Source organism: Pinus tabuliformis, chromosome 7, assembly GCF_031772625.1.
Source record: "Pinus tabuliformis cultivar Carrire ecotype Pingquan chromosome 7, CPIR1, whole genome shotgun sequence".
Classification (NCBI taxonomy): Eukaryota; Viridiplantae; Streptophyta; class Pinopsida; order Pinales; family Pinaceae; genus Pinus; species Pinus tabuliformis.
The window spans coordinates 581,455,851-581,600,029 of record NC_142293.1 but is presented as its reverse complement, the minus strand read 5'-3'; the positions used below and the strand labels follow the sequence as shown (position 1 = coordinate 581,600,029).

Here is a 144,179-nt window from a genome sequence, read left to right as displayed (position 1 = left end):
CATCCACCCAACCAAGTGGGGATATACCAATAGTTTATACATGATAAAACAAGAAAATTACATCATCCATCCCAGGCATAGTGAGGAAACAAAATAGGTCATTACATGACCTTGATAATAAAAGATATACATGACATAGAGACAAAATATCTAAAACAAGACTATGATAGTCATCAGCAACTATCATCGGCAACATCTGTCCAGACCAACAACCATGATCTCCCTCTGCACCTGTTCCACCTGAAATAAAAACAACTATGAAATTGTACCAAGATCTTCTAAGATAATGCCAACAATGCATTATTAGAAGTATATGCTCCCCCTGAACCTGTGCCAGATGGTCTCTATCAGACCCATATCAGACTCTTTTCATCCTAATTCTGGCCCAATGTTTTTCTTCAAATCAACATATACGCGATTGTATCCATAGCAACAAGCATATGCACGTGGATATCCTTCATGAAACTTGCGTACAACCACTTTTCCTTGAACCAGATAGGTTTCAACAGCAAGATGATGCATCAACTACTCCCAGCTTCTGTCTAAGATATTCACATGTCTCTCTGGGCAGCGGTTTGCTGAATATATCAGCAACCTATTCCTTGGAGGGAACATACTCCAATTTGACCTTTTGTTCCAGCACTTGTTCACGAAGAAAATGATATTTCATAGGTATGTGCATGGTTTTGGAATGCATGACTGGGTTGTTTGAAATGATGATTGCACTTGTATTATCACATAGAATGGAGATGGTTGAAGTACATGTGATCTGAATGTCTTGCAATGTTTGCATCATTCAAAGGAGTTGTGTGCAACAAGATGCAGCAGCCACATATTCTGCTTCAGTTGTAGATAATGTAATTGAACTTTGTTTCTTGCTGAACCAAGACACTAATCTGGAACCCATATAGAATGCACCACCACTAGTGCTTTTTCTGTCATCCATGCTTCCTTCCCAATCTGCATCTTTGTATGCATGAAGTGTAAGATCTATGTCCCTAGGATACCATAAGCCAAAATTCTGAGTTCCTTGAAGATATTTGAAGATCCTTTTGACTACCTGCAGGTGTGATTCCTTTGGATTTTCTTGGAATCTTCCAACTATTCCCACTGCATGCATGATGTCTGGTCGGGTCCCTATTAGATAGAGAAGACTACCAATCATGGATCTGTAGGTTGGTTGATGTACTGTTGTTGATTCATCATTTGCGTTGAGGGTGCATCCTGTTACCATTGGGGTACATACTGGTTTAGAATCTTTCATGCCATATTTCTTCAAGATCTGCTTGAGGTACTTGGTTTGTGATAAAAAAAATACCATCTTTATTTTGTTGAACTTGTAAGCCAAGAAAATATGTGAGCTCACCAAGCAGGGACATTTCAAATTCTTTCTGCATTACCAAGGCAAATTTTTGACTCATGGCTTCTTCATTGCTACCAAAAATGATATCATCAACATACATAACAAGTATTAGCAATTTATCATTGTCATTTTTTATATATAGATTGCTATCAGTTGATCCTTTTGAAAAACCTTGTTGATGAAGGTATTTGTCAATATGATAATACCAGGCCCTTGGAGCTTGTTTTAGACCATAGAGAGCCTTTCTAAGTCTGCATACAAGTTTGGATCATTTCCAAGGATGAATCCATCTGGTTGCCCAATATAAACTTCTTCTTCTAGGTCTCCATTAAGAAAGGTAGATTTCACATCCATTTGATATACTTTGAACTTCTGAAAACTAGAAAGAGCAAGGAACATTCTTATGGCTTCAAGTCTAACAACAGGTGCAAAATTTTCTTCAAAGTCTATACCTTCTTGTTGAGCATGCCCTTTACAAACAATTCTGGCCTTGTTTATAATAACTTCTCCATTTTCATTTAGCTTGTTTTTTAATATCCATTTGGTTCTTATGACATTCTTATCATTAGGTCTAGGAACCAATTGCAAAGTATTATTCTTTTCAATCTTCTCAAGTTCTTCATTCATGGCCTTGACCCAACATTCATCTTTGCATGCTTCATTTACATTTTGCGGTTTGACGGAGGAAGGCAATGCTAGATAGCTTGAAGATTCTGTAATAGTTCTTCTTGTCAGCACTCCTACCTCTTTCTGCCCCAAAATTTGAGTCTCTGGATGATTCTTCTAAACATACCTGGATGGAGTCTTTTCTTCTACCCTTATCTGTTCTTCTGGTGCCTCATTGGTTTCTTCTTCAGAATTTGTCTGATTTGATGTGGAAGGATAGTCCTCATCTTCTTCATAATCTTCAGTTTTTACTTGCTTTGGATTTTTGCCTGCTTCATCAACCACAACATCAATACTTTCAACAATTTTCCCAAGTCTTTTATTATAACACTTGTATCCTTTACTCCAGGAAGAGTAACCAAGGAAAATGCCTTCATCTCCTATAGGTTCAAACTTGCCATTTTTCATCTGTCCTTTTGATGTAACATTTGCTTCCAAAAACTTTGAAGTATTTTATAGTAGGAGTCTTACCATACCAAAGTTCATGTGGAGTTTGAGTGTTGTTTACCCAGACATTTGTTTTGTTGAGAATAGTGACAGCAGCAAATGCAGCTTCACCCTAGAAGGTTGTACGAGTTCTAGACTCATCTAGCATAGCACGCGCCATTTGTTGAATAGTTCTGTTCATCCTTTCTACCAGTCCATTTTGTTGAGGAGTTCTTGTGGTAGAGAATTCCCTTCTTATTCCATGTTCTTCACAGGAGTCGAAGAATTCATCTAAGGTAAATTCCCCTCCTCGATCAGACCTGAGACATTTGATTTTGTGATCTGATTCATTTTCAACCAAGGCTTTGAAGGCTTTGAAATTTTTGAAAGCTTCGTCTTTATGCTTTAGAAGTCTTATCCAACACATTCTTGAAAAATTATCAATGAACAATATAAAATATTCTTCTCCACGAGGTGAATTTTTCCTTGATGGTCCACATAAGTCAGTATGAACAAGTTCAAGAGGCTTACTAGCTGATCCTTCCTTTTTAGGGAAATGTGTTCTGGTTTGCTTACCAAATTGACATGATTTGCATATTGTATTTTCTGGAATGCAGATATCCGAAAGATCACGAACCGCCTGGTATCTACATGCTTTTCTTATTTGAGGGAAGCTTAGATGCCCCAGTCTTTTGTGCCATAGCTAGTGTTCATCATTTTTGCTTAGATAGCACCATTGTTGTCCTCCCTTGAGTATGTACAAGTTGTTTGGAGTTCTTACACATTTTATCACTGTTTCTCCTATATCAAGCTCACGAACAACACATCCATTTGATCAAAATACTACTTCATTTCCTTGATCACACATTTGACTGAGACTTAATAGGTTATGCTTTAGACCATCAACATACATAACATTCCCAGCTTTAGCCTTTTATTTTAAGAGAACAAAGCCTTTACCTTTTATGACTGCAGGAGTGTCATTACCAAATGAGACCTTCTTTTCCTTTTCTAAGGCATTATATGACTGAATATTTTCTTTATCTCCTGTCATGTGTTTCGAGAATCCATTGTCGATATACCACTAGTTTTCTTGTCCTTATGCATACAAGGCTATTCCACATCTTTCTGTTTGCGGTTGTTTCTTTCTCCATGTTTTGGGACCAAATGAAGCTTGCTCCTTCTGAGATGTTTGCTGAAATTTACTCTTGCATTCAGAATCTTCATGACCGAAGTTGTTACAGATAGAGCATTCTATTTCATTTTCAAGAGTAGATAAGTTATTGTAGGTCCTTTTCATGATACCAGTCACATTCCTTTGATTTCGTGCTTCTCTAGTCATGATGGTCCTATAAGTAACACATTGAGTAGCTTTGTGTCCAAAGTTATGACATGAAAAACATTGGCCATTAAATAAGTTCCTGCGATTATTAAATCAACTGACCTGATGATTGTAGTTTCCATTTACATTCATTCTTGAAGCAAATTGAGATTGATTTACCTGTGGTTGGTTATAGCTTATGTTCATCCTTGAAGTAGATTGAACCCAATTTACCTGATGATCTTCTTTATGCCTTTTCTGATGACTGTCAACTTGTTCACTTCTCCTTGCTACATCAAGGTATCTTTTGGAGGTTGATGGCTTCTGTGCTTGTGATACTTCTTCAGTATATCTAAGACCTATCTTTATCAGAGGAGAAAGCTGCACTTTGATAATTTCATCTAAAGTTTCTGATCCTTTTGAAAATCTAAGATTGAGAGCTTTTGTTTTCTCCATATCTTTTCTTAGACCCACAATTTCACATTCTAACTTTTCATTGTGTTTTTCCATTTCAACAAGTTGGAATGTTAGAGTATCTATAATCATACTCTTTTCTTCTAAACAGATTTTAAGTTTAGAAATTTCTTCATAGTGACCATGTTCATCTAAAGCATCCAAGAAATCATCATCTTCAAAAGCCATCAAAAGTCTATAATCATTACCATATTCATCTTCATCACTATTTGATAAACCATCGCTATCTTCATGCGTATAGTAGCTCTCCTTACTTACATTCTATTTTCTATTCCATTTTTCTGGTTCCTTACCTTTATCAAGCTTATTTTTATGAGGACATTTGGCTGCATAATGACCAACTCTTCCACAAGCAAAGCATTTGAAGGGTAGTTTACCTCTGAATATTCCAGAACCTTGTTGAAGGTTTTTGACAAACTTTACTTCTTCCTATCCTTCTGAAATGTGTCCCGATTCATTGAGCTCTTCTCTTCCTGAAGCCTTGAATGCGACTTCCCTCATATCTGATGGACCTTTCCTCATTTCAACAGCAGTTAGGATTCCGTGCAACTGTGTCATAGTCATACTCTGAAGATCCTGCTTTTCTTCTATGGCAGAAACTTTTGATTCAAACTTAAAAGACAATGATCTTAGGACCTTTTCAACTAAAGTAACCTCTTTTATCTCTTCACCCAAGTTTCTCATGTGATTAACAATCTCATCTATACGTAGGAAGTAATGAGCTATACTTTCATCATTGTGAATTTTTAGAGTTTCGTATTGAATTCTGAGAGATTATAGTTTTGTACGTTTTACTTAATTATCTCCATCATAGTTTAGAATGATCTTGTCCCATATTTCTTTGGAAGTTTTGAGCTGCATAACCTTGACAAATTATGATTGTGATAGACTCCCCAATAGTGTATTGACAGCTTTGGCATTTGTTTCATACTAATTTTTACCTGCCGTATCTGTAGGAATTGTTGATGGAAATGTATATCCTCCTTCCACGATTTCCAAAACATCTGTTCCAAGAGATTGAAGATAGCTTGTGGTTCTTACCTTCCAATAGACGAAGTTGCTCCCATCAAAGATTGGAGGTCTAATGGATCCCTCTCTTTCGTAGCTGTCAATGATGATAGATCTTCCTTCAAGCGATCAAGCTTCTTCTGAAGGACTTGCTTTGATTCCAATTGTTGGAAATAATACTGAGAGGGGGGGTGAATCAGTATTAGAAATTTAACAATATTTCATTTCCATAAACAGATTTATATACGCTACTTCTGTTAATGAAATCGGCGTGTATATGCAACTGTGTTTAGAGCAACCAGCATATACCTTGCAAACTTATAATTTAGTTAGTTGATCTTTAATCTATGTATCAGAACCATATAACCAGTAATAGGATCCAGTAAATAGAACAGTCAATCACACACATGAACACAAGATATAAGGTGGAAACCCAATGTGGGTGAAAGCCACCTGCTGCAATCGTGTCTATCTTTTTTTAATAAGAAACTTCTTTTTACAAATTTTGTACTGGTGCAGCGTTGTACCAGTACACAGGCTTCTACTAGTAGAAGGCTACAACCTTCTCTCATTCTCCATCTTTTCTTGGAAGGGAGCTACAACCCCCTTAGCTCTTGTACTAGTTGATTTGTTTACTAGTACATAAGTGTTGACCTACAGAAGGCTACAACCTTCTCTTTTCTTCCAGGGACCACGTTTCATAAATTTTCAGACTGGATCCATCAATAACATCAATCAAACATCAAATATATCTACATCAACCAATCTCCTTTGCACCAACCGAAATTGAATCAAACAATCACTTTTTTGAATGTTGTAACCAGAACACAGTAACAGTAACTAGAACCCATAACACTACAACAATAAACAGAAGTAGCTAAAACATATTTTATGAGGTGTACGCTACTTCAATGTGTCGAACCGGTGTGCATACACACTTTTCTCAAGGTAGACCTGCGTATACGCAGTTTTGAAATGTGGAACTAGCATGTATACGTGCCTTTGCTATACTGAACCTGCGTACAGATCTGTAAAAGATGATTTAACCTTTACCAATATTCAGACATTAGTTATACCCAGATCAACAGATTTACAGATTACGACATGTGCCAGTTATTCAGATAAAAGATCAAAAACCACACAAAGATACTTCTCTTCAAGCCTTAAGATCTTGACCCATCAATAGAACTTATCCTTCTTCAAGCGCTCAGGTTCCTCCTTGATTCAGATCTACCTATGCATCATAATGCAATGACTAGTATTCTAGATCTTACTCTTCATTAGATATTCAATACTCGAGTGCCCTTGCCTAATGATCTCCTCCTCCTTTTATAGTCTTAGGCCTTACTCAACACTATGGTCCAAAACCACTCAGAATCAATACCTTGGACCAAATACCTGGGGTCAACACCTCAGACAAGATACCTTAGACCAATACCATGGGTAAAAATACCAAGGACCAACTAACACGGACCAAAACAAAGTTTTCCACCATGTACGCACTTTTACTTGCGTGAAAGTGCATGCATAGGCATACGCACCTTTTGGTTTGCGAACCCATGTGTATACGCGGTTTGGTCAAGGGGAACCTACGTGTACCTCTTTTTCCTTCATTCTGTGATCCTAAACTGTGATCTATCATTTGAGTGAGTTGCCATCAAGGAAAACACTTGTGTCATAGTGCCAAAACTGTGTCATAATGCCAACATTGATAACTACCAAGAAACTGTCAAAATACTTAACTACTTTCTAACTACCTTAAGTAAAAGTCATTTTAAAATATTACATTAGAGGGTACAAGACACCTCATTTTTCTTAGAAAATAAAATAACATAAAATCAAATCAAATCAAATTATGATTGATTATTGCTGGTCACTGTTCGGATTGTTGGTTTGGGTAGATGACCCTGCTGATGAATCTTTTGTCTGTTCTATCATCCACTCTTTGCATCTTCTCCAAAATGGTACATTTGGCTTTGTTGCTTCTTCCAATTTTTTGAGTGCCATTCTAAACGCTATGATCCTACTATAAGTAGGCTTGTCTGTAAACAAAGTCTTTACCATCTACAAAAGTTTAAAATCCTTATTCAGATAATTCATAATAGATTCTCGTTTCAATACTGATGTCTTCTCATGGGCACTGTCAATCTTACTTTTTTCTTCCACTAGCAAAGTCTCATATGATTCCCATGGCAGAAAATTTCCTTGTAAATCCCAGCAAGAGAGGAGCCCAACTCTAACTCTTTTATCAAACAAGATATTGAACCTAGAAACTTCTTCTTTTATTTCATTCATCTTCTACTCAACAGTTTTTCTATAGACATTTTTGATAAACATCTTATTGAAATCCGTTGCACATAGTGTTCTGCCCATAAGGTCATGTTCCTTTAGCTCTGCATCAGACTTAGAGTTAATAAAATCTATCATTCTTTTTGCAAACTTGGATCTCTCTAAAAATTTTTGCTTATCTTGCATAACCAAACTTTCCATGTCCATAACAATTGTTTTCTCAACAGACACAATGACAAGGAATTCCCAGATGTCCCTGATGACTTCGATAATTTCATCCTAGAGAATTTCCCTAGACCGGATTAAATACATCTACCTTTCATTCTCTCCTTTAACCTTTTAATCTCCTCTTCAACCCTTTGGAATTCTTCTCTGTATTTCTTACCATTTTCCTTCTCCATTCTAGCATCCTCTTCACTCAAGTTTAAGAGTTTACAAACTGTCTCCATATCCCTCTGTGCTTTTTTCAAATCATGCTCAACCATCTTTAATTCTGTACCCAACTGCATCACCTATGCCACTGGATCCTCTGTATTGGCTAGCATCACTATTGTGCAGACATGAGTATCTACTTGTTTCTGTAGCTTGGCCAATGATTCCTTAAGCAAAGAAACCTCTTCAGTTTTCTGCAATACATCCTGTAAAAGCTTCTCCTTTTCATTTTCAACTTCAGCTATCCCTGCAGCAATAGGGTGCTCACTTGTAGGGAGATTCAACTTCTTTCTCAAGATTCCAATCTCAAACTTAGCAGATTGCAATAATTTTTGTATTGCAGGTTGATCATCAGGATTGACTCCTATCTTCACAATAATCTTCTTTAATTCATCCACCTAAGCATTTAGAGCTCTAGAATTGGCTTTCTCCAACTTCAATTGCTTGATCACTTTGTGTAACATTTTCTCTGCTTTAATAGCAGCTGCATTTGTCTTATGTAAATCATTTACAATCAATTTCCTAGTCTACATGTGCAAATTGATTTCGTTAATCATGGGGAGTTTTTGAGTATCAACTATCAAATTGACAGTTTTAAAGTTACTAGAGGATCTAACTGACATCTTTGTGCGATGAGAGAGTGAAATTTTAAGCTGGCCCTTTTCTAAATCCATAGCAAATAGTAACCTGGTTTGCTCGGAAATGATTTGAGACTCAGCCTGAGCCTCCATGTTCAACTTTATTTTCTGGTTTCTTTTAGCTATCTGGGCAAACATGCTCTGAATAAGAGGAACTTGCTCATGAACAAGCTCACTAGAGGATGGAGAAGCTGGTGCACCCTCTGTTTCTCCTAATTAGATTACTAAACCAGGTTGTGCTGAAGACATTTCATCCAATAGTTTAGTCCTCTTTGTTGTTTATGACTCTTCTTCATCAAGATCAACAATTTCCTCTCTGGCCCATTTTGAACCCTTTTTTGAAATACTCAGGGTTCCAACCTCTGCTCCTTTGGTGTTTTGTGGACCTCCATTTTCCATTTTCTCCACTTCTACACTATTTTCATGTACAAAAGCTGAATATCCATTCTCTATCCTTCTTTTAGAAATGATCTGATGATGATGATAAGCCCACTCAACAACCTGTCAAAGACACGTATCACCCAATAATTTCTCAACCTCTTGGGAAGCTTGCCTTGTGTTCACAATGAAGGGTCCCACTATTCTGGGCAACTTAAAGAGATAAGCCTTTTTCATTGGGACAAAATGAACCTGATCCACATTTAGGCTTTGTCTAATAAACTCATGAGCAAAGAGTCGCATTGGCACAAATTTTGGTAATCTATATGGTTTGACTGAGCCCCCGTAAAGCCTAATTTATGCATTCTCTTCAAATATAAACCAGTCTCCACATATTACATATTTTCTCAATTGAATAAATTCTTGAGCTTTGGGAAGAAATGTTGGTGGAAAGGTCCCATTCAAAATCTTGTAGGCCACTGGAAGAAATAAAGAAGTAAACTCAAATAGGCCACCATCTTCTGGATCACCCCTCACCAAGTCTGTCTAGAACACCACTAACTGTTTCTTTTTATTTATGTCTACAATGTTTAACCCCAAATTTTCAAAATGCTCAGCATTCTAGTACAAGAACAAATAAATGACAACTGAAGGAAATTTAAATGAACCAGTAAGTGACAGAGTCATGAATTGAGTATTAATGGTGTCCACCCAAAATATTGGAATATCTAATATCACTTATGGCTTCATCATCATAGTGAAAAATCCAAAAATTACTTTATAAACATATCTGAAGTCTTCCCTTCCCAAAATTTTAGAAATCACCTGCAAAATTGGTCTTATATTTGCTGCAAAGATATCTAAAGAAAACAATTTTTCATCTAGGGAGAATTGTCCAGGTTTGGGAGCTAAGAAGGATAAAGCATAAGAGGACTCTTGGGATGATAGGTTGTCATAATATGAGATCAAAGACTGTTCAGTAAAAGTGACATAAGTTCCAAAGACAGGGTAATTGAAAGCTTGGTGAATTAACCAAGAGGTTACTTGGAAGTCACTTTCTCCTAACTAATTCATCACAAAGCACTGCTTAGGGTACATAGATGAGGCTAACCACTAAATCAATTCTGGAAACAAGTGGGTTTTTGGGACAAATGCTAGTAAGACACCTGACCTAACCATTTCCATAAATACAGGGGACTTTTTGTGATTCAAAATAATGTTTTAATAAAGGGGGAGATGCTTAATTTTTCAGAAGGTATCAGAAATATCATGTTCGACGTCCATTAGTGGGGTATGGATGATAGAAGAGGAACTTACTTGTTTGGCCATGGTGTCTAAAAATGATAGTTGCTAACTTGGAATGTTGAACTGGAGGTGAGAGTTTATGTGCTGGAGTTGCTCGTAGCAAGAATAGGTGACTAATACAACAGGGTTTATTTCTTCTTTCTTTATTTATAAATGAAATCAAAATGGGGAGAAAAGTAACGAATTAATGAAGTGACAGGGATGAGGTGACAAGGTACGGTGGGTGAGTTGGACAAAAATGAATGAGGGTGGAGGATGAAGTGGCGGACGTGAGGTGGAGTGGGACGATGAGGGGTGGCCCACTGTGGGGGTAGGGGGTGTATGAGATGTTGATCAAGGTCAAACCCCCATAGTGATCACAAGCTGTCGATCTCCGTCAACCATGCTGACATTAGGGTCAACTGCGAGGGTTGATCCATGAATTATAATCTGCATTAATTGTTCCCCCATAGAGCGCTTAATCTATCTTCTTTTGCCGACATTTGATCGCGCTTTGTGGAAATGCTCAGGATTTGGTAGATGGGTCGGGCCCACCTTCTTAATTCCATTTAAATTAATATTTCATTTTTTTTTTAATTTCCTTTTTTTTTCAAAACTTATACATTATTTTTCATTTTTTGGATTTTGAATAATATTAAATTATTAAAATGACAGAGTAAACTACAATAGTAGACATGGCTAAACCAAATATTTCTTTCATTCAGTCACTCACGTGCCATATTCAAAGCATGAATGTGGGCTATCGTGGATAAACCAATCCGTAAACAACCAAGGGAATCTAGATGTCAAATGACCTCCACCCTCATAAGAATGTGATCACACCAAAACTGTTGCTCCAATAACAGTGGAACCAAACTTGGAATGCCATCCAGAATCCATCACTATCCTTGAGGAATTTTTCATATCCTTGTCTCTCAGGCTTTACCGCAATCGAATCTCGGATCACTAGGCTCTAAATCAAGACCAGTCTCTTAGGCTTTTCCACAATCCAAACTCTAATCACTAGGCCCTAAACCGAGAGTTCTCCCTCTATATTTACCGTGTATCCCGCCAAAACCAGTCAAGGGATTCCTAGGTCTTTAGGAATGAACCTTGAGACCACCACCCTAGATTCCAAGATCCATCCAGAAAACCAAAGCTTGAAACCGAGATAAACCACCCAACATACCATGAAATCCAGAAAAGGGCAAGGCTAGGTTGAAAATCACTGTCATAACCTGACAAAACCCCATGCCACCAACAGTAAGAGAATCATTCACGAACATTCAAAGCCATGCATGTCAAAACTAGCTAGGAAATCACACATGAAATATGTTACCCGTAAGTATTCCTGCTAAAGCTACTTGATCTTATTCTTACTTCCTTGATTCTTTCTTTCCTTCCTTTCTCTTTGATTTCTTTTCCTTCGTTGATCCAAAGCTAGAGTGCTCCAAAAAAACTCTAAGTGACCAAGAGTAAGAGAGAGAGAGAGAACAATGAGAGAGCTTCAAAACTTAAATAGCCAAAAGGTTACCAATTGATCCTCATAATCCTTTTTATTAATTGGGCCTCTATTTTCTTCATTTTTCATTATTTTCCTTCATTTTCCTCCTCACATGCAACCTATGACCTTTCACCTCACTTTTCTCCTAATTTCCTTTATTTTCATAAATAAATGTGCCAAAATTCCTTTTTTCCTTTTAATTCCTTTGCCTTAGACTTTGCCATTTTCCTTAGCGATAAACACATCCATTGATGCCCACTGGGATATCTTTGCCCAACATTCAACTTGGAATAAGTGTCCCTTAACCATCGTCTTATTTTTCCTTTATTAAATTTTATTACATGAACTTTTCACCAGGGTTGTTATAGACCCCTCCCCCTTGGGGAACATCATCCTTGATATTAAACCACACCAAGACCTCAAAAAAACTATTGAAAAGAAAACATACTACCCATGGAGCTTTATAACTTATCTCGTTTTAGTATTTACAATGAAAGACTTGCTCAAAATAAAAACATCATGACAACATGACAAGATAACAACCATACCGCTTATTGGAGCTTTATAACTTATCTCATGGTGGTATTTACATCCATATACATATATACATATACCAAAACATCAACAAAACATGTGCCAAACATATACCTAACACAAACCAAAACTACTTTGCCTCAACCAGCAAAAAATGAAGGATATAGGGCCCACATCTAATCCACCATCTCCCATGTAGCTTCTTTAGGCCCAAAATTCTTCCACTACCCTTTAACTTTCTCTATGGCTTTGATCCATGAGATGCTTCTACTGCAATATGCACTGAGGCTCCAGCTAGAACTCTCCTTCTTGCTCCACCTCCAATACAAACCAATCGATAACATGATAAACATCCTTTATATACCTCTTAAGAAATTAAATATGGAAAACATAATGGAGTTTCACTATTGGAGGTAGTTCAAGTCGATAGGCCATTGGTCCAATCCTCTCAAGGATCTCAAAAGGCCCGCAATACTAAGTTCCAACTTGGAACATGAACCAATCCTCAAAGAGCTTTTCTTGGGCTTGATGCACAAATACACATTCTCCCCAACCTGAAACTCCTTGAATACCCTGTGATGGTCCACATAACGCTTCTTTCTATCATATGTTGCCTTTAGATTCTTCTTTATAACTTGCATTTCTTGTTCCATGTCTTCCAACATATATGGTCCAATAAGTACCATGTTCATTGGATCACTCTAGCTGATGGGAGTATTACAACTCCATCCATACAATGCCATGAAAGGACTCATCCTCAATGACTCTTGATAACCGTTGTTGTATGCGAACTCAACCAATGGAAGATACTCCTCCCATTTCCTCTATTGGTGCATTGCATACATCCTCACCATATCCTCCAAGATCATGTTGATCCTCTCCATTTTTCCATCTGTCTGTGGATGATAAGTTGTATTGAAGTCCACCTCTATACCCAAACTTACAAATAGCTCCCTGTCTAACACAATCTTCTTCGGAACACCATGTAATCTCACTATCTCTCTGATGAAAACATGTGCTACCTCACTGGCTGAATATGTAGTCTTCACTAGAATGAAATGAGATACCTTGCTCGACCTATCGACCATGGCCATAATAGATTCATGTTGTATCACTGCCCTCAAAATACCTATAATGAAATACTTGGAAATGACCTCCCATTTCCATTATGGAATCGTAATATGCTTTAGTAAACCACCCAGATGCTTACATTCTTCCTTTACCTGCTGACAATCTAGACATATAGCCACGAACACTGACACTTCCTTCTTCAAATTTGGCCAATAGTAGAACTTCTTCATTGTCATCAATGTCTTTTAATATCTTGGGTGAACTGAGTATGGCTTGATGTGAAACTCCCTCAAAATAAGCTTCTTGAGTTCACTGTAATTTGATACATAGAACATGTCCCTGAATCTCACCAAACCATCTGTCGTGAGATGATAGTCTGTATTCTGATCACTTGTACCTATACCTATACATGTGCCTACACATGTACCTACACATGTACCTACAACCACACATGTGCGTGTATTTGTACTCTGTTGTAACCTGTGCATGATCTCCATGTACACCTTTTATCTTCTTGTCCTGCCTATAATATCCTATCATGTAACTCTGTCCCATAAGATCTCATAGATGCTATATGATTTACTTGTACCTTCTTGCTAAGAGCATCTGCAACACGGTTCTCCTTTCCTTTGATGTATCTAATCTCGAAGTTGAACTCACTAATGGTGTTCAACCATCTAGCTTGCCTGGTATTTAGATTCATCTCATCGAGCAGATACGTCAACCCACTATGCTCACTCATTAGTACAAACCTCCTGCCAAGAAGATAGTGCCTGCACATCTTTAATGCATGTATGATTGCTACTAGCTCAAGATCATGCGTCAGATAGTTCTTCTCATGCTCATTCAGTTTCCGTGACTCATAGCATACTACCTATCCTTCTTGCATGATAACTCCACCAAGCCCTCTCTTGAAATCATATGTACACACTACAAACTTCTTGTCCAGATCTGTAATCTTTAGCACTGGTGCATGTGTCAACAACTTCTTGAGCTGCTCAAAACTAGCTTCACATTCTTCTGTCCATTCAAAATTCTTACCTTTCCTCTACAATGATGTGATAGGATATGCAATGTGTGATAAGTTCCTGATGAACCTCCTATAGTAACATGCCAATCCCATAAAGGATCTCACCTTATACACATTCTTAGGATCTTCCCACTCCATGATGGCCCTTATCTTTTCTCGATCTACAACATTCCTTCCTTGGAGACAACATGCCAAAAGTAATGTACTTCAGTCTAAAAGAAGGTGCACTTGCTAAGCTTAGCATACAACTAATGCTCTCTTAGCAATCTCAACATTGCCGCTAAATGCTCAACATGTTCTTCCTCATTTTTAGAATATATCGATATGTCATCAATGAATATAATAACAAACTTATCCAAATAAGGACGCAACACACTATTCATCAAACATATAAATGTAGTTGGACCATTAGTCAAACCGAATGGAACTACAACAAACTCATAATGCCCATAGTTGGTCTTGAATGCATTCTTGAAGATATCCTCTTCCTTGATGTCTACGTGATGGTATCTTGATCTCAAGTTGATCTTAGAGAACATTGCTACTCCCTTCAACTGATCAAAAAAATCACCAATCCTCGACAATGGGTACATGTTCTTCATCATCACCTTGTTCAACTTCCTGTAATCAATGCACAATATGAGAGTACCATCTTTCTTCTTTACGAACAACACTGGTGCACCCTAAGGCGATACACTTGGAATAATGTATCCCTTGTCAAGAATATCCTTTAACTACAACTTCAACTCCACCAACCCATGTGTTTTAATCCGGTAAGGTGCCTTTGATGTTGGAGCTACCCCTGGCACCAACTCAATAGAAAATTCTACCTCCCTGTGAGGTGGAAACCCTGTAATTTCCTCAAGAAATGCATCCTGAAACTACCATAACGCTGGGTATATTCTCAAAACATTTGCATCCCCAACTTCCTTACCTTTGTCACTAGAAATGTGCTCTGCAAACATCACAAAACCTTTTCTACAACTACACTTAGCTTGCCTAGTGGTAACCATCCTCACTGATTTATGCTTCTTCTTCCCCTGCAAACTTATATTTTCCCCACTATCATCCACACACTCAATGGCCTTGTTGAAGCAATCTACCTTAGTCCTGTGAACGTACAACCAATCCATACCCAAAAACATACTATACAAACCCACTAGAAGTGCATTCAAATGTGTTGTTGTAGGCATACCATTTAACTCAAATGCACAAGCTCTTACCTAATGGTGAACTCTCTTCTTTATACCTATAGCCAATTGCACCAACCAAGATTATGCATGCACTTATTTTCTGAAACAACACTTATCCACCAAGTCAAGATTAATGTAATTATAGTTAGATCCAAGATCAGTCAAAATAGAAACAACTTGATCACAAAGCTTACCATCCTTCTCAATGATAGATGCTTGATGATTTGGTTGTTTGTTGTCCACAACTACATAGATAAAAGGAATTCTATAACCAACATCACCAATTGTATGTGCCTCTTGAGCACTTTAGATCTAGGGTCTACCACCACTCTGATATGTAGACAATCCCTCTTACGGTGATCCTTACCACATATCCAACACTACAATGGTTCCCTACCACCACCTCTAGCCTACTGCTCTCCATGTCCTTTCTTAGTTGTATTGAACCTCTTGTAAGGAACTAAATTTTCTTTCTCACTTTCATCTTGAGGTCTTCCTCGCTTTGGTGGCCATTTTCCTTTAGCTTTCTCATTTCTTTTCAAGTCACGCTTAGGCTCAACTTTGTGCTTCAACTACTCATAACAATGTTTCAACTTTCGGATGGCCTCCTCCAATGATCTAGGCTCATCAAAATCAATCTGATCTCTGTATGCTATTGGAAATCCATTGATGAATCTCTGAACCTTTGCCTTCTCTTCCCTGAGGTAAGGAACATATCTCAACATCTCCAAGAATATGCTAGTATACTCATCATCTTTCATGGAACCCATTCGCCACTGATAAAACTTCTTAGCTATGTCATCAAAGTATCTTTCTGACAAATAATTATTTTCTAAGAGTCTCTCAAACTCATGCCAAGTCAAATTGTCCTCATTTATACCTTTAACATTCTTCACATCTTCCCACCAAATATATGCTTTACCTTTGAGATTGAAAGTGGCTATCTTTACTTTCATGTGTTTTGAATAATCATACAATCTAAAGAATTTCCTCATACCAAACAACCATGCCTTTGCATCTTGCGACTTCTTCATCTATCCATCAAAAGTAGGTGGATTTGCTTTCTTAAACTGATCCGGTAAGTATCCCCTATCACTCCTCCTGTAAGGATGATAACAATGACAATCATGATGCATGTCCAAACTAGAACTAGAATAATACCTCTGCTATCCAGAGTGTCCAATAACCTGCCATCTTTGATCGTGTCATCTTTGTCCAACCTATGACCACCATAAGACCTACTTCCATATGCCCCATTAGTTTTTTCCTCCTACTCATGGCTAATCAGAAGTGGTCCCTATCTCTGCAATTTTGACAAACTCTTAAGTAGTAATTCATTAGCCTCTACTTGCTTCTCTTGTGCCTGCATGATTTTATCATTGTTTGCCTTACAACTCCTTATTTCTTCATTCAATCTTCTCAATGTATCTCCCAGATCATAAGAGATCCCAACACCATGTTTTTGATTCGATTCATAGGGAGAGTCTTTGTAGTCTACTATCTTGCTAGCCATCTGATATTTTTCCTGCAAGGCATTCTATGTCAGCTAAAACAAATCACAATAAGCCAACATACCTTAGAATAGTTCGAGGAGGATATCTCATTTGCAAGATCACCAAATCAGCATAATACATATATAACATAATCAAAACAACATACAGACATATGATACATAAGTGCATAACCATGTAACAATCAATCTAGCTAGAGTCCAGTCATCAATGCATGACCATATCAACTACACACATAGCAAGACTACATGCATGACAACAAAAACCATAACACCATTGTATACTTGACCACATGCAAACATTAACATGCATAAGAAATGAGTAATCAAACACACACTCATGAACGCATATGATCAAGCATGAATAGCGATACTTGTAACCAAACCTACAAAAATGATACATGTAACCAAGCATGCAAGAATGTAACCAAAGATATGAGAATGTAACCAAGAATACAAAATGACACATGTAAGTGACATATAACAACATGTAACCAATCATACACTCATGAAAACATTCTTCATACAACAACATCCATATCCCCATGAAGACATCAATACAACCATGACCAACAAGATGCATATGCAATAAGAACATATACCACAAGGATGACTAACAAATATACAACCGACATGAATGCATGAAAAACACATTCACCCAAAGGAGATCACAACCACGCTTTGATACCAATCTATAACTACCCTCCTCCCACATCTACCCAAGTAACCAACTAACCGGGGTAAACATGCGACGAGAGATGCCAATATGAAGGGATTCAACCTCCTTGGTGACCTTAAGGAAATGTAATTGATGGAACACATCAACCATACCTTCTACATCAACAACAACACCCCCAGGAGACATCTCAGCCACTTAGACATCTTGCCCCTGGGTCCCACTGATCTTTTAGACCTCCTGACCTCTGGACACTCTCATGATATAGGCATGTCAGTGTCCAGGGATATCTGGATGCTCTTAGAGACCTGCAAGCCAACATCCAAGGACTTTTCCCAACAGACCTATACTAGCATCCACAGAATTCAAGGCACTTTTCTAGCCCAGAAATTAGTATAACTTTCAGAATCCATCAAAGACATGATGACAAGACTACTAAACCAAAACATCAACTTTAGGACTAGGCATGACCATCCTCAAGAGGGACTAAAATTTTGTCAAACACTTGGCATCAATGCAACCTATAGGTGTAGGGTACAAGATAGAGCATGAATGACTGAAAACTCTTGTGAAACATGACAATAAGGATCACAACCTTCTCCATTGAACTGTTATAACATCAATTAGGTCTTGTATCCATAAATTTACCAATTACAAGTAAATACATGAGATAACCATGACATAAACCAGTCAATTAACCATGCTTATAACCAGCATAGAACCTTGTAAATAACAGAGGTATAACAACCATTAAATCCATATATAAAAATGTGCAAATGAAAGAGAACTTAGCTTTCATTAATCGGAGCCAAATCTTACCAGGTTCGGGACTTCCACGTACCACCTTACCGTAGACATAACTAAACCAAATCTTTGTTTCAGCCAGTCACCCCAATGCCATATTCCAGGCATGAAGGTGGGATCTCATGGATAAACTAATCCAAAAAAAAATAGGGGAATCTAGAGGTTAAACCACCTCCACCCTCACCAAACCATGATCACACCAAAACTAGTGCTCCAATCACAACCGATCCAAACTTTCAATGCCATCCAGAATCCATCACTATCCTTGAGGAATATTTTGTCTCTTTGTCTCTCACACTTTACCACAATCCAATCTCGGATCACTAGGCCCTAAACTGAGACCACTCTCTCAGGCTCTAATGCAATCCAAACCCGGATCACTAGGCCATAAATCGAGACTTCTCCCTCAGGCTTTACCGGGTATCCCACCAAAACTGGTCAGGGGATTCCTAGTCCTTTTGGAATGAACCTTGAGACCACCTCTACCTCAGATTCTGAAAGTCATCCAGAAAACCAAAGCTCAAAACTAAGATAAACATCCCATCATACCATGGAATCTGGAAGAAGGAAAGGCTAGGCTAAAAACCACTGTCATAACCCAACAAAACCATGCCATCGAGAGTAACAGAACCATACACCAACATGCAAATCCTTGCATGTCAAAACAAGCTAGGAAATCACACATGCAATATGCTACCTGCAAGTATTCTTGTTGAAGCTTCTTGATCCTGCTCTTCCTTCCTTGATCCTTGCTTTCCTTCCTTTCCCTTTGCTTTCATTTCCTTCCTTGATCCAAAGCTAGAGTGCTCCAAGAAAACTCTAAGTGATCAAGAGTGAGAGAGAGAGAGAGAATAATGAGAGAGACTCAAAACTTGAACTGACAAAAAGGTTACAAGTTGATCCTCAGAGGTCTTTTTATTAATGAGGCCTCTATTTTCTTCATTTTCCATTATTTTCCTTCATTTTCCTCCTCACATGTAACCTATGACCTTTCACCTTCATTTTCTCCTAATTTCCTTTATTTTCATAAATAAATGTGCCAAAATGCCTTTCTTCCTTTTAATGTCTTTTCCTTAGCCTTCACCAACTTCCTTAGCCATAAAGATATCCAATGATGCCCACTAGGATATGTTTGCCCAACATTCAACTTGGAATAAGTGTCCCTTAACTGTGGTCTTATTTTTCCTTTATTAAATTTTCTTACATGAACTTTTCACCAGGGTTGTTACACTAAGGGTATCTTTCTTTTTTGTGAGACCTGCATTTTCTTGTTATTCGAAAATGCCTGCATTTCTATAATTTTTTATAATTTATGTGTCTGCATAAGTGAAGGAAGTGCGGAATGTGGAGGTGCGGTAAAGGTTCTAATTGCACATAAACAAAAGGGCAATGAACATTTTCTTTGTTTGGAGTGCAGAAGTGGATTTGAAACTTTTATTGTATGTAATATTAAGATTTTTTATTCATTGTATGAAATGCTAAGGTGTTGATAGATACATTATATTGAACATAGTTAATAGCTACGCATTAAAAGGAGACTCCATTTAATATTAGAGTGGGGCCCACATTTTCTCGTGTGTAGTTTAGAAGAGCAACAAGTGTTTTATTTGTGCAGAGTGTGGAAGTGACATTGAAACTTTTATTATACAAACCACTTCTTTGCTTTTTCTTATTTCTTCAGATAATTCTTGTTGGCACCTTCACACTTCACACATGTGGCTACCCAAAAATGTGCCTTAGAATTATAGCCAAATATTAATACTTTTTGATACATTGTACGAAATGCAGAGGTGTGGAAGCTTTCATTATGAGGAATATGGAGATAGGGGAGAGCCGCAATGCAGAAGAAGAACAAACGGTGAGAAAAAAATTTGAACTATGAAGGGGCAATGAACATTTTCATTGTGTGGTAATCAGAGGGGAAATGAACATTTTCATCGTGTGAAGTGTGGAGGCACAGTGAACATTATGTGTGCTACAGAGGAAAAAAACATGATTCCAATTAACAAACTCTCCCGCACTCAATTTCTATGCATACTTTTTCTCCCGCACTTCCTCTACAACCTTTCTTCTTCTTCCACAAATCACATAATTAAAATTCTTTAACAAATCACATAATTAGTCTTTTTTCCATTCCTTGACTCCGCCTATTAAATTAGTCTTATGCAATGTGAAGTAAGAAATCTTATTTACATGCATTAAAAAGACACTTGATTTAATATTGCGTAATGATAATAAGTATTTAATGCACAAATGTGAAATTGCAAATGCAAGAGAAATAAATATTACAATTCATTTGATATCAAAAACCAATGGTTGAAGCGAGTTGCACAAGTTATGCTTACATTGTGTGGAGTGTAGAGGGGCAATGAACGTTTTAATTATGCACAGTATATTCAGAAGGAACGTGACAAGGGGGTAACATATATGCAAAGGAACGAGAGAGTGTGTGCTAAGAGTGTGGCAAGCGATGGGGCAGTCAATGCTCTCATTTTGCGGAAGGGGAAACGAGCAATGAAAGGCTTTCCTGCACTTCTGCATTCCACACAAATTAAAAAGATTAAAGCTTCCTACATTTTTCAGAGAGTGTGAACCAATGCATAAATAAATTATTTAGATATCTTAAATCAATTTAAATAATAGAAATGAGATAAAGAATAGGATTGATTTTTTTGGAATAATAGCACTTCATTTATTGAGAAGTTCTTATCATGCTTAGGATGAAAACATTTTATATTAAGCAACTGTATACCCGAAAAATTGAAATTGCACAAATTCAATATGTCAAATTCATTTAGAAATACGAAAAAAATATTTCATTATGCACAATATGGAGATAATGGGAAAGCGCAATAATATCCTTTCCCATATCATTTCACTCTGAACAAATTTAAATTATTAAAACAATGAACACTATTCCAACTTCATAGCAAATAGAACTACTAAAATTAAAAAAACCTTAACTACATTTATATTACATATTCTCAGAAAATGTATGCATGATGTAATATAGGAACTCAAAGCATAAGTCTCAAACATTAAGCCACACAATCATAGTAACAAGAACTCTATCGAGATTGAAATTTCAATTATCATAGCTATGATGAAAAGAAATACAATATATGAAACATATATCTAAAATCTAAAATTATTCTTGACTATTCATTCTCACTGTGATTAGTAACAAAAGATTAGATATAATATAAAAATTAAAATCATATCCTCAAAAATTTATTTTCTATTAATGTTTTTGAGTAATGTAGCAGAATTTAGATGCATACAAAATCTTATGCAAAACAATAAGAACTCTGGTTTTCAAAGGAAGTCCCTTATATTGATAATGACAATGCTCAACATCTCAGCTCATGAGATCATTCACTATGCTATTCTGGCATCTTCTCTTTAAATATCCACTCCTGCATTGTAGGGGAAATGAGTAAACAAAATAAATCATAATTGATCTCTAAAACAAAGATATTTTCTAAAATCAAAGCACATGTAGATGGAAGATATTATATAACTAAACCTACATTTATGTTTGATGTCTAAAGAAACTATCAAAATCCTTTTAGCTAATTGTCAAAGTAAATGTGTTCGTACCAATGGGGACTAGGATTGGGCTCCCATGGACTATAATATGCAAAAAGGAAATTGCAAAAGAAAATAAGGAACTACATTAAGCAATTAGACTTGATGACATTAACATAACTAAAAAATCCCAATAATTAAATATTGGTAAACAAAAAATTAATATGTGAATATTTAAGGACAATTGCAGCATGTGAAAACATATACAATAATTGTTTAACTATAAAATTTCTTTTGGACCCATGATGCCTTGAATGAATTTCTTCAACATAGCTTTAATGAAATATTTCGTTGGAATTATTGTAATCGCTAGCTTAACATGTTGATTGAATATCTGCCTCCCAATATCCATAGCCTATTTTTGTAATTAAGCATCTAAGACGGACTTCTCTTCATTAATATTGTCAAAGGTAATTAGCCATTTGCTAATTTATTCTGTAGTAAAATGAGTTATATTATCAAATTGTCTTTCCATTGACTCTTTTATCCTTTTTCGACTATTATGATATCTTTTGTGATAAATTCACAATTGTGTATGATGCATGGACCATTTAGATCTTAAACAAATTGCACTACCTATAGAAACACATCACCTCTTCTATCCTTTATGCTTTTAAATTAACAAATATTGTTTTCTAGTGTGTTGATTATTTTAGTCCATCCATCTGTGATCTGCTTCATTAGATTAGTATTTGGGAGTTCCTTTGTTTGTCCAGATCAAACGACAATTCAAGCCTTTGACCAAAAGTAAGTAAATCATTGTTAATAAAATGCTTGTCTTCGTTAACATTACTTTTAACCAAATCAGAAAATGAGTTGATTTCATGTGCTAAATGTAGAAAATCAGAAGCTTCTTGCCATGGATGTTCAATGATTTCTAATCTTTGGCATATATTAGTGATAATATGAGATTTGACAACATCAAGGAATTTTAGAGATTTATTAGGCCCACAGGATGTGCTAGTAGGGGAAATTGCAGATGGAAGTGTCCGTATTGCAAGTGGAGTCATCAACAAAGGACCTAGATTTAGAGCATTTTTAGCTCTTTTATTCTTACTTTCAATATCAAGTCCTTTGCTTAATGTTGGTCAATAGAAACTGCAAGTGCATTACTAGTAGTTTGTTATAATCTCATGAGTCTACTGGCTACAATTCCAAACACATCAACATTCATTTCTACTTTATCAATAACTTTTTTACTATGCACATTTAATTTTTTAATTTTCAATGTTTTATTGTCCTTGTTATAGTTTTCATCCTACAAAGTGACAGGAAAACCATTGAATGTAGAAGCTTGTTTAGCAATTTTCTCCATTATTTTCCTATTTTCTACTAAATAAGTACTGACCCAATTAGGTAGTATAGCACTTTCAGTTTCCATGTTCATAGCTTATTCAATGCTTTCTGTTTTCAAGGGACTTTTGGATTTGGTCGATTCCATGATGTGCATTTTATCTAGAATGAATGTTTGAGGGAGCTATTCGACATCTACACCAGCTGATAGCTAAACATGAATTAATTTTGTGCTTACAATATCTTTTCTCTTTCTTTGACTCGCAGATGTTCCAGATGTGTAAGGTGAATATTGTTGTGGAGGGTTTGTGCCTCTTTGCTTGTACTTTTTTTTAGTGTTGATGCTTGCTTCTTCAACAATTTCTCTAGTACTCATTGTCGGTTCTTTATTGTTGCTTGAACCAATGTGACTCTCTTTTCTTTGATCAACAGTTGTTTTAAACAAGTTCTCATATTTAATAACACCTAGATGTGTAGTAAATAGCCCTTCTAGATCAAAGCCTTCTTCGACTTCAGCTCCTTTTAAATTAAAAAATTACAAAGAATTTGCAAGCTCTGCAACGTGAGTTTCATTCTTCACAATTACTTGTCTAATAAATGGATAATAAAAAAATTATTTTTTTCTTTTTTTGCTCAAAAACAACTTGCCAATCATGGTATTGTCTGGAGAATTTGGAAACAAAATACCTTTCCATAAAGATTCTTGGAAGCAATAATGGTTTACCTCGAAACCCATAAATTTGAATAACCATATTATTTTATCTTTCTTCATGTATCCCTTTCCCCACAGGAAAACTTGGGCTTGGGAATATATTAAAGGGGGCTCTTATCTAGTTATCATGTAAATTATGTGGTTTACAAATATATCATGGATTAGAAAAAACTTTGAAATAGATTCCTGCTTCCATAGTATGGGATACTAGAAATGCATCAATTCTTCATTAGAATTGAACTTAGTGTTATACAGTAAGTAATGGAAGACATGAATCGAGATGAGGGTTGTTATTAGATACACCATCATAATGAATCTATTTCTTTTGAACAAATTCACTAAATAAAAAGCTAACTGATTTGAAATAAGATCAACCCAATTGAATAGACAATCTTTTTTATATGAATAATAGAGTAGATAGAGAATGGATTTTGGGACATTAGTCGTAGTTTCTTAGCACATTATATGGGCATGGAGCCAACATAATTCTCTAAACATTTGTCCAAACAAAGGAACATCTAGGACATAAATATCAAAAGGAACCTAATAATCTAGCAAAATGAATTATTGAATGACGTTCATGCACCTTACTTGTGACTCCAAAAGGCTATTTTCTTCTGACAATTTTAAGCATATATCCAAGTTGGGTAGCTTGAATATGCATTTGAATTACCCCATATTTGAAGGAATAAGAATCTTCTTGGTTGCTAACACAATTTCTCATCTTTGAATCAAAATTTTGTGTGTACAAATAAATGATTTCTTTGAAATCAAACATTTTGGGACTCATGCAACATTCACTAATTCACTAGGCCAAATCTTATCACTATTCTTCTCTTCCATTAATAGATTCACATATTGTTGATACGCAACTGACCACTGATAGCTCTCATCGATAAGTGCAAGTGAATTAATTTATCAGTGTGAACAACTTCTTTCTTCCCTTTTCTAGCCATTTACACTTTGTACTTTCAAACTATTATGTCAATCAGTAAAGTTTTCAATGCCCTTTAAGTGAATATTTATCAATATGCTAAATAATCACAATTTGTGACTATTTTACGTATGAAACTTGCTTTACAGGACATTCTCAATAAATAGAAATTCAAAATAGAAAAACTAACATTTATGGCAAGCAATGGAAATAATTTGCGTAGTCTAAATAAGCCACCATTTTCCCTGGAAAACAATAGAAATTCCAGCATGATTTTTAGAAAATCCGACATATTTTTTTTGAAAAACTGGGTTACAGCGAGTAAGATTTAGAATTTTGGGTACCCTAGTGACTGTTGATGGTGTTGAATCAATTTTTGAAATAAAATAAAATAAAACGATTCAAACACTCCCATAGTCAAACTTTTTGGAAAAAAAAATTGTTGGTTTCTGGTAAGATATTTGTTATCCAGGCGAAATTGTGGCCTCGGTTGACAACACCGAAGTGAATCTCGAAATTATAATGCTAGTTTCTAATTTGTTCTTTTTCCATTTTTATTATTTTTTACTATTCTACGTGTGAAATCTGTTTGATAAGACACTCTCAATAAATATAAATTCAAAATAGAAAAGTCGGTGTTCACTGGAAGTGGTGGAAATAATTCATGTAGTCTAAATAAGCCACAATTTCGCCTAGAAAACAATAGAAATTCCAACATAATTTTTAGAAAATACAACATAAATTTATGAAATCCAAGTTACAGCTCTCAAAAAATGATTTAAATACTCTCATATTCAAACTTTTTGAATATTTTTTCGTTGGTTTCCAACAACAAATTCGTTCTTAAGACAAAATTGTGGCCTCGGTAGACAACTATAATAGCCCTGGTTAAAAATATATGTAAAAATATATAAGACCATGATCATGGGGCACATATTCCAAGCTGAATGGTGGGAAAAACATCCTAGAGGGTGTTCATTTAGTTTATTATGGCTGAGGAAATTGGCAAAGGCTTTGGAATGGTAAAATGACATTTTTGGCACATTTATTTATGAAAATAATTGAAATTAGGAGGAAAGGAAGATGAAAGGTCACAAGTTACATGTGAGCTAGAAACTGAAGGAAAATAATGGAAAATGAAGAAAACAGGGCCTCATTAATAAAAAGGATTATGAGGATCAATGGATAGGCTTGGTAAGTGTAGACGTTTTATCAGTTTAGTGTTGGAGCTATCTTGTATTCTATCTCTCTCATACTCTTGGACACTTAGAGTTTTCTTGGCGAACTCTTAGAGGAGTATGGAATAATTGGATTTTTGGAGCAAGAACACAAAGAAAGAGAAGAAAAGTGCAAGAGGATATTGGGATCAACAACTATAGCGGGTTCTTCTTGCAGGTATCGAGTTGCATGTATGTTTTCCTCACTAGTTTCGGCATGCATGTGGTTTCTTGGTTATGATCTGTCATTGGCATGGAGGATTTCCTAGATTGACATTGTATTTGTCTGGCCTTGTCATTTCCTAGATGGCCATGGTGTTATGGGTTCATTTCCTTTTTTTTTGGTTGGTTCTCATGTTTCCTTTAGCTTGGTTTGATTTATTAGTTCCTCGAGCCTTAGTTAGACAAACGCTCTGGAAGCCTTGTAATGGCATGGGTTGAGTTATTAGTCCTAGAGCCTTGGTTGGACAAATGCTATGGAAGTCGTGTAACATCTTGGGTTGAGTTACTAGTCCCAGAATCCTTGGTTGGACAAATGCTCTAGAAGCCCTTGGTGGGTTGAGTTACTATTCCTAGAAGCCCTGGTTGGAAAAATGCTCTGGAAGTCTAGAAAATTTTCGGGTTTAATTACTACTCGTGGAGCCTTGGTTGGACAAATTCTTTGGATCCTGACAAAAACCATGGGTTGAGTTACTAGTCCTAGAATCCAGGTTGGAACAAATGCTATGGAGCCCTAAGAAGGCTTGGGTAAAGACCAATCCGATGAAGGCTTTTTGATGTTCGACCATGAGGTGGAACCATTGTTTGATGGGTTGAGGTGGATTTCCCTCTGGAAGCCCTAGATGGTTTTTATTGATGTGTTATATCAGATCCTACATTCATTCTTGGAATATGGCATGGGGGTGACTGGCTGAAGAGAGATTTGGCTCAGCCATGTCTATGGCCGAGTGGAATGTGGTAGTCTCATACTGGGTTGGCTTTTGCATAATTAATATGAGGTTATTTCTCCTTGTTATTTGATGAGTATTATACTGGTTTACATGTGGATTTTATGCTTAATGTATCCTTGATATTTATCTTGTTATTATGTTGGTTATGAATATGTATTATTATAGTGGCTATTTATGGCTCCCTTCATGTTTTTACTTGTATATGAATGAATGGTGTATCTATGACCTAATGGATGAAACTTCAACGAATGTGTCAAGGCATCAATGCTTCTTTGCAATTCTAAGATAAGTATGAGACCCCTATGGTTAGATCTATTGTTTAAATCTGTCGATTACATTATCATGATATCTTTGATGAAATGTTTGTCATGGCTAGTAGCGGTCTAGTCAATCTCTTATTCAAGTAATTGCATGTGTATCATCATTCCATTGTTATGTTTATGTTCTTAAGGTATCATTGAATTATGGATAGTGACCTTGGCTCTGGGCCTGAAAAAGTGGCTCAAATCCTGGGGATGTTGGCACAACACTAAGGAAAATAGTCCTTGGACACTGGCATACCATGTTGTGGGAGCATCCATAGCCTTATGGATTCTGGCATGCCCATATCATGGGAGAGTCCAAGGTTTAATTAGTCTAGAAATGCAGTGGGACCCAAGGGTTGGTTACTTGAGAGGTTGGGGTGGCTCCTTGGAGTTCTAGTGCTGATATGGAAGGTTTGTATGATGTGTGTCCATCAATTCCACTTCCTTAATTGACACATAGGGAGTCGAATCATATCATAGTAACTTCTCGTCACATGTTTACTCCGGTTGGTTGGTTACTTGGGTAGATGTGGGAGGAGGGTGTTACAAAGTGGTACCAAAGAATGTTTCACCCCTCGGACTAGATGGACGGTGTGTTGGTCATGCATTCATGTCAGTTTCATATGTGTTCCTTATTCTTTTATTCCATGTGCTTGTTTCATTTGCATGATATTGATCATGGTCGTAGTGATGTTGTGAAGGTTGATGGTGTTGTTCTTGGATGTGTAGTCATGAGTGTATGGTTATATATGAATTTGTTAAGCATGTGGGTGTCTATTATTATGCATACATTGTCATGGTTATGGTTATGCGTATATAGTAGGTCTATCCTGCATTTTGAAGTCATTGTATGCATATTAGGTCATCATGATGATACTTGTATGTTATGATGTTGATGAGTTGGTTGAGATAGAGCACGAGATGCAGATCATCAAAGTGAAGTTGTAGCATTGGACCTTGAGGCAAGAGCATGTCATCATACAAGTTAGTATGTTGGACATGCAGGTATGTAGGTTAAAGATTGTTATATGCATTATGGTTATCTGTGTATCTTTGAATCTATTGATGTTATGGTTACATTTATGATAGATGCTCATTGATTAGTGTAGTCATATGCACATGTGTCAGATAGTAATGAATGATAGTAACCTGTGGTTGTATGCATTGCTATTATTGTTTTAGGTTAGGTAACTTGATCATTATGTTATATGTTGTTGACGAGTAGGTTAGTAGGTTATAGGTTAACTTCTTGTTGTTATATGATAGTTATCTTGATGATTAGGTTATATGTTATTGATGAGCATGATATATAACTTCTTGTTGTTATATGCTAGTAACTTGATGATTAGGGTTACTACATTAAGATCTTGATGTTATATGTGTCATACTTATTTGGATTTGGTTAAGGATATGACATTCAAGTATGATCTAATACGTTGTGATATTATGTCATACTAATCTGGACTTATCGTACATATGTGATTGTTATGCATGAACGGAAAATGTTTATGAGCTTATTATGTGAATATGTTAGTTAGTTACTATTATGGATCATGATCTTATTTTTTTTTATTTGATGTGTTGTGAATTTATATCATGCTAACTAAATCAATTGTGCAGACAAGATAGCCTCCCCTGAGATACATTAAGGTATGAGCTTTCTTAGGTTATCTACTTTGTGCTTTAATGTTTGATTATGTTATCTATTTGGTGCTTGAGATTTGGTGTCTATCATGTCATCTATCTGTTGTTGAATGTTTGATTAATCACATGATATGAGTATGTGTTCAAATGATCATGTTTTAAGATGATTGTACTAACACATATGTGTTGAGACAGTTGATATGTACTTGAATGTAAGTAAGTGAAAGTTGTAGCATTATGTCTAATGATTATGAGTTGACTATGGATTATGACATGATTGTTAGTCTCAGTAAAGATTGATTTCAAATTGATAGATATGATTGTCTTGATATTTGGAACATGTAGTTGACATGTTTAAATAGTTGCAGGAAACATGCTTGGTATTAGCATGACAAGGTAAAAATTGATTTGTCTATATAACCAACAATTGGGTGATGTGATAGTGGATAATAAAGACTCAATGGCAACAAGGTAAATGGTAAAAGAAAGGAATTGGGCAAGAATTCATTTGGCTATGTTTGAAAACCCTAATTCCAAATGAATGAGTTCTTTGCATGTTGGAAGTATTCTTAACCCTAAATTGTCTAAAATTATGTGGATATGTGCTATATTCATGGATGTGTATTTGACAGGTATAACAGTTGTTGTCTAGTTATAGCTAGATCTATAAAGGTAATTGGAGTCCCTTGAGAGATGGAATCTACAAGGCAATGTGCTTGGAATGACAAGGTAAGGTAACCCGTGTATTTATATGTTCATTTATATACTGACAGATATGTGTTGATGGTAGTATGATGCAAGGGATTGTATGGAAAAGAGGCTGCCATGAAATCTTGAAGAAGGCTCAAGTTGGGCTTTCCCATGGAATAACGGGGAACCATGGGGATTGAGTAATAGCATTTGTTGTCAGTCTTGTGTTTTTGGCCTTTTTGTGATTTGTTTCATTTGATTGTGGTTTTTTTTGTGTCTTTCGCATGGCCATGCCACTTTGTTCGCGGTATTGTATTGTTATTGGTTTTCATGGTTTTCTTCTTGTTTGCTTCTTGTTATTTTCCTTTTATGTTTTGATTCTTGGGAATTGGTTAGGAAAGAGGAAGGTTAATGGAGCTCGGGAAGAGATGAATGAAACCCAACATGTAATGAAGCTTTGTGCATGTATAAGAGAAACTGAAGGCAAGAGTATGACAGAAATTTGGTTTGGTTGGGCTCATTGGGGTAAATACAAGATGGTAGGACAGTCATGAGAAAGGTAACATGAAAGGTGATGTAAATGGAAATGAGTTGTCAGATGCCTTGCCTATGTTGGGAATGGTTGTTCTCAATGCTGTACACGGTGTGCATAGATAAAGGGAGTTTTCTTAACCTTGACCTTATGATATTTGGTAATTATGTTATGATCATGATGTTTATATATGTATGCATGTATGTATGTTGTGTCTGACAAGGTCATCATGGATCATGGTTGTTGAATGCTAATGTTTATATGAATGTACGTGTGTATGTATGACATTGTTTCAAAGGATGATGATTGTTTTATGCTAATGTTTATATGTATGTATCTACGTATTTATGTATCTATGTCACTATCTGGTAGGGTTTTGAGGGATCATTCTTGTGGAGGAAAGATTGCACATGTAGGTGAATGCCATGAAGAGGTTCTTGACAATGATGAATCAAGTGGGAAGAGTAGTCCTAACAAATATATGAGGCTGGTATCATGTGGTTATGAGTTGATATTATGTGATTATTATGTCTATGTCATGAACAAGCTATACTAAGAGATACATCAATGAAATGAAAGCAGTGTGGTCTGAGGCATGCTGGAACAAGCATGGATAAGACACTGGAAGCAAGGATGCTTGGTAGAGACAGTGTGTTTTTGGATGTGTGGTACTACTGTTGTGCATATATTTTTTATGTTGTACATGTTTCATCTGTGATCTTGTGTGCATGCAGTGTTGTGTTTATATAGTGTGTGTACATGTTCTTTATGCAATGTTATGTATAGGGTGGTACAGATAGTGTTGTGTGAATATTGTATATGTAGTGTTGGGTATAGACGGTGCTATCTACATGTTAGATATGTGGTGTTGTGTACATATCAAACTGTGCACATGATGGATATGCGCAATTGTGTGCATATGGTGTTGTGCGCATGTTGGATATGAAATGTTGTGTACGGATGATGTTATGTACATGTTGGATATACAGTGATATATACATGTGGTGTTGCACGCATGTTGTACATGTGGTGTTGTGTACATATGGTGTTGTGTGCATGATTGTATAAGTGGTGTTGTGAGAATGTGGTGTCGTGTACATGTTATACATATGGTGTTGTGTGCAGGTGGTATTGTGTACATGTCGTTCATATGGTGTTGTCTACATGTGGTGTCATGTACATGTCGTGCATGTGGTGTTGTGCACATGTTGTCTAGGTGGTATGATGTACATGTGGCATTGTGTACACATTATGCAGGTGGTGTTATGTATAGGTGGTACTGTGTACATGTGGTATTATGTGCATGTTGTACATGTTGTGTTGTGTATATGCGGTACTATATATGTGCATTGTGTAGTTGTGGTATCATGACATGTGTATTTGTTGTGTTGTACTATGTGTAGTACATGTATTATGTTGTGATGTACAAAAGATGTAGGTACATGTATTGTGTGGCGTTGTAGATTGGGTATAAATGTATGTATGGTGTCATACATCGGGTGTAAGTGTATGTATTGTGTGGTGGTGTACACTAGATGTAGGTGTATGTTTTGTGTTGTGTTGTACATTGGGTGTAGATGTATGTATTGTATGTCAGGTGTAGGGGCATGTATTGCATGGTGTTGTATGTCGTGTGTGGTTGTATGTGTGTGAAGCACACTATGTGTATGTGCACATGGTTGAATAGAAGGTATTGGGTGATTCTTGGGTGTGGAAACTGATCCAGAGTGCATATAAAATAAGGACAAAGGTAGAAGCTAAGGACTGATAAAAGGATAAGTATCAGTGTTTATTTGAGTTTATTATGCATGTGATTTATGATTCTAGCCTATGATGATTACATGTGATCTTTGATTCTGGTTTATGATGGTTACATGTGATTATGATTTTAATCTATGATGGTTGTGTTTTGATCTAACCTTATGTGATATGTTTATACATGATGATTTGGTCAAAGATGCTAGTTTAACTTGTTGCGATAGGAAGTAAACAGGATTGCAAGTGTACCTTATTGTCGATATACCATTGATGTATGATCTAAATTTATTTCAGTTTATTTTAAGTATAATGGAAGTTATGTGCTTGGTACAAGAAAGCATGAAATTCCCAATTGGGTGGTCGAAACTAACAACAAGAATTAGCAATAGCAGCAAAATAAACTAGAATAGGCAACATTGTGTTGGTAAAACACTTTAGAAGCAAGGCCATTATGGGACACTAGTACCCAATTCTATCCATTGATTTCCATGAGCATGCTATGACCGATATGATGGTTTTAAGGCAAGGATATGCCTTGGTTTTTGTATCTTCTGATGTGAGGAAGCCTTGCCAAGGGATGGACTGATCGAGATGGGGGTGCAAGAGAAACTTGGAAGGTCTGTGACTACATGGAAGGGGGTGACTGGATTGCCCGAGGGACAGTGTAGCAGAGAAGGGAAGGTCGAGGATGGATTTTTTTATGTCATTAGAATTTCCATATGGAATCAGATGCACATTGGGAGTGTCCCCTGGAACAATGAGCCGGTAATTGTTCACTAAGAGGACAAGTGGCGTCGAATTGTAGTGTTGGACATTAGATGCATACTTGACCTTGTAGTGGATTTTGTACTTCATGGGAAGGAAGTGAATCCTAGTATTACTTTGAGGGTGGAGGTATGAGAATCTGGATTCCCTTGTTGCAGATGCAGGCATTATATCCTTTTATTTGTTGATTGAGCAAATGTTCTTATGTGTATATGTGTGTATTACTATAAATACTATATCAAGCTGGATTTATAAATCTTCATAGATAGTATGATTATTTTTTGGGTGGAGCAAATGTTTATGGGTGTATATGTGGTTATTATTATAAATACTGTAATGAGTTGTGCTATAAAGCTCTAGTAAATAGTATGTTTATCATGTTTTAGCAAGTGGTCATTGTAAATACTGCAATGAGCCGTGTTATAAAGCTCAATGGGCAATATGTTTTGTTTTCAGTAGTGTTGTTGGTTATAGGTGTCATTGAACACCAAGGACGGTGTTCCCCCAAGGGGGAGGGTTCTATAACAACCCTGGTTAAAAATCCATGTAAAAATATATAAGACCACAATAATGGGATGTGTATTCCAAGATGAATGGTGGGAAAAACATCCTAGTGGGTGTTCATTTGATTTATTATGGCTAAGGAAATTGGAAAAGGCAATGGAAAAGGCTTTGGAAAGGCAAAATGACATTTTTGGTACATTTATATATGAAAATAATGGAAATTAGGAGAAAATGAAGGTGAAAGGTCACAGGTTGCATGTGAGGAGGACATTGAAGGAAAATATTGGAAAATGAAGAAAATAGGGGCCTCATTAATAAAAATACTTCTGAGGTTCAATGGGTAGGCTTGGTCAGCGTAGATGTTTTATCAGTTCACTGTTGGAGCTATCTTCTATTCTCTCTCTCTCTCTCATTTCTTGGACAGTTAGAGTTTTCTTGGAGCACTCTTGGAAGAGTGTGGCATACTTGTATTTTTGGAGCAAGAGGGTGAAGGAAGAGCAAGAAAGTGCAAGAGGATATCAGGATCAATAGCTACAACAAGTTTTTCTCACTGGTACTAAGTTGTATGTATGTTTTCCTCACTAGTTTCAACATGCATGGCACATGCATGTGATTTATTGGTTATGATCTGTCCTTGGCATGGAGGATTGTCTAGATTGACAATGGATTTGTCTAGCCTTTCCATTTCTTGGATAGTTATGGTGTTGTGGGTTCATTTATTTGTTTTTCTGGTTAGTTCTCATGTTTCCTTTAGCTTGGGTTGAGTTATTAGTTCCTAGAGCCTTGGCTAGACAGATGCTCTAGAAGCCTTGTAATGTCTTGGGTTGAGTTATTAGTCTTGGAGCTTTGTTTGGAAAATTATCTGGAAGCCTTGTAACAACTTGGTTTGAGTTACTAGTCCTGGAAGCCTTGGTTGGACAAACACTCTGGAAGCCCTTGGCAAGTTGAGTTACTAGTCCTGGAAGCCCTGGTTGGAAAAATGCTCTGGAAGCCCGAAAACGTTGTGGGTTGAGTTACTAGTCCTGGAGCCTTGGTTGGACAAATGCTCTAGAGCCTGGAAATAGTCGTGGGTTGAGTTACTAGTCCTAGAAGCTGGGCTGTAACAAACACTCTAGAGCCCTTGAAGGCTTGGTTAGAGACCAATATAATGATGGTTTTGTGATGTCTGGCCATGAGGTGGAATCCCTGTTTGATGGGTTGAGGTGGTTTGACCTTTGGAAGCCTTGGATGGTTTTGATTGATGTGTTTTCATGAGATCCCACATTCACGCTTGGAATATGACATGAGGGTGATTGGCTGAAGAGAGATTTGTCTTAGCCATGTCTACTACCGGGTGGAACGTGGTAGTCCCATACTAGGTTGGCTTTTGCATCATTAATATGAGGTTATTTCTCTTTGTTATTTCATGAGTACTATACTGGGTTATATGTGGATTTAATGGCTAATGTATCATAAGTATTTCTATTGCTATTATGTTGGTTAAGAATATGTATTATGACAGTGGCTATGTATGGCTCCCATCATTTTTTTACTTGTATATGAATTAAGAATTTATTTATGGCCTAATGGATGAAACTGTAGCTAATTTTTTGAGGCATCAATGCTTCTTAGTGATTCTCAAATAAGTATGAGACCCCTATGCTCAGATTTGTTGTTTAAACCTGTAGATTACATAATTGTGATATGTGTGAGGAAATGGTTGTCATGGCTAGTAGGGGACCAGTCAAGCCCTTGTTCAAGTAATTTCATTTTTATCATCGTTCCATTGTTATCTTTATATTCAGAAGATATCATTGAATTATGGGCAGTGACCTGAGCTTTGGGCCTAAAAAAGTGGATCAAATCTTGGGGATGCTGGCACAACACTAAGAAAAATAGTCCATGGACACTGGAATACCATGTTTTGGGAGCCTATAGAGCCTTTTGGATGCTAGCATGCCCATATCATGGGAGCACCTGGGGATTAATTAGTCTAAAAAGTTAGTGGCACCCAGGAGCTAGTTACCTGAGAAGTTGGGGTGGCTCCTTGGAGTTCTATTGCTGATGTGGAAGGTTAGTATGGTGTGTTTCCATCAGTTTCACTTCCTTAATTGACACATAGGGAGTCGAATCATATCATAGTAACTTCTCGTCACATGTTTACCACGATTGGTCGGTTACTTGGGTACATGTCAGAGGAGGGTATTACAACAACACCGAAAAAAATATTGAAATCTTAAAACCATCTACTCCATGTACTTCACACTTTGTTGTTGCTTTAATGTCATTGATATATCTATCAAATTAAATGTGATTTTTTGGTGATAATGACAACTAGCCTATAGGTTGTCAATACTAACTCTAAGTTGAAATGTGTGCAAGGACAATCTTGAAGAAATCTCTATTATGAAATGAATTCATAGTTCGGTTTCCATCCACTACTATGTCGATGTCACTTTATATGTGGTAACATTTATCATTCCCAATGATGTGTCGATTCTCTCATTCACCAAAAAAATGCCAAAATGTCTTAATATTGAGTTAATGTCATTATGCACAAAATAAAAATGTGAAAAGAACACTCTTCACAATGAAAGTTTTTTTGGTTGTAAATGACACTTTCTAATTTTATGCTTTTTCCATTTGTGGTGTGCCTCTTCTTCATTCATTACAAGCAATATTATAATTTAGCGGGCTTAATATTCCTTAGTATATGCTTAATATGAATTTATGGGCTCCGCACAATGAACGAATTAGATATATAATATTGCTCAATATTTGCTTAAGATGAATTTATGGACTTGTCATAGTGTATCAATTCGCATCTCTATATTTTGAACAATGTATCAAAAATTATAAGACATTGTTGATCAGCCACATGTGTGGAATATGGAGGTGCGAAGAAGACTACGTGGAGTTTCATTCCATTCTGTGAAGTGCAGAAGTGTGAATGTGACAATAACAACAAATAGCCAAAACAATTTTTGAATTACAATAAAACACAAATCTGACATTTTGTGTGCAGTGTGAAAGTGATCTAGACTTGTGTAGGAATGTAAGAGAATACATATATAAACATAAACATAGAGATGTAGTAGAATTAAATCTTCATTTGATTAATATCAAATAATTGAAAGATGCTTACAAGCATAATGAAAATAAACTAGCTCGAACGATGATAACTTATCTCTAAGAAGAGATGTGACAGCTACATGCATCTGAACCATGTTACAATGAGGCTCAATGGGCCTTTTTATTATTGAAAAACAAAGGTAGGCCCTAAACAACCAAAACCCTAACCCAAGGAGATGGAACACCAAGAATTTGTGGGCCTTGATGGGGTTAGTTGGGTCGTCAACAACCCGGGGTCATAACTTGGTCATATGATATTCATTTTGCAAGTATGATACCTCGTTGGAAAGATATCTCCAAGTACTAAGGATTTGCATTAGGTTGTAACTTATTGTAGATCTCAAAAAATGTCTTTTAAGGGTTCAAAAACAACTCTCGAAGTTCGAAACCTGAAAAACTACTTAAAATAGTAAATGTTACTATAATCAAGGAAAATGACGAAACCGACTAGAGGTCTAGTTGGAATAGGCGGGTGGCCACCAATATCCACTTGGATTAGGTCTCCCCTCTTAGGAAGCAATGTTCCCCATTATGTGCAAAGTCTTGATGAGGTGAGGAAATTTTTGTTGAACCTGGTCCCTGGTGAACCACTTGCCCTGGTAAACGAGTTGGCCTACTTTGACAAATTGCTATATTTCGATCCTCTACTAGAGAATGTTATTGATATAGTTTAAAGTATTGGCGTGGTGAAATTGTGGTAGGAAGATTTGTAAGATTGAGTTTTTTCTTCTTTTTTTTGGGTTTGGATATTTTGTTAAAAAAAAACAAATGTTTATGGTTTTAACAGAGTGGAGTGATATGTTTTGTGTAAAGGTTTGGATTTGTGAAGGAGGGTCTCTCACATGTTTACAATTTCACTATTAGATTTGTGAGATGATTAAATATGCAGAACCAAAAAGAACAGACCAACTATTGAACATATTAATTTGACCTGTCGTGCTCCAGGAGCATTAGTCACAAGTAGTTCTTAATAAGGTCAAGTTGGTGTGACCCGTCTTGCTCCGGGAGCACCAGTACAAGTTATTTTATACAATGTCAAGTTGTAGAATTGTTTGCTGAAGATATTCTATATCCAGAATGTTATCCTAGATAACTGATGAAGGTTACAGAGGGTTGTGGATTCACAGATGGTGGCAATTCCATAGGATGGTTCAGTATTGAGACTGATCCAATACACTCTAGGAGGTATAGAAACATCAATTCTGCAAAGCATGCCAATGATGGTCTGAAGCAATTATGTCTTAAATGGATCAAGTGGGAAGCTTGAAAGTGTGGTGAAGAAAAGAGTGGAAAGTGTGAGATTTCAGAGTGGATACGAGTGCTAGTGATGATCATATCAGATAAATTTGACAAAGGTTCATCCATTGTTGTAATGTTTATTTTCTATATTTTGCATGTAAGCATTAAGGAAGGTGTTGACGGTGTTGGAGCTGCCAACATGTCAAGGGATCTCCCCGGTAAGAAGTCCCAATTAGACCTTAGACCGTTTGGTGTAGGAGTCCTAGTAGTGGGTCGTACAGTAATGCCTTGACCGTGGTTTTGCACAGAGGCAAGTAAGATGTCCCTGCTAGTAGTAAGGGTGTGACATATGCAGTAAGTCAAGGAAAGTGCATGAATGGTCCTAACACACAGAAAGTGAGGTGAGTGTTCCCCTTGGAAACCTATGATAGCACAGAGTTAGGAAGGGACACACGAGAAAAGTTGCATCACAACATGAAAGGTAAGTTATCTAGTAATCCAAAGTGATGGTTAAACCAACATCACATTTCAGAAAGATTCATACATACATATACAAAAATAGCTACACGTGCATGTGTAAGAAAACAGATACATATATCATGTAGAGTACTCAAGATAGATGAAATACAATACAAAATATGCATGAAACATGATGGCTCTGTTATATTAAGAAGTGTAAGTCCCAATCATACAATACATCCATGTCCGACCACTAGCTCCGACAGCGGAACGTTGTAGCCACAACCGCCTGCTCCTCCAAAGAGATATACTAGCTTTACGTAGTGGAGAAGCCAAGGCTCATTATAATATTGTCCAAGCTTTCTCTAAGATATTCCTATTGGAAGCTTGGCTAACCAAAAGACTATACAATGAGTTATGAGGGACTATTTATAGTAAAGGGTGGGGTGACCCTTGAAATTCCCCTTTGAAGTTGTTCATCTATCTTCATTACTCTTCAACTACTCTATGACTGTTACACTCAACTATCGACACTTGAACTTCCACTTGACAAGATGTTACATTACAATGCACATGTGCCCATGTGAGACAAAATGGCTTCAGCAAGCCATGTAAGACATCACTGACACTCGAATCGTTGTGGTGATGCCAACTCTTTGACATCCCTGTGATGGTCGAAGGTGGTGAGTTGATGCCAAGCTTAGTCATCTGTGATGGTGTCTGTGCATTCAATGGTGACATCTTGTTGAAGCAAACTCTTGGCTTCATTGCATCCGGTGCACTAATATGGCTCATCTATCCAACTCATCTGATATCATGTGCATGGTCATCCTACGTGTGACCGGACCGGCAACATGTTGATGCATAGTGTCTACGCTGCTCTCCAAGCATGTGCTGGTGGTCATGCACATCAACTTGTCAAAATACATGTTCAGCTCAAGTTGGAATTGCTTCTTGTCTTCGCTTCGGTGATTGTGCCAAATGGGTGGGATCAGATGCGTGCGCACAATGACATGCATGCTGCTGAATTTCTTTGCATGCGATCAACAACACTGCTCACCTTGTCTTCTTTGCGCCATCTGCTAGGATGGATCTATAACATGTACGGGTGTAGTTTCATCCATTGTTGCATGTTGCGCCCTTTATTGTACTTGTTCCTGTTGCAACTCATTCTCTTGTCTATGCAACTCTTGTTCTTCCTTGAGTTGCTGCTTCAGCACATGCAACTCTTTCTTTGTTCCATTCTCTACCTTTGTTCGATCTTCATGTCGTGCCATCACCTCATAGCCTCAGTCTCCAAAGTTGCTTTCAACACAAGTGGATTTGCTTGAGCTTGCAACTTTAATTTTCCTCTGTGTTATCAACAACCTTCCTCTTGCATTCATTACGTGCAGGTGTTCTGCATTCTGTTGTTGTTGATGGTGTTGCTTATTCTAATGTTGTTGCCATATTATCTTGATATCCTTGTCCATGAACACCTTGATGTCTTCATAGATAGGCAAGTTCATAGACTCTTCATCGAGTGCATCCCCAAGTGTGCTCTAAACGGTGTCTTCGACTCTGCTCTCCTGGAAGCCATTATACCTGTGTTGCTGAGAGGCAAACAAACACCTGCGGTACCTAGAGACATAGAAACACTAATGATAAGAAATATGTGAGTCAAAAACCAAAACAAACTAGAGGACTGACATACAACATACCTGTGTGATTGATCATGAAGGTTTCACAATTTCCGCCGGGAGGTCGGGAGACTGACTACCAAAACTACGCAAGGCACAGTTCGGGTTGTCGAGAGACTAAATGACTCCTGGAGATATGCAATGCATAGTCTAGCCTGGCCTGCTAAGGACTGAAACTACGCAATGTGCAATTTTAGTCAGCAGTGACATGCAACTAGCAAACTGCATTGTGCAATTTCTGGGGCCAGCAGGACATTGCCTCCAAGAATTGCGCAATGCAAGCCTGGGGGTCAGTGTTGGGCTAGACTTGCACAATTTCTAGAGGGAAGGTAGAGCCTTCGCTTTAGGAAATGCATAGTGCTAGCTGGACAAGGCACGGTCTGGGCCAAGGCAGCCCAGTCTGATTGACGGGCAACAAAAGACATGAGAAGTCTGAATGAGTGGTGAGATGAGTGAAAACAAGAGTGAATGATCATTCATGCAAACAACAAGTGCAGGATTCAAAAAATGGGAAAGCATGCATGTGTGTGAAGCAAGTTGCTGCAATGACGACTATCCGTGCAAAATAGGGTCATGCATGCAACAGTGGTGAGATGCGAACGAAAACTGAAACGGTGCTTCTAAAAGCTAACACACATCAAAATGACAGAAATCACTCACTAAAATCAACCAAACAACACTCACACAAAGCGAAACACAAAAAGTGACAGAAATGCAACACAAGACATGAAAAGTAGGATTACCCCAAAACAACTGCGTTGAATGTGCTAACGACACCTAGATGCAGTTTGGAATGTTAGAGATGAAAGGTCGACGCGAGGAATGATCTCTAAAGCGTTCTATTCATGAGTTTTGATAAAATCGAGGTTGTGTGTAGAAATTTTGAATAATTTAACACATATTCAATGGAGATTATCCTAATCATGTACTATTGCGGAATACATACACAATACATAAGCTCCTCTACGTTGATCATCAATATAGCAGCATCAATAACAATAAAACATCAAGAGCATTCACACATTAACACAGTATGTAACCCGGGGAAAGCATCTCGCTAAAAACCCCACACTATCTGTATATTAATGATTGAGACCATGTAACATTACAAAGTACAATGCTTATCACAAGCAATCCAGTACCAGCTCCACCTGTTACACACAATACAGCTAAGATCTGATCTCCAAATCTATTCCACTGCTTGTCTGCCTCCACTGCTCAATACCTGCTCAAGAATGAATGAGAATGGTCTACCAAACTTGTATTTCACCTCCAAAGAATCACTCACAATGTGTAAGATGTGAGCAGAGGCTACAAACTGGGCAAATACATGAGCAAACTCATTGGCATACTGAATCCTTTGATTGTGCAAGATCTGATGCACAACTATAGTCACAACTGATAGCAATCTGATTCTCTTACACCTGTCCCTACTGAACTGAACATGCGCTGACATGCAACTGAGTTAACTGATGTATTCTATAGTTGTATTATGAGTTAATAATTAGTTTAACAACTCATCATTAGTCTATCTGCAGTTAGACTAACTACAACTAGTTTAACCAAGTCAAACTGAACACAACTCCATCAACTCCACCAAACTCAACTGATTGAGTTCTAACTGAAGTCATGCATGCAACAACTCAACTGACTCATAAGAAAAGCGTAATTCCTTCTGACAGCTACATGGGCCACATCTGTAGCTCAAATTGAAGTGCTCCAAGAGAATAAGATCAAGTTTATAGTCCAAATATTATTATGAGACAATAATATTTGACTTTTCTATTTTTGACAGCCAGTCTAAAAATAGACTTTGATCACCCACACTATGGTCACCCACACTTTGGTCACCCACACTTTGGTCACCCACATTCTGATCACTCACACTGTGATCATCCACACTGTGATCAAAAATAGAACTTCCGCCATAATTTTCCTGCGGGCCCACTTAGTGAAGGCGACTCTTTTCACTAAGCTCCATCATCTTGTTGCAATCTCAACACTCCCTCTCGACAAGATATGGATTATCAACAACCCCTATCCTACCTCGGTGGTACTCGAATTTGCTCCTGGTGAGAGCCTTCGTCAGAATATCAGCATCCTGATCCTCCATTGGAATGTATGAAAGCAACATGATCCTCTGCTGCACACAATCTCTGATATGATGGTACCTGATGTCAATATGCTTAGATCTATCATGAAATACAGGATTAGCCGAGAGTTTAATGCAACTCTGGTTATCACAGTAAATCACAGTAGGATCCAAATGAGAACCGAACAAACCAACCAGGATCTTCCTCATCCATATAGCCTCGCATGCAGCCAAACTTGCTGCCATATACTCGGCCTCCGCTGAACTGAGTGCCACGGATCTTTGCTTCTTGCTGTACCAAGAAACTGTTGTCGATCCAATACTGAAGACCCCTCCTGATGTGCTCTTTCTTTCCGTTGGGCTCCCTGCCCAATCTGCATCTGTGAAGCCACATAGCTTCACCTCATCCTCCTGTCTGTACCACAAACCATATCCCGATGTGCCTCTCAAGTAGCACAATACATGCTTGCCCGCCTTCCAGAAGAGCTTGGTAGTCTTAACCATAGCTTGTGAAAGTTGGTTAACTGCATAGCATATATCAGGTCGTGTATTGACCAAATACATCAGCGACCCCACCAACTTTTGATAAACAGTGGCATCCACTTCTTCTCCCGAAGTGGCATCCTCCTTCCTCCAACCTCCAGGAAGAGGAGTATCAACAGGCTTGCAGCCATGCATGTTGAACTTCTCCAGTATCTCCCGAGCATACTTGCCCTGAGAAACAAACAGTCCACCACTGCGCTGCCATATTTCCAATCCTAGGAAATAGTGAAGGAGGCCCAAGTCCTTCATCTCAAACTTTGTAGCAAGATCCTTCTGGCATGACAGTATCAACATCTCATCAACCGTTAGAATCAAATCATCAACATACAGTACAATGATAAGCAACTTACCCTCCACCACAATCTGGTATAGGTTAGGATCTGCCTCGCTCTTGGAGAATCCAAGTCGTGTGAAATAGCTGTCTATCAGTGTGTACCAAGCACGTGGTGCTTGCTTCAACCCATACAGCACTCTCTTGAGCCTGCACACATGCGACTCACTGCTGAAGACCTCAAAGCCTTCGGGCTGCTCAATGTACACATCCTCCTCAATGACTCCATTGAGGAATGCAGTCTTCACATCCATCTGATGAATGTGCCATCCCATCTGCGCTGAGAGAGCAAGAATCGTCCATATGGAAGAATACCTTGCGACAGGTGCAAAGGTCTCCTCATAATCGATCCCCTCTATCTGTGAAAAGCCTCGGGCAAAAAGTCTTGCCTTGTACTTCTCCACACTCCCATCAGCTGCCTGCTTGACCTTGTAGATCCATCTCGAACCCACCACTGATTTCCCTTCCGGTCTAGGAATAGTCTCCCATGCATTGTTTCTGACAATAGAATCATACTCTTCCACCATGGCATCTACCCATGCGGGATCCTCCACAGCTTCCTTGAAAGAGGATGGCTCAGTCACAACACACTTGCTCATCAGAGCCATGTATCCAGTGTACCGATCAGGTGACTGTCTCTGCCTACGTTGGGCTGCAGGTGGTCCTACAACTTTCTCTGCATCTTGAGCCAGTCGCTCAGCTTCTGTCAAGCGCTTTCGCCCTCTGATGGTTGCCGCTGCATGAGTGGTCTCTTCCACTCCATGAACCTCGTCCTGTGGCTGATCCACGTCCTGAAGCTCATCCTTAGGAACTAATAGCTCCTCATCTGCATGCAAGTGTAGCTCCCTCTCAAGCGAACACTTCATGGCTTTCTCCTCCTAAAATTTTATATCCCGTCGCACAACAGTTTCACCACTGTCTAGCAAATACACACGATAGTTGTGGGGCATATCAGTGTACCCCACAAATATCCCAACCTCTGCGGTCGGTTCCAACTTCTTCCTGGCATCCTTCGTCACATGCATGTAAACGTTAGCACCAAAAATCCTCAAATGAGAAAGATCAGGCTTCTTACCAGAATAAGTCTCCTCAGGTGTACTCATGCCAAGTATCCTATGAGGACAACGGTTCTGCACATAAACTACTGTATTGCATGCTTCTGCCAACAAGTGAAGGGGTAGGCCCTAATCATGCAACATTTCCCGTGTAGCACCCACAATCGTTCTGTTCTTCCGCTCATCTACCCTGTTCTGCTGTGGGTTATGGGGAGCTATGAGCTCTCTATGAATCCCTTCTGCCTTGCAGAAATCCTTGAACTTGTCCGAGATGTATTCACCACCATTATCGCTCCTAAGAGCCTTCACCTTCTTCCCCGACTCCTTCTCGACCAGTGCTTTGAATTCACAGAACTTTGAATATGTCGAAGCAACTGAGAAAGGTCCACACACGTCTGTGTGAATTCTCTCAAGGATCGTCGTGGCGTGACTATCCTTCTCGTGAAAGGTGGCTTTCACAAAATTCCCCAAAGTACACCCCTTGGACTGATCTGACTGCGCAAGTGTGCCTTTATGAAGCCCTATAGTGATTTGCTGCAGTATCTTCAAGGCTCCATGGTGAAGTTGACCCAATCTCCTGTGCCACAACTCGCCATCATCCCGGCTCACCAATCCTTCTGCCTTGCCCGCCATTGTTGCGCATCCATCTACATGCAACTAATAAAGGTTCCTCACTCGAACCCCTATCTTTCGGGTCTCACCAGTTGTCTTGCTGCGTAGGAAAGCCTTTCCCTCGCTGAAAACAACATCATACCCCTTGTCTTCTAACATCACCACTGAGATGAGATTCTTCGTCAATCCTGGAACATGCATGACTTCCTTCAATATGAAGGGTTTACCAGACTTCCTCTCAAAGGAAATAGTACCGATACCGGTCGCACTGTATCTACCATCATCGCCCATCTCGATGTGCGCTTCAAGATCTTTGTCCTCCAGATCAGAGAACAAATCTCTATCTCCCGTCATGTGAAAAGACGCACCACTGTCCAAGAACCACATTGATCCCATCACACTTGAAACCAAGCATGCGATCAATGAAAAATCAAGCTCAAACTGTGAGGCTAGAGCCTCTCCTGCTGAAGATCCAGCAGCCTGCTTGTTCTTCTTCTTCTGCGGACAATTAGTGGCATACTGTCCGTGCTGGTGACAATGAAAACACTTCACCTTGGACATATCCTACTTCTTGCCTTTCGCACCAGAATGAGAAGCTTTCTTGTTCTTCCCCTTCTTTGCTTTGGCAGCCAAAGCACAATTCTCTTCATCAGATACCTTTGATGAAGATCCATTCTCACCTTTATTGTTACTGAGTTTATCCTTGAGCACCAGGTTGCTCTTGCTTTGGAATAACATTCGCAATCTGTTGAAAGACATTTCAACAATACTGCTGCAAATTCGAATTTCCACCAGCTCAAACTCAACTGCTTCCAATCTAAGATTCGTGAGAACACAATATTTCTCGTACAGAGATTGACTGTATGGGCATTCACCGGATATCTCACCTTCCAAAGGAAGGATGAATCCAGAGGCTACCTGGCCCGATTACAGACTATGCCTGAAGAAATAGAATGTAAACACTTCATGAATAGTAGATCTGATGATCAACAGCTCCGATACCATGTAGAAACTTTTTCTACAATTATCTAGCTCGCTCTGATACCATGTAGAAATTTTGAATAATTTAACACATATTCAATGGAGATTATCCTGATCATGTACTATTGCGGAATACATACACAATACATAAGCTCCTCTACGTTGATCATCAATATAGCAGCATCAATAACAATAAAACATCAAGAGCATTCACACATTAACACAGTATGTAACCCGGGGAAAGCATCTCGCTAAAAACCCCACACTATCTGTATATTAATGATTGAGACCATGTAACATTACAAAGTACAATGCTTATCACAAGCAATCCAGTACCAGCTCCACCTGTTACACACAATACAGCTAAGATCTGATCTCCAAATCTATTCCACTGCTTGTCTACCTCCACTGCTCAATACCTGCTCAAGAATGAATGAGAATGGTCTACGAAACTCGTATTTCACCTCCAAAGAATCACTCACAATGTGTAATACGTGAGAATAAGCTACAAACTGGGAAAATACATGAGCAAACTCATTGGCATACTCAATCCTTTGATTGTGCAAGATCTGATGCACAACTATAGTCACAACTGATAGCAATCTGATTCTCTAACACCTGTCCCTACTGAACTGAACATGCACTGACATGCAACTGAGTTAACTGATGTATTCTATAGTTGTATTATGAGTTAATAATTATTTTAACAACTCATCATTAGTCTATCTGCAGTTAGACTAACTACAACTAGTTTAACCAAGTCAAACTGAACACAACTCCATCAACTCCACCAAACTCAACTGATTGAGTTCTAACTGAAGTCATGCATGTAACAACTCAACTGAATCATAAGAAAAGCGTACTTCCTTCTGATAGCTGCATGGGCCACATCTGTAGCTCAAACTGAAGTGCTCCAAGAGAATAAGATCAAGTTTATAGTCCAAATATTATTATGAGACAATAATATTTGACTTTTCTATTTTTGACAGCCAGTCTAAAAATAGACTTTGATCACCCACACTCTGGTCACCCACATTGTGATCACTCACACTGTGATCACCCACACTGTGATCATCCACACTGTGATAAAAAATAGAACTTGCGCCATAATTTGCCTGCGGGCCCACTTAGTGAAGGCGACTCTTTTCACTAAGCTCCATCATCTTGTTGCAATCTCAACATTGTGACATGCATGCCACAAATCTAGGAAAAGTCACACTTGGCGTGTGGTTTCTTAAATGATCCTTTCAAGTAACCTCAAACTACTAAAAATAGATCCCTGAAACAGGGGATGTCTTTGCATGTTGTCTTGGGAGAAGTAGTCCATGCATGCAAATTAGTTTTGCTTGGTCCTGGAGGGAACTGGTCAACCTAAAGGCACATGCAACAACCTGCTTGACTGATGAGGAAAATTTATGCATTTATGGGATGGTGCTGGGTTGGTTGCCTAGAGGATTGCACAATTTCTGGGCTGAGCAGTTGATTTCTCCCCAGAGTTGCACAATTTCTGGGTTGAGTAGTCCTGTTGGACTATATTGCGCAGTTTTTATAGTGAAGCTTGACAGGTACAATTGCGCAATTCTGGAGCCCAACAGGGTACCATTAAGGATTGTGAAATTTCTGGAGGGAAGCCTGGTTCCCCTCCAGAATTGCACAATTTCTTGAGGGAGTTTCTTAGCCTGCAGCTGGACAAAGTCCAGAGAAACAACCTGTGAGGGGGATGCAACAAGCTATCATGCACAGGCTGGCAATATTCTAGAAAACGACTGAAGCTCATGTACTTGATAGTGCAAGACATGCTGCTAAGGACGGTTGGTAGGGAGGCTCCAAAATGAAGCTAAGGAAAAAATTTGAAGGGTGGTTGTAGCCGCTACAACACTTGGCCACACACTAGTAGAACTCTAGCTCTTTGAATGGAACTTGTTCGTGAAAATCAAGTCTAACACCTCCGGACGTGTTTTTCAGTTCTCTGTTAATCTTGGTTTCCACACTTGCTTGATTTTAAGATGTAGCATCTTCGAAGCCCTTGTTCAGTTGACACACACCCAAGCCAATCCAACACATTTGTTTCGATTGGGGATGAGGGATATATTGGTGCACAAGAAGTATAGTCGTCAGAGTTTTACTTTCATCTCTGGTGTTTCTCCACTGCCAGGAGGCCTGGATAGTACCCCGGTGGAGTCACACAGGAACACAAGCATCGCTCCACTACCAGCGAGCCTGGTTAGTACCACGACGGAGTTACTTTCATCACCTCTCTACACAAGAATCCTTTCTCTTCTTTCGCCTTATTCATTTTTCATTTTTTTAGTTTTCATTTTCATAACTATGCATAGCACTTATTCATTTCAGAGGTGGAAGAGGGATCCCGACTTATTTAGAGCAGAAGAGGTTGTTCCTTCAGAGAAGTAGTTTATGTATACCTTTGACGTATTTGTTAATGTTTTCCCCCTCACCTTACTCTCCTTCACTGAGTTGAAAAGTATTAACCCAAAAAAAAACCGACTAGAGCAGGTGATACTAGTTAGTGTGAAAGCGTTGTGTTTTCACCAAGGTTCACTTCAAACAGTTCGTATTTTCCATCGACGTATCATGAACTGAAGGTAAAAAGTTCTTACATAAGAGAACAAACAATATATAACCAAATTTTGATAGTTGTACAAGTCCTCTTGTACTTTACCCAACTTGTTTCAAGAGTCATACACGGTTTCATGCGAAACTAACTTACGAGCGCAAAACAGTTGACAAACAGAAAACAAAGAAGAAGTAGGAGTAAATGCGAAAGCAAACCAGAAAGCAAACAAGAAAGAATAAAAACAAACATGCCAAGTAAGTAAGGAAACAAGCATGCAAGCAAACAACTCAAAAATAATCACTACTCCTAATCCTAAGCTAACAGTGCATGGGCCTGATCACGTGAAGTGATATTTCCAATGTAGCCACCGACGCATTGGTCGACCCATGTTGGTGAAGGCATGGTTCACGAACCTCGCAGTTGCGCAAAATAGCAAGCATGAAAGATATAACGATGAAGATGAACACACTCTGAGCTTAAGTGCATCCATAGAAAACAAGTGAGTGCAAACACATGATATGCAATCTGTGGACTTGCCATGGTGTTGTGCTACACTATGTGCAGATGTTGAGAGTAGGCATTCTCTTGATTGTGACATGCAAGAAAACATGAGATAGGTAGACCACTTACGTTGTGCAAGTGTGATTGTTGTGTAAGATTCCCCCAATGCATGAGCAATGAGATTGTGTAGTTCAAGTGGAGGAAGCGAAACCTAAGTGTTTGGCTGATCTTCAATGCAAAGCAGAGAGTGATGAGAAGCCTTACGTGTTTCAACAATATTCTTATCAGAAGTGTAACCAACCTCAGGACAGTGAGGGCCTCACATAACCATCAGCTCGAGCTGAAGTGCCTCGATAGTCTGGAGGGTTTCGACTTCATTGACAAATAGATCATCGTAGACCAATATCTTAGATATATTAATAACGATTGAATCAACATCGTGATCGGATGAAGAAATAGAGAGATCACGACAACCAAGATCAGAAAATTTAGGATGTTTTTCGAGATCCTCATGATTTGATGATTCGTGTAGAGTGGTAGATGACAAGCAAGGATGTTCAACCTCTATGTTTTCAGAAATTTCAGATGACAAATTGGATGGATTTTCAAAGGAAGATGTGTCCTCTCCGCAATATAATGACAGAATGACATCCAATGTTTCCTATAAATGATCAGAAGTAGAAACATCCAAAAATGAGCTTTCACAGGGGAAATCAACAGTGGCAGAATCACAAGGGATGTCAAGATAAAGAGGGTGATGCGCGGATGGAAGGGGGTCATCCTTCACCGTAGTTTCTTCTTTAGATTCCCACACGCACTCATAATGAATGATGGTGCAGGTTGGTTGCACAACACTAAATCCGTCAACAACTTGATCTTCATTCACAACTGGTGAAGAGGCCGAAATTGAAGAACACAAGAGTAAAATCCGGAGGATGAACAGAACATGGGGACAGAGGTTGAGGGAATAAATCCACGTGACAACCAATAGGATTACAAGCCAAATCTGCGCAGATAACAAGAGAAGGTGGGGTGGGAGGATGTGACAATTCAACATATGTGTGTGCATAATCTCCCATATCAGCCTGTGGTGGTGGAGCTATTTGATGAGGTGAAAGCAGACAGTCACTTGTGACAGCAACTATGCCTGCCTGTGATTGTGCATCTCCCTCACCAAAGTGTGTTGAGCAGGGTTCGGATGATTTCAAGAATTGCAGATTTTCGGATAGGTGAAGAAGATACTCAAATCTTCCATAAAGAAATTCCCAATCAATTTCATCTTTGGGAAATCAGTATGCAAGATTACAAAAGCATGGGTAAAACTGCTCAATGGATTCATCCGGTGCTTTCCGTAATTTCATAATTTCTTGATTGAGTTCTTTACAGTTAAAGTGATTGAAAGCACGGTTGATATCCGTGACCAGATGAGCAAGAGAATGAATAGATTTTTTGGATAGCATGGCATGCCAATGCATTGGGTGCCTCAAAGTGTGTAGACGAACAACGCACAGGTCATGTATTCTTCAAAGATTCCATGTCTTTCACAATGTGAGACTACAACGTCAACCGTGTGCCTAACCAAGGCTACATGGCCTCCACCATCATATGTTTTATGTGACAAGTTATCCGAGAGCTTTTCCGAGATAATGGAATTGTTTCCATAAGACATACACTTTGGAAGAGAAATTCTGTAGTTAGTCATGATAGATATGTAGAGATCCAAAACAGATGTAGAACTCAGCTTTTCATATGGCCCTCCTTCTAGCGCCAAAATGTTGACGATGTTGGACCTGCCAACCTGTCAAGGGATCTCCCCAGTAAGAAGTTTCAATTATACCTCAGATTATTTGGTGTAGGAGTCCCAGCAGTGGGTTGTACAATAATTCCTTGACCACGATTTTGCACAAAGGCACGAAAGATGTCCCTGTTGGTAGCAAGGGTGTGATATATGTGGTAAGGCAAGGAAGGTGCATGAACGGTCCTAACACAGAGAAAGTGAGGTGAGTGTGCCCCTTGGAAACCTATGATAGCATGGAGTTAAGAAGGGAACACATGAGAAAAGATGCATTACAACATGGAAGGCAAGCTAACTAGCAATCCAAAGTGATGGTTAAACCAACAACACATTTTAGAAAGATTCATACATATATATACAGAAATAGTTACGCATGCATGCGTAAGAAAACATATACATATATCATTTAGAGTACTCAAGATAGCTGAAATACAATACAACATATGCATGAAATGTGTTGGCTCTATTATATTAAGAAGTGTAAGTTCCGGTCATACGATACATCCATGTCCGACCACTAGTTCCGACAGTGGAACATTGCAGCCACAACTTCTTGCTCCTCCAAAGAGATATACTAGCTCTGGGCAGTGGAGAAGCTAAGGCTTGTTACAATATTGTCCAAGCTTTCTCTAATATATTCCTATTGGAAGCTTGGCTGACCAAAATCCTATACAATGAGTTATGAGAGACCATTTATAGCAAAAAGTGGGGTGACCTTTGACATTCCCCTTTGAAACTGTACATCTATCCTCATGACTCTTCAACTACTCTATGGCTGTGTTGGGTCCCTATAATACTAGTGATTACCCCATTACTATTGTAGTTATACCCCTTATTTATATTGTTGTGCCCCTATTATCCCCATATTGTTATTTCTGTGCCCCATAGAATCCCTCTATTGTTATTTTTGTGGCTTTATATTATTATTGTTAGGTCGGCTGGATTATATTGTGACTCCTTAGACTCCTATATATAGAAAGGAGGTTTTGTCATTTGAATCATCCAAGAATTGTTCATTTATGTAATGTAAAGGAGGTTTCCCCCTCGAAGAGGCTGAATTCTAAGGCGTTGATCTATCTTTTCTATCTTTTCTTGAGCTGGTTTCATAACATTTGGTATCAGAGCTTTGGATTCTAGGGTTTCGCTGCTCCAAACAGGTCATCATGGAATTTTTGCTATAACTTTTTTTCTGTGATGTTTCAGAAGTCACAAAAAAAACCCATTTGAGAAGAATTGGCGTTGAACCTTGGGTCCAAATTTCAGAGCTTTTTGCGTGATATTTTCGGAGATATGATCTGATGAAGTTGACCTTTTTGCAGACTCCTGAATTACATTCAAAACAGGTGACCTGGGGAAAATCGTCATAACTCTCTCTCTGAGGATCGGATTGAAATTTCGTAAAAAGGTACAGAAAGAGGACAGACTGTAGTTTCTTGTGTGTGTGTTTTAGATTCAAAGGTTGAAACAGTGACTCGTGGCACGTCGTACAAGTTCGCTCTACTGAACCAGTCTAAAAGCAAGTCACTGTGGGAGATTTCACATAACTCTTCCTTGGAGAATCCAATTTGGCTCAGACTTGTGGCATTGGAAAGAGGAAGCAGAAGGCTACTACAGGTAGCAATTTCAGAACTGGATGATTCGAAATTACAGAGATACATCAGATTCAATATCAGGCTTCTATAAAGTGAAAAAAGGTGTGTAGTTTTTTTTTTTAATTTTTGTGTAAGCTTGGTTTAACGGAATTCAAAGGGCATAGTAAAGCATTATTATCGGTAACTGATGCCCCGAGGAAAGAAAATGCAAACACCTAGTAAGGAACCTGAAAGCTCTAGCATGACTCATGAAGAAGAGGAAGAAATGCTACATGATATATCAAAATTACAAGAACAAGTGCAACAAATGTCACGCTCACAAAAGCTAACAGAAGCTAAGATAAGTGGCGTGGAATCTAAGATAAATGGCGTGGAATCTAAGATAAAGGGCATGGAAGCTAAGATGGATGATTCGAAGACAAACTTGAAGAGAGACATGGCAGATTTGAAGATAGATATGAAGACAGACATGGAAGAATTGAAGAAGTTGCTACAAGAAAGGGTCACTAATGGTGAAAAGGTAGTAAAGGAAACTCATGATGAAAACAAAAGAAATGTTAATCATGATTCCATAGATGCTAATGTTGGATCGAAGAATCACCATATTCCAAAAATCGATATGAGGAAGTTTGATGGCAAGGATCCCGCCACATGGATATTACAGATGGAGCAATTCTTCGATCTCAATAATGTGCAAAACGCACAAAAGGTACGTATGGCAACTGTATATTTGGAACCAAATCAGTTTGTATGGTATCAATGGCTTTGCTCTCGTAAACAATTTATCACTTGGGCAATTTTTACGGAAGAATTGATAGCACATTATGAAGATACAAAAAGCAACACTTTTTTTAGCCAATTGATAAGTCTCAAACAAAAGGGTTCAGTAATGGAGCACATTGAGGAGTTCCAAAAATTGAACATAAGGGTAAAAGATATTCCAGAGGAGCATAGGATTGATGTGTTCATAGGGTCTTTAAAGGATAATATCCAACATGATGTTCGCCTTTGGGAACCTGATTCATTAGAGAAGGCATTCAGGTTAGCAAGAAAAATGGAAAGCAAAATTATGGCAACTAGGAAGCATACCACTCACAACTATAAAGACGGAAGTGTTGTTGCCCCTAGTCTTCCACAACCTATAAGGTTGACACCACAACAATTGGAAGAAAAAAGAGCAAAAGGGCTTTGTTACAGTTGTGATAGCAAATACACTAAAGGTCATAAGTGTGCTGAGAAGAAATTATTCTACATAGATTGTGAAGAGGAAGAAGAAAAGGAGCAAGAAAGGTCAAAAGAAGAAGATATACTCCAGGAACAAAGCCTAGATGAAGAACAAATAAATCCGACCATATCTTGTAATGCATTGGCGGGAATTACCACTCCTCAAACCATCAAGATAGAAGGACAAATCAAGAAGAAAAAGGTAATAGTGTTGATTGATTCAGGAAGCACCCACAATTTTATTCATTGTAGGGTAGCAAAAGAATTGAATTGCTTCCTATATCCAGCACCAGAGTGTCAAGTGATGATTGCAAATGGAGGAACAATAAATTGCTCTGGAAAGTGCCATAATATCAAGCTATCCATGGGAGAATATGTATTGACTAGCCCAATGCTTTCCATTCCAATGGGAGGTGCTGATGTTGTACTAGGAGTCCAATGGCTACAATCCTTGGGTACAATAGCTTTTAATTTTCAAGAACTTTTCATCAAATTTTCTGCGGAAGGAAAGGAAGTTGAATTAAGGGGTATTGCAGGGAAACCAGGAAAGATAATCAGCTCTAATGGTATGACAAAGCTTCTAAAAAAGGAGCAAAGAGGTGTAATTGCACAATTATGTTCGCTAGATGTTTCCACATTGGAATCATCTATTTCTCCAGATCTCCAAAAAGTCTTGGACAATCATTCCAAGGTATTTGAGACTCCCAAGGGTCTCCCACCTATGCGTGATCATGATCATGCTATTCATCTGATTCCAGGAAGTGTTCCTCCAAACATCAGGCCGTACAGATATCCCTATGTCCAAAAAAGTGAAATTGAACGTATGGTTGCAGAAATGCTAGAGGCTGGTATAATTCAACCGAGTCAAAGTTCTTTCTCAGCTCCAGTAGTATTGGTGCACAAGAAGGATGGATCATGGCGCATGTGTCCAGATTATAGGGAGCTCAACAAGCTCACTATTAAAGATAAGTTCCCCATTCCTGTTATTGATGAATTACTGGATGAATTGCATGGATCAATTTACTTCACCAAGTTGGATCTTCGTTCGGGATATCATCAAATCAGAATGAAGATTGAAGACATTCCAAAAACGGCATTTAGAACTCATGAGGGTCATTATGAATTTTTGGTCATGCCTTTTGGCCTTACCAATGCACCTTCAACATTTCAAGGTTTGATGAATTCAATTTTCAAACCATTCCTTAGAAAATTTGTGTTAGTATTTTTTGATGATATACTAATCTACAGCAAGTCTTGGAAGGATCATGTTGAACATGTTGACAGGGTGCTACAACTATTGGAGGAGAAACAATTATATGCAAAAAGATCCAAATGTTTCTTTGGAGTCCAGGAGGTGGAATATTTGGGTCATATTGTATCTCATGAAGGAGTTAAGGTAGACCCTAGCAAAATTAAAGCCATTAAGGAATGGAAAATCCCCACATCCATAAAGCATCTGCGAGGATTTCTTGGGTTGACAGGGTATTATCGCAAGTTTGTTAAGAATTATGGGAGAATAGCAGCACCTCTAACAACATTATTGAAGAAAGATTCATTTTCATGGACTCCGGAAGCAACAAAGGCCTTTGAACATCTTAAAGAGGCAATGTGCCAAGCACCGGTCTTAGCTACACCGGACTTCACAAAAACCTTTATTGTGGAATGTGATGCTTCAGGAAATGGAATTGGTGCTGTTCTAATGCAAGATGAAAGACCCATTGCTTTTGAAAGTCGTCCAATCAAGGGAAAGTTTTTAAGCAAAGCTATTTATGAGAAGGAAATGTTGGCAATACTCCATGCACTTAAGAAATGGCGACCCTACCTAATGGGAAGACACTTCAAGGTAAAAACGGATCATGATAGCCTTAAATACTTTTTAGAACAAAGATTATCCTCTGAAGAGCAACAAAAGTGGGTCACAAAGATGTTGGGTTATGACTTTGAAATCATCTACAAAAAAGGGAAGCAAAATGTGGTGGCAGATGCACTCTCAAGAAAGGATGAGGATGTGGAAGCATTGTTGTGTGCCATTTCTATTATCCAACCAGATTGGATAAACGAAGCAAGGGAGGAATGGAAGAATGACGAAGAAGTGTGGGCACTTATTCGAAAGCTACAACAAGATTCCAGTACTTCTGATACATTTAGCTGGAAAAATGATTCGTTATGGTACAAAGATCGCTTATACCTCTGTAAGAATTCCCAGCTAAAACAAAAGATTCTTATGGAATTGCACACTTCTCCCTTAGGAGGGCACTCAGGATTTTTAAAAACTTACCACAGGGTTAAGAAGGAATTTTTTTGGGATGGCCTTAAATCAGATATTCAAAAGTTTGTGGCGGAATGTTTGGTTTGCCAACAAAATAAAGTTGAAACAATTAAGACACCGGGTCTATTACAACCTTTATCCATTCCAAGCCAACGTTGGGAGGAGGTTTCAATGGATTTTATCACAGGTTTACCCAAGTCTGAGGGAAAGAGTGTCATCATGGTGGTAGTTGACAGACTTACCAAGTATGCACACTTTTGTGCATTATCACATCCATTTAAAGCCAGTACAGTTTCTACTGCATTTATGGAAACAGTTCAAAAGCTACATGGAAACCCAAAGATTATTGTAAGTGACAGAGATCCCATTTTCACTGGAAATTTTTGGACAAAATTATTTTCTTGTCTTGGTACTCAGTTAGCTCATAGCTCATCTTATCATCCTCAATCTGATGGGCAAACTGAGATAGTAAACAAATGTTTGGAAGGATATCTTCGTTGCTTTGTATCTGATAAACAGACACAATGGGTCAAATGGTTGCCTCTGGCTGAATGGTGGTATAACACTTCCTTCCATACAGCAACAAAAATGACCCCATTTATGGCACTTTATGGGTATCAACCACCATCCATCACATCATATTTAAGAGAAAATTCTAAGGTTCAGGCAGTGGAACATCACATCGAACATCAACAACAAGTCCTCCAACTCTTAAAGGATAACCTCGTGTTGGCACAAAATAGAATGAAACAACAGGCAGATCAACATCGCAGTGAAAGAAGTTTTGATGTAGGTGATTGGGTATTCCTACGGCTACAACCATATAAGCAAATGTCCCTTAAGCAAGCTAAGAAGGATAATAAATTATCACCAAAGTATTATGGTCCGTACAAGGTGTTGCAAAAGATTGGTACTATGGCATACAAATTGGAGCTTCCTGCAGCTTCTCGATTGCACCCAGTTTTCCATGTTTCATGTTTAAAGAAGGTTATAGGTGACAAGCTCCCAATTCAAACAATATTGCCAGAACTTGATGAGGAAGGAAAAATTATATTGGAACCGGAAGCAGTCACAGAAACAAGAACTCGACAGCTACGAAATCGATCAATTTCAGAGTATCTTATCAAGTGGAAGAACTTATCCGCTGAAGATTCCACATGGGAGGATGAGAATTTTATGCAGAAGTATCCAGAACTACTCAAGCGTTGAGGACAACACTTTTTTGAAGGAGAGGGGCATGTTGGGTCCCTATAATACTAGTGATTACCCCATTACTATTGTAGTTATACCCCTTATTTATATTGTTGTGCCCCTATTACCCCCATATTGTTATTTCTGTGCCCCATAGAATCCCTCTATTGTTATTTTTGTGGCTTTATATTATTATTGTTAGGTCGGCTGGATTATATTGTGACTCCTTAGACTCCTATATATAGAAAGGAGGTTTTGTCATTTGAATCATCCAAGAATTGTTCATTTATGTAATGTAAAGGAGGTTGCCCCCTCGAAGAGGCTGAATTCTAAGGCGTTGATCTATCTTTTCTATCTTTTCTTGAGCTGGTTTCATAACATTTGGTATCGGAGCTTTGGAATTCTAGGGTTTTGCTGCTCCAAATAGGTCATCGTGGCATTTTCGCTATAACTTTTTTCTGTGACGTTTCAGAAGTCGCAAAAAAAACCCATTTGAGAAGAATTGGCGCTGAACCTTGGGTCCGAATTGCAGAGCTTTTTGCATGATATTTTTGGAGATATGATCTGAGGAAGTTGACATATTTGCAGACTCCTGAATTACATTCAAAACAGGTGATCTGGGGAAAATCGTCATAACTCTCTCTCTGAGGATCGGATTGAAATTTCGTAAAAAGGTACAGAAAGAGGACGGACTGTAGTTTCTTGTGTGTGTGTTTTAGATTCAAAGGTTTAAACAGTGACTCGTGGCACGTCGTACAAGTTCGCTCTACTGAACCAGTCTAAAAGCAAGAACACAATGCGTAATTTCAGTTAGCGGTGACATGCAACCAACAAATTGCATTACGCAGTTTCTGGGGTCAACAGGACACTGCCGTGTAATGCAAGCCTGGAGGTTATTGTTGGGCTAAACATGCCCAATTTATGGAGGGAATATAGAGCCTTCACTGCCGGAAATGTGTACTGCTAGCAAGGCAAGGCACCGTCCGGGCCACAGCAGCCCATTCCGGTTGACTAGCGACTGAAAACATGAGAAGCCTGAATGCATGGTGAGATGAGTACAAACAAGAGTCAATGATCATTCATGCAAACAACAAGTGCAAGATTCTAAAAATGGGAAAGCATGCATGTGTGTGAAGCAAGTCGCTGCAACAGCGACCGTCCGTGCAAAACAATGTCATGCATGCGACAATAATGAGATGTGAATGAAAACTAAAACAGTGCTGCTACAAACTAACGCACATCAAAACGACAGCAAGCGCTCACTGAAATCAAGCAGACAACACTCACACGAAGCGAAACACAAAAAACAACAGAAACACAATGCAAGACATGAAAAGAGGGCTTACCCCAACATAGCTGAGTTGAATGTGCTGAGAACTCCTAGATGCAATGTGGGATGTCAGAGATGCAAGGTCGATGTGAGGAATGAGCTCTGCAGCATCCGGTTGATGAGTTTTGATAAAATCTTGGTTGTGACACGCATGCCACAAATCTAAGAAAAGTGACACTTGGCAAGAGGTTTCTGAAATGATCCTTGCATGTAACTTCCAGTTTCTAAAAATAGATCCCTAAATCAAGGAATGCATTTGCATGTTGTCTTGGGAGAAGCAATTCATGCATGCAAATTAGCTTTGCTGGGTCCTCGAGGGAACCGATCAACCTGAAGGCACATGTAACAACTTGCTTGACTGATGGGGAAAATTTGCACATTTCTGGGAGGGAGTTGGGCTGGCTTCCCAGACGGATTGCGAAATTTCTAGGCTAAGCAGTCTTGCTGGGCTGGATTGCATAGTTTTTCTAGTGAAGCTTGATAGGCAGAATTACGCAATTTTGGAGCCCAGCAGGTTGCCAATCAGGATTGCGCAATTTCTAGAGGGAAGGTTGGTTCCCCTCTAGAATTGCGCAATTTCTTGAGGGAGCTGCTCAACCTGCAGTTGGACCAAGTCCGGAGAAACAACTTGTGAGGGGGATGCAACAAGCTATCATGCACAGGCTGGCAATCTGTTAGAAAACCACTGAAGCTCGTGTACTTGATAGTGCAAGACATGCTGCTGAGGACGGTTGGTGGGGAGGCTCCAAAATGAAGCTAAGGAAAAATTTTGGAGGGTGGTTGTAGCCGCTACAATAGAAGGTTATTGGAAATAATGTTTCCATGACTTCCAAGTTATCGTGAGATGTAATTGTGTGCATTTCTAAGTTAATAGTTGTACTAAGTATTTTTAGTAATCTAGATCCACCATTCTCGGATCTAGAAGTATCATGTATTCCTATATATGTAATGTATGTGAGATCAATAAAATCATAGTGTTTGGTGGTGTGTTTAATCGCTCTCTCTATTTTCTATGACCTTGGGTATACGTGGATAAATGTGGTTGATATTAAAGCCATTTAATTGGTCCTATTCTTCGCCATTGTTGAAGGAGCCTGTGAAGATCCTTGCCTTGGAGAATAGACACTGAGTCTTTGTGACGAACGGGTGGAATGTTATGACATAAAATGAAGTCTAGAGCTTAGGTTTGTTTCTCACATTTTTTTTTTTTTTCAAAATTCCACGGTCATGTAATTACCCAACATATGAATACAAAAGAAACTAGTTGTTTTGATGGTTAATGGCATAATGAGTTTATGAATGCTTGTGTCTCGACTCATGTCTTTGCTTTGTTCTTTTGAAGTTGTCCATGTTGACGATCAAATAGTATTAACCAGGCAGGGCATGAGTCGTCAATGTTGAGAAGACTCCTAGAGAGCCAACATGCAAAATCGTTACCTTGTATACATATTTATATGCAGAATACCAGCACAAGTGAAGCTTCGAAGGAGACTGAATATTCAAGTGAGTAGAAATGGCAGGGATCAAGGTTCCTGTAGCTAAAGCCTAATTATACAAGCAATTTTATTATTATCTTTAGAAATCGTAGTTAGAATCTGCCTCCAGAATTTCTTAGGAGCTACCTTAGAGAGGTGTAAGAGATTCTCTTGTCTTTTTCGAATATACTGCCTTTTTTCCTTTTAGTTAGGGCTTTGTATATTTTTATCTTGCCAATTTTAAGAGATTCATCAAGAACTTCCTTAATTTCTCTCCTCATACTTTTACAATCTTTGTCATACCAGTTGGTTTATGCATATCTGAATTATTCCATTTCATGGAGTCACAAAGTTTGTATTCTTGTCTCCCTTCTAGCATGGCCCCAAAGAGAGCATTTTTTCAAATAATCAAAACTAGATGCAAGGGAAAATATATATATAGATATAAACCTATTGAATTTGAATCGTAAAACGATATTTTTGCCTCTCTTCTAGCATGGCCCTGCGTCAGTGTGAACAGAGCATTTTTTGAAATGATCAAAACCAATGCAAGGGAATATATATATTTCAGCCTTTTGAATTTGAATCATAAAACGATATGGCATGTCAATGTAATGTACAAAGCAGTCCCATCACATTTGATGCTGCATCCTCTCTTGCCAGTTCTATGGAATACAGTAGACAACCCTTGAGCAACTTAACAGTGAAGGATGACGGCTCTAAATAGTGCCACGTCAACAACCAGTCATTCAACAGACGAGGTATATCTGGCGCAAATTTTGCTGTACTGTATTTTTTATTTTCTGAGAAAGCGAGTCAAAATTGTTATAATATGGTGTACCAAAAATACCTAACAACTAACAATGTCAACTCAAAAGAAAACCTCATTCTTGCAAATTCTCCTTCCTCCAAGTCATTAAATCTAGAAACCAATTCTCTCGTTTAGATGTTAAACAATGCCCAGAAGCAAAAATATTGCATGGATTAAGGGGATCGATCAATCAATAGATAGAAATTAATCTACAGAGTGAAGCAGCTTTAAATTAATCTACACAGTGAAGCAACTTTGGAATTAAGAAATAAATAAATAGACGTATACCTGGCCATCACGCCACAGATGATATGCATACAACCGAGCGAGAAGACAGACGCATTCTGTATGTATGATAACAAGCCTGCTATCAACTTAAAAAAATGAGTAAATATATCAACTATTTTTATTAATATAATTATTAAAATTAAATATTTGAATTAGTTTAATGTATTTAAAATAATTGTGAACATTTGACTCATTTGGTGAAATCCAATTTCGTAGATACATTGTGAAACTCTAGTTGTGGATCTGAATATTATTCTCGAAACTAAATATTAATGAAAACTAAAAATTAATGAAAAGCGTAACATGGTTCAGTTTGTATGATTAATGCAAAATAAGAGTGGACTGTAAAACATTTTCTATTGTTTGCAATGAGTTTAAAATTTTTAATAGTAAACGTTGTGTGGTTTATTTTAAATATCTTTAAATATAAATCTATAACTACTTGGATAAGGATCATAAATATTTTAATTAATTTTTTATTTGGTTTGATAAATTATATTGGCTCTAGTTGATGTTAATTATTATTTTCAATAAAAAAATATATTATAAACATGAAATAATAATTTATAAAAATAAATAAAATGAAGATATGGTATGAGAAAATAGAAATTAAATAATTTGAATTTATAAATTTAATTAAATATTTTTGTGTTTATATAATTTATTAATAAAATTTTATAGATTTTGATGTGGTTTATTAATAATAAAAATAATTATAATTAACAAGCGTAAATATAAAAATTAATAAATTTAATAATAAAATACATTTCAATAGGATCAAGGGAAGGGAAGTGACCTAAGTAATTGATGGACTAGATAATTTTGGAGCAAAATAGAGATAAGTGCATACATAATTTTGGATGAAACATTAGCCCCAACGTCATCGTTTGTTACAAATTTTAGGAGTTTGTTGAAATGTGTTTGTGCACATTTTATTCCATCTTTATCTTATAAAACCAAATAATGAAGAGAAATTACATTGTCTAGTATCTTTATATTAAATAATGTATACATACAATATAAATAAAATAAATATTTTGAAAACATTAAATGTATATCTATCCTAATTCAGGGGCAAATAAATAATTTATGATAGAATTTTTATGTCAAAAAAATCAAATTAATATGAAGTATCTTTAATTGTTGCACAAAAAATTCATATGTAAATATCTAATATAAAAATTCACAATGTCTAGTATATTAAAATAAAAATATTAGTTACACGAATTGAATTGTGAAAATATATAATATCTGTAAGGTTTATTGTAATAAACCTAAATAACACAATGTAACATGGACCATTTATGAAAATATCATTTTTAAATGTGGAGTTATTTTATTGATAGGAGTTATGAATTAGTTAAAAAACTAATTCTTAGATATTCCTCCGCTTTGAATGTTGCTCAGTTCATCATCTTATGCGCTTCTTCTCTTGGGAGGTTACATATGTTTACCTTACCTCTGAGGAGGTTACATATGTTTACTCTCTGAAGCGTTCTATATATATTATGTTTCCTTGCGATGTCAGTCTTGCGATGTCAGTCTTGGTAGAGTGGCTTCATGTGGTGGTGTTTCTTTTGATTCTGTAATTTTATTTTCACTCAAAGAGAAGTCTCGAGGGGATTCAAAGAAAAGAAACATGCTATATTGCAATGTGGCTTTCATTATGACGACTGCATTAAGGCTTCATTGTGAAAGGTGTGAAGAAATCCGAGTTATGTCATTGTGAAAGGTGTGAAGAAATCCGAGTTATGTTACAAGTTTGTTTCCAGACTTTATTCGAAAAAAGTCCATTTTGGATGGCTTGTGGGTAATACAACTGAAAAAGATAAGTTAATCTCTTTGAAATTTTCTTTGTTTATGTGCACAGAAAGGTATGCCTAATAATATTCATGTTCTTTAAACTAAATTCCTTATTTTGGTGCACAAAATTATAGTTTGCTTATGTTAATTTCCTTACGAAGTATTGCAAAGTTTCTGTGCATTAAAATATTGCAGGGATATATATCTTCTTGAAAATATTTGCTTAGTTTATGCACAGTAAAAGCTAAGTAGCTTTGTCATTTTCTTGAGAGAAATTACACTAATTTTTGCACATAAAAGCTAAGTAAATATGTAGTTTCTCTTAGAAAGATTACATGTGAATCTTGTGTGTTAAAAGCTAAGTAGCTTTGTCATTTCTTTGGAATAAATTACAGAATATTCTTGCTAAATATCTCAGATATCCTTTTGAGAAAAGATGAATGAGACATGTAAAGTTCTTGAGGAGATAGTATGAAAAGTGGCCAGGTTTTCTTTGAATAGAATATGTGATTTTGTTTAATAATAGGTTCTTGAAAAGGAATATATGCTTAAATGCATTGTGATAATAGTTATTTTTCAAAGTTTATTGTGAAATAAATAAGCATTGCATGCATGATACAAATATCTAATGAGCTAGATTCTCTTGTAAGAATATAAGATTATTTTTAGTTTCTTGAAGGGAACATGTGCTTCTAGGCACATAGATAATCATTTGAATAAAATGTATGTTTTACATACACAAAAACAATAGTCATTAAGATAGTTTCTTTTTAGAAAAAGAGTTCATAGTTGCATGTATGAAAAGAGTGGCTTTTATGATAGATCTCTTGAAACAAAAATAGATTGTTTTCTTAAAAGATGCATATGAATATTGTTCATACAAGAACAATAATGCATGCTTGTTTCTTGAAAATATTATGTGCATTGAAGTAAAGGTCATTGTGTTAGGAAAAACACATGGTGTATGCACAAAAGGGTATCCATTGTGACATAGAAAATATGTTTTTGCATGTAGATAGAGAAAGTTATTATGTTAACTTTCTTGAAAAAATTGTCTTGCTAGATGAATTGTGTCAATTTCTTGATTTAGATACATAAAATGTTAAGTTAACCTTGTTATTGTTGCCTGGTTTTTTACACATAAACATGGTTATCTATGGTAATTTCTTGAAAGGGAAGCATGAGAAACTTACATATAGGAAGATAGATAAATGAGGTTATATTAACTTCCTTTTGAGAAAGAAGTATGGAATTGTTTACATGAAAATAATACCTAATGATGGTAAAATTCTAGAGAAGGAAATATGTGTTGCATACATTAAAGAAATGATAATATGATAAGCTCTTGTATGCACAAGAATAGTCATTGTGTTATAGAGATATGTTCTTTGTATGAATAGAAGAACTATTGAGCTATATTTCTTTAGAAAAAATATATATGATTACTTTTATGCTATTATAACTATTGTCTTAGTTTCTTGTGGAATAATATGCATATGCATGCAAGATTTTTGTTAGATTTCGTCGGAAAGTATATACATTCACATGCGGGAAGTGACAATATGTTGTGTTAGATTTATTTACGTAATTGCATGCATCAAAAGGAACAACTAAATGGCTAATTATTTTAATAAAGTTTATGTAATTCACATGTAAAAAGAATATAACTGATGCATTAGTTCCCTTAAAGGAATGACTGGAAAGTTGTAGTGATTTATCTTTTGAGAATGTGTGCTTATGTGAGGATAAATATTAGTTAATATGGTATTGTTATAAACGTTCATTGATGGTTATACACTTATAACTAATGCATATGCAGTTTTGTTAAAGGAAGCATGTTGCAATGATTTATTGGCATTTTTGGTATGCCATGAATAGATGTTGAAGAAACACTATTAAAGATTGATTATTGGTTGATAAATACTCTATGTAATCATGATATCAATGTTCTTTGAAGACAACATTGACAGGAAAATATGGTGACTTGTGCAAAGGATAGATTATGTTTAACATGGTGGTAGGTAAAGAATTAATGGTCCATGCAGATGAGTGTGAGTTGTAAGATGGTCCACTGAAGGAACAATCAGGTCACTTAGATATCAAGATTAAATATTTGTGGGTAAATGATATCATGATGATTATAATAGTTTTTAGCTAGATATTTGTTTTTAATGATATTTTCTTGTAATATTTTATGACAATTGTTAAGGGATGGACTCCTTATAAGAAATTGAGTGATGGGTGAACATCCTCACGAGCGTTTAATAATAAAATTAAATGTTTGTTGGTTTTCACCCTACGGGGTTTCCAGGGTATATCGGTGTTCCATGTTGTGATTGATTATTGTGTGAGTTTGATGATGTTGATTCCTTGCCTGATGTGATGTTCATAATTTCAAGTATGTGATTAATTAATCTAGTTAAGGGAATCATGAAATGGATGCAAGGTTACATCATGCAATTTATGTTAATATACTACAACAATGGTTGTTAATGGTTATGCAACTTACTATTCCTCTAATAAAAGTTACTCTATGTATTGATGAACATTCTATCTAATGGTTAAAGAGGATCTGGAATAGTGATTTAGATAATTACTCGTGGGTAATTTGTGTAAAAAAATATAATTACTCGTGGGTAATTTGTGTAAAAAAATTCTAACTCACTGCATTTTCATGTGAGGTTAAGGGGGATGAGGTTAGGGGCGATGTTACATTTATTGAGGAAAATCATTTAACCAAGCCCATTCAATAATAAAATGATTGAAAAATCAATGTTCTTGCTTTTGTTTTCTTAATCAGTCAATTTCCATGGTTTGTAAAAGCCCAAAACCTAATGACAACTAATTTTTTTTGGAAAAGAAAATATTATGGAAAAATCCTTAAAATTTGGGAAAAAAAATCAACAATTAATTTATGAGGACACTTTAGATTTTTTTTTTTTTTTTTTTTTAACAAATTTTAATTCTAGAAAAATGATTTTAAGCATTTTTTACCCAAACTACTTACAATATACTCTTCCTTCAACAAGTATAATAATATTAATTACTAATTAATAACAAAATATCTAAAATCTCGGATATTAAAATAGGATCTAGAAAACATTTCACGAATATTGAAAAGAGTATTCTGGCAACAATTTGGCCTAATATTAAAATAGGATCTAGAAAACATATCACAAATATTGAAAAGAGTACCCTTGGTCGTGAAAGCTTTTTCTGCCACATTTTTGGAAAAATCTATGTTTTTTCTGCCACATTTTTGGAAAAATCTATTTGAAATGGCAATCCTACTTACACTTGTCAAGCTATAAAATTTTAGGTGAGTACTCTTGGTCGTGAAAGTTTTTTCTGCCACATTTTTGGAAAAATCTATGTTTTTTCTGCCACATTTTTAGAAAAATCTATTTGAAATGGCAATCCTACTTACACTTGTCAAGCTATAAAATTTTAGGTGCTGGGGTTTTTGAGGGTTATGAATATATTTCTATCTTTAAAATGGGGATTATAACACTTGTAGATTAAGATTTTACAAAATAAACATTAAAATATCTAGTAAATTTTTTTTTGTCCAAATAAAATTGCATCTTTTTAGAGAACCCCATATTAAAATGAAAAAGTGATAAACACTTTTCAAAAAACATAATATTATATCTTGAAAACACTAAAATAAAACTTTTAATTTATTTATCAAAATATATATATATAGGAGAGAGAAATTAATAAAAATGAAAGAACAAAAAAAATTTCTATAATCTTTTTTAACCGAAACTAATAACATATATAACAAGTCAACCATTTATAAGTTAGTTATCATTCTAATTTTATATTAAAAAAAAAAAATCAAAACGTATTATTATTGGAATATTTTTTTAAATGTAATTTTTTTAATCTATTTTATTTTTTATTTATATTTTAATTGTATATTGATTATGGGTAATTCCAGTGGTTGAGACACGATAAAAATGCTATCCATTTTCATTTGAATCTTGGTTAGTCTTGTTCAATATCGTATGCAGATTATTGTATTATATCGTATGCAATATAATTTTTAATAACAGTAATATTTATTTACTATATATTTACAGATTTTCCCTTTCATTATAAAAATGTTTAATCATGTTAAAATATAATTTTTTTTAAATAATTTTAATTAATAAATATAAATTTTGAAAAATGATATATTAATTTTTTTTATTAAATAAAATATAATGATATTTTGATATGTGTTTTTTTTTAATAATCTATATATATTTGTAAAAAAATAATTATATTTTAAATTTTAATTTAATTATCAATAATTATTGAGTAAATAATAGAGATTTAATTTACATAAAATATTTTAGAATATTTTTAGTAGTAAATAAAAATTAAAGATTGAAATATATCTCCCAAATAGTTACGTATGTTTTGCCATTTAATTAAATTGATTAATTAAAAACAAATATCAAATGAATTGAGTTACGGCTTTTAATTAATAATAATTTAAAATATTGTTATAATTTAGTTAGTTTTCTGATTTTTTTTAGTTTTAGTAATGTGAGATGTATCATAAAATAAGTGGTTTAATGTTTATTATATGTTGATGCTTATCAATATTTACCAACCGTCTAATTTATATAGTTGCACTAGTTTATAATTAATTGAAAATTTAAATTATATCAAAATAAAAATTTAAGGATTTAAAAAAAAAATCATAATATTTTTTGTTGTTGATGATGATGGTTAACGTCCACTGAGACCAAACTTTGGTCTATCAACCTAAAGAAACGAATTATTTAGTTTGATTTAATATTTTATTCCTATGCTCAAAAAGCTTGGGGAGAAGCCTCCCGAGCCCACTATAATTTTGACATCGTAAAAGGCTAGGAAGGTCAGTGTTGCAAAAAAATTATGAAACTGAGATCTAATGTGGTTGTATGCAGTGCACTCTAAGAGGAAGTGATTTTCATCCTCGATGTTCATATTTTCACAGAGATGACAGATCCTTTCCATCCATGGTGTTTTAAGAACTGCCCAATGACTCGTTTCACTGTGGAGCTCACGAGAGTTCGTTCTAATCTTGGCTATATTAATTTTATTCTTTGAGCTAGTTAAAATAGAAAGATACTTTTGATCTTCTAGGGTGGGTTTGATGACCTCCTTATAATATCTTAATTTTCTTTTAGCTCCTAAATCTTTCTCACACCACATTCTTTCTTTCAACTTAGAAGTAACAATATTTTTAATGTTATTAATGTTTTGCAATGCAACATTCTCGTCGATCTCCTAATGGTTTAACTAGGCCCTGGTGTCTTTATACCAACCTTGTTTGAGCCTTAGGTGGTTTTGGCTGGAATTTAAAGCTAGCTTTGGAAGTCTGTGGTCTCCTACGTTATTGAGTTTGTGCTTGTACAACAGAAGCCTAGTCATAGCTAGGCTCTCGATAAGGGAAAGACCCACTTCTATAAGGAGAATAGGATATGGTGTATTGCTTTTAATTTTGAGGTTATATGTTATAAAATGCCTCTGGATTTGCTCAATCTTTCTCTAGGATTCTCTTGAGATGATGCAACCCCAAACCTCACATCCATATAAGATAACAAGAGTGACTAAAGTTTCAAAGAGAAACTTCTTTCTATCCCACATTACGAGGTTTTTCGTTTTATAATTATTTTCAAAACCAAAATAAGCTTTCCACCCTGCATTAATCCTTTTCTCAATGCTATAGTTCCAGTTGAGCTTGTGATGGATATCAATTCCTAAGTACTTGTAATAAGACACTTCCTCCAAGATACTATTGTCATACATAAAATTAGCATAAGTGTCTTTCTTGTATTTGATAATCATAACTTTTGTTTTGTCAGTATTAATAGCCATACCTATGGTAGAGCAAAAATCCTTAAGAAGTCTAAGTTTCTTATCGAGATAATATGGGCACCTTACGAGAAGAACAATATTGTCAGCATAGAGAGGAAGGATGATGACTATCACAACTAAGATCGTCCCAACACATCCTGCTTCCTCTAAACAACCTTCTAGCTTGTCGACGTAAATGCCGAATAGGGTAAGGGAGAGGTGGCAACCTTGTTTAACTCTGATATTACACTTAATATCTTTCTACCACCCTCATTTCTCTTTAACTTGGCAATTACATTCTCGTATAACCTTATGGCAGTAGCTCTCAACTTGAAAGGAACCTTTAGCTCTTATAATCTATTCCATAGGTTGTTTCTAGGAGCCATATTGAAAGCCTTTCTAAAGTTCACAAAGCAACAAAAGGGATTGGATTTATCATTGCGGCATTCCCCCACAATGATCCTAAGTGTGACAAGGTGGTCCATTGTTGAGTGTTGCCTTCTAAAACCCGTTTGGCATGAGGCCCGCTTACCTTCACTTTCAAGCCATATGCTCAACTTCTTTTCCAAAATAATACCATATAACTTGGCTCAGAGAGGGCTGATCATAATTGTCCGATAATTAGAGGGGTTATTTGTATCCCCACTTTTAAAAATAGTGATAATGAGGCTCTCAGTCCATGGTTTAGGGAACCTTTGCTTGATCGCTTGATTGAAAAGCTTGTGGATGTGGGGGATGAAGACAAGACCTCCAATTTTTAAGATTTACGCCTAGTAACCTTCAATGTCCTTAGCTTTCCCATTTGTGAGGCGTTTAACCCCAAAATCAATGTCTTCTAATGAGAAAACTTCTTTCGTTGTGAGCAGGGTTTCAAAGTTATCCATGCCATTTGGAGATTCATAAAGTTTTTTAAGATAGGAATTCTAGTCGTGTAAAGCAATTTTATTATTATCTTTAGAAATCGTAGTTAGAATCTGCCTCCAGAATTTCTTAGGAGCTACCTTAGAGAGGTGTAAGAGATTCTCTTGTCTTTTAAGAATATACTGCCTTTTTTTCCTTTTAGTTAGGGCTTTGTATATTTTTATCTTGCCAATTTTAAGAGATTCATCAAGAACTTCCTTAATTTCTCTCCTCATACTTTTACAATCTTTGTCATACCATGAGTTGGTTTTGCTATTTCTTTTATTACTTGAAACCTCAATTGAGAACTTGTTAATAGAATATGAGAGGGTTGTAGTAAAATTATGATAGAGGTCTTCTATGTTGTCTATACTAGATAAAGGAAGTAAATTAGTTTTTAATTCATTTAGAAAGATATTGATTTTATTTCTATCAAAGATTAATTTCTTTTGGCTATAAGGATTATCTTCTATGTGATCTCTATGCATGACAAAATTGAGAGTTATAAGTAAAGGCCTATGATTAGAGTCAGGCTTGTGGTCGTTTATGATGTCAAAATTTATGATTTTGTTGTATAAAGTGAGATCGGAAATAACATAATCTACCACGCTGCTTCCAAGCCCATGGATGCAGGTCATCTGGCTAGAATTGGGCCACTTCTCTAGACCGTTGCAAATTATGAGATCTTGAGCACTAGAGAGCTTGACTAGCTCCGACCCAAACAAATTCTCCCGAAGGTCTTCAGAGCTCCTTTTGTACTAGCTAGCGAGAGTAAGGTCTTCGTCTAACCAAAGAGGATTAGGGTTGGAATGACTGCTTAGAACAATAGCTTGGTTGCTTCAAGTTCAAGCATTAAATTTGCCCATTAAAAGAACATTACCTTCATTCCTTAGGGTAGAAATATCATTCTCTAAACCATTGTAAGGACTATTTTTATATAGATTCTTTTCCTTATAGAAGTTAGAATTGATGGGGGGGGGGGGAATAACAGATTGCTATGTAGGTATTTTTGTCATTAATGTTAGTAATCTCTATCCAACTATATTGGTTGTAAGGGTCGTTTTTATAAATCCTAGCATGGGGGAGATGTTCTTCTTAATGTAACAAGCTATAACCCCAATGCCTCTACGGGAGGATCACTTGTTCCAGGTAGACCATAGTGCAAAGCCATCTATGTTAGGGACCTTAGATTCTTCATGCTCCCAAGTTTCAACAAGCAATATAATATCAACATCATTCAAGATCCAACTTAGCTTGGGGCCTTTGTTCCATGGAAAGCCCCGACAATTCCAAGAAAGAATTCGGAGCATGTTGAATTGCTATTTATTACTATCTTTTTGGTTTCTATCTCGAATAACAGATTTTTCCTTCCTTCCTAGCTTCTTTTACCTTTTGAACCTCCTTTCTTAATTCAGCTTGATCTTCTAGAATGAGATCTTCATTTATAAATATTCTCGTTCCTTTTAGACTTGAGGTTTTACTAAGTATGGCATACTTATGGTCAGTAAAGCTCGCCTTTATTCAGATCAACCTTCCGTTAAATCATAATAATGATGATAAAAATTTACAATAAATAAATTAATATATATCTGTTTTAATTAAATTTTTTCAATTATAAAGATAATTGTGATTATTTAAATTTATATGTTTTTTAATTAATTAATTTATTTTTAAATGATAAATTTTTTAATAATTGAATGGTGTTATCTAACTATTTTATATCCTGATTTTCTTCTCTAGAATCTAGGAATATAATTTTTGGCGGATATTTGTTCTTTAAAAGGTGTTTTTAAATGCATAATAAATTCATAGAAAGCATTTGGATAATTATGCATATTTCATGTTTCAAATTTATAATTGCTTCGTACTCTCGGATATCCTAGAGATGTTGTAATGTATTGTTTAACGTTTTGACTAAGTCAAATTACATAAAACTAAATAAAGATTAAATAGAATAAAATGATTAATGTAATGTAATGTAATCCTTTTAAATTGGAGTAGTCTTTAAGTGCGACTTTTTGGAGTTTATTTACTAGAATCTACATAAAAAAATTGTGGTTAAATCTTGACTTGCGTTGTTTAAATTAGACTTTTTACTGCATTTATGGGTTCAATACCCTCCAAAACCCATCAAACTTGTGATTTCAATGAATCCTTGTGGTCAAATCTTGATTTATGTTGTTTAAATTATATTTTTTACTGCATTTATGGATTCAATACTCTCAATACCCTCCAACACCAACTTGTGATTTCAATGAATCCTTACCCGAAATTAGATTATAAATAAATTGGAAAACTTTCCAAAAAGTCGCACTTAAAGACTACTCGTTTTACATGGAGTTGTCCTTAGTGCGACTTTTTGGATTTTACGATGCCGGGCACGTGAAATCTTGATTTGTGTTATTTAAACTGTTTTTTTAATTGCATATTTGGGTTCAGCACCCTGAAAACCCCTAGGACACTTTGATTGTGTAGAGATTACTCATCAAGATTGTGATTTCAATAAATTGCTACTGGATTTTAGGGAAATTTGACGGAAACAGGGTTCAGCACCCTAAAAACCCCTAGGACACTTTGATTGTGTAGAGATTACTCATCAAGATTGTGATTTCAATAAATTGCTACTGGATTTTAGGGAAATTTGACGGAAAACCCACATGAAAAACTTCCAAAAAGTCGCACTAAAGACAATTCCGTTTTGGATTGGGCAAAATAAATTAAAATTAAAATAACGCTATAAAATAAAATGAAAATAAAAATAAAAATGACCCATTGTATTGAAAACCATAATATTCATATGGAATATAGCCTCTTTAAAGGGGAGAATTAAAGCAACCTAGATCCATTTAACATGAAAGCCTAGAGGTATCAAATCTCTTTTCACTCTAAAAGAGCTTTACATTTCAAAATATTTGATCTCTCTCAAGGTTTGATAGATCCGAAATTAAAATAGATCTAAACTGCTTCTATCAAATCCATACCAAATTTTTGACAAAATTAACCCAAAAAATACCAAAAAAAACAAACTAGAATGTAAAAATTATTATTATGACTAATTTAATTATCAAATAATAATAAAAACAATTATTGTTAATTAATAAATATAAATTGAACGATTGTTACTATGACTAATTTAATTATCAAGTAATAATAAAAACAATTATCGCTAATTAATAAATGTAAATTGAACCACCATTATTTAAGTAGAACCATATTTCCTATAATAATTAATTAACTCTCTAATAATCAGTGAACGATATATTTGCACTTTTGCCAAAGACCTATAATGTTGATCTGTTAAAGAAAATGAACAAATACATGTACATATTCATAAAAATAATTATGATTTATTGAGTTGTTTCTTTTTCAAATTGAATTTTGAAAATTAAAGTATCACTTATTAAATAAAAATAAAAATGGAAAAGAAAGTTGTTGGAATATCTTAAATGGAGACATACAATGAATATCTGCAAGTTCTGTGGATGCTTACTTCCAAACCTATTTTCGGATATCTTGGAAAATTAAAAATATTCTTGACTCTGAGACGTAAGGCAAAGTGTTCCCACTCTAATCAGTTTTGCAAAGGGTTCCAATTTGAATGAGTTTGACTATAATAGCAACTTAGGCCATGCGTTCCCACTTGTAGGGCTCAGGCTATGCTTCTTAGATTACGACAGCTAAATCTCTTTTTTTCCAATTATTTATTCTCGTTTTGATCAATGATTGTAGGCTCAGTCAGTAAGAAGAGCAGCGACGAAGAAGATCACGAGATCGAACCCGCTATCAGTGATGAAGAAGGTCCCCAGTTCGAACTCGAAGCTTGCAGTGATGAAGAAGGTCATGAGATCGAACCTGAAGTTGGCAATGCCCTCCAGAAGCCTAAGCATTTTGAGGGAACAAGCCTTGGCTCCCTGGCGCTTCCAGCGCTCTGATGCGGCCAAACTTGTCACGCCCCCAAGCCTACGGTAGTCTTCCAATCGTGCCGGCGAGGTGCGGCACCACCGAATGCTTTCTTTTTAACAATACTAACATTTATGGGCTACGCCTCTTTTAACATAAACTTTGTTAACTTGTGTTCTTATAACCGAATAAAATGTTATCCTTTATACTTCAACAAAGAACATTTCCATTCATTAATCATCAACAATAAACCGAGAACAATACACAATATGAAGGGAGGGGCAACTCCCCGAACAGTCTGCCCAATAATAATATTAAGTCAAGAATATCAGATTTTACAACAAGTGTGCCAAGCCTCACACTTAACCAATATTTTTACAAAAGACAGGCCACCTGCCTTTTACAAAATTTCATGCATCCTTTTCCAAGAGACAGTGCTCACCCGAGCCACTCAACCTCTTTACAAAAGCCTGCATAAAACCGTGTACAGAACTCCACTCGCAATGGCACTCTTTGCCAACCTCCAACTAGGATAAACTGCGCACTTCCTTCAAGCCTAATGCGCATGAGATATGCGCATTTACCTCCCTGAGACTGCACTTTCTTTTACCCCTTTATGCGAAGGCTTTAGCAAATGTTTCTTGTCTTAATGAGCTCTCATGCTCATGTATATATATGCTCCATACCATGTGTAATCTCCTTTAAAGCCGACTTATGTAATGAAGCCCTTTTCACATAATAATATTATATTATTATGTCCACTCCATAATCTTTGTCATATGGCTCCATTATATTATTATGTTATATTTTATTCGCATATAATATCGCATATAATATGTTCATATAATATGCATATAAACTCCCATATACGCTCAAGTGTACTAACACTTAGCCATTTTTGCACACGCTCCTTATCGTCGCATTTCGTCACATTTAACGTGTATGATCGTCGCACCAACGTCGCAGCTCGTCGCACTCCCGTTTGCCCGCGTGCCCGTGTGCCCGCCCGCGCCCTTGTGCACGATCGCCCGCCCGGCGCCCGTCGCACCGCAGCTCGGAGGCCTTACATTCTCCTCCACCTGAAATCGTTGTCGTCCTCGACAACATACCATCTCGGTAGCTCTCCACCAAGATCATCATCATTCGGGATGTCGACCTTTTTACCCAAGGCAAACATCCTTGCAACATATGTAGAGACTCTTTCTCCACTATGTCTCGGCCTAGTGACCACTGCCACCAAGCTCACCATCCATAATCCATGCTCAGGTGTATCACCAAAGCATCATCATTGTAACTCCATCACTCCAAAGTGCCTCATTGATCCTCCACATCAAGTCACTCTTCCAAGCCATGCCCATACATGTACTTTGAAAGTATGCATCCCATACTGCATCAAAGTCACCTGACCTCAGCTCCTCAATGCATCAGATCTCCTAAGTCCACCGCACATGAAGTCCCTAAAAGTCACAACAATCTCATGTCATCATGAGCTCCATAAGCCATCCCTCAACCAACACCTCAACAAGCATACAATATGCCTCAGCTCCCCATGCAGTAGGAATGCTCCATAGCTGCTCACAACTCCATCCAAGTAATCAACTCTCGATGTGCCCCATTCAGGTCCATGAAGCCCCCTTCATCATCTGCAATGTGCCATCCTCAAGTCTCCATGTCACACTAGCAAGTCCTCCTGCATAACATTCCCGCCCTAGCACTCCTCCTTGGATGTCCCTTGACATCTCTACAAGTGCTTCCACACAATGTTCTTGCATAGGTCTCTGCCATGCTCCATGTCTTCAAGTCTCCAACCTGATGTCCATGACTATTTTGTCCAGGTAGTCCCACCCAAGTAGACCTACCACAACAATCGGTCATCCTCACTCAAGCTGCTATCTTCGGTTTAGTGAACTCGGTCACCCAACCATCCCATCATCGCATTATCATCATGTTATGAGTCCCTTCACCATAACTCCTCCACCAAAGTGTCCACCAAGACTACCTCTTGGTCTGGGCCATGAGAAGTCCACCCAAAACATCACAAGTGTGTGCCCTCCTCAATCTGTCCATGAGTCATGCCGGGCACTTAGCCAATCCTCCATGTGGCTAAAGCATGACTCATCTCTTCACAACGATCATCAAGTTCCACCCTTGTCCCGGGTCCTTGCACCTTTCATCATAAGGTCACAAGTAACCCCAACAAGCTTCCCAACAACTGACAATCCTTGCTCTTCCATACAAGGTTCCATCATAGTCATCCATGGTAAGATGTCCTCTCGCCTTGGCAAACTGACTTTGCCCTTCACTGCACACGGTCCACCTACCAAATGCCTAAATGAAACACAAGTATCATCACTTACTTCATCATCATGAGGCTCCTCCATGTGAGTGACCTCATCCATACATGTTGATAGACTGCACGATCCCAGTTCAACTTGATCAGCTTCAAGTTCATCCTCTATCGTAGTCATGTCTGCAACATCTTCAATCATCACGGCTTCCTCTTCCTTGATGGCACAATCTGCAACTTCACCTTGCTCCATTGTCCAATCGGGTTGAAGAAGCTCAACCTTCTTACCAAGAAGCTTCTTCTCTATCTCTTCCTCAACTTGCTTGATTTTAGCTTTCAACCGGGCTCTTTCATCAAAGAGCTCTTGAAGATCATCAAGTTCCTTGAGTTCCATATCTGCCATGTCATGAGCAACCTTTGCTCACCAGCTCCGACCGAGCTCTAATACCAACTGTCATGCCCCCAAGCCTACGGTAGTCTTCCAACCGTGCCGGCGAGGTGCGGCACCACCGAACGCTTTCTTTTTAACAATACTAACGTTTATGGGCTACGCCTCTTTCAACATAAACTTAGTTAACCTGTGTTCTTATAACCGAATAAAATGTTATCCTTTATACTTCAACAAAGAACATTTCCATTCATTAATCATCAACAATAAACCGAGAACAATACACAATATGAAGGGAGGGGCAACTCCCCGAACAGTCTGCCCAATAATAATATTAAGTCAAGAATATCAGATTTTACAACAAGTGTGCCAAGCCTCACACTTAACCAATATTCTTACAAAAGACAGGCCACCTGCCTTTTACAACATTTCATGCATCCTTGTCCAAGAGAGAGTGCTCACCTGAGCCACTCAACCTCTTTACAAAACCCTGCATAAAACCGTGTATAGAACTCCACTCGCAATGGCACTCTTTGCCAACCTCCAACTATGATAAACTGCGCACTTCCTTCAAGCCTAATGCGCATGAGATATGCGCATTTACCTCCCTGAGACTGCACCTTCTTTTACCCCTTTATGTGAAGGCTTTAGCGAATGTTTCTTGTCTTAATGAGCTCTCATGCTCATGTATATATACGCTCCATACCATGCGTAATCTCCTTTAACGCTGACTTATGTCATGAAGCCCTTTTCACATAATAATATTATATTATTATGTCCACTCCATAATCTTTGTCGTATGGCTCCATTATATTATTATGTTATATTTTATTCGCATATAATATGTTCATATTATTTTCATATAATATGCATATAAACTCCCATATACGCTCAAGTGTACTAACACTTAGCCATTTTTGCACACGCTCCTTATCATCGCATTTCGTCACATTTAACGCGTATGCTCGTCGCACCACCGTCGCCCGCGCCCCCGTGTGCCCCGCGCCCTTGTGCACGATCGCCCGCCCGGCGCCCGTCGCACCGCAGCTCGGAGGCCTTACAAAACTCCTCCAGGCGAGATATCGAAATGGTAGCAAGAATGTTCCACGGCTGCCTGCGTGGATCATTCAGGCCTCCCAGCGAGACATGGAGATCGTAACGAGGGCGCTGGTGACGGAATTGAACCCCCGAGTCCCGACCAGACGAAGCACCAGGACTTAGAACGAGAAGAATGTGGCAACATTCACAAGCGAGGTAGTGTCATCGTCCACGTTCAGTTGTGACCCGGGTAGCCCTTACCAGACTACCATCGAACAAAATGCAAGCGTAAGCGTGGAAGAGTCAGATTTGGTGGCAGCCGAGTTCGAGACTCCTGGGACTTGAACGGAGGCGTTGTCAAAATGATGTAATCATCAGAGATCCACTGCGGCCCTTAATAATTTCATAGGCAAACGGCGGTCGCGAAGGGAAACAGAGGTCCGGTCACAATTATGAGGGTAGAATCCACTGATTTGCAAGCAATGGTTCAGCAGATGACTAGTTTTCCAGCAGGGCCGCCCCCTCTCAGTTGAAGCGCAGCCACAGTGGCCCGGCTAAGACCTTACAGAGTCAGATTAGCGGCTTCATTCAAATTAGGGATCCTATAATTAATTAACATTTTTTTGGCTAACATCCGCGGTGCACAAGACTTCAAGTTGCGACATGTGGTTATGGACGTGGATTTCTATATAAAGGCCATCCAAGAAGATGGTACAGCATGGGTGGAAAATGATGGACTTTCAAGATCATAATGCGTGTAGCGGCAACCCTTAGGCTTGCCCAACCGTTACCTTGATTGCAGGTTCTCATGGCCTACCTACGTGGTTGTTTGAGTTCACTTCTCAGTCTCTGTTTATACAGACCGACGTTAACATTTATTATCGGAATTGATTGTCGTCAGAAAACTTTTGGTTACCATCATGTCTAGGTGTAATAGTTCTGACATTTGTCATTGTCCTCGCCCTGTCTAATGAAAAACTCGAGGCATAGAATTCAATTCAAGGTACCTGCAGCGATCCCGCACGACAAATGCAATGTAATTTTTTTGTTAAGTCCGGAATTATGCAAGGCTAGGGGTGTCGTTACCAAAGGTTTTATACAAATTATATTTCTTATCACATTTGTTACCAGTGGTATGGTGAAAAGTGGGATATATGTATTTTTAAAACTAGATGGCCACATCCAACGCTCGTTGTTGGCAGCCAGCTTCACTTTAATGTAAATATTTTCACTTTAAATAGTATTAATTTATCTAAAAGTGAGGTTTACAAATAAAGATATAAATATAAGTGTTATTTATAGATGAGTTATTATTAATATTGTAGTTGTTGTTAATAATTAGTTTAGAAATTTTATTGAAATAATATTTATATTTTAAAAATTTATAAAAATTATCAATTTAAAAAGTGATATTATTTTTTTATAAAAATTGTATTTTTTATTTTTATTGTTTTAAAAATTATTGTTTTATTTGCCTTTTACAATTTATTATGGAGGGATGTGTAATTTTTTTCATTTTCATTATCAAGTTGACACATGTTCCTTTTAAAATAAAATAAAATTGATATGCTTATTTGACTAGTTTTAATTAAAAGCATTATAAATATTAATAATGTCACTCTCATTGTGTTCTAGTGTTCACATCACAACTCACAAGAGGTAGCATAAATATATCATTCTCACTATGAGCCTTAAATAAAATATTTCCCTGTTAAGTGAACTAACATAATTTTATGTCAACTTCAAAAATATAAAGTAACTAAAAAGATATTATTGTGGGGAGAGGCACATTCTATGGTCTAATATGAGCAAGATGTGTATCTAGTTGACACATGTCCCTTTGAAAACAAAAATTAAATATTTTCTAAATTAAAAAACAATGTCGGCCACAATGCATGTGATGACCACAATGCAAGCGATTGTGACAAAGGGAAATGATAATAGGCTATAAGAGTGAGTATAAAGGGAAAACCCCCAACTACTCTGAGTAGTAAAGGCTTCAAAATGAAGGTCCAATGTCTCCCTCGCACTTGAGACTTGCAAGTCCTCATGCAATATTGGGTGAATGGAAAAATCTAAACCCAAAGGGGTTCCTCAAAATGGATCAATGTTGCCAACACGTCCTTGATTATTATAAGACAAGGGTATATCTCACATATCTCATCTTGTCTCTTTAATTTAATTTATTACATTTATAATATTTGTTAACATAATTTATATTTCAAAACTATAGCTTATAGAAAATATACATAACAAGAGAAGAAGATAACTAAATCATAATAGAACAAAACCATTTTATACTTGGAACCCAAGGATGATAAAACCCACTCAAAATAATAATAGTAGTTCAACAAAGTTACAACTTCTAGACAAGTTGGTCACCACTAAAATGCTCATGGATTAAACTTAGAACACTAGTGCAAACTACTCATAAGCCATTTGGTTCCCCAATTAGTCATCTCCAACATTTTCTCAAACTATTGTAACTCTCAACCCTATTGCTCTTTTGGCTTTGGTGTCCTACCAAGTATTTAACTCTTCAAACTTTTCTCCAATTTCATTTCCTCACATGCTCCTTATCCATCACAATTCAAGAACCACTTTTCCTACTATACCTACTCAAGTTGATGTAATGGATCTTCTGTTAAATGTAATTCAACCATAGGATTGCAAAAGATTGCAGACAAGTGTAATTAGTAGACCTTCGATTTTGGGATAATTAAAAAAAATCCTATTTAATACTCTCATCACTCTTTTTATCGTATATGGATGTGAAGTTTGGGGATGAAGTATCTCTAGATAATATTGAAGAAGGATAGATCAAATCCAAATGAATTTTATGACTTATAATATTTATATTAAAAGTACACACCCTATCAGGTCTCTGATGAAAACTCAATTAAAAATGGTTGTGAAAGTGAAGTATTATGTTACAAGAGGTTCTAGGTTCAAATCCCTCAAGTTTACTTGTGGCCAACCGCTAGAAATACTGAGAGGGGGGTGAATCAATATTTCTTTTGAATTGTTATTTTTACCAATTAAGATCACTTATAATTAGAACACAAAATGAACAATGATTGAATAATAATTTTATTAATCAGTGACAAGGACTCCAATCCTCTTTACAATAAATACAATACAACAATGTGTAGGGCTTCAACCCAAGATGAAGACATCAATCTTCAATCTCCTAGGCTCCAACCTATATTTTTCCAAGCATCGACTTGGACTTTCCAAGGCTCCAACCTTGTCAAATTTGATGTACCAACCTCTAGGGCTCCAACCCCTTCTCTCGTACAAGCTCCAACCTGGTCTCTTGAGGACTCCTGTCCTCTAGGGCTCAAACCCCATCTTTGGTACATGCTCCAACCTAGTCTCTTGAGGAATCCTATCCTCTAAGGCTCCAACCCTATCTTCCAAGGCACCAACCCTGTTTCTATGAGGTTTCAACCCTATCTTCCAAGGCACCAACCTTGTTCTATGAAGCTCCAACCCTTAGCTCTAATTTTTCAAGATAAGTTTGATGATTCTTTATGGCTTCCAATATTTTCTACAACAAGCCCTGTGTATCTTCAACAAAGCCTCCTCCAAATCACTTCATCAATGACAACATTGTCTTCACATGAAGGTGTCTCCAAAACTCTTCATGATACCCAAACATAATCTCCAAGGTTACTCCATGAGGGCTTCAACACAACATCATGTACATAGTCTTCAAGGTCTCTCTCCAACAATATGATTTTTCCACTTCAAGTGTTTTCAAATCGAATTATGTAATGAATTGAGACACCAAAGAATCACTATCCATAGGTCTAAGAATGTAGCTTGTCTTCACAACTCTGAAATGTATCAACAAACTCTGAAGACGCAATTATAGGTTTGAGATTGCAAGTCTATCGAGCTACAAAAGATTTGGCCCTTCACAAATTTGTTGTAGTTCCGAGCCTTCCACAGATGTCTGTTCCACTTAGTTTGAGCCTTCCATAGATAGTTCGAGGTGTATATGTTTGTTTCGAGTCTTCATTCACAATTTCGAGGTGACTGCTTCACGAGTTTGTGATATGCTTACTTCCAAGGAAAACTCACAAAACACTTCAATGTTGGTGTCGTCTTCAACTCCCTTCAAATGATGACAAATGTAACCTTACTTCGTTGGTCCAAGGTCATACAGATCCGAGAATTAATCTTTTCACAAATCTGAGATAGAGATATAGAACTGAACCGAGCTACTAAACGAACCTCCACAGGACTGTCCTTCAGGTCGAGGTCTGCACTTCTTCTACAAATTAATTCATCACAGGTCCAAGAGATTGTTTTCATCAATTTTAACCCAATCAAAATTCGTTTCTCCTTCTCCGCCTTAAACTTCATTTCCTTCATTCTTTCAAGTTCACGAGTTGTGAATTGTATCTTACTCTCTATATAGAATGATAGAGATCAATCATGGAAATGAGGTATTTGACATGAATTTATATGATTTTTTTCAATAAACAAAAAGACACATTCATTGGGGGAGAGGCCGACTTGTGCATGAGGTGGAAGCTTAAAAATATATTGAAGGGGTCTTTTTTAATAATTTACCGAATATAACATAGTTTCATTGAATGGAAACCATATTATAATAGATGTCAGGAGGTCCCACATGCCACATCATCACTTTACTCCCGCATATCGTAACCACATGAATATCAGAGATTTTTAAGTTGTGCACATGCCAAAGTTCTGATATTTCAACAATGTCGATATTGCAATATCACACGTTGCTCTTACTTGCTTTGACCTCCAATGCAATGGATGCCATATTTCAGTAAAACCATTTTGATAAACCAATCGGGTCCACAACATATCACAATCGGAGGATCTTATTGGAGGTCCCATTCCAAAAGCTCCAATAAAGGGCAGATGTGATTGAACAATTAAATTCGTTATTAGATCACATCAGGTCCGTATATCGGAGGATGGAGAAAATCATATATTGGAGATCACATTTTTTGGGTGGAGACACATAACAAAACACCGATATGATTTCTTTGATTTGGTTCTGGATATTTTGCCGATATCATTTCTCTTTGCTCCTTCGATATCACTGTTTCTAACCTTTGGCTCTTTCGCTTGGGCGTATGTGGTATTCTCTTTGGATCTATTTTTCCTTGGCTTGTCACTCCTATTCTTGACTTCTGATGGATTCTCTTTGAACTGCTTCTCTTGGATCTGCTCCTCCTTGGCTTGTCGCTCCTGTTCTTGACTTTCGATGGCTTTCCTTTGGCTCCCGATGGCTTTCTGATGGCTTCCGATGGCTTTTGATGGCTTTCTGATGCCTCTGATGGCTTTCCTTTCGCTCTCGATGGCTTCTGATGGCTTTTCGATGGATTCCAATGGCTTTCCTCCTCTTGCTCCTTAGGACTGCTCCTTGGTTCCAATGCTTCTATTATGTCTATATATATATTCAATGATTATGCTATATTCAATCCATATGGTCCTCCATCTCATCATATGATCTCCAACTATGTCATCATATGTCATCAAGTCCTTCATCAAGGATATTGTAATATACATGAGGTTATGGCATCTTCAATAGAACTTTCATCACTATGATCAATGGCCAATATCACAAATCACAGGAATTTTACATCACAAACAATGCCATATTGACATCAATGACAACCTTGACTAACACCAACATGATGGGGGAAGTGTGGCTCACCTAGAGGTTATAGTGTCAGTGGTTGGAATCGACCCCATGTCACATTAGTACGAGACCAACCCAATTTCCAACTCCTCTAGATAAAAGAAGAAGAAATAAAGAAAGAAAGTGTACACATTATCCTATCCACTTCATAGAAATAAGCCTCTCCCTCATTAAGCACAAGGCCTGATAATATTGACTTGATTATTTGAGATGCCACTCTCACCACTCTTACATATTTAAAGAAAATTTAAAATGTATATGGTAATATTATAAAAGTAGTGTTACACCTTTTATTAGTTTATGGAAATGAAATTGTAAAATTTATAGGTCTTTAAAATATACATAAAATTAATTATACATCCCTCGTTAAAGAGAGAATGGACGAAGCTCTAAAGTCTCGTTCGATGGATACGGTTTTGCCCTAGTTGGCCAATCTATGCCCAGATCAGGTGGATCTCTTTGCAAATCTATGTTGTATCCAAAAAATGGTGAATATTAGTGATCCAATGAAGAAGATGGTTTCTTTTGAAAGAATGGTATTCGGTAAAACAAGCTCTTCTTTGGTTTCATATAGTGTTATTCTAAACTCTAGATCTATTCTTTTGGTAGTTTAAGAAGCTAATTCCCTTAATGTTTTAATAGAGGAGGAATACTTTAGTTGTGAAAACTATTTTTTGGAACAAGGTCAGTTTTGCACATTTAATGGGTTTTTGCTGTGGTTTACTAATCTTCACAAATGGATCTCTGAGTCATGGAAACCTCTCTTGATGGATGATATGAATATGTACCCTATGGCATGGGGTTTTCTTATTGTTTCTTTTGATAATACTGAGGACAAGAAGGTCTTTTGTGAATCTAGGTTGTGGTTTCGGAGTAGTGTTAGTCTCTTCATGCATCTCTGGTTTCCCACCTTTGATCCAGTTATGCCATTAATCTCCACAGCTCGATCTTGGGTAAGTATTTTGAACCTTCCCCTGCATCTTTGGAATCTACCATCATTAACCTATATTGGGAATGCATTAAGAAAGTTTTATTTCCACAATCGATAAACAAAAAATTATTTTAAGACTACTTATGCTCGAATATGTGTAGAGATGGACTTCAATAAGGGTTTTACTGCTTATATTAATCTAAGGGCTCCAAATGATGTCTAGGTTCAAAAGATCAATTATGAAAATGTGCCATTTCAGTGTAGAGTGTGTTATGAAATTGGGCATGTAATCAAAATATTTCCCAAGCGTTTAGAAAAACACAACCTAAAAAAAAAACCAGAGGCTCAAATGGTGGCAAAGATCTTAGAGTGAACACTATTTGGTTTACAAAGAAGAAGAGCCCCAAGATAATAAAGGAGCATAATATAAACAGTAAGAAGATATTGTCAAATAAAATGCATTGGAGACAACATAAAGCAACCAGGAAAAAATGCAAGCCAATGAGGACCCTTCAGACTTAATCACAGTAGAAAAGCAACAAACCCTCTTGAAAAAATGGATCGTCTTCTGAAACCACAAGGAATAAAGTTGGAAAAGTATCTTCTTGGGAAGGTTAGGAAAATGAGGAAGAATTCAAAAATAGCAACACTCATCTGTGAAAGAGTGACCAATCGAAATTAGCAGAAAACAAGTGTTGGATTCAAGTTGGGAAGAATGGAAAAAGTATTTCACCGAGGAAAAAACAATGTAAACTTTGAAATGGGAATTGATACGACTACACATTTTTTGAGATAGCAAAAAAATCAACCGATTTTGAAAAGTGGTGGTGCATAATACATATATTTTTTTTTAGCATAGTTTTTGACATTTTAATTTTTTTATGTACATTATTTTTTAGAATGTTAGTGATTTTCATGCTGATTTTAAAAAGTGTTGATTTTGCATCAGACCCTTTTTTAAAAGGCTTATTTTTTTACTTTAAATATTCTAATGTATTAAATGTGAATAATTATTTTCTAAATTTAATGATTTTTATAGTCTTCTTCTTCATATTTTCTTGTTTATATTTTAATTTTTTATTTTTTTTTGTAGTGAGGTCTTTATTTTCTTGCATAATTAAAAAAAAGGTTGATATTTTAACGTTTCGATATTCTACATATTTATATATCGTTAATTAATTTTTCAATGAACATAAAATAATTGTCTTTTAGAAAAACAATAATTTTTAACAATTGACATAAAAATAAACATTTTGAAAAAAATATAACAAAAACATTACACATTTTGATCATTTTTTTGCTAAAAATGACAGGTCAAAATCACAATTTTTATAGGAAAAATTTAACAAAAAATGGTTAAATAATAGTTTTTATTTTTATTTTATTTATTTATTTTTTTTATGAATTTCATGTCAAAAAATAATAATAATCACAATTTTTTTCAAAAATAATGATTCACATATATTATAAACACAAAGGATTAATAATATCATAAACTCGAACAAAAAACCTAATGGCGGCAAGGCGGTGAAACGCTTGGCGCGACGTGAAGGAAGGCCCAGAAGGTCGACAACAACTCAGACCAGTAGAAATCGGCAGCGAACCGGGCAACAATGGTATGACAGAAAATGTCAAGAGGGGAGAGATCCCCTCCTATCGAGATACGGTGGCAGGAAAGGGACAGAGCAGCCACGAGACAGAGGAACATAAGAGCGCAGGACCAGTGCTAGGAACTGCCTAGCAAACAGGCTTAGAAAATGTCAAGAGGGGAGAGATCCCCTCCTATCGAGATACGGTGGCAGGAGAGGGACAGAGCAGCCAGGAGACAGAGGAACGGAAGAGCGTAGGACCAGTGCTAGGAACTGCCTCGCAAACAGGTTGCCTACAATCTATCATCAAAGAAACAAAAAGATACGAATTCGGTGCCTGCCATGTGCAATGGAGAGACCCAGATTCGTGATTCCAGCAAATAAACTGGAAAAGTACAGAAGCTATATGAGGGATCATGCCCTTATCTGCAAGTTCGTAGGAGTCTGGCCGTCAGAAAGAGATCTTACCAAGTGGATTCAGCAAAAATGGCAGCCCCAAGGCCACATCGAGCTCAAGCTGGGAGCGAAAGGCTTCTTCACGGTAATCTTCTTTAACCTGCAAGATAAGGAAAAGGTATTTGAAAATGGCCCGTATTTCTATTACAATGCTGGTTTGTTCATGCGTTTCTGGGAAGAATGCTACAACCCTGATAAAGAAACCTTTCTAGCTGCGCCTGTCTTGGTTCGCTTATTCGGGCTCCCCATAGACTTCTGGGACCCAAAAATCTTGGAGGGGATAGGAAACTCCATAGGTAGCTTCGTGAAAATAGTAGAAACCATGAAGAAAGGAAGATACACCTCGTACGCAAGGATCTGTGTTTATATGAACCTAACAAATCCAATCCCAGACACCATAGAACTTGAATATCATGAAGATGTTTGGTAGCAGAACATAGACTACGAACACATCCCGTTTAGGTGCTGTAGGTGCCATGTCCATGGACATCTGGCAAAGGAATGCCTGATAACACGGGAGGAAGAAGAAAGTAGAAGTTCCCTGAAAAAAAAAGAGAGCCAACAGATCAGGAGGAATACCAAGAGGTGAAAAACAAAAAGAGAGTAAACAAGGAAACCCCCTCGAAAGGAAGGCAGGAAAAACAACCAGCCCCAGAAAAACCAAACAGCTTTGCAGTTTTGCAAGTAGATGATGAAGAGGAAGATCAACCCATGGAAAATCAAGAGGATAAGGGGTCGGACAGTAGTGAGAGCAGCGAAAGAAACCACTCAAAAAGAAAAGCCCCAAGCGAGCCAACAGAGAAAGGTAAAGAACAAGAAGAACAAGTCGAACAGATGGATACAGACCAAGAGAATAGCAGAGAAGACCTAAGCCAAGAGGAAGTAGTCTTGAGAAAACTACTGAACGAATGGAAGAACCTGGATGAGAGGTTTATCTCGGAAGAACAAAGGAGGCTGTACGCGGAAACCTTCCAGCAATATAAAGCAAAACTTGGAAAAGGCAAAGCCTCACCAGAAGAATCCCAAGAGACCCAACAGGAAAGCAGACCTGAACAGCAAGGACAAAGTAAAGGGGGGAAAAAAGAGGAAGAAAAAACCTTAAGGACTCTATCCAACTCATGGGCGAAATGTTAGTCAATACAGGAAGAGTGGTCCCGCTATCAGCGGTATTCCAAAACCTATCCCAAGTTAACCAATGATTTTGACATCTTGGAATATTAGAGGCTTAAACAACAAAGGAAAACAGAGACATCTGGCAGCAAGACTGAAGAAGGACAAACCCCAAATTATGCTTATACAAGAAACTAAAATCTCAGGCCAGAAGATGGAGGAAATACTCAATAAAATAAAACCGAGATATGAACATGTAACTATAGATGCCAAAGGGAGTGCAGGAGGGATAGCAATTATCTGGAATCCAGCAGAAGTCCTAACCAACTGGTGGATAGGTATGCCAAGAATCCTGACAGGGAGATTCAGGCTCATAGGGCAAAGCGAATGGGTGGCAATCTCGGCTATCTATGGGCCCCATACCCGTGCTGATAGAGGCCTGTTCCTCAACCAGTTGGCAAAGCTCAGAAATATGCACCAGGAGCAGAGATGGATCCTGGCTGGTGACTTTAACTTAATCACTTCCAGAGAAGAGAAAAAAGGTGGCATAAACAGAGAAGACCCGGAGATGGAAAGATTCAGAGACATTCAAACAGAATTAAGAGTGGTTGATATCCCAACCATAAACGGGAAATTCACCTGGAATAATAGAAGAGGCGGGACCAAACAAATTGCTTCAAGACTGGACAGATTCTTAGTCTCAGAACACATAATTGGGCTGGACATCTTCTACGAAGCCTCCATCCTACCCTCAATAGGGTCCGACCACTGGCCAATAAAGCTTGAAATAGCCTTGAACAATCCGAATAAAAAGAGGCCCTTCCGGTTCGAGTCCTTCTGGCTTAGAGCCCCTGATTTCATAGACAAAGTAAGGAGCTGGTGGCAGGATAGCAAGAGTGGAAAGGAAGGCCGCAACAAAATGCACTCCTTTCAGCTCAGACTCAAAGAAATCAAGAGCAAAATCAAGAAGTGGAACAGGGAAGAATTCGGCAATATTCAACAGGAGCAAGGCAAACTTCAGTCCAGATTGGAAAGAATATAGCAGCAAATCATCTCGGAAGGCCGAAATGAAGAACTGGCTGAAGAGGAAGGCAGAGTAATCACTCAACTGGAAGAAAGACGAAAGCAGGAGGAAATTCTGTGGAAGCAGAAATCCCGGGTCCAATGGCTAAAAGAGGGGGAAAAAACTCCAAATTCTTCCATAAAGCAATGCTGAGTCACCACCAGCACAACAGAATCTTCTCCTTGAAAGACAGTCAGGGAAATAGAGTGACGCAACAGATAGAAATAGAACAACTCTTGGTGAATCACTTCAAAGGTATTCTCACTGAGCCAAATGTCAACAGATCTGAGGACATAGACAAGGTCTGCCATCATATCCCTAAGAAAGTCTCCAGAGACCAAAACCTGGCTCTACTCAGGGTAATCACCAAGGAAGAACTTGAAGAGGTAGTTAACAAAATGCCGAAAAATAAGGCCCCGGGTCCTGATGGCTTCACCATTGAGTTCTACCAGGCGGCCTGGAGTTTTATGGGGAATGACCTGCTAGACATAGTGGAGGAATCCAGGTGTTCAAAGCACATGCACCAGGGCCTGAATGCCACATTCCTGGCTCTAATCCCGAAGAATGGTTGCTCGGAGGAACCGCAGGGCTTCAGACCCATCTCCCTTTGCAATGTTGTTTATAAAATTTTAGCAACAGTCATGGTTAACAGGCTAAAGTTGAACCTACCAGATCTCATTGCCCCAGAGCAAACAAGCTTTGTCAAAGGGTGCCTGATAACAGATGGCATCATAGTGGCCCAAGAAGTGATTCACTCCTTGAAAAACTCCCGCACCCCAGGTATGCTTATTAAACTTGATTTGGCTAAGGCGTTTGACTGCCTTAGCTGGGGATATCTGGAAGGCATTCTTAAAGCCTATGGATTTGACCAAAGATGGATAAACTGGATCTTATCCATGGTTGGCACTCCCGTGATGTCAATTTTGTTAAATGGCACCCCCACCGAAGCCTTCACTCCCTCCCGCGGGCTCAGGCAGGGAGACCCCCTGTCTCCTTTTCTCTTCATCCTAGCTGCGGAAGGCCTGGGTCGGTTGGTTAAGGCTCAAGTCTCCAGGGATCAGCTAAAGGGTCTTCGAATCTGTGGGAATGATACACCGGTTTTGCACCAGCAATTCGTAGATGATGTGATGTTGTATGGTCAAGCCACGCTGAGAGAGGCCCAAGGCGTCATCAAAACTCTATCTGATTTTAGCAAAGCTTCTGGAACAGAGATTAATAAGAACAAATCGGAAATGTTTTTCTTTAACACCTCGCAGGCTGCCCAAAGGTTCTTAGCGTGCACTCTGGGCTTCAACATCGGAACCTTCCCATCAAGATACCTGGGCATTATGTTGCATGATCATCAATATAGGACGGCCAACTGGGATCTTCTAACAAAAAAAATCCGAAAAAGGATGGAAAACTGGACCTTTCGCTTGTTGAATGCCCCAAGCCGGCTAATCCTTCTAAAAGCTGTTCTGCAGGCTATGCCAATTTACCAGATTTCGTGCCAAGCCATCCCAAAGACAGCAAGCCAAAAGCTGGTCGCCATGTTCAAAAAATTCCTATGGCAGGGCACCAGCAAATCCAGAAAGTGGGCCCTAATTTCTTGGGAGTGGCTAAGTCGGCTCCCCAAAGATGGCGGTTTAGGGCTCTGAGACCCCTTCGTCCTCAACCAAGTCATGGGTGCAAAGCTCTGGTGGAGGTGGACCCAGGGAGGCCCTGACCTGTGGAAGGTGATATGGAAAAGAAAATACGATGCGGCAGGGGAACCCGAAGGAAGACTGAGAAGTGACACGAAGATTAGAGGTTCCGCGATTTGGAACCTGGCGAGGGGCAACAAAGACCTGATAAGAAATCATAGCTTTTGGAAATACGTGTCGGGGACAAGGCCAGGTTCTGGGAGGAATCCTGGCAGCAATGCGAAAGACTCATCCAAAAGGACAACCTTCACGACATCCACGCTTTCACGTCCCAGGCTGAGGCAACAACTGTCAGCAATTTTTGGAAACCAAATGAAGAAGGATATTGGCACAATTAGAAACAAAAAGAGCATTGGGAAGGGGCGCCAGAAACTGACAGATCGAGCGAGTATTACATAGAGATGGCATCTCGTAAGGTAGCAAGGAAAACATGATCTGACATTCTTAGATGGGGTAAACGAATTCAAGGCAATTTCTCAATAGCAGAAGCCTACTACCAAAAAGTCAATCAAAATCAACAGCCGGAAACAAAACAATGGAAAAATCTTTGGAAAATCAAACACTGGCCGAAAGTTTCATTCTTTGTTTGGACTTTACTCCATGGCAGAGCGCTTACCTGGGACCAGATGCAGAGGAAAGGGCGTCAAGGTCCATCCCGCTGCGCACTCTGCAACTCCCAAGAAGAGACAATGGAACATTTGATGAACCGTTGCCCAGTCAGCAACTCCCTGTGGGAAAGTCACTTCAGATTGTTTGAGCGCCGCCACAGAAACTACAGGAACATAGTAAACACCATAACAAACTGGCCAAAAAAACCTTACCAAAATTTGGTAGTCAATCGAGCATGGCTCCTTTCTGTCAGCTTCCTGCTATGGAACTGTTGGCATTATGATTCAGGTGTTGTACTTGATGGCAAACGCTTTCAGGTGGTAAATCAAGAAGGACGCAGGAAATTTTGTTCAGCAAGTGCGTCCCCGCAGGTATTCCATACAGAACCCGCGTCCAGGGACGCCGGCCAGCCGTTCAGAAGGTGCGTCCGCCCAGTGCACACATTTCAAGGTAGAGAAAAGCTCGTGGGGGGCTTCTTGTGTGGTATCTAGCCGACGGTTGCGTGTTTCTATGGTGTCGGCTCGTGGTATTGTTCCACGCTTTGGGGAGAAGCTTGCCTATATAAAGCCAAGGAGTTCATTTGGATTAAGCATCATCTTGGTTGATCATCTCTTGGTGTGATCTAGTCCATATCTTTAAGGGTAAATCTTCTAATGGACTACGATCTATATGGCGCATGATCAGATCTGTGGATCTGAGTGTTTGGGTTGGTTCTGAAGTCCTCTTATCTTCTATATCTAAAGGGACGCAGATTCAGTGAAGGGAAAGTGCGCCGGGACGCAGTACAGTAAAGGATCAGGTGCGTCTCTGAAGCGAAGGACGCGGCGCGACTGTGGTATTGGGTGCGTCTCTGAAGCGAAAGACGCGGCGCGATAGTGTTGATGTGTGCGTCGGTCGCAGACAAGAAAAAGGAACAGTGCGTCTGCACGCAGAACAACATAAGGTATACTGCGTCCAGTCGCAGGCCACAGAAAGAAAATATGCGTCCCTGTCTCAAGATGATCTGTTAACTGTATATTTCTGTTCATAAGGTGTTCTGGGTTGTTTCTGTAATTACTGATCTGATATCTGTAGTAGACTGTATCTGTTGTATACTTGTCGATCTTTTTGAAAAGAAGTAGGGGGTTGTAGCTCCCTTCCAGGAGAAGTCTGGAAAACGAGAAAGAGTTGTAGCTCTTTGCAGGTTGCAGCCTGCGTGCTGGTAAAGGACTGCACCAGTACAAAATCATTGTAAAAAGAATTTCTTGAAAGAAGATAGAGACATTATTGCAGCAGGTGGTTTTTCTCCCGCATTGGGTTTCCACCTTACATCTTGTGTTCTTTGGTGTGACTGTCTATTTTCTTTATTCATGCTCATTGTTTTATGGTACTGATATACAAGAATATTTCAAAAGATCAAATAAGGAAGATTTGGTAAATTGCTAGATAATACTGATTCCCCCCCCCCCTCAGTATTATTTCCAACAATTGGTATCAGAGCAAGGTCCTTCAGAACAGCTTGATCGCTTGAAGGTAGATCGTTCATCATGAGCAACTACGAGAGAGAAGCATCAATCAGGCCACCCGTCTTCGATGGAACAAACTTCAATTATTGGAAGGTAAGAGTTACTGCATATCTTCAATCTCTTGGTACAGAAGTTTGGAACATTGTAGAATCAGGCTATGCCTTTCCTTCAGTTACTCCTACAGATCCAGCTGAGAAAAAGCAGTATGAAACAAATGCAAAAGCAGTCAGTACTCTATTAGGAAGTATATCTCAAACAGAGTTCATGAAGGTCATGCACTTCAAATCAGCAAAAGAGATATGGGACAAAATGATCACTAGCTATGAAGGAGATGAACAGGTAAAAGAAGCTAAACTTCAAACTCTCAGGATTCAATATGAGACTCTCAAGATGTATAATGATGAAAGTGTGGCTAATTATTTTCTTCGAGTAGATGAGATTGTTAATTGTATGAAAAATTTGGGTGAAGAAATAAAAGAGACTATAGTAGTTCAAAAGATTCTAAGATCTTTATCTCCCAAGTTTGAATCTAAAGTATCTGCAGTAGAAGAAAAGGAAAATCTCCGTGTTCTCACTATGTCTCAGCTGCATGGAATTCTAACTGCTTATGAAATGAGAAAGGGAGGTCCATCAGATAGAAGGGAAGCTGCTTTTAAAGCATCAGGCAAAGAAGATCACTATGAAGCATGTCATGTTCCAGAAGAAGAGGAAGAAGAATCAAACTTTGTCAGAAATCTTCAAAGGGGTTCTGGAAGGTTCAGAGGTAAGCTACCTTTCAAATGTTTTGCTTGTGGAAGAGTAGGTCATTATGCTGCAAAATGCTCTTATAAGGATAAAGGAAAGGAACCAGTTAGATGGAACAAGAAACAGGGTACAAATAAGAAAAGCTACTACACCCATGAAGATAGCGATGGCTTATCAAACAGTGATGAAGATGAACAAGGTAACAAATATAGATTGTTAATGGCATTTGAAGATGATAATTATGAGGATGCTATAGATGTGGATAACCTTTATGATGAAATTACTAGACTCAAGAGATGTATAGAAGAAAAGAACATGATTATTGATACTCTACAATTTCAGATTGATGAAAAGGAAAAACATCTTGAAAAATTAGAAGGTGAAATTGTTGGTCTTAGAAAAGAAATTGAGAAAACAAAAACTATTAATCTCAAGTTTGTCAAAGGATCTGAAACGTTGAATGAGATTATCAGTGTGCAGCGATCTCCTCTAAATAAGACAGGTCTGGGCTACAATGGAGAAACTTCTCAAGCTTCCACTTCAAAAAGTTATCTTGATGCCGCAAGAAGAAATGAGCAAGAACACAAGGAAGATCATCAGGTAAAGCAGGGACAAACTTCAAACTATCAGGGGCAATCCAGCTTAAGGGTGAACAAAAGTCACAACCAGCCACAGGTAAAACCTTCTCAATTTGGTTCAAGAATAGATGAAAATAGAAATTACAATCAGTCGGCTGGTAGATTCAATAATCGCAGAAACTTCTTCAATGGACAATGCTTTTCTTGCCATAACTTTGGTCACAAAGCAGCCCAATGTGTTGCGTATAAAACAATCATGACTAGGGAAGCTCAAAAACAAAGAAGCATGACAGGGAATACAAAAAGGACCTATAACAATTTTTCAGCTCTTGAAAATGAAGTTGAATGCTCTATTTGCAATAATTTTGGACATGAAGATGTTGAATGCAGAAGCAGGTTTCCGGAAAGAAAGGTACAAGAACAAAAAAGGGAACAAACCTCAGGCACCAAAACATGGAAAATAAAGGAACCTCAAACAGAAAGATGTGGGATAGCATTCTATGCAGAAGGACAAGAAAATCTATGGTACATTGACAGTGGATGTTCAAAGCACATGACAGGTGATAAAGAAAAACTTGAATCTTATTCTAATTTAGAAAAGGGAAAGAAAGTCTCTTTTGGAAATGATACTCCTGCAACTATAAAAGGAAAAGGTATTGCTCCTTTAAAAGAAGATGTTAAGGCTGGAAATGTTTTGTTTGTTGATGGACTAAAACATAATCTTCTAAGTGTAAGCCAGATGTGTGATCAAAGAACCGAGGTTATATTCAGATCAAATGGATGTCTTGTTCGTGATCTTGATACAGGTAAAACAGTTCTCAAAGGAAAAAGAACTTCAAATAATCTATACATTTTTGATGAAGAACAACAACAATGCTATTTAAGCAAGGATGAAGAGCACTGGTTATGGCATCGAAGATTGGGACATCTAAGTTTCTCACAAATAAGGAAAGCTTGCAAATATCAGGCAGTTCGCGATCTTCCAGATATCAAAATTCCTGACAACACCATGTGCAGATCATGTCAGTTTGGAAAACAGACTAGAACTAACTTTCCAGAGAAAGAAGGATCAGCCAGTATGCCTCTGGAGCTAGTACATACAGATGTATGTGGACCATTCAGAAAAAGAACACCTAGAGGAGAGGAATACTTGATATTATTTATTGACGATTTCTCCAGGTTTGTTTGGTTGGGACTTATGAAGCACAAAGATGAAGCTTTCGAAAAATTCAAATCCTTCAAAGCCTTGGCTGAAAATGAATCAGGTCACAAAATTAAGTGCCTCAGATCCGACAGAGGTGGAGAATTTACTTCAAATGAATTTTTCGATTTCTGTGATGAACATGGAATAAGGAGAGAATTTTCTACAGCTAGAACTCCTCAGCAAAATGGAGTAGTGGAAAGAATGAACAGAACAGTCCAGCAAATGGCTCGTGCTATGCTTGATGAATCAGGAACTCCTGCAACCTTCTGGGGTGAAGCTGCACATGCGGCAGTTATTATTCTCAACAAGACAAATGTCCGAGTGAACAGCACTCAAACTCCTCATGAGCTCTGGAGTGGTAAAACTCCTTCAGTAAAGCACTTCAAAATCTTTGGGAGCAAATGCTATATCAAAAATACTGAGGAGCAGCTTGGCAAACTTGATCCTAGAGCAGATGAAGGAATTCTTCTTGGCTACTCTCCACATAGCAAAGCATACAAATGCTACAATAAAAGACTTGGCAGAATTGTTGAAAGCATTGATGTAGTGGTTGATGAGAAAGGATACATTCCTAGGCAAATACATCGTGAAGACATTGAAGAAGATGAAAGCTACCCTCAAAGACAGAATGATGAAGAAGAAGAACCGCAAGAACAATTTCAAGACGGACCTCACGAAGAAGCAGAAGAAAGAACAAGAATAGAAGAAAAGACTCCATCCAGATATGTTCAAAAGAACCATCCAGAATCTCAGATCATGGGACAAAAGGAAGCAGGTATACAAACTAGAAGAACAGTTGCAGAAGCTTCAAGTTATTTGGCATTACTCTCCTCTACTGAACCACAAAATGTGAAAGAAGCATGCAAAGATGAATGTTGGGTGAAAGCAATGGATGAAGAACTTGAGCAAATCGAAAAGAACAATACTTGGGAGCTGGTTCCTAGACCAAAGGATAAGAATGTTATCGGAACAAAATGGGTTTTCAAAAATAAATTGAATGAAAATGGAGAAGTAATTAGAAACAAAGCCAGACTTGTTTGTAAAGGGTATGCACAGCAAGAAGGAATAGACTTTGAAGAAACTTTTGCTCCTATTGCAAGACTTGAGGCCATCCGAATGTTTCTTGCTCTCTCAAGTTGTCAGAACTTCAAAGTATTTCAAATGGATGTGAAATCAGCTTTTCTGAATGGAGACTTGGATGAAGAAGTGTACATTGAACAGCCAGATGGTTTCATCCTTGGAAACGATCCAAATCTTGTATGCCGATTAAAAAAGGCTCTCTATGGTCTCAAACAAGCTCCAAGGGCTTGGTACTACCGGTTGGACAAATATCTTCATCAACAAGGTTTTTCAAAAGGTTCAGCAGATAGCAATCTTTATATAAAAGTTGAAAATGACAAATTACTAATACTTGTTGTGTATGTAGATGACATTATTTTTGGCAGTAATGAAGAAGCTATGAGTCAAAGCTTTGCCTCAGTCATGCAGAAAGAATTTGAGATGTCCTTGCTAGGAGAACTGACATACTTTCTTGGTTTGCAAATCCAACAAAAGAAAGGAGGAATCCTTTTATCTCAAACCAAGTATCTCAAGCAGATTTTGAAGAAATATGGCATGGAAGATGCAAAACCAGTATGTACACCCATGGTTACAGGATGTAGTCTCAGTGCAAATGACGAATCTGCAGCAGTTCATCAACCAACCTACAGATCTATGATTGGAAGTCTACTATATTTGACAGGTACCCGACCAGACATCATGCATGCAGTTGGAATAGTTGGAAGGTTTCAGGCAAATCCAAAGGAGACTCATCTTCAAGCAGTAAAGAGAATCTTCAAATATCTTCAAGGGACTCAAAATTATGGCCTATGGTATCCTAGAGATACAGATCTCACTCTTCATGCTTATACAGATGCAGATTGGGCCGGAAGCGTGGATGACAGGAAAAGCACAAGTGGTGGTGCATTCTTTATGGGTTCTAGACTGGTATCTTGGTTCAGCAAGAAACAGAGTTCAGTTGCCTTGTCTACAGCTGAAGCGGAATATGTTGCGGCTGCATCTTGTTGCACCCAACTTCTTTGGATGATGCAGACTTTGCAGGATTATCAAATCACTTGTACACCTCCTATTCCTATCTTATGTGACAACACAAGTGCAATCAGCATCTCAAAGAATCCGGTTATGCATTCAAAAACCAAGCACATACCAATCAAGTACCATTTTCTCCGGGAACAAGTACTTGAACAGAAGGTCAAGTTGGAGTATGTTCCTTCTAAGGAACAAGTTGCTGATATTTTCACCAAACCGTTGCCCAGGGACACTTTTGAATACCTCAGGCAAAAGCTGGGGGTTGTTGATGCATCATCTCACTGTTGACCATCTTCCTATTGATGGTATAGGCTCAGGGGGAGCTCATAATGCATTGTTGGCATTATGGAGAAGGAGATCTTGGAAATAGCTGCAATATGTCTCTGTCTCCTTCATGATGGATTTCTGGTTACAATTCTGGAGAAGCATGAGCATAGGGGGAGCATACCCTTTGCTCTTGATGTCAAAGGGGGAGAATGATGAAGCTGAAGATTATGTGGTTGCCATCAAGTCCAAAGGGGGAGTTTGTTGGCATTATGATTCAGGTGTTGTACTTGATGGCAAACGCTTTCAGGTGGTAAATCAAGAAGGACGCAGGAAATTTTGTTCAGCAAGTGCGTCCCCGCAGGTATTCCATACAGAACCCGCGTCCAGGGACGCCGGCCAGCCGTTCAGAAGGTGCGTCCGCCCAGTGCACACATTTCAAGGTAGAGAAAAGCTCGTGGGGGGCTTCTTGTGTGGTATCTAGCCGACGGTTGCGTGTTTCTATGGTGTCGGCTCGTGGTATTGTTCCACGCTTTGGGGAGAAGCTTGCCTATATAAAGCCAAGGAGTTCATTTGGATTAAGCATCATCTTGGTTGATCATCTCTTGGTGTGATCTAGTCCATATCTTTAAGGGTAAATCTTCTAATGGACTACGATCTATATGGCACATGATCAGATCTGTGGATCTGAGTGTTTGGGTTGGTTCTGAAGTCCTCTTATCTTCTATATCTAAAGGGACGCAGATTCAGTGAAGGGAAAGTGCGCCGGGACGCAGTACAGTAAAGGATCAGGTGCGTCTCTGAAGCGAAGGACGCGGCGCGACTGTGGTATTGGGTGCGTCTCTGAAGCGAAAGACGCGGCGCGATAGTGTTGATGTGTGCGTCGGTCGCAGACAAGAAAAAGGAACAGTGCGTCTGCACGCAGAACAACATAAGGTATACTGCGTCCAGTCGCAGGCCACAGAAAGAAAATATGCGTCCCTGTCTCAAGATGATCTGTTAACTGTATATTTCTGTTCATAAGGTGTTCTGGGTTGTTTCTGTAATTACTGATCTGATATCTGTAGTAGACTGTATCTGTTGTATACTTGTCGATCTTTTTGAAAAGAAGTAGGGGGTTGTAGCTCCCTTCCAGGAGAAGTCTGGAAAACGAGAAAGAGTTGTAGCTCTTTGCAGGTTGCAGCCTGCGTGCTGGTAAAGGACTGCACCAGTACAAAATCATTGTAAAAAGAATTTCTTGAAAGAAGATAGAGACATTATTGCAGCAGGTGGTTTTTCTCCCGCATTGGGTTTCCACCTTACATCTTGTGTTCTTTGGTGTGACTGTCTATTTTCTTTATTCATGCTCATTGTTTTATGGTACTGATATACAAGAATATTTCAAAAGATCAAATAAGGAAGATTTGGTAAATTGCTAGATAATACTGATTCCCCCCCCCCTCAGTATTATTTCCAACAGGAACATCTGGAAAGCACGGAACGGGGAAATCTTCAAAGCAGAATCCAGAACCCCAATAGCCATATGGGAACAAACCACTAGGAACATACGTGAAACAATCCTAATGGAAAGATGGAAGGACGAAGACTGGCAGGTGTCGCAAATGGAGGAGGAAATCCTAAAAAGACTTGAGGTAAACTAGAGTATGTTAAATGGGGGTGTCAAAAGAAAAGACTAGATCAGGGAAGTGGCGGAAAGCAACCAGTATCGCCACCCCCCGCAGGGATTCATTAAGCTTAATTTCGATGGTGCAGCAAAACATAACCCGGGAGAGGCTGGCATTGGGGGAGTTTTCAGAGATGCTGGGGGAAAAACTCTACGAACCTTTGCGATGGACTGCGGGGAAGCCTCAAATAACGAAGCCAAACTGCATGCCTTAAAACGTGGCCTGGAAATTGCTCTTCGGGCTAACTACAAGCGACTCCAAATTGAGGGGGACTCGAAGTTGGTGGTCGACATGGTCAGGAAGCTACAGCAGCAACAACCAGCGGAAAAAATCAGCAAGAGCTGGAGAACGGCATGGCTTGTGGGAGAAATCGGGAAGCTCCTGCCTAAAATCGACTACCTAATTCCTTCTCACATTAGACGCTCCAGAAACAAACCGGCGGACTGGCTCGCGAACTGGGGCAGTCGGAACAGAGGCAAAGAGATCGACAGTGAAGGTCTGTCTCAACTGCTCCCGGAGGAGCGAGCCAGCCTTCAACAATTGCTAGACGTCGACAAAGGTGGTAAAGACAGGCCCGAGGTGAACGGCTAGGATCAGGCGGCACACAGCAGCTGTGGGGAAAGATCACAGTGGATGGGAACGGACAACACATCCGTGGGAAAGGACGACAGTCATCGGAATGATAGACTCGGGCAGATGATGGGGCAAGGTAGGACAAGACGTGGAAACGGAGGAGAAGCGAGCCATGATACACCACCAAGGAAGGATCTGGAGTTAGCTTGGGAAGTCGGGATAAATGACAGGGGAAGGACGCCAAGTGGCACAAGGAGTACAGAGCAGTTACGGCAGGAGCAGCCAGGAGAATATTGGAGTAATGACGAATGAAGCAGGGCAGTCAAGTCATGCCCCATCCTGAGGTAGGGATCCAGGGCTGTCAGTCCAAAAATTAAATGGCCAAGTGGAGGCCCGGTTGGCAAGACAACAGGTTCATAACAAACATATGCCTGAGGGGACAGAGGGAATGCTCATTTAGTTAAGTAAGAACCATGAAAAAAAACGGAAAGGTGACAACGCGACCCTGCGACCTGGCTCCTTCTCAGGCTCCGGCAAGAAAAGGTGGTATGTATTCTATCATCCCTGTCCTCCAGGCGTTATGTTAGCTAGCAACTACATTATCCTTGTTCGTCCAGAAATGCTTCACCCCAGTGAGTAGACTATCAGTAATAGAACTGATAGTGGCCTTCCCGGCACCTGGTCGAATCTCCTCTTCCTCTCCCGAGCAGGGGAGGCTTTGCATGGCGCTAGTTCTGGTTATTATTCAGAGAGATGGGAGGCGAGGGGGGCTTTTTTGAGTCTCGCCGTGCCCCAAGATTGGTACCACAGCCCCGACCTTTTCTGTTCGAGGGTGCCGAGCACCAGCCATGCTGAAGCCGGGCTAGCTAGCGAGCGGATTAGGACAACGTCTCACCTCAATAGCTCTGACTTGTGGTTTTTTGTTGTGATAGGTAGACAAGCGCATACAATTTCAAAGCACCAGGCCCGTGGCAAGATGGCACCGAGGAAGGCTAAACCTGCCAAGAATCGGGACGAGGGCACCAGTAGCCAACCGAGCAAAAGGGGCAGGAAACCAGACTTTGAAAAGACCATGCACACGATAAACGCGTACATGGTTGGGATTCCTCTGGAGATCCGCACCCAAATCAATGGGTGGGAGTGAGAGCTGTGGGATATCAGTGATAACAAAGAAATCCCCCGCGAAGACTGGGAGGATCTGATCCCGGACCCAGGAACCACAAGAGGCAGAAACTCCCTATTCAATAAAATGCTTCAACAGTACTGGATAATGAAACATGTGGTTGGCTGGGCTATGGAGGTGAATCAGGCCATCCGTGAAGAGGAGGACGAGGAATGCAAGCAGGCAGAGGAGCATCTCAAAAGCCAGCTGGCAAAAGAAGCGGATAATATCAAGAATACTCTCCTAAAAGAGATTGCGGTCATCCAAGTCCAGGCTGCAAGAAACCATCTGATGCTGAAGAACATGGAACAAATATTGTTGGACCTAAAATGGGCCATGGAGCAGAAGCAGCTGAAGCCTGGCACCAGCGCCTCAATGCTTGCCCCGTTCAACTCATCGGACGAGGACTAGCTGAGCTGAGTCCAAGGATAATTTTAGGGGCGAATGTTCGCCCAATTAAGGGGTTTTAAATTTTTAGTGGGCGAATATTTTGTATCATAGTACATTTTTACAAATCACCTCAAATAACCCACCTTATTTTAAGGGAGAGGGTAAAAAAGGTAAATTTAGCCCTTGAAATTAGGACTTACAACCTTCCATTCGCCCATTTTCAAGAATAGGTTTTATTTAAGTGAATCCTATGGGCCAAATACCATATTTATAAAAGAGGTATGGTAAATTAATAAAAACATAAATAAATGAGAGGTATGGTAAATAAATAAAACATTTTTTATATTTACTCCATAAGTCACCTTATATACATGTAAGGGTGTAAACAAATAAAAATATAAGTAAAGTGGAGGTATGGTAAATAAATAAAACGTCTTTTTATACTTACTCAGAAGGTATGGTAAATCAATAAAAATATAAATAAACTAGACGTATCATAAATAAATAAAACCTCTTTTTATATTTAGTCCATAACCCTCGTTCTATTTATGAAGGCTCAAGAAGGAGGTTTTATTTAAGTGAATCCTATGGGCCAAATACCATATTTGTAAAAGAGGTATGGTAAATTAATAAAAATATAAATAAACGAGAGGTATGGTAAACAAATAAAACATTTTTTTATATTTACTCCATAAGTCACCTTATATTTACGAACACTCAAAAAATGGGTTATATTTAGGTGAAACCTATGGCCAAAATACTATGGGACAAATACCATGGACTAGATTGTTATTAATACCATGCAAAAAACCATTATTAACCCTAATATTAGAATTAATAAAAATAAAAATGGCACATGGTATTGACCCATGGTATTCACCAAAATGGCACATGGTATTGACCCATGGTATTCACCTGGAATGTAGCTTATTTAAATGGGGGAATTAAACCAACATGTAGCCTATGCTAAGATTCACTAGGAATTTACAAAGTTTTATTATTTAGTGAAAGACTCGCCAAGATCTTACAAGATTTTATAATTGAGTAAAATATTCGCCATGCCTGGTGAGAGATTCGCCAAAAAATTATATATACATATTATATTATTGATAAAATCGTCTTCCATTTTTCTTATATACCATGGAGATTCACCCATTTATTATATTTATAAATTTAGGGGGGGTTCTTAAAATTTTCCCTTGGTGAGTCTTCTCTTTTTGTTTTAAATGTTGATAAATCAAAACTGTGTCTAGTTGTGTCCTAAAGTTAGCTTAGTCAGTAATAGGCAAAAACATGGTTATGACAGGAAAAAAGAGAAAAACATTTTCAATTTTGGTCAGGCTTAAAAGCCAAAAGGTGGCGGTCTAGTTTCCTACGGGCAGACCCGCCGTCTGAACTTTAGTATGCTGTAATTTTGTTTCGTCATATGGAATGAAGAATGCCTAACCTTAAAAAAAATAAAAATAATGATTCACATAAAAATTAAAGCGAAAATCACATAATACAAATATCGAACAGATAACAACATTAATTGAATGTTTATTCTTCTCATAAAATGTCAAATTCAAAACATTACAAGTATAACTAATTAAAGTTACAAAAAATGAGTTTGATCTCAAAGCATAACTTAAATTTAAACAATAATATCATGTAATCCAAACTCTTCATCCTCTAGAGTTTCATCATTGTCTTCTTCCACAATATTTTCTTCTTCAGTTTGCTCATTTTCCTCTTCTGATGGATCTTTGATGTCTGTGAATCTCCCAATGTATGCCTTTCAAATCATTCCATCTAATGGTGGTTGAGGTTCCTTTGCATTTTTTACCATATGTGATTCATTAAAATCCCCCTTTTCTCACCCCAATTTCTTGCATTGCATCTAGAAGAAATTGAAGAGCATTAATTCCTTGCTAAATAAATTTGCACTATATTGGGTCTTTTTCAATGGCAATGCAATTTCTTCATTTTTGTAGGAAACATGCTAGTGTTGTACCTAATTATCAAGCAAACAAGAAATAATGAAGTAAATTAGTATAATGACATATAAATTAAGAAAGGAGATATTGAAATTCAAGTCTATATAATAAAACTTACTTGAGCTTGAGAATAAATCCAAAACCCAATCTCCTTCATTTGAAAATAAGTCTATAAGATAGTTAATCAATGACAGTGGGTTTTTATAAATGTCAACTATCTCTCATTTTGCTCCTTTATCTTCATATGCTAGTTTTTTTACAACAACATCATAAACCAATACTTGGTTATGACTCTTTCCATCTTTTGTCCAAATTTCAATATGGATGACCTCACATTCACTTATAATTGGTTGATCTTCACAGTTAATAAGATTTGACTTTTTCCTGTAACATGAAATAGTAAAAGTTCAATTAACTTGTACATAAATGAATCTTTTAACATTAATCAAACATGCAATTTCAACGTCTTACCATGTAAGATGCATCCTTGAGTTTGTTTTCCCCTTGAATCTTGTCAATAACATCACCAATTGTGTGTCTGAATGAAATGTCACAAATCTCCATAATGGTGATGATGTGACTTCTACAAATCCTACAACCACTTTACTAAGAGCTTGATAAGTATAAGGGTCACTATCAAAGTCAATGTTTTGGATATTGAAACCATGGGCAATATCTGCAATAACTAGGGAACAACCCCTTTTAGGTATGAGTTTAGAAATGTCTTCAGAGTCACCTTGTATTATTTGATATTGAATAGTGTCAAGCCCATTCCAAATGAAATGAGTAAGGGTTGGATCAAGTTCAACATTACTAAGAGGCTGCTTTTTCAGTCTTTTGATCTTAATTTTTTCAATAAAACTTATAAAACTATGTGGTGCTCCATTTGCATCCTTCTTCATATTTAATAAAATAAACAAATATAATTATAAGTTACAAAATAAAAATAGTATACAGCTGAATAAAAATGAATGTGTAAATCAACATGCCTTTTTAAATGCGAGATAAAAATCCTTTAGTGTTGATGTAGAACTTGAATCTAGGTAGTTTCGTACAACATCATCCCAACTATCTTCATTCAACAATTTAACAATTTGTTCTTGTATTTTCATATAAACCTTGTGATTAAATAGATAAAGTAAAAAAAGTTAATATAATGATATGTATAAAAAATACTACCAATAATAATATGTTATATTTAAAAGAAAATTATAATCTAGAAATAAGTAAAAATAATTCAACAAACTTACTTTTGAAATTCCCCACACATTTCATCTAATGATAATTCCCCTTACTTCATAGGAGATAATATTGTTTTGACAAGTTTTTCATCATTGACTCCTTGCAATGCTCTCCAAGGTTTGATATCATATCTTTTGGAAGTTGCTTCATTTCAGGACCTGATTTACTGTTGCTACATATCAATGGTTTAAAAATTTTGACCTTCTGGTTTTTAATGCCAATGTTCTCCCACATGCTAAAAATCTCATTAATCAATTCCCATACCTCTCTAGTTCTAAATGCCAACTGGAAAATGTTATCAATACTTCTATATATATCATAATGTACTTTTCCGCCTTTTGAATTGATTTTTTCCTCAATTTGATAACTTATTTCCATACAACATTCCTTCCAAAATTCTAGACTAAACTTTGTCTTATCCCCACCACATTTTTCTTCAAATTCATTATGAGTAAATCCAACCATTTGGATGAAAGTCATAGACATCCTATAATCATTATCTGTATTATGATTCTATGCCAATAACTTTGCTTCTCTATCTAATAAACAAACATAAATGATACATTTCATTGTTTCAAAATGTGGGTTATTGATATATTCCTCCATCAATTGCCTTTGAGCTTCTACAGAATGGTTCCCCCCAAGCACATAATAATTGTATTCAAAACATTTTGACTTATAAATTACTCTGATTGCTTGGATGAAATTAAAAAATGTATTAGATATACATATGAGTATTTTGATATTGTTGATTCAGTTTGGTGGGAGTCTTTTTTCGATAATCAAAATGATATCATTTCAAGAACAACAAATGAATATATACCTTTGAAAACTCCATTTATTTGGCTAGAAAATGTGTCAAACGAACATGAGGAAAGAAACATTGTTGAACAACAATAATCTCAAGGTATTATTAATTCTTCACAGATATAGGAAATAGAAATGTATATTGGTTCGAGAAGATCTGGTGCACAACGTGAAGCCATGGAAGACCTTTACAAGGGTCCAGTATAGGATATTAAGGAGGGTTGCATGATCGCAGTGCTAGTAGATGGAGATGCCAATGAATATCCATTTTGGGTTGTTAAGATTATAAAGGTCATTACAGAAAATGAAGATGTTGCAGGTGTTGAAGTACATTGGTATGCAACAAATACACACCCATTCAAGGGTGTGTATAACCCAGAGTTGGTAGCTGATAAAAAAATTGGCGGAAAGAGAAAAAGAAAGGGTACAATTATGAATCATCGCTATAAAAAAAATGGCGGAAAGAGAAAAAAAAGGGTACAAATATAAATCGTTTCTCTACATGCCTCTTAAAATTGGAGGATGTTGACATAATTGTTTATGGCTTCAATTTAACAAAGAGAGGAACTCTTCGCTTCAAGATGATAGAGATTCTAAAGAGGTTGTTACCAAAAGAAACGATGTTGAGATGGGAGTTTGTTGAAACTAGTTGTAGATCCATAATAATTTTGAAACCTAAAATGGTGGGCATACATGTGAACTCAGATGGGGCATTAGTTGATGAAAGAGAAGAACATGGAACATCTTCATCTGCATCCAATCATTCATCTGAAGATGTGAATTTTTATGGTGTGCAAGAAAATATGAGTGCTTTTGAATAATTGTCTAAGATATTTTATATAACTGATGTTTGCATCGTATCTTGAAATACAAAATTTGATTTCCATATGATGTTAAATGAAGTTATGAGTAATTTTTATGTTTTTTGGATTATATGTTTTAATTATGATGAGTTTTATTGTTTAGAATATCTACAATGCAACAAAAAACTAGAGATATAATTTATGTTTCATTCAATCTACAAACATTGACTTTTTCATTAATTTAGTCATGTAATTTGTTCATAATGTGATGGTTTAAATGTGTTGAAAACTTAGAGTTCTTTAATTCTAGGGTTGAAAATTTTCCAATTTTTTTTTTGTTTAATGTTATGGTTGAAAACAATTAGAATTTTAGCGATCTTTAGTGTCATGTTATTATATGTTTAACAACATGGATGAAAACTGATGGAATTTTAATGTGTTTCGGATCCCATTATTTTATCTTTATCGTCATTACTAAAAAATGTTGAAATTATACTTGGGAAAGAAAAATGTTATTCTACCAAAAACATTAGTGTGTTTTTTCCATTTATTTTGCACAAAAAAATTAGTTTTTGCACAAAATAAAATGGTTTTATTACCATTTTTTAAATATGTTGAAAATTAACCCTAAAAAAAACATCGTTCCATAATACACACTTTTCATTTTTAACACTGTTTTTCGTGTTTTTTTGGGGTTTTTTTGGCTAAAATTCCCGTTTCAAAGTTTATGTTGTTAAAACAAGAAGTCAATAAAAATCACATCAAAAGTAATGAAAAATGGAATGTAATTGTATTTGGATACTGAGATATTTTTGGAGAAAATTTAAATGGAAAAGGGGCTGAAATTTGTGTAGCATGGGGTTCTCACTTGAGGGTTTGGATTGATTTCATGCTCAATCTCAAACCTGCAAGGAAGATTGGAAGATGTAAAGGTGTTGTCCTTGTAACCATATTAATTTTTAATACAAATATTTACCTGTTTCTTATGTGTGTGTGTGTTATATTTTTTTTTAAATATGTGTTCCATTTCGTTATTAGTTTTTGGTAATAAAAATTATAACATTTCTATCCTGTTAAAATATAGAAAATCAAGTATGAGGTGTTATGGATGCATGAGAAGATAGTAGACAATTGGAAAGGAAAGTATGTCCATGTACATAGGAAAGAGAGGAGAGGGTATGAAGATACGAGCCATCTTAGTTTCATCCCAAAATATAATGACTCTCCATCACTTAATTCCCAAGCTATTATTATTGCAAGAAGTGAAGACTCACACATTAAATTAGCAATTATGAAAGTAATTAGGTTCAAAGTTTTCTTTTATATATATATCAAGAATGTAGAATGAAGCTTTAAATTTTTAATGGAAATATCGTAAACATTGTGATCTGAATTGGATCCATAGAAAGACTGTCAAGAACCATGACTGAATCAGGTCGAACAAATCTCTAATGAAATCCAAAACAGTATCAAAAACACCCTGGAACCAGTGGCCATGGCAACCAACGTGGAACAACAAGGACCTCGGGCAAAGTGTGTTGATCGAAGCCCATGGAGACCACGCAGGAGGCCAAAGTAGCCCCTGGGAGCCCCAGAATGGAAAAAAGGGCGAAGTTTTTGATGTGCGATTAGCGCTTCGCTAAGCGAACAGGGAAAAAATGGGGAAGCCCAAGCACCCGGTCGCGTGGGGGAACCAGAGGACCGCAGACAAGAAAAGGTAAAAGAATTAAAGTACAAAGGCGGGACCCACGCTCTGGAAATCAGCGGTTTTGAACGGGGCACCCTTGAATGGAAAGAGGTTTTGGACAGGAGCGGAGTGATTCCATACACCGATCGATGCGTGGCATGTGGAGGTGAGAGAAAACTACCATTGATTGTGCACTATCGGTCAACCAAGTCAACCGCGTGAAATGTGCATATGGCGTCGGATCTGGAGGGCCCAGATCGGACAGCTGAGATTATGCCTGATGGAAGGAAGCAGAATCAACAGGGAATTAAGCCGCGTTCTAAAGGGATTTGGAATCCGTTTGACCACCACGGTGGAGGAAGAACGCATCCATGACATAACTGAAGAAATGAACCGATGAAGCATGCTAGCACTATTTAGAGAAGGACAAGTGGCCACTCCTTGAGCATTCATGATGACGTTGAACACAGGGAACTCCAAGCGCAACTATAGAAGGTGAATCAACATAAGCAGAAGAGGAACCAAACAGGCATAGGGATCGAATGGCTAAAGCCATGAATAGAGATAGCCGAATCGGTCAGAGTTGGAATCAGAATTGAGAAGAGTCCAAGCGACCAAGAGAGACAGTGAACAGTGAACCATGAGAGGAGGACTGAACACAGAGAATAGTAAAGCCAAGCAGAAGAGACAGAGGGCCAAGCTGACCATAGGCAGCATCGAGCAGCAGAGAGCTCGAAGATTCAAGCCTTCCCATAGAGGAATCTGTCTAGACTAAGCATCACATTTGGCTCTTTCCATTGTAGACCAAAGGTCACAGAGCTGGTAGGAAGAAGAAGAGTATGTGTACTCCGAGTGGCTTGGGGAATCTAAGAACCACCCTGCCAAGAAAAATTTACTTCAGGAGAACTCATATTGAGTCCCTATATTGTAATTTCTCTGCTGAAAGACACAATAAAACAACGCCACCACTGAAGCTGGACCGGAGACGTAGCCCTGGAGAATAGGGTGAACTCCTTATTAAAAATGTTTGTGTCTTTGTGTTACTTACTGTATTTCTCTGTTGTCTTTCCATTTATTTTCTGTGTATTGGCAATCTGATTGATCCGTTGTTTCAATAACATAGAATACACACACCAGCACATGAGTCTGTAATACCTTTAGTTTAATAAATCTTTAACTGATGGCACTCATAGGGTGAATATCAGATCAATTGGTATCAGAGCATAAGGTTGTAAGGTTAGACAAGCTTGTGTTGGTATAGCTGTGAATTCTCACAAGATCAAAGCTCAAATTAGGAGAAGGAGAGTTGGTGGAAACTAATCCTGAAATTGGGAGAGTCTATCCTCGAAAGACCATGACAGAAGAAAGTCCTATGGGGCCAGACCCTCAATTCATAGAGAGTTTCCTAGCTATGAAGTCCATGGTTGAAGAAATGTATTGAGACTTTAGAAATCAAAAGGTGGAAGATGCATCAAGCTCTAAGCAAGAGAAAGAAGAAAATGAGTCTCACTTCCATGACAACTCCAAAGAAAATGGGAAAGAGGAAAACTTTCTCACACTTCCTAATAGCCTTGTACATGATAATAAAGCATCTTTGATTAAGTTAGATGTTAAATTTGATTTGCCTATATATGATGGAGAGCTAAATGATGAAAAATTGGACAATTGGATTAGAAAATTTGATGTGTATTGTAGGGTACAGAACATAAACTCAGACAAGAGTAAGATTCAGATGGAAAGCCTACACCTAGGAGGCACTGCCTTGTTTTGGTGGGAAGGTAGAACCCAAGCTGATATGCAAAGCCATGGTAAGACCATCTCTGTCTGGAGTGACTTCACTTCTACAATCAGGAAATAGTTCTATCCATTGGCCTACATGCAGCAAGCCATGATGAGTTGGCAAACTCTTCGGTAGTCAAAGGGGCAAAGTGTACAAGGGTATACTCAAGAGTTCAGAAAGAGAGTGTTGACGTTGGGTATCTCACTAGACTCACCAAAGACTCTTTTGAAGTACATTGGTGGTCTACATATCTACATGAGGCATACCATCGTCATGTTTAATCCCACTAGTATAGATGAGGTGTCTGTAGAAGCTACTCATCTAGAGGCTAGAGGAAAGAATGGCAATCCAGAAGTTGGGGGACCATCCCAACCTACTGTTAGCAAGAGCAAGGAGAAAAGAAAACAGAAGTGGAAAGCAAGGAAGGCTAACATTGCATAGAAAGCCAAAGATTCATGCACTCACTATAAAAAGGAGGGGCATGATGATGAGCATTGTTGGATTCTGCATCCAGAGCTGAGACCTAAGAAGTTCAAGGGCAAGAAGAAGAAGACAGTTTCATCTATTCAGAGAGATTTGGAGTCAGACTCGGGAGATGAAACAACCATAGCAGCCACAAGTATAAAATGTAAGAATTCTGAAGCATCGACTAGTAATTTTGCTCAATCTGTTTTTGCTGAAGAAAATGAGAGAAAAAGTCATGAGCTTTTCCATATTCGAGCTATTTCCAAAAATCAAAAGATTGATACTTTGTTTGATAGTGGCTCTCAAGTAAATTTGATTTCTGAAGCAATTGTAAAGAAATTGAGATTAGCAACTACACCTCACAAGAAACCATACCCATTAGGATGGTTGAATGATAAAGCACAACTACAAGTGACTAGATAGTGAAGACTCAAGTTTTCTTTTGGGTCAGCATTTGTAGATAAGGTTGAGTTAGATATAATTCCTTTGGATATATGTGGAATTGTTTTAGGAAGTCCCTACTTATACGATAGAAAGACTATTTTCTATAGAGCTGAGAACAAGTATCTATTGGTTAAAGATGGAATCGAATACTTTGTAAGAGCTCATAAGCTCAAGAATAATTGTACTCTCATAAACTCAGGGCAGATGAAAAGAATGATTAATTCATGCACATAATTCATACTGATGGTTGTAAAGGAAAAGAAACCAGATAAAACCAATGTATTTGAGGGTTGTAATGTTGAACAACAAGCTGATATAGAAAAGGTTGTTTCAGAGTATGATGTATTGTTTAAAGAACCTAAAGGTCTGCCACCTAAAAAGGGAATAGTACATGATATTATTTTGCAGCAAGATGTTCCATTGCCTAACATTGGGATGTACAGGTTGTCTACTTCAGAGAATGCTGAAATCAAGAAGTAGGTGCAGGAGTTGCTCGAGAAGGGCTTCATCAGGCCTAGCACATCACCATGTGGGTCACCAATCGTTTTGGTGAGAAATAAATATGGCTTGTGGTGAATGTGCATTGATTTCCGAGCACTGAATAAGATAACAATCAAGAATTGTTATCACCTTCCTTGCATAGATGATCTCTTAAATCAATTAAAAGAAGCTATTTATTTCACCAAGCTGGATTTGCACAGTGGATACCATCAGGTTAGAGTTGTAGAGCAAGATGCATTTCGAAACAAAGTAGGGATTGTATGAGTGGCTAGTTATGCCTTTTGGCTTAACTAATGCTCCTGCTACTTTCATGAAATTAATGAATGATGTACTTAGACCTTTTCTCGATGATTTTGTTATTGTGTATCTGGATGACATTCATATTTTTAGTAAAATGTGGGAAGAACATTTAAAGCATGTTAAGAAGACATTAGATGTTTTGAAAAGAGAAAAACTTTATGTTATACTCTCAAAATGTGAATTTGGTGAAACATCTCTAAACTACTTGGGTCATATAGTTGGGGGGGGGGGGTGAATTGAAAATAGATCCCTCTAAAGTGGCAATCACTATGAACTGGCCTAAACCCAGGTCTATTACAGAAGTGAGAAGCTTCTTAGGAGTAGCACAATATTGGAGGAAGTTCATCTCTAACTTCTCCATGATTGCAGTTCCCTTACATGCTTTAACAGGATTGAATAAGGTGTTTCAGTGGGGAGGCAAACATAAGAAAGCCTTTGACACATTGAAAGAGAAAATAAGTAAAGCACGTGTACTAGCACTACCAGATTTGCAGAGACCATTTGAGATCCAAACTGATGCCAGTGACTATGCCATGGGAGCAGTGTTGACACAGCACGACAAACCCATATGCTATCATTCTGAGACTTTTAATCCTGTAGTAGTTAACTATCCTACATATGATAAAGAATTGTATGCATTAGTTCAGAGTGTGAAAAAGTGGAAACATTACTTAATGGGTAAAGAGACAATAATACATATTGATCACCAGCCACTCCAATATCTACACTCCCAAACTAAGTTGCAACAATCAAGACATTATAGGTGGATGGGTTTTCTAAAACAGTTTCACTTAGTCATCAGATATAAAAAGGGCATACATAACAAGGTTGCAAACATGTTACCTAGACCCATTATAAATGAATCTACCATACTTAAGCATAATTCTATACTACATGAAAGCTACATAGAACAATATGCTCAAGATATGAACTTTAAAGATGTATATGCAACTATGAGTCAAGGCAAAAGAGTAGAAGAATTGGACTATCATATAAAGGACCGACTCTTATACCATTGTGGGAAACACTGCATTTCACAAACCGAGAGGATAAGGGTAATTAGGGAAGCACACACTTCTCTGATATCAGGTCACTTTGGGGTAAGCAAAATAGTTGCACATCTGCAAAGATTCTGCTATTGGTTGAAAATGAAGGAGACAGTTTCTAGATATGTAAGACAGTGTGCCATGTGTTCTAAAAGCAAGCCCAGAAATAGAAAACTAGGCTTGTACACTCCATTTCCAGTTCCTTATCACCCTTGGGAAAGTGTTTCCATGGATTTTGTAGGAGGACTGCCTAAATCTAGGAAAGGTCATGATTATCTATACGTTGTTGTGGATAGGTTCAATAAAATGTGCATTTTGATACCTTGTAGTAAACAGGTCACAGTTGAACAGACTGCAAAATTGTTCTTTGAACATGTATGGGTTCATTTCGGATTACCCACTTCCATTGTATATGATCGAGACACCTAATTTGTGGGGAAGTTTTGGTGTAGTCTCTGGGAACTGATGGACACCAACTTAAAGAAAAGCACAACTTTTCATCCACAAACAGATGGCCAGACAGAAGTAGTAAACAGGTCTGTGCTCTAGTTATTGAGGGGATATTGTAGCAAACATCCTAAGCTTTGGGATGAACACTTGTGTTACGTGAAGCATGCTTACAACAGAGCCAAACACTCTTCTACACAGAGATCTCTTTTTGAGAACTGCTTTGGTTTCACACCAAGGGCCCCTTTGGATTTTGTCTTTGGTAAAGATACCATGGTTGATGGGCATAGTGATGTGGATAAGGCAACCAGGTTCATTGAACAGATCCAGGAGATCCATTAGGCAGTACAGGAACAGCTGGAAAAGAGCCAGGCCAAGTATAAGGCTAGGCATGATAAGCATCGGATGGAGCATAGTTTTCAAGTTGGAGACCAAGTCTGGCTGTATATCAGCAAGGACATGATGCAAGGTGAAGGTAAAAAGCTAAAGCCTATCAGGTATGGACCTTTTAGGATACTTGAGAAGATTGGTGAAAATGCGTTTTGCCTTGATCTACCAGCTTACATGCACATCTACTCAGTCGTAAATGCAGATTGTTTGAGATTGTTTGAACCTTCAATGATTGAGGACCCTAAAGAGCAAAGTCAATTGCCTTCTATTAATGACCTGCTACCTAAATACCTCAATGAGTTGCAGGAAGACACTGTGCTGGACAGGAAGGTGAGGACAATGCACAGGGGAGAAGTTGAGTACCTCAGGATTGGGCTCAAAGGTTCAAAGCCGAGCAGTGCAAAGTGGATTGAGATTGGACAAGTGAAGAAACAATATCCTCACTTAGTTGATGCTTGAAAACCAAATTTTGGTGGTCCAAAAGCTTTTTCAGTAGGGAGGCTATGATCTGAATTGGATCCATAGAAAGACTGTCAAGAACCATGACTGAATCAGGTCGAACAAATCTCTAATGAAATACAAAACAGTATCAAAAACACCCTAGAACCAGTGGCCATGGTAGTCGATGTGGAACGACGAGGACCTCGGTCAAAGCGCGCTAACCGAGGCCCATGGAGACCGCGTAGGATGCCAAAGTAGCCCCGGAATGGAAAAAAGGGCGAAGTTTTTGATGCACAATTAGCGCTTCGCTAAGCGAACAAGGCCAAAATGGGGAGGCTCGAGCACCCAGTCGCGTGGGGGAACTACAGGACTGCGGGCGAGAAAAGGTAAAAGCACTAAAGTACAAAGGCGGGACCCGAGCTCTAGAAACCAACGGTTTTGATCGGGGCACCCTTGAACAGTAAGAAGTTTTGGACAGGAGCGGAGCGATTCCATACACCGATCGACACGTTGCAGGTGGAGGTGAGATAAAACTACCATTGATCGCACACTATCAGTTGAGAAATTCAACCGCGTGAAACATGCATATGGCGTCAGATCTGGAGGGCCCATATCAGATGGCTGAGATTATGCCCGATGGAAGGAAGTGGAATGAACAGGGAATTAAGCCGCATTCTCAAGGGATTTGGAATCTGTTTGACCACCACGGTGGAGGAAGAATGCATCCAGGCGTAACTGAAGAAACGAACCAACGAAGCATGTTGGGACCATTTAGAGGAGGACAAGTGGCCACTCCCTGAGCGTTCATGATGACGACGAACACAGGGAACTCCAAGCGCAACTGCAGAAGGTGAATGGACACAGGTGGAAGAGGAACCAAACTGGCATAGGGATCGAATGGCTAAAGCCATGAACAGAGACAGTCGAATCAGTTAGATTTGGAATCAGAATTGAGAAGAGTCTAAGCGACCAAGAGAGACAGTGAACAGTAAGCCCTGAGAGGAGGACTAAACACAGAGAATAGTAAAGCCAAGCAGAAGAGACAAAGGGCCGAGCTGACCACAGGCAGTGTCGAGCACCAGAGAGCTTGAAGATTCAAGCCTTCCCATAGAGGAATCTGTGTGGACTAAGCATAACATTTGGCTCTTTCCACTGCAGACCAAAGGTCATAGAGCTGGTAGGAGGAAGAAGAGTCTGTGTACTCCAAGTCGCTTGGGGAATCCAAGAAACACCCTGCCAAGCAGAATCTGCTTCAGGAGAACTCATATTGAGTCCCTGTATTGTAATTTCTCTGCTAAAAGACACAATAAAACAAGGTCACCACTGAAGGTGGACCGGAGACGTAGCCCTGGAGAATAGGGTGAACTCCTTATTAAAAATCTTTGTGTCTTTGTGTTGCTTAGTGTATTTCTATGTTGTCTTTCGATTTATTTTCTGTGTATTGGCAATCTTATCAATTCATTGTTTCAATAACACAGAACACACACACACTAGCGCATGGGTCTGTAATACCTTTATTTTAATAAATCTTTAACTGATGGCACTCATAAGGTGAATATTAGATCACATTGGCTATTAACTGGATGCTAGTAGTTACCACCAACTACGAAGGTATACCAAAGAGGGAAGTGGTTTTCAGTTGTTATTGATAATATAAATTTTCATCTAACTTTGTAATCTCTAAGTGGAAAAATTGGAGGAATTGGTTTGCAAACCTCATTTTAAGGGTGGGTCCTAGTTTGATAATTTATGATTAAAAACTTTTGAGGCTAATTTTAGGCATATAATGACACCTTTTGTAATAAAAAAATTCCAACAATAGGTCTCAACTCCTCAAAGTTGTTTTACATACTAAAATAATTCCAACACTAAGGAAATCACCTCAATCAAAGTTCATATGTAGAATTTATGCCCCCTATAAGTTGACTTATTTTATTAGAAGTTATCCCCCCTACAATTGACCTATCTTATTAGCCATCATGCATTGAGCAACCTATTTCTCACACACAGTGGTATTTTTGTGACAGACTTCCAAGAATATTCTAGAGAATCCAAAACCATAATATTGATTAAGAATTAACGCATGTGAAAAGACTAACCCTAACTATAGATGGATATGAAACTATGTTAAATAATGGGCCATTCAATGATAGTACATTGAATAGATATTGAAATATACCCTATAATGTATAAGCCCACATAATACTCTTTCATTTATATTGATGTTTAGAATAAAGAAGATCTTCATTTTTTCAAAAATTTGGTTGCTCGATAAAATCAGCTAGTGAGGAATTATCTGAAGATCATTTGAAGATGAGAATGAAGCCTAATGTGTGTGTGTGTGTTGATATGTAAAATACTATTACTAATATAAGCATTATATCAACATAATATTCGTGCATATATACCGACATAATATATACATGTATACATCTTAGGATATATACTAACATATTATGTTGACAATTACATGCATACATATATACATACATTAATATTCCAAACTTACTATAAGATGCTCTTATCCTTAATTTTGCAATATGTGTATGCAACGAAATTCTATTATATAAAAACAATTCAACAATTCTAGAAACTATACATAATTTTTCTACTCTTTAAGGCCACTAGTTGTATTCTTTTGATTTCTCAACAATTTTTGTTTCTAAAGTGAAAATTCCAGGTAGATAAATAAATTATACTCCTCAATATTTCCAATCAGTATTCTCTTTCTCAACTCTTAGTTATAAGCAGAGAGTTATAGTCTTCTAAATTTTTCCAATTTACCCCTTTTCTATAGGTGTATCCTTTATACAATTATATTGAGGTCAACTTCTATCGATTGTAGAGGAGAATCTAAAAATATATAGAAAAAAATGTACGAAACATTGATAATACTTATGATGTTTCACTCACAATAACTCTCATATTTATGATCTAATATTCCTGTCAAAATCCACAACAATTTGGAAATTACATCTTCGCACGTTTCTTAGACATGTAATTTTTAACCAAATTGGCTATATCACACCCTGATTAGTTCTAGAAAAACTTAATTAAATAAAAGTTATGTAGCTTGATGAGTATATAAATGTTTAGTAAATACATTTTTTTTAGTTTTGTCATCTAAAGTCTCTTTCCTTCATCTAAAAACCCCGAAATCCCACAAAAGTGACTTGGATAAGTGATGCAATTTTTTTGTTCTAGCATCTTGTCCAAATTATTTGGAATATGGTCAATTCCCTCATTGGGTATTTTCGTGTCTTCTTTTCTGATACCTTATAAAATTATCATTAGTAATATCATCTATGATATTTTCCTTCTTTATTTTGAAATTTCATGTGCATGAATCAATAATAGGGGTTAGTAATTTAATAGCTTCTAGAATCTATCATAGGTTAATGGGCATGCTTGTGAGATAGACTCTCAAGCAATAGGGGAAAAATCAAAGAAAACAAAAATGGAAACTCCATTGGAGAGCGAATTTGTTAAGATTTAGTTATTTGTTATATTTGTTTTACCTTTGATCAATTAATTATTTTTCACTTTTTCTTTTTTCTATTTTTGGGTTGTATTTAGGGATTATGTAAGAGTTAGGTCTAATTTTTTTTCTTAAGACTTGAGATTCTGACTCAAAACCCTGATCAACACTTTTCTACATTGTTGAAAAAGTGTTAAAAGTCTTTCCTATGCTATAAGGCAAGATTCTTAGAGCATTTAAATGCTCAAACTTGTCATAACCAGAGTGTTGAAGCCCTATTTTTGATTTTGTAGAGAAATTCGCCCTTGTATTTTGGGTTTCTCTGCAAAATTTTGGGCCTGGAGCTTGGACAAAACTTAGATGTGGCTCATTAGAACCTATGCATAGTCACCACAACTCATATCCACTTGGGTATGTGGTCTATTTTCTTTTCTAAAATTGTTTTGAACTCAGTCGGTTTGGATTCTAGGTGTGTTTGTGTGTGTGTGTGTGTGTGTGTGTGTTGATAATATGTTGATATATATACTTGTTTATATATCTACATAATGTGTATGTAATCCCTTGTGCTTATGAAAAGAGCATATATTTAGGAGACAAGTAGGTTAGTCAATATTTGGATAAATGAAAAAAAAAACAATGATTATGTAGAATCATACAAATAACCCTACTTTAGTTGGGAACTTGGACAAGACAAAACACCATATTTGTTTTCATAAATTAGACATAATTGCTTCTATTGATAACAATGACAAGGTACACATAATAGTGACAATGAAAATTGAAAAGCACATAAATAGAGTGTATGTGTTAAAAATCAAGCACACCACAAAACATATCATCTAAGATATAATTAATTTTAATGTTTTCAACTCTCTTTATATTTTGGCCTCTTAATGAAAATTGAAGAAGAATGAGAGCCAAACTTGCTTGTACATGATTTTTGCAATGAAAAACATATTTATTGTTGGAAAGAATATGTTTATCTCTTGATGATGAACTTTTTCTTCGAAGTTCAAAATGTCGAAGTCTTTAGACATTCTACTTAGGAAAAATTTTCCACTAAGTTATCCCCAATATATATTCCAATACAAGAAGATTTTGGGACTTTTTTGTCATATCTCATGTATACATTATTATTATTATTAATGGTAATAAGACCAAATTCAATATTATACAGTTGCATCCCCACTTAAGATTCACTTAGGAGTAAGGAAGGGACATTATATTAATTCCCACTTAATAGAAATTTTCTTAATCCCACCTAATAAACAATGAAGGAACATAATAAGAATGTCCACATGTAAGGTTAATTTGTTGTGGGGATCTGGTGGAGTTTGAGGAAATTTATAGTCCAAATAAGAAGATCATTTTTTTCCATAGTGGATAAGTCTCAATTGGAAAATATATGTTATATGGTATAAAAATGAATGTGAATGTTAAGGCACATGCATATATTAGGTAATTGTTTCAATTTGATGGGGAATTTATAATGAGTGTAATCATGTAATATCAATATATCTATGGATAATCACCAAATGCTAATGGATCAAATCTCTTATGCATCGATTTTTTTTTGGCTCTGCAACTCTTTGACCTAGGGTTTTGGATCGCAGTCTGTGCACTATTACCCATTCTGGTGGGGGGGCAGTGCCCTTTTCACTGATCTAAGGCAGCGAGGGCGTGCCCGGGCCCAATGGATGAAGCAAGCAGGGGATAATGGGGCCCCTTCCTACAAATAGATAATGATGGAAAAAGGTAAAAGCCCTTTGGAAGGAGTGCAGATCACGGGTTCAGACACCACAGGAAAAAATGAGCTCAACAAAAAGACAAAGCTGGATGGCAATACAAAGGAAACCCAACATCCAAACCAAACAAAAGGCATCAAAATTCTGGAAGGAAAAGACAAACTAGATCCCAATCGAGAGTAGGTACCTCGAGGAGCAGGAAAGAAAACCAAAGAAGCGGAGGCAGCTGAAACCTCCCCCCTGAATAGCTCCGATCCAGAATGACTAGCCACTGATGACAAACAACATAGAGACCAAGGGTGTTGCAAGCAAAAAACCACAGAAAGCCTGACGGTTATCATTACCGACCCGGGACTGCAAGCCTACAGGGATCATATGGCTATTCATGCAGTGCTCTGCAAGTTTATGGGATTTTGGCCCACATAAAAATCTTTATGTCAATGGATCAAGCTAACTTGGAAGCCGAAAGGAGATGTGAAACTCCACTTAGGGGCCAAAGGTTTTTTCACAGTTGTCTTTGCAAACCTTGAAGACAGAGACCGCATCTTTGATGGAGGCCCTTATTTCTATGCCTCTGCAGGCCTCTACATAAGACCCTGGAAACCAAATTTTGCACCAGAACAGGAAACATTCAAGCATGTTCCTGTTTGGATTCGACTGTTTTCCCTCCCCATTGACTACTGGAGACCGGTGGCGTTGGAACAAATCGGCAACAAGCTGGGCACCTTCATCCAAGCTTCCGAAGCTACCCTCCAAAAAAGGTACACCTCTTGCGCTAGAATCTATGTTGAAATGGATGTTTCAGGTGCTCTTCATGAAGGTCTATGGTTGGAATATAGAGATGAAGTCTTCTTCCAAGCCATAGACTACGAACAAATACCCTTCAGATGCAGAAAATGCCATGAACATGACCATCTGATCTGGGAATGTCCCCTGCATAAACCCGTAGAGAAGACTAAGGATCTCCTGAGCAAAAATCAGGAGAGTTTCATCCGACCCACGAGCAGACACCGAACCAATAGAAGGAACCAACCGAAGACAGGAAATACCAACAAAGGGTCTATGAACTCATTTGAGGTGCTTGGAGAGGAAAATGAGGCAGATGAGGATACCCAAACACCATCATCAGAGCAGAAAGTATCAGAAACGACCAATCAAAGTGCCCAGATGCCGACTCCAATCTCAACTGATGACTTTCTCCTAGATCTAGGATTGAGGAAAGACACAGAAGGGGAAGAGAAAATTATATTAAGTGAAGTGGCCACAAAGGATCAGGACCTAAATGACACTCTAGAAAAAGAAGGAATGGACATTAACACCATAGTTGAGCAATGGAGACAAAAATGAGTGGATCACATTCCAGAGGAAGAGATTGACAGAGTCAACTTCCTCTTCCTATCAAGCCAAGATGTAGCCCTGAGAGGGCAGAAAAGGGTCTGGGTGCGACAAAGGGACTGGGAATCAAAGCACAAAACCTACACCAAACACATTCTACTGCAAAATACAGAAAAAAACGGGGTAGAAGAACAAACAATGAATCGCTCCATGAGCTCGGCCAAATGCTCATCAACTTGGACAAGATGAAAGCCCTTGAGGCTTTCCCATTCTCCTCATAACAGCCGTTTAAATATGAAGATACTCTCATGGAATGCTTGAGGGATAAACAACCAAACCAAACAAAGATTATTGAAAAAGTAAGTCAAAAAGGAAAATCCAGACATTGTTTTCCTGCAGGAAATCAAATGCTCCAGACTAAAGATGGAAGGGATAGACAAGAGCCTGGGAAAAAGAATGGAGCACACAGAGGTAGAAGGCAATGGTCTGGAAGGGGGCTTAGCCATATTATGGAACCTTCACTCCCTACTCCTCCTAAATGCCGAGGCTTCCAGATCTTTCATTTCCCTAGAAATGCAGATCTTGGTAGAAGCTGGAACATACTTATTCACAAATGTTTACAGCCCCCAAAGGCTGGAGGATAAGCTATAGCTACTGGAAAACCTATCCAAGCTACAATAAAGACACTCTAATGCTAAGGCCATCTATGGCGGCGATTTCAACATGATTACCTCTCTGGAGGAAAAGAAGGGAGGGCTTCGTACCCTAAACAGAGATGTTGAGGCCTTCATTTCTTTCGTCAGAATAGCTAGCCTGGTGGACATCCAACCCAAAAATGGCATTTTCACTTGGAATAATAAGAGAGGAGGAGATAGGCTTATCACATCTAGGCTTGATTGATTTCTGATCTCAGATACCATTCTCCTTGAGGGAATCATGGTGGAATTTGATATTATTCCATATGGAGGATCAGATCACTGGCCCATCTCTTTGAATGCAACTATCTTTGGTACTCCTAGAAACATACCTTTTCATTTTGAAAAATTTTGGCTCAGTCATTCGGCTTTCACCACAAACATCCAACTATGGTGGAATGAGCACTTGGACGTTAAAGGAACCAAAATGTTTAGGCTCCAAACCAGATTGAAGCACCTAAAGGCAAAGCTACGAACATGGAACCAAAAGGTTTTTTGCAAAATTTTTGAGGACAAACAAACCTTGGAGGATCAGATAGCTCTAATACACAATAATTGGATCAAGGGGGACATCTTCCAGAACTCCATTAACACGGAGCGTGACCTCCTACAAAATTGGAATGAGAGATGTCACCAAGAAGAGACATTATGGAGACAAAAATCATGCATACAATGGCTAAAAGAAGGGGAGATAAACACCAATTTTTTTTTATAGATTAGCCATGGATTATAGGTGCACTAATAATATAACCAAGATTAAGGATGAACATAAGACCTCGTTTCAATCTCATCAAGAGATTGCCTCCATCCTCAGGAACCACTTCAGCCTTATTGCCACAGAACCAGACATCAACAGATAAGAGGCCATCAATGCAGTCATAACCTCTATTCCTCAGCTGATCACAAAGGAGCAGAATAGGTCTTTAGACCACCTGGTTACCCTTCTAGAGGTAAAAGAGGCAATCAAAGACATGGCCAATGGCAAGGCTCCAGGACCAGATGGTTTCACCATTGACTTCTTCAAAGTGTGCTGGGACATTGTGAAGCAAGACATATGGGTGGTGATCGAGGACTCTAGAAGATCCTCCTCCATACTCAAATCCCTAAACTCCACTTTTATTGCTCTCATCCCCAAGGAAGAGGCTGCGTGCACACCTTCTAAATTTCGGCCAATAGCTCTCTGCAATGTGCTGTAAAAGATCATCTCCAAAGTCATGGCCAACAGGTTAAAGCCTATTCTCCCCTTGATCATCTCAGGAGCAGTCGGGTTATGTGGAAGGCTGGAAAATTATGGACAATGTCTTATTGGCACAGGAAATGATCCACACCCTTCAATCTCAGAAAAAGGCTGGAATGATCCTTCAATTAGACCTCTCAAAAGCTTATGACAAGGTCAATTAGAATTATCTTGAAGCTGTTTTGAAAGCTTTTGGTTTTGCACAGCGTTGGATCAGTTGGATCTTAGCCATGGTCAAATCTCCCGGCTTCTCTATCTTGGTCAATGGTGCCCCTTCGGACCCCTTCTTCCCATCCAAAGGCATTTGTCAGGGTGATCCTATCTCCCCTTTCCTTTTTGTTATCTTAATGGAAGGCCTGAGTCGCATCATTAAAATGGCTAAGGATAGGAATGCCATCAAAGGTCTCCAACCCCTGAGTCATAATCCTACAACCACTCATCAGCAATTCGTGGATGACACCATGCTACATGGTACCCCTTCAGTCAAGGAAGCCCAAGGTTTCAAAGCCATTTTGAACCTATTTAGCCAAGCATCTGGTATGGATCTTAACCTATATAAATCCTCTGCTTTTTTCTTCCATACGCACTTGGTGGTCCAGAGGCACCTCACTAATATCCTAGGGTTCAAAAGACACAGCCTTCCATCTAAATATCTTGACATTCCTCTCACTGGCAAGCCTTGGCAGAAAATCCATCGGGAGAATTTGCTCTCTAGGCTAGAGGACAGGGGCAATTATTTGACCAACAGAGTCTTGAATCTTGCAGGAAGACTTGTAATGACTAGGGCATTTCTTCAAGCCATTCCTCACTATATGCTTTCTATTCTCCGAGCTCCAAAAATGGTGCTTCAGAAAATCAAGAATATTCAAAGGCCCTTCCTTTGGTTGGGCAAAGCAGATAAACACAAATGGGCTCTTGTAGCCTGGGCTAAGATATGCAAACCCAAAAACCTGGGAGGTTTAGGGCTGCAAGACCTGGACACTGTTAACAAAGCTTTTGGAGCCAATCTTTGGTGGCGTTGGATCAAGGAACCCCATACACCTTGGGCGAAATTATGGAAGGCCAAATATGTCGAGAATTGGAGAACTGAGGATCTAATCAGATGAAAAATGCCCCTAAAGGTTCCCCTATTTGGAATTTGGCTAGAGCTAACAGAAACCTCATTCAGGATCACTACTTTTGGGAAATTCGCAATGGTAAAAACGCTTTATTTTGGGAGGATGCATGGCAACAACTACCTAAACTAGAAAACCCCAATTATCTCACCCTAAAGAGATGGTTTCAGGCAACAGGAAAGATAAAATTCCATCAGTATTGGTTTGGTGACAACGAGAACCAGCACTGGAGGAATTGGAACTTAGAGCCTCCCCCCCGGGAGGATGACATGATAAACCTCCTCACCACCCTAATCTCCACTTTGGGTAAGAGAATGATCCGGTCCACTCAGGAGGAGGACCAACTCAGGTGGGGTAAACTCGATGGGGGAACTTTCAACCTCAAGGAGGCCAAAATGTATCTCGAGCACATGGGCCTCAAAGACAAAGTAGCTTGGTACGCTAATGTCTGGGACAACACACTCTAGCTAAAAATAAAGTCTTTTCTATGGCTTCTCATGCATCGCAAAATCCTCACCTGGGAGAATTTGGTGAAAAGGGGTTTTATTGGGCCTTCTAGATGCCCCCTCTGTGAAAAGGAGGAGGAAACAATGAACCATCTCCTTAACGACTGTGACTGGACCAATAATCTTTGGGAATGGATGAAGTAAATATTCAAACAAACAGACAGACATAGGGATTCTATTCAAGACTCCATTACAAATTGGTGCACCAAGTATTCTAGTTGTAATACAGTTAACACCCTTTGGAGGCTCTGCCTCGGTTTTATAGTTTAGACCTCTTGGAAAGAGAGGAACAGACGAATTTTTCAAAAAGAAGCCAAGCAGCTTGAATCCATCAAAACAGTAATAATGCAAAATTTAAAAGAGACTGCCCTTACCAACTGCAAAGCTGAGCAGGCCAATTTGCCCACTCCTAATGATTCATGCATCCTGCTATTGTTTGGCATGCAAGGTCTGTTGGATCACTAGGCTCAAGCAAACCAACCTCAGCCAGCTCCCTCTCTACTGACCTGGCTGCCCCCCAGCCCGGGGTTTTGGAAATTGAATTTTGACGGAGCCTCCAGGGATAACCATGGTCCTGCAAGGCTTGGAGGTGTCATCCGTAATGATAGAGGAGAAATCCTTCACATTTTCTGCAGAGCGCATGGGAAGGCCACTAACAATGAGGTAGAATTTGCAGCCCTGGAATAGGGGTTGCACATCTTCATCCGTCTGGGTAAAGACTCTATAATAGTGGAAGGAGATTCCCTCTTGGCCATCACTGCGGCAAGGAGAATGCAAAATGGCACACAGCCGGAGAAAGTCAAAAAGCACTAGAGATTATCCATGGTCACATCGCTCATTGTGAAACATCTCTCCTCTCTTAGCAGCATAGTTCTATAAGCAGTTAGGAGAAAGGAAAATGTATTAGCGGACATCCTTGCCAACCACGCGGTAGATAATCCGATGGAGACCATTGACACTTGTTGGCAAGACATCACAGGAGACGATCTTAGGAATCAGTGCACTCTCATCTTGAGGCAAGACCTTACAGCAGAATATAGAGCGGAGGACGGGCTGCAGGATATGGCTCATCAGTAACCTATGCGGACTAACCATACACTTAATGCCAATCGCAGGCACCATTGGTGACAGGCCAATAGGCTACGTGAGGCAGGGTGGAAGATCACCCAAAAGGATGAAGGATATAGGACAGGGAGTACAATTAACAAAAGGAATGATAAGCACAGTCAGCAAGAAGCAGATGAGGACACATGGCATTCAACCAGCAACCACAAGTGTGGTAGAGTAATGGCTCTGGACCGAAATCATGAGAAGGCGCTAGGAAATCCAAACAAGTTTTATTATGACAAGAACAACGGGTCTCAGAAGGTGGAGCGGGAGATATCAATCCAGAACTTTCGACCTCCAGCTATAACTAAGGCAATCCACTAGGATACCAAGACATCGCATTCTCATCGCTCGATTCTTGGCAATCTTAACTCTGTCAAGAAGCCCACAGGCTCCTCGAACGCCAACACCTGCAACAACACAATGGCAAAGGAGGGTAGTCCCAATAAGTCTGCTAACGGGGACTTGGAAAAAGATCGAGGGGCTTATGAGACCTCGGTCTCAAGGAAAGAGAAACGGAAAATTGCAGAGCTTGAAGTTGCGGTCAACGAGGAAGAAGAAAAGATGGATATATAAGCAATGGAGAAGGAAAGTGACTGGATCACAGACCCAGGAACCACAACCACCAAAGAAACACAATTCGTAAGAAGTCAAAGCGAAATGTGGCGCATGAAAACCATGCTGGCCAAAGTGCTCAGCATGCAGGAAGAAGTAATAAAGGATGCACACCAGGCCACTTCGCTCATTTAAGCTCGAAGCTCAGCAAGGTTATACCCCATGGAGTTCAGCATTGGTGCTTTGGCTCAGGAACTCAAAATGTTGTTGCATAATATGGGAGCCTTCACCAAACTCCTCAAGCTCTCCATCCAACAGGGGATGAATATTGCAATTAGCATCCCGACGGAGGAAATCGACACCAACACAGTGAAGCGCCCATTCCTCAAATTATTTCGAAGCCAGATATAGTCACTTCAATGGCCGACCCAAGTAACACCAACAAAGATTATGTGGAATTGGAACTATAATGGCTTCAAGGCTCTTAGGTTGTTCTCTTATGTCTATGCCTGTCTTGGTTATGAAGTCCTCCAAACCCTCTCTCAATTTTTCTCCTATGTTAGGTAGCCCTGCGTGGTTAGCCTCGTTTCTGAACTTGCAGGATCAGGTTCTGCTAGTCATTTTGGTTGAACATGTTGGAAGTTCTTTCGATGTCTATTCATACAGATTTTTTGTATTTTATGTAACTTTGTGATATAATATACTTCTGCTGATTTAGACAAAAAATATATATATCTATGGATAATAAGTTAGGACAATATTTTGAGTAATCATCAACTAGTGAGTTCATGACTTATGATTTCTTAGATAAAAGGAAACATTATATATTTTGAATCTCATTTTGTAATCATATGACCTGTAAAGGGTAGTCTTGGTAGTTGTTGTAGTAACAAAATAGGTTCCATAGAATTTTTTGATAATTGTGTGAATCATTAAGTTGTATTTATGGTATCATTAAAGTAGTATATGGTGGTTTTGAACACCATTATAAATATTATAGATATGGGATAATATAGCTTGTTGATTTTCTACATTAGTTTTGATGTAAAATGATTAAATATATTGAAAATACAATATATCATTTTGTTACTATTTTATACACTTGAATTTAATATGATAATGACAAAGAAAAAGTAGTTGTGCTCATTTATAAAATTTTAAAATCAAGAACAAGATATAAGGGAGAAGAAATGATGGCTCCTCATAGCTCACAATCTTTATATCTATCATCTTACAATTGCATTCATGGTCTTCACCCATTTCTAATTGGTAAGCCTCTCAAATGCTAGTGATTAACTCATTCATCGAGCTAATCACAAGGTGAGGACAATTAGTGACAATGGGTTTACTTAGAAACTTGGAGAGAGTGAGGGAGTGGTGGTGGATTATGGTACAAATTAAGTTTATGCAAAATATTGTTGTTTGGCTTGGCTAAGAAATACATTTTTTCTAACATAATATGTTCTTAGAGCTTAGTGCTCACAAGGTTTCATAATTAGTAAGGAGAAGCAAGTAAAACTCTATTTATGATTGGACTATTTTTGTCATTTGTCAATAGTTATGTTGATAATATTAGAAATTTTGTTGTGAATATGTTTTATAAACTTTGAAATGTTACATGTTCTTTTAATTTACCATAAACAATACATTCACAACTACTTTATAGATAATTATTGACAATTTATTTTGAAACATGATGCTTTTTAGTCACATGTACCTAATACTTTTTCTTTTCATGTATTCTCTTTTTCAATAATACAACTAAATATATTTTTATTCTAGTTTAATAATTAATCATTTTAATATGATAATATAGTATTATCCATTTATACACTATGAATTTTACAATATTTATTAACTACATTTTAATTTTAAAAATACTATTATATTCTTTTTATTATTTATAGTTATTTTTATTTTTCATATGATTTAATTTAACTTTTTATTATTAACTTATTGTAATGATTTTATTTTTTATATTGTAATTGTACATAATTGAATGGAAAAATAACTTTTCAATACTTTTTTATTCTCAATCACTTGTTTACAAAATCTTTTAAAAATTTAAAAATTATTTTATAATTTTCTATTAAATATTTAAATGTAACTCACATTTAATATTGTATTACTTAAATATAGATTCACAGCTTTTAATATATTATAGTGATACAATAACATAACCTCCACACTATTTTTTGTGAAAGAAATTTTTTTAATAATAGCTAATATATTAGCTAACACATTTGCATTTGCATTTATATTTATATTTATATTTATATATATAATATTTCATCTTACAAACTGCAATTAACATACTTTTACTTAAACATGGTTTAAATAGAGGAAGCAGGGCACAATAAAGGGAACAACCTGGGCCGCCATAACTTTTTGAATGGTTTCTAACTTGGCACTCCGCCCATTTCACGGGATTAGCAGTTCTGACTCGTAATCTCGTACTTATTAGGCCGATAGGCCTTCCTTTGAAACAGAGTTTCGTCGTCCTTTTCATTGTGAGGTTGACACCTGGCGCCACCCCTTCTGCTTTCCACTAACATACGATATCTGTCATGGTCCCTTCAATTACTTGTCATGGTCAGCTGGCGCGAGTTGTATTGCCAGGTCTCGCAAAACCTCAACGGAAACCCTCTCAAGGTTGCACAATTGCAGTTCTTCTTACCGATTCCGGTGGAGTGCTTATTAGCCGACTCTGTATGTCTCAGCTTCGAAGGTATCTTGCAGAGGAAATCGCAGCTGTAGGCGCTTGGGCGGGTTACTGCCTACTCTGGCTCTCAAGAATGGGGAGGCAGTGGTTTTTGGGCGTGGGGATGCCAAGAAGAAGAAAAGTCCCTTGAGATTGAAAGTCGAGCCAAATGATTTTCGCGGCTGTACTCCTCAGAATAATGATCGAGTTTCACCTGTGGCGGGATTTGGTCATGGGCGTCCACGTTTGATGATCTGAAGCCCACTTAAGGGCTTTAGGGTTCGTAGCTTTTTCTTGATAGTTAATGGCGGGCTATTGGAATTAGGATTCTTGTTTCTTTTCTGTCTTGTTTGTAGCAGCATCCGGAATCGATTCCTGCGCACACAGACCGCCAGAACTGTATATTAATTTGGATTTATGGTTTCAATTGGGATTCAAAATGGCGACGTTAACAGCTGGGATGCTCAAGCGACTTCTGCAGCACATGAATTCGGATGTTAAGGCGGCCGGAGAACACAGATCATCGTCGTCCTTTTCATTGTCAGGTTCACACCGGGCACCACCCCTTCTGCTTTCCACTAACATACAATATCTGTCATGGTCCCTTCAATTACTCGTCATGGTCAGCTGGCGCCAGTTGTATTGCCCGGGTCTCGCAAAACCGCAACGGAAACCCTCTCAAGGTTGCACAATTGCAGTTCTTCTTATCGATTCCGGTGGAGTGCTTATTAGCCGACTCTGTATGTCTCAGCTTCGAAGGTATCTTACAGAGGAAATCGCAGCTGTAGGCGCTTGGGCGGGTTACCGCCTACTCTGGCTCTCAAGAATGGGGAGGCAGTGGTTTTTGGGCATGGGGATGCCAAGAAGAAGAAAAGTCCCTTGAGATTGAAAGTCGAGCCAAATGATTTTCACGGCTGTACTCCTCAGAATAATTATCAAGTTTCACCTGTGGCGGGATTTGGTCATGGGCGTCCACGTTTGATGATCTGAAGCCCACTTAAGGGTTCGTAGCTTTTTCTTGATAGTTAATGGCGGGCTATTGGAATTAGGATTCTTGTTTCTTTTCTGTCTTGTTTGTAGCAGCATCTGGAATCGATTCCTGAGCACACAGACCGCCAAAACTGTATATTAATTTGGATTTATGGTTTCAATTGGGATTCAAAATGGCGACGTTAATAGCTGGGATGCTCAAGCGACTTCTACAGCACATGAATTCGGATGTTAAGGCGGCCGGAGAACACAGATCATCTTTGCTGCAGGTAATCAATATCGTTCCCGCCGATCTTGACGGAGACGAGCTGTGGCCGAAGCACGGTTTTTATGTCAAGGTCTCGGATTCCTCGCATGCTACCTATGTTTCTCTCAAAGACGAAGATGTCGACTTGGTGTTGAGTAACAAGCTTCAGCTCGGCCAATTCGTGCATGTCGACAGGCTCGAACCTGGGCCCCCTGTCCTGGTCTTACGCGGCGTCAGGCCTCTGCAAGGCAGGAACTCGTTCATCGGGAGTCCCCAAGATTTGATCGCAATTCATGAGAATGAAAAACAGGTAGTAGTGACGAATTCAGGGCCTAAACCGATCGAGAAGGGGTTGCAGAGGTGTGGCCTATGGGCGTCCGAGGTAGCTGCCAAGAAGTTTTCAGTTCGATCATTGTTGTCGTCGTGTTGTGATGCTGTCAGTTCGAGCAAGGATTATTTGAGGTCTCTGTCGTTGTCCAGGGTCGGCAGGAGCTCTGTGGTTAGGACTTCTGTCAGCGGGCTCTTCAGAGCGGATTCGAAGGTTTTGAGAAACAACAAAGTTGAAGATGTTAAGGGCCGAGAAATATCTAATGTTTCACAATCTACTACTGTAGTTACATTGTCTGTCTCGCTAATAATGGGTTTTTGGTAATTATTGAAGTGGGCGTAACGTTTTATATTTGGTATTGCAGGAAAATAATTTTGCGATTCATGCAAGACCATGCCCCTAACCTAACGAGAGATCAGGACGGAACAATGATGTTTCTGATCACAATGGAAACATGGCTGGGGAGGGTTTCAGCACAATTTTGCCAGAGAAGCTAGCAGCCCTGGGAAAGGTATGTGATTTTTTCTTTTAGGGTTGAGAGAATTTTAATATTTGACATGTTAGTAAGTATACTCGTGGACCCTTAACCGGGTTTTGGATTTATGGTTAAGCGGAGGGGATAATATTCCTCACCAAGGTTTAAATTCTTTATAGACATATTTTACTCTGTATGACCTATCTCAGTTGTGCAAGCTGTGAGTGAGAGTCTTAGAAGGAGTTTTCCTGGTAAGAAAGCTTCTAAAAATCGAAAAAGGGCCTCCGCAGCAATACAGGGAAAAATTAGTTTAGTCTTGAATTTGCTTTCCAAAGGCATGTTTCACCTTTCATTGGCCGTGTTGCCTGTGCGAGATGTGAATGTTGCAAGGAGACCTGCCTTATCATTATAGGGGAGGCTTCTCAGACAAAAAAACTCTTGTGCAGCAATACAGGGCAAAATTATTTTAGTGTTGCGTTTGTCAGAGATGTCATTTGAGGATTTATTTTGAAGAAAGAATATTTTATTCTGGGGTTTGTTGTTGATATCATTTGAGGATGACAAAAATTATTTTAGTTTTGGGGTTTATTTGAGATCAATTCGAGGATTTAGTTGGAAAAATTATTTTAATCACGGGATTTATCGGTGATGTCGTTCGAGGATTTATTTGTTAAAAAATATTTTTTTCTTGGGGTTTGTTTGAGGTTTCATTTGATGTTTTATCTGCTATAAAATTTACTTTCGTTTAAGGGTTGATTTGGCAAAAAAATATTTTCATCATGGGGCTCATTCGAGATGTCATTTGAGGGATTATTTGGTAACAGAGAAAATTATATCGAGTGTGTAATTCCCTTTATGAATGGATGGTGTGCTCAACAAATCTTATTGGGTACAATGAGTTTTTGTCAAACATTGATACCAGTTGTGGGGTTTGTTAGCGGTATGCTTATGGGGTATATTGGTAACAGAGAAAGTTCCACTAGATGTCTTGAGTCCTTTTTTGAATGATCAGTCTTCTCACGAATTCTTGTTTGGTGTAATGAGGGCTTGCAAAGCCGTGATGTATGAATGAAAGGTGCTCATCACCAATTCTTATTGGATACCATGAGGTTTCCTTGATATTAGTTGTGGGCTTTGTTGGACGTATGTTTAGAGGGTGTATTTAGTGACAGAGAAAGTTTTACTGAATGTCTTAAATCCTTTTATACATGATTAGTCTGCTCATGAATTTTTGTTGGATGCAAAGAGGGTTTGAGAAACCTTGATGACTAATAAATGAAAAATGTGCAGGAAGATTTGCAGAGGAAGGACCAAGCTTACCTGGATGCATTGGAAGCATTGCAGGTAGCCTTTGCGACAGAAACAATGGCTCAGATTGTGAGGTCAGTATATTGATAGTGAAAATATATGTTGTTTTTAAATTTTCTGTGTAGATAAATGAAAAAGGTTCTTTTAAATGACCTTTTCTGAAAATTAATGATCTTTCTATGGATCATATTAATTCAAATTGTCTTATGTCAACTATAAAAAAAAATAAAATCTCAGTCTATGGGTCCATTATCGTCTTTGACTTTTCACAACATTGTGTCTAGTTGAAGCCATGATGCCTTAACCGCCTCTCCTTGTGGATCTTCTCTTTGATTATGGAGTATTATCTCATTCAAACACTGCAATGCCGGATTGATACAGGCCTTTTATCGAAACCTACATTGAACAGGCACAAGTTCATTGTCCTCCTCTCTACAAAAGGATAAAGGCGTTACGAAATTTTAGCCATCTGTAAATTTTTCCTTTTTGATAACTACTAGAGGAGAAGGAACCTTTGTTGCTCTGCATAAGTGTAAGGTCATCTAAGTTTTTTAAAACTTAATGATCTTAATGCAAATTTTCTTATGTCAACGATAAAAAAAATCTGTCTATTGGTCCAGTTTGTATCGACATTGAATTTTCATAACATCATGTCTGATAGAAGCCATGATCCCTTAATTGCATCTCATTTGTGGATGATATCTTTGGTTTTGGGCTGTTATCTAATTTAAACACTCTGCAATGCTAGATTGCTACATTCCATTAGGATACAGGCCTTTTTTGAAGCTTCTGAATCCTCCGACAACCGGGCAGAAGTTCATTTGTCCTCCTTTATACTACATGGTACAGGTGGCAATGAATTTCACCCATTTGTAAAGTTTTCCTTTTGGTTACCACTGGAGGAGACGAAACCATTTGCTTCTCTGCTTATGTGTAGGTCCATCTATTTCTTTTTGAAACATGATCGTTATATGTATCAAGTCAATTTTAATTGTCTTATATTGACTATAAAAAATCTCCAGCCTAGTGAGCTAGCTCAAGTGGTTAAGTGATTTGAGCTTCATGCAGGAGGTCCTCATTTCCTTTTTTTTTGTTTATCAACTCTTATCTATTTAAAATATTGTCTTTATGTATGAGTGATGGAATCCATGCATTTTCAGGTGTCCAGATGTATCCAAAATCAGAGCAAAGATGCTTTATGCTACAACTAAGGACAGACTGAAAAGGGAACTTGATGGTTTTCACTATGACGTTTAGGCCACTGATCCCGCTGAGATAGATATTGAAGTGATTAGAGACCGTGTCATTTTTGCCACATACCTTTCAATTTATTATTGCAGGGCAGTGCCATTAAATTTCTGTTATGAACTTGTTGCAGTGGGAGATATTTTTATAAGAAAAATTGCAGCCTTGTCTGACAGTTCTTGCTTTATTGTTTCATTGCTTATACATGGATATTCAATGCATACAAAAGGTTGTATCAATCTGATTGGTATTTAGAGTACTTGGTCTCAGGTTGTATCGATCTGGTTGGTTTTCAGAGTGCTGGGTCTCGGGCCTTTTGCAGTTTGGTTTGCCTTTCATAATTTTTCATAATTTTTATGATGTAGAACTTTGATTATGTATTATGTAGAACTATCACTCTGCAAATATAGTTTCAGTGAGCTATCTCAAGTGGTTAAGTGATTTGAGCTTCATGCAGGAGGTCCCCATTTCTTTTTTGTTTGTTTGTCAACTCTTATCTATTTAAAATATTGTCTTTATGTATGAGTGATGGAATCCATGCATTTTGAGGTGTCCAGATGTATCCAAAATCAGAGCAAAGATGCTTTATGCTACAACTAAGGACAGACTGGAAAGGGAACTTGATGGTTTTCACTGTGAGGTTCAGGCCACTGATCCCGCTGAGATAGATATTGAAGTGATTAGAGACCGTGTCGTTTTTACCGCATACCTTTCAATTTATTATTGCAGGGCAGTGCCATTAAATTTCTGTTATGAACTCGTTGCAGTGGGAGATATTTTTATAAGAAAAATTGCAGCCTTGTTATTATGGGTTTCCAGTTTTCTTCTTTTCTATGAAGTTTTTGTGTCATGAGATATCAACTTAGTCTTCTTTATATATTTGTTTCCAAGGATTGTCTGGTCTGGTGCAATTACAAATTTCATTGGATAGGTTAGACAATGCAACCAGTTCCATTATCACAGAGAGATATATACAAAAGCCTCAGCCAACAGGTTAATGTTCCGATCCCTTTAGCCTATTTCATGCTTTATGAATCTGAAAGCTGGTTTTGGGATGCAAGACACTGGGTTGATTTGATAGCATCCTCCATTTGATAGCATCCTCCCCTCACTCTAGTAGTAATAGTATACTAACATTATTGGCTGTATAGTTGTCATTCCTTGTGCCCCTTCTCTAGCTTGTGATTGTTATCTATGCAAGGTTTTACAAACTGATCAGGTTTCTTTTTACATTAATAATCACTCTATCTATGTTGGGTGTGTGTTGTGAATAAACCCATGTGCATAACAATTGCTAGACAAAGGTGGTTTATTAGGCATTACCAGTATTGTCTGTATGGGATTTTTTATACAATAATAATAATTACCCTCGTGAAGGGGATCTCTGTTGTGTCTGATTGAAGCCATGATGCCTTAACTTCCTATGTTCTCGGTTGTCTGCAAGGGATTTTGTTCCACAATAATTAATTTCTCTTAATGAAGGAAATCTCTGTTGTGTCTGATTAAAGCTATGATGCCTTAACCACCTATCTTCTCTGTGGTTATGGACTGTTATCTTATTCAAACTCTCCGCAATACTAGATTAATACAAGCCTTTTTTATAGCCTCCATCAAACATACACAATTGCATATGTTCCCTCTTCTACAAAAGGGTGCAGTTGGAAAGCCATGTCCTGAGGCATGAATGCGTAGCTTTATCCCCAAAGGTTGAATGCTTAATACAAGTTATATTCTTTGTTGAATCCCATATTCAAATCCCAAGGGATAAACTCGGGATATAATCAATGTAGCCCCCTAAATGCTTAACTTCCAGTCACAGTTACTGAGGGTAAACTCTGATCTGTCTAATAGAATAGCAGGTACCAGTTCACATGATGCCAAGTGTATCTAGGGGTTCAGTGCTTTGAGTGGGGTGCTAACTACTAACTTAGGTTAATGAAGCCATTCAAGTGACTTGGAGATCTTCTGTGTACATCATCCACGAAAGCCGGACTAATCTCCTTGGATGCAGATGAAAGGTTTCAACTTTCAACTTTCAAGGAGAATATATGAAGTGGTATTTTATCCATAGAGAGATTATTATACACATATGAGGACGCTTCAAACCATTCTATGGGTTTTGACAGGTTATGTAGCTTGCCTGGCATATATGTTGCCCATGCAATTATTAATGTGCAGATGCACAGTGATCAGGATACTATTGCTGAGTAGGCTCCTATCTATGTCTCATCAGTATCTGGGATTTTGTTTATTTATGTTGGAAATCATACCCAGTTTGACTCAGTTGCTCTGAATTTTTCTGGACATACCTAGAAGTTTGGATCTGCCTATTACTCTCTTACAAGTTACAAGATGTCATTGCAGCTGCAATGATATCCTGTGTGACTTTTGGGGACTCAAGGAGCAGTGTTGAAGGCTCTGTGAATGCTTTCTAAGATGCAATGGAGCTATCTAATATTTGACATTTTTCTGGGGGAAAACTATTGATGATCAATTGTCAGCATCCAATTGCGTGGCTGCACATGCATAAAGTGAATAATCTTGTGGAAATGCATTATGAAAGGCTATAGCTGATGCAAAGCTAAGTTTGCTTTTTTATAAAAGTTCTATAATAGCAGATAGTTAAGTCGATTGCATTAGTAGCATTAAAAGTCCTGGAAAGGCAATGTAATACTTGAGCATCAACATTTACTTCAGTGTCAAAATGGAACACTCAGGCTTTATAATAAGCTGGGATGGTGGATATATTGATGCATGATAAAATCCTGTGAGCTTGGTTGGGCATACACATCATTCCCTTTTAAAATCTAAAGCTGAGTTGATATTATGAGGAACACAATATTTCTGATAGATTAGGGAGATTATTGGTTATGTATGTGTTCAAAACTTGCTTCATTGCTAGGAAGATAAATTGCTTTACATTGAACAACATATTTTGTCATGTATTTGAAATGAAATATGCTTTTGGATGATCTATGTGGTTGTATGTTTGTCCACTCTTGTCTGTGATTGGCATGCTGTTACCCAGTTTCAGTGAACTGAAACTGTATTCTTTTAGAGATTTTCTAGAAGGATCTAAAGTTTATGTTGTTTGAGGAAAACTTCTTAGAATGTTATGTTGGAGTCTGGACCATAGAATGCTTGTATAGAATCACAAGAGAAAAAATTGTATGAAAATGTTGAATGATTCCTGAATTATAGGAAGGACAATAATTCATTGAAAAGGTTCTATAAAATCTGATAAACCTAACAACATTCAGCCAATATTAAGGTACTCTAAGTTTGATAACTGATATAAAACTTTTGTAAGCTTTTGTCTCTGAAATTGAGTTCTGATGTTGTCTTCGTGGAGGTAGTATGTACATTGGTGGCCTTACTTGCTTCAATGCCATTAGCAATGCTTTTCTTTTTTCATATTATACTGATTAAAAAGGTTAGTTTTATTTAAAAATCCATATGGTTCTCAACAATCTTTTGTCGATTTCTATTCACTAAACTTAACATCCTTTAACAAGAGTACTGAATAGCAGGGAATTACGACATATGAATATGTAGTGGCAATAAGGTCACAAAGTGAGCTGCCAGGAGTTTCTGCTGAGGGTGATGCACGAAGTATACCTTCTTCTCCAAGTGGTTCAACTGCCATTGGTTTAAGTGGAGGAAGTTCTCTTGGTTTGCAGTATAAAGGTGCATGGTGTACACCACTTAGAATATTTGTTGAGCATCAGGTATATAAATTTGTTATCCACGATTTCAAATCTTGGTTTAGGTCTGTAATTTGGTTAGACTATAGTAGTACAGGCTGACATGTATTGTGTGTTAAATGGCAGGATGAAGTTATTCCACACCATTCCACTGTTGATCCTGATGATGTCGAGGTTGTAAATAGGATGGAAAACAGGATGCAGAAGCGTCCTGTTAGAATCAGTGCTTGGAGGCTGGCCAAATTGAATCCAGATGAAGCTATGCGAGCAGCGGCAAAGGCTAGGGAGTCTTCATCTGTTTTGCATCCAGTTGGTGCTCGAGGAGTCCCTGATACTGATTATAGCTCAAGTGTTGGTCTTCTTTACTTAGCTGTGTTCAATTTCAATCACTCTGCATAATGGCTGAAGCTGTGTTTGAATTTGAGTGGACTCCATGTAAAGTCCCTTGCCCACTTGATCTACTTGGAGAAAACTTTTAGAGAACAAGAACATGATAATAACAAACCTAGGGGCAAAACCTTTTGCTTTGCAAATTCCAGTTGGGGTCCTTAATAAATATAGCTAAAGTCTATAAGCACTTTTAAGGCATTTCAGCGCACCTCAGTAACTAATTTAATCATTTGCACATCTCTTGTGTTTTGGTGAGCATTTCTTGTATTTTCTCTTGTGTTTCTTTACTTGTTTAAAACTTTTGAACAATTGATATCATTCAACGTTTTTGTGAATTAATTAAAGTCTGGCCAATTTTCGCTGATGAATCCATTGCTACTGTGTTGTAGCATTCCTTTTTGCATCATGATCGGGTGAAGCAGTAAACCTTGATGCATATTTAGCTATAATGGTCCTAGTGTCCTTGAACTCCTCAATTTATATTTTATGCGACAGCCAAAGAACTAGTAGCTTGTTAATTGAAAAGAAAAACTTATTGTTGGATGATACAGCTTGACATTATTCTTGTGGTTGATCTATATCGGATGAGTTTATAATTACATTCCATTGGCTGACATTGGAATGATGACCATCTTAATTACACTTCATTGGCTCATTGAAGAGTAAAATATGTAAACAACTTAATAGTGATTATTGATGAGAGGATGAGATTTATTGTTTTGTTCTTTATGTTATCTGCAAAACATAAAACACATATAGTTGAATAGAAAATATTGATTGTGAACCAAAACAAGTTCTAACTGATCTAATAAAATTGAAACTTAAATGGCCACTGTAAATGCATGTGATAACAAACACTACTTATGAGAACAATAGTGTTTGACAATAGATTTCTAATTAGCAACTTTGTTTTTTCTTTCGATTAATACAATTGTGTCTCTTCTTGTGGTCACTTGTTTTAGTGACCCACTGGTGCCTTTGGAGCAATTGTATGTATGTGGAAGGAAAAGCAAGTATGATATCGCTATTGATTTGCCAGACCATTGTTATGTACTTTTTCAGGGCTGGAGATGTAACTTGTGGTTTAGCTTGATACATTCTCTTGTATACCACTTTACTTTAACTTTGTCAATATCATAAATCCAGTAGCGATTTAATTGTATGTCTGCATGGCAGAACTGCATTGGGCTTGAACTTTTATAAAAAAATTACATTGTATTTAAAGAAATATGATGTCCAGATAGAATAGAACTCCAAACATCAAATCTCTTTGCTCCTTGTAGGCTTCAACCAATATCTCTTTTAGAGAAATTCAACAACTCTAATTTAATAATCCTATCAACCTCTCTTTATACCTTTTGGGACAATTGCTAGTATATTATCCATTATATTTTCAACTCAAAATCTTCGTGGCATTTTCGTCAACCCCAGTTTCAATAATATTACCCAGAGTATTTATATATTATCCATTGTATTTTCAACCCAAAATCTTCATGCCATTTTAGTCGGCCCCAGTTTCAATAATGTTACGAAGAACAATCTACATCGAAATTGTCTGCGGCTTTTCAACAGAAGTGAGCCAATGGGGAGTTGAAAGCAGAGTTAAAAAATCATATCAGGTGAAGGGGCTTACATATATTTTTGAGTTTTTCAATATATTCATTTAATTGAAGAGGAGTGAGATGGTTTTGTGTTTGTTTTATGTATGCGAATTTACATACTTTATAGTTTGTTGCGTGCTAGAGAATTTAGAGTTCTGTGAAAATCAACGTAACAAAAAAATATTATATTTAAGCATTTTTTAATTAAAATGTTAAGAGTGTAATTTAAGTGTATTGGATATTTAAAGTATTATAATACTATAATTTGAATAAATTTAATTAAGTATATTCTATATTTAAATAATTATAATGTTATGATTTAAATAATTTAATAAAAACATTGTTTTTAGTATGATATAGAGCAATGTTACTATTGACTCAAAAATAATAATAAAAATTAATAAGTATAATTAAAAAATGAATTTTATATTAACTTTATATATAATATATAGATAACTAATAAAATTCAAAATTATAGTGCATAAAGTGGAGAATTGAACAATGAATTAAGAGTGGGATTTAAATCTTATGAATTAATCTAGATTCATCTTAACATAGGATCTACCAAGTCTTGAGAGGGATTAAATCTCTTTTCAGTCTAAAAAAAGTTTACATCTCAAGATATTGCTCGAATTTGGTAGATTTAGAATTAAGATATACGTTGACTTATTAGAATGTTAAAAAAGAAATTAAATATATCTATCATACTAGACTGGGAAACACCTCTCCGCCCAAATAATTAAATTTCCCAAAATGATATAAAATTATTATCAACCAAAAAAAATAATGATAAATTTCTACTTCTATTCTAAAATTGTAACTTGCATAACCACTCTAATAACAAATAAAGCAAAAATATGATACCAAAAATCCAAAAATTTCACTCCATTTTCTCCATATTTATCTATTCACTTAGTATCTTAATACCTAACTTCTAAACCTGCCATGTTTCTTTAGCCCTTGAATAAAATATATGAAATTTAGAAATATATGGATATAGTGACAGATGGATATGTCCTAACTTATTAGCATCCATGAGACGGTAGAGTTGAATAAAAACTCTAATATCGTAAGACTGAAATATTTTATTTTTATTTAATTTTTTTTCAAGTCTTCACACTGAAGTGTTTATAATGGAAATAGGACTAGAACGGGTTGTATCCAATAGTTTGCACATAAAGGCATTCACGGGAAACCATTCTTTTAGAACCATTTATATATATAGCATTTACAATTCTTTTAGAACCATTTATATATATAGCATGCACATATTTTAGGAAGACATTAGAAAAAGTGTGTTTCACGAAGCCATACAAAAAAGTAGGTTTCTTGTTAAGGAAGACACATTTCTCTATTAATGAATTTCTAGAAGAACCGAATGGAATTTTATGTGGTTGAATGTCATGTGAATTGCATATGTAGTTAACTACACAATTAAACATTGATGCGATGTTTTAATCTAGTATTTATAATATATGTGGAGATATTTACTATATCTTTTAATATATAATATAACTACTTGCATCGATTTTATAATGATATGATGGATAGGATTTTACAATGATATGATGTAACACAATGAAATTATTTTCTACCTAAGCATTATATAGGAAAGTTAGTAGATGTTTGGGAAAAAAATGTTGAAAAAGACATATTGAGATCGGTCATTATGTGATATATGTATTATTTATTATATTATATATATTTAATGATTTTTTTTAATAATATATTTATTTAATTATTGAATATTGTTATTTATTATTTTTTATCTTAACTATCATGTAATTTTGAAGTATATATATATAAAATATTTTTTATCTATTTTAATTTTAAATTTATCAAAAGATTAAAGATGTAATTTTTTTTTCAAATATTTACATTTTAAATAAATATTTTACTTGACATATATAGATTAATGAAAATTCAATATATATAATTTTTTCTTTCCAACTATTTATAGCATAATTTACTAATCATTTATAATTTACCCTAAAATGTTATGGCTTATAAATTGGAGTTGCTTCCATCTTTATATGTAAATTTAATCTTCCATGTTTCCTTATTAATGAAGGTAATTAGAGACAAGATCCCAATCCAAACTACTCTACTAGAGATTAATGAAGAAGGGAAAATAATACTAGAACTAGAAATAATTTTTGAAACAAGGTCTAAGCAACTGAGAAACCAAGAAATTAATGAGTACCTCATCAAATGGAAGAACCTATCAGTGGAAGGAACAACATGAGAAGATGATTTGTTCATGCAAAAATTCTCATAAATAGTCAAGTGTTGAGGAAAACACTTCTTTGAAAAGGAGCTCATTAATCAATATATAATTTCCATGTTAACCAAAAATGCCTTATTGATCCCTAGATATTGAGTGATAATCCTAGATATTTAGTGATTACATTTCTATTATTATATTGTTATGTAGGCTAGAACCCCTCATGGTCCCATTTTATTGTAATTGTACCATTTCTCTCCTATATCTACACTAAGGAGACCTATTCTTAGCATCATCAAATAGTGTTTTGTACATTGAATTCATTGTAAAAGAAGGTTTCCTTGAACAAGACTATAGCTATTAGTTTCATATCATTTTTAAGGTGAAAGGATCATAATATGTTCCTCAATATTTACATTTTCTATCAGTTATCATACATGTTTTCTTCCTCTCTCACACTCTTTTGCTAGCATATTCACATGTATAGTCCCTTGTTCTATTTACGTGACCATCTATTTATATTTTCTTTCTACTGAAATTTACAGTGATCCATGGTTCAGAATGTTGGGTGTATGATATATTCTTTCCATAGCTGGGTAGACCCAAGGATGGAGAGCAGACGGAAAGATGGTGGGTAGACCTACCCATGGTTTTGCGCATGGTTTTTGGGCCTGTTGGTTTTTTCCCATGTTATTTGTAGATTTGGTCAAGGGAACTATGGTTATGTTCTACTCCATGGTTAGTGGATTGGGGTTTATGAATGCTTCAACATGTATATATATGTATTGCAACATTGAAAGGTATATAATGAAAAATGAATCTAGTATTCCTGGTTTTGGGATGCAAGGGAAAATCTCTATGTATATTTATTTTATGTTCTTGCCATTATATATTTTTCGTTTTAAGAACTCATTTTCAAGTAACTTATAAGCAAGGTTAAAACCTACATTTGGTATCAAAGTAGTTTCGACTTCAAGGGGACACCTTTGCTACTGAGGGGTTTTACTCGGGTCTGCTGTAGGCCCTCTAATAGTGGGAGATCTGTGGGATCGATTCTTGCGATGAAATAATATGGAGAACAATGGAAAGATAGAGATCAAGAAATTAAACGGACAGAGTTTTGAGTTATCGAAGCTCAAGATGGAGGAATTGTTAATGGATAAAGATTAGTGGATCATTATCGATCCAGGTATGACACCAACAGGAATGTCGACAGAAGGTTGGGTGAAGTTAGATCGGAAGATGAAGAGCACAATATGATTTTGTCTCTCAGATTCAGTATTGTTGAATGTATCAGGGGATGCTACAATGAAGGCTTCGTGGGAAAAGTTAGGGACTTTGTATCAATCTAGGTCTCTAGTGATCAAATTGTTCCTACAAAAAAAGTTGTATAACTTGAGGATGAAGGATGGAGACTTAGTGACATAACATCTAAACACCTTTAATGCTATGGTAAGCCAATTGTTTTTTATTGATATTAAAATTCCGGATGAAGATAAGTGCATCATTTTGTTGTGTTCTCTACCAGACTTGTTGGATGGTCTAGTTGTTTCAATAGGTAGAAATACAACTACCTTGAAGTTTGATGAAAACTCTCATCCTTATTGTTAGAGGAGATAACAGAAAAATATGGATAGCCAGAACAAAGATGCCTTGGCTATGAGAGGATAGTCCCAGAACAAAAACAAAAATAAGTCATCAAGTGGGAGATCTAAATCTAGAGGAAGATCTAGTTCTCCAAGAAAATATGTAAGTTATGCTGGAAATGTGGAGAAGAAGGGCACTACAAAAAGTACTATACATCTAAAACTCTTGAGAAATGAAAGATATCTAATGATTCTCTTTCTGAAGAGGCAAAATCACCTCAGATGAAGGTGAGGATGAGTACTTGGCTTCTTCTTCAAGTAAACATGTAGATCGTGAGGCATGGTTGATTGACTCAGGTGCATCCTTTGACTTCACTCCCCATAGGGAGTGGTTCTACGAGTACGAGAAATATGATGGTGGTGATGCCTTCCTAGGGGATGACAGGAAGGCTAGAACCATATTACGTAAAAAATTTAAGCTTAAGTTTCAATATCGAAGGATTAGAACACTTCTTGGTGTTCTTCCATTCCTGCATTGGCCAGAAATCTGATTTTTGTAAGCAAGATGGATGGTGTAGGTGTAAAAATAGTGTTCGAGAAAGATACCTACAAGATGGTTTGAGGAGCACCGGTATTGATGCAGGGAGTTTGGATTAGAAGTCTGCAAAATCTTATGGGTAGCAGTGTTATTGATGGGTACAAAATTTTTTTGGTTCCTGATGGTGGAGCAGAAAATCTAGTGGTCTTTGCATAAAAGACTATGTTATGGCATTAAATACCAGGACACATTAGAGAGAATGGTCTTCAAATATTGCATGGTAATGATATGGTAGAAGGTATGTCTTATTTCTCTTTGGATTTTTATTTTTATGAACATTGTGTATATGGGAAGCAAAATCGAGTGAGCTTACCCTCTCGTGCTAAGAGGGTGAAAGGGATATTAGAGATTGTGCACAATGATGTGTTTGGACCTATGTTACTTTAATCATTGGGTAAGTATGTGTACTATGTCTCATTTATAAATAAATTCTTGAGGAATACATGAATACATTTCCTCAGGAAGAAATTTGAGGTCCGTTACAGGTTTAAAGAATTAAGGCTCTCGTGGAAAATCAAATAGAGAAGAAGATCAAGGTGTTGAGGACAAATAATGATGGAGATTTTAGAAAGAAGGAATTTGAAGAGTTTTGTAAGAAGTTTGGTATAGCATGGAAGAATACCACTCCATAGACACCTTAGGAAAAATGGAGTTGCAAAAAGAATGAACAGGATGCTGATGAAAAAGGTAAGAAGCATGCTCAGTGGTGCAAGATTAGGGTAGGAATCCTGAGCAGATCCAGTGGATATTGCATGTTACCTATTTAACATATCACCTTCATTAGCATTGGAGGACAAGACTCCACATGAGCTATGGAATGGTAAGAAACCATCTCTTTCACATTTGTAGGTATTTGGCTTTGATGCATATGTACATGTTCTAAAGGGGAAAATAACCAAGTTGGATAGTAAATCTGAAAGGTGCATCTTTATTGGGTATAAGGATGGTTTAAAAGGTTATAAGCTTTGGAACCCATAAACAAGGAAGGTTTCGTATAGATGAGACGTAGTGTCTAGAGAGGTGAAATATGTTATTAAAAATGAATTCCTACCAAAGGAACCTGAGAAGATAGAGTTTGAACTGAAGGAGGAAGAATCATACTTTACAAAAAAACATGAATCATAAGAGGAAGAGCCACACACTCTAGTTTTGAGAAGCTTAGTTCAAGAGAGAAGGAATCCAGAGACATATAGTCCATATTCTTTTTGTTCAAATTTTATTTTATCTATAATTACTAATGATGATGCCAGAACTGTTAAGGAGGCAGTGGATTCAGGAGATGAAAAACTCTGGAAGGATGCCGTGGTTGTTGAAATGTTTAGACAAAAATGATGCTTGGGATTTGGTGGAGTTTCTGGCTGGAAGGAAACCCATTGGCAACAAATCAGTGTTTAATAAGAAGATGAATGTAGAAGGCAAGGTGAAGAAATACAAATCTCGGTTGGTAGCAAAAGGCTATTCCCAGGTGTCGAGAATTGACTTTTGTGATATTTTTCTCCAGTTGCCAAGTTAGCTTCTATTAGATTACTTTTAGCTGTTGTTGTTGCTTTAATTTTGAGGTAGAATAGATGGATGTGAAGACAACATATCCTCATGGGAATATGGAAGAAGAGATCTACCTGAAGCACCCAGAAGGCTTTGCAGTGAAGGGTAAGAAAGAACTAGTATGTAGGTTAAAAATGTCTTTGTATGGGTTAAAAAAGTCACCAAGGATGTGGTATCAACAACTTGATATATATATACAAGGACTTGTATTCAAAAGAAGAAAATAAAATCACTGCATGTATTTTAAATTAATTGGTGACCGTTTTATTCATTTGGTCTTATATGTGGATGATATGTTGTTGATTGAAAATGACAAAGAAATTATCCAAGATTTGACGACCCAATTGTTGAGCCTCAAAATTGCACCTTCCTATACACCCTCTCAGCCTTCTTTTTCCACTTAATTCATCCACCAAGCTGTTAAATCATTGCATTATAGTCTAAAAAGAGCTTCTGACATGGTTTTTTGACTATGCTTATGACTATTGTTTGGTTTAGATTTTTGTTCAGGCAGCTGTGGAAACTTGTCAGTTTCCGCAGCCAGCACAGGTTTCCGCAGCCAGCATAGGATTCCGCAGCCATTTTGTTAAAAGATATGCTACAGGTGTCCTATGAAGAAACGAGCCACATGGGCAAGCTACATGTGACGGGTACATGGAACGTGTCCCTTCAAATCAGCCAAATCATCCATAGAAGGTCACGGTCAACAAGGGTCAAAGGCAAAGCCAACCAAGGAATTTAGCGGTGGAACGTCATTGTTTTGAGCACGTGAAAGTTTATGTGGCATAGTCATCAGCCCACGGAGACATCGGCACACCTGGAGATCATCCCCGTAACCTGAATCCAACAGCTACCACTCCGAAGATTTAATAGACATGATGACAGTTACGCTAGATCTCGGCTGAGGAGATCTACGTGTCTCTGGCAACGCAGTTAATAGCATAGGATTCAGTTAGTTAGTTTCAACACTTTTTCATTATAAATAACGCGTTGATGAATGCTGTGTAGAAGCTTTTGCGATGTAATTTTTGAACTGT

General features: G+C 37.6%; 1 protein-coding gene across 1 annotated transcript; it reads left to right on the top strand.

Annotated features, from left to right (window-relative positions):
• Positions 1-85,355: 85,355 nt before the first annotated feature.
• On the top strand, positions 85,356-85,892 carry LOC149248759 (uncharacterized). The gene has a single exon (XM_089450971.1). The coding sequence runs from the start codon at positions 85,356-85,358 to the stop codon at positions 85,890-85,892; it is 537 nt and encodes a 178-aa protein (XP_089307097.1).
• The last annotated feature ends 58,287 nt before the right edge of the window (positions 85,893-144,179 follow it).

Excerpts from the sequence above, each read along its gene's own strand:
- LOC149248759 (XM_089450971.1), top strand. The coding sequence starts at position 85,356 with ATGGAGAGACCCAGATTCGTGATTCCAGCAAATAAACTGGAAAAGTAC.